This window comes from Ictidomys tridecemlineatus, unplaced genomic scaffold, assembly GCF_052094955.1.
Source record: "Ictidomys tridecemlineatus isolate mIctTri1 unplaced genomic scaffold, mIctTri1.hap1 Scaffold_85, whole genome shotgun sequence".
NCBI classification, from domain to species: Eukaryota; Metazoa; Chordata; class Mammalia; order Rodentia; family Sciuridae; genus Ictidomys; species Ictidomys tridecemlineatus.
In genome coordinates, this window is record NW_027526100.1 from 937704 (window position 1) to 1049774 (window position 112071).

General features: G+C 43.0%; 1 protein-coding gene and 2 pseudogenes across 14 annotated transcripts; 1 reads left to right on the plus strand and 2 right to left on the minus strand.

Annotated features, from left to right (window-relative positions):
- Nucleotides 1-2922: 2922 nt before the first annotated feature.
- On the minus strand, nt 2923-20877 carry LOC144374744 (isocitrate dehydrogenase [NADP] cytoplasmic-like; annotated as a pseudogene).
- Nucleotides 20878-28658: 7781 nt separating this feature from the next.
- On the plus strand, nt 28659-62958 carry LOC144374746 (1-phosphatidylinositol 3-phosphate 5-kinase-like; annotated as a pseudogene).
- LOC144374745 (uncharacterized) lies at nt 58677-68806 on the minus strand. Of its 14 annotated transcripts, none has more exons than XM_078037492.1 (6): nt 68733-68806; nt 64678-65004; nt 64123-64252; nt 63501-63932; nt 62221-62367; nt 58677-60917 (listed from the first exon to the last, which is right to left on the minus strand). In XM_078037492.1, exons 2-6 carry the CDS (start codon nt 64688-64690, stop codon nt 60701-60703), a joined length of 939 nt encoding a protein of 312 aa, XP_077893618.1. In that variant the 5' UTR covers nt 64691-65004; nt 68733-68806; the 3' UTR covers nt 58677-60700. The 14 variants fall into 14 exon arrangements, 13 of the variants coding, with proteins under 13 accessions (XP_077893618.1, XP_077893619.1, XP_077893614.1 ...); XM_078037493.1 differs by lacking the exon at nt 68733-68806 and adding an exon at nt 68334-68391; XM_078037488.1 differs by lacking the exon at nt 68733-68806 and adding an exon at nt 68014-68231 and having other exon boundaries at nt 63537-63932; nt 64678-64832.
- Nucleotides 68807-112071: the final 43265 nt, after the last annotated feature.

The following is a 112071-nucleotide window of genomic DNA, read 5'->3' on the forward strand; positions in this document are numbered from 1 at the left end:
ATATCAAATGGTGGAATAGTAAAAATGTCCTCACACTATTCTTGGAATTTTTCTGTAAATTTGGAACAGCATCAAAAGTAAAAGTTATAAACAATGCTACAATGCCTGCAAATTTCTACTCCTGCAGAGCCTGAGATATCATGGAAATTCAAAGTTGTTTCTTTTTCCAGAGCAGTCAGCAATTCAGAAGTTATTTTCCTTAACATTAAAAAATAGGGACTGTGGAATAAAACCTCCAATATGAGAGAAGTGATAGGACTACAGCAATTTTACTGAGTGTTGACATAATATCAAGATTTCATTATTATTTTTAGATTAGCTTCTAATCCTCTCTCTTTAACCAAACTCTTAATTTCAGGGAAATTTTTATTATATAAAAATGTTGATGGGGCTGGGGATGTGGCTCAAGCGGTAGCAGACTTGCCTGGCACGTGTGCGGCCCGGGTTCAATCCTCAGCACCACATACCAACAAAGATGTTGTGTCCGCCGAGAACTAAAAAAAATAAATATTAAAAAAAATTCTCTCTCTCTCCTCTCTCTCTCTCTCTTTAAAAAAAAGATGTTGAAGTGGGAGATAGGAAGTCATGAGTTGGTGTCTTAGAAAAATTTCATGTAGAACACAGGGGATAGCTGTGATTCTAATTGTTAAGATTAACACTTAAATATTTTCAGTAAAAAAATTCTTCCTAAGGAACAGTATCTGCAACATTTAGAGAATTTCAAAGCCTGGAACTCTCTTCATTTCTGTCCCTGGATCTTCCTACCATCAATGTTTTCCATGTCAACTATTTGGACTCTCTAGTTGTTTCAGAATAAACCATTACCCTGTGGAGGTATTGGTCAGCATCTGCTCATCTGATTATTTTAGAACATTAAGTATTTTTGGAAGATGCTGATCCTGGTGGCCAGTGGAGCAGCACTCATGAACTCCCAGGATCTGTGAGTGATAGAGGGACTTAAAGATCATCCAATCCCATGCTATCATTTGTTGGCAAAAGAAAACATTCGATATTTTCTTCTTTTACCCAAACCTGAAACAGGCAGATGGTGGAAAGAGCCCGATCTGTTATAGATTCCTGAGCACTAGTGGCTATCAATGTATTTTGCAATCTTGATCAAAGGCCCCATTTACCTTCCCCATGAAACGCTGAACAAACATGGGCTGCTATGTAGAGCAAAGGGATAATAGAGGATCAAACCCAAGCCTCATGCAAGCTAGGCAACCTCTGTACCATTAAGTTGCATCCCCAGTCCTGCTTTTTAAATTAATTCAAATCATATCAGTGGAAGGGGAACTGGGTCCTCTAATAGTTATGATGGCTTAGATGAGGAGAGTGAAAATATATTTTATTTGACAATTTTTTAGATGTGAACTTTAAATGTTGAAGTAATTTGAAAGGCCAAAGGTTCAATAATATGAAGGAACTTAAGTTTCACCAGTTTGTTGGACATCAAGGGGCTTTAAGGTAATATCAGCTCCAACTCTAAGTTAATCAGTCTAATTTTATGGTTTCTAATTAAAAACAGTTGTACAATCTCTTAAGACTTCAGTGAGAATTAAATGCAAGTAGAGAATTATGTAAAATAACTGATGTTCCTTGTCCTTCTAATCCAAATTTATACTATTAAACAAAAAAGATTTAGAAGCGTTAATGTTAAAATTGATTCGTTGTTATATCTTTATATTGGAACAAATACTAGCCAAAAAATAACTTACCAGTTTACAATGCTCTCAAAGCCAAACAAAATATAATGGCATGTTAATTCTAAATTTTGTAAAATCTTATTCATAACTATAGTTATATAAACTTTAAAAAAAATCTGTATGGGAGAGAAAAACATTTATTGCCTATTTTTTGAATAGTTTTATCTGGATGCAATGCTTTTTTTCCTATTGCCTGAGTGACATAGTTGATTGTATGAGAAGAATGGATATCCCATTCCCTCATCCCTCAAGAGAGCTCACGTGCCTTGCCTTCTAACTTCAGTTTGACTGGAGATAAATTGCCCAAGACATAGGGCCTTGCCTGCTTAATGATATTCTTCTGTGTGGGGCTGTTCAAGGCTCTAGAGCTTAGACTGGGGTGTACCTCAAGGGTAGCACTGAGGAAACGGTCAAATGTACATCTTGAGTTAGCTCTACCCCACAGGAGTCTGAAAAACTCCATGTGTTATTGGGCCTACGGTATGCTAAGGAAGTGTCTGTGGCCTGACTCTAAGCTTGTCAGGAAATAGCCAAGAGATATCCACCCCAGCTTACTGAATTCTGAGGCATGAGAGTGCAAAACCTCACAGGGCCTCCCTCTCAAAGATGCTAGGATATGGACAGCCTTTCTCTAAGTATGGTAAGCTAGGGAAGCCTCCTCGACTTGTTTTTCTCCCTCAGCCCCCATGTGCCCTGCCAGTACTCATTCATTAACTTATCTCAGGGATTCATCCAGTTCTCAGTGCCACTGCTCCAGCTGGGTCTTAACTGTTTCCTGCCTGCAGTAATCCAACAGCCTCCTAGAAGGTTTTCCTCTCTCTATGTGCCCACCATTCTACCCCTCATCACCTATTTTTTTTAAAAGAGCTGCCCTAAGTGCTACTTTTAAAAATGAAAATATAATCATGTCTCTTCCTTCTTAAAAGGCTTCATTGGCCCCCTACTAACCTTTAAGATAATGCCTGAACTCCTCAGCGGTGCATGGACAGAATCTATTGTCTAATTACTCCTTTAGTAATGACCTTTGGCCATTCTCATTCCTCTCGATGTAGTGGGATCCACCTCTCACTGTTTACTTATCCATCCCCCCTCCCTCCCCCCCCAGTTAATTCTTGAGAGCAGAGATTTTCCCCGCCCCCCACCCCAGATCAAATCCCTATGGCAAGGAGCCAGAATAAGGCATAAGGCATAAGCATAAATAAAAACCCAGAAAAGAGTCATTAGCACTTGATTTTAATTAAAATTAACAGTTCAGATGAAGACTGGACTAGAATAGTGTTTAATATCAACCTCTGAGAAATCATATTTATATAAAACAAATGAAACAGGCCAGGAGAAGTCCAAAAAAGGTACAGTTTACATTATTGCACGTGGATAAAATGCTATTTAGGGTAGCAAAATCCTCAGGCCAGAGGAGGAGGAAGAAAAGACAAATACAGAAGATAAACCTCTAGGAAGTATTTATTTTGCATTCTGAACTCCCCAGTGTCCTCAAAAGTATTTAGCACTTTGGACACATTCACTATGCTCTTGAAAAAAATGACTGCAATGACTTCAACATGTTTTAGTTACACTTGCATTCTTTGTTCTAGTCATGTGCAAGATCAATGTGTAGCTACCTCACATACTGGGACATCTGTAACACCAAAATTCCCAGTGCCCACAGTCATGGACAACAGGGAAAGGGAGTAAAGTACTATATTATACAGATTTTAGGGAACAAATACTGTGGCTATTGTTAACCCTTTTGAGCACTCTTGATTTTGGTCATTTATATTGGAACATGTGAAGGAATAACATTGAATATGAAAGTAACTCCTAGGCTGCTTCTAGAAAATAAAACACAATTTAAAAAGAGTTCTCTTCCATGTTCAGGAAGGTGGCAATTACTGTATATATAAGAAAAGGGGTGTAAACTTATAGAAAAGATCAACGCCAGCTTACAAACAAATTATAAAATTGATTTTGTTTTAACCTGTGAGTGTAATACAAAAAAATGTAAACTTGTGGACCTAGTTACCAAGACCACTTATCCTCCTAAGCCCAGACATGAAATTAAAGTTTGGCTTGAGCTAGTTTTATCTTCAAGTTTTCTCCAAGTTTGTCCATGAACTCAAAGGTATTCAAGTAGTCAGAACGCTGTACGCTAAAAGAAGAGAAAAAAGGAAAGATGGAAATTTAGTTTGTTTCTAATATTGTAGGAGGTAGAGAAAAAAATCCTAAAAACACTACTTAACAGTATTCTATCTATTTCTAGAAGTCAACTGATTAATGTTACCAAGCTACAAGAATACAGACAATGACTATGTTTCCAGTTCATAGGGCTGACCCAGTCTTGGGCATCCTGCAGTGGAGGCTGAAGCACAAACATTCACAGTAGGTTCCATGCCATGTAGCTTTGAGGTTGAAACTATCAAAAGTTTCAGTTTAGACTAATCCAATGAGAGCAGACTCATCCTACTCCTTAATTCTTAGAAATAACAAAACCTGTTGAGAGTATAGCCATGCTTTACCTACATTCTCATTCACCGTTACATGTTCTTAAAAAAGCTTAAATGCTCTTGTTTTCATCAGTGTTTTATTTAAGAAAAACAAAAAAGAATGGACTAACTGACATAATCATGCTGGTACATGCCCATCAAATAGGCTGCAAAGATCCTATAGATATTACATATACTATACAGATTGGAACATTTCAAACATTGTATTCTTGATGGAAATTCAAGTTAAGAAATTTGCAGTGATTGAGTATATGCACTTTATTGGGGTGTACTGAAATCTCTGAGGATATACCAGTTGGGACTTGGTATTAGTGTTAATATTTTCTAAAATTTCTTAAGATGAGTCCTGGGAACTAACTCTGACTTTGAGAGAGTTATCTGATTAGCAGCTAATGCAATGGAATACTGGTTACCATGTCCTCAGAAAAGCCCAAGGCAATCAATGCACAGTAAGTTCCACTGTACCGAAGGTTAGTGGAACTTAAGGAAGTGATAGTAATCAATGAACATCTTATACTTGCGCTACTTATTTGTCTCATTTGTAAATTAAAGAAAATAATGGGATGGAATTAGCTAGACTCTGAGTTCCCTTTTTTCCTAATTGACTATCATTTTCTTAAAATTAAATAAGTTGTTCATTCAATTATTGTTAACTAGATCAGCAAATTATAGCCCAGCCATAGAATAAATTTAGCCTGTAGTCTGGTTTTGTACACAAAAGTATAATTGGCAAGTTGCTGTATCTATGCATCTTTGTATTATCTATGACCACCTTCCTGCCACAACAGTAGATGCCAAGTTTAGTATTTGCATAGTTTTCAAAAGACTGTATGTCCCACAAACTAAAATGTAGCTGGGCTTGGTGGCATATGCTTGTAAGCCCAGCTACCAGAAGATTGAGGCAGGACCAGAGGTTAGTCCCACAGAGCAAAGCTGGATAAACAATAATGAACTTGGCATCTTTGCAAAGGCTTTGGAAGAAGTCTCATTGAGACCATTGAGACTGGCCTCTTATTACCAAAACTTGCTGCTTGCATTAAAGTCTACTGCCTAAAAAGTGAAGGGATATTAAATTGCCCTGAACTCTGTGGTCAGATTTGCCAGTTACCTCACTTTACATAATTACAAAAAACACTGGTGTTTTGAGGCTGGTGAGGGTAAATGGCAATCTGACCACAGAGTTCAGGGCATCTTATACTTACTTGGGTAGACCTTTAATGCAAGCAGCCAAGTTTTTGGTCATAAAGCCAGTCTCAATGGTCTCAATGCAGACTTCTTCCAAAGCCTTTGCAAAGATGCCAAGTTCATTATTGTTATCCAGCTTTGCTCTGTGGGCTAACCCTCTGGTCCAGGCAAAAATGGAAGCTAAAAAAGAGAAACAGTCATCCCAGGTCTAAGAATTCCCAAATCTTTCACAATTCTCCCAAACAAAACATTTTAAAAAATTTAGGTTGTGGGCTTTATTAGATGATATCCATATAGGACAGAAGTTTTAGGAAAGCTGGAAATACTTTCCCAAATAGAAACTACCCCCCAATACCCCAAAACCCCAGAGGAAAGGGACCAGGGGGTGGTGGAAGGAGGGAGGGGGAATGTGCTATGAAGTGATATTGGCCAAGTTTTGTTGTTATATTTTGCGCACGGACAATATGTAACAACAAACCCCACCGTTATGAAACTATAATGCACTAAGAAAAAGTGTGGGAAAAAAACCTACATTTTAATGGTATGGTACTAGAGCTTGATGTTTAAGGTATTTCTGTCTTAGAAAAGGTCTCTATATCTTTTGTCTACATGTCTACATTGGTCTCCTCTTTTTAGGCTGCTATCTCTTTTTAAAGTGCTGTCCTTGACACCTTGTTGAAGGCATCTATCCATGTGACTTTAGATGTGTAGCCTCCAGTGACATTTCACTGCTCTAGGGACAGTTGATACAGTTGTTGATAATATTCTTTTCTGTAATGTATACTATTCTACAAAATAGAAAAGCACATTTTGAGAACATTATTAAGCATGTTAAAATAGCTCCTATTAGTAGAATTCATTAGCTACTTGCTGATGACTTTTCACACAAAACACTGAGTAGCCTAAGGAATGTGCCTGAGTTCCTCTGGAGATCGCCTTTGGAGAACACTCTCTTGTCAGAAATCGATGTAGGAGTAGACACCATCTTACCAATAGGATTGGTGGACGTCTCCTGTCCTTTCTGGTACAAGCGGTAGTGGCGTGTTACTGTCCCATGGGCAGCCTCTGCTTCTACTGTCTTGCCATCTGGACAAATCAGCACACTAGTCATCATGCCAAGGGAGCCATAACCTGTAGGTGGCAGAGCATTAAGTACTGGTCCATCTGCGAGAAGACTGGTCTCTCAGCATTGAGAGCAAAAGACTCAGTCTTGTCAGGTCTTGGTAAGCAAAGTAAGCATGAGCACATGGAGTCATTGGTAGCTCCTCTGCCTTTCAGAAAATGAAGTATCCAGATCTCAGAGTCAAAGGATCTGGAGAAGCTGAGCTGTTTCTCATTTATCTCTGGTACCTGCACCATGATGGAGGGTTTGGGGTCTGACTGCCTGTTTTTCACCCTATTCTGTGACTTCATATCTGCTGTGACTCAGTTTTCCTACCTGTAAAATGAGAATAATAAAAGGACCTACTTTACTGTGTTGTTGTGGGATTAGATGAATATACATATAATTTGTGAATATATATTCATATTTCTTAGAAAAATATCTGCACAGTAAGAGCTCAATATCTTGTTGTTATTATATGCAGATACTCTGCTATTCTGAGGAAATAAGGATTAAAGAGTTGTCTCCTGCCTTCAATTTACTATAAACTCATGGGGATGGGAAAAAGGCTCATAAATACAGGATGGGTTAGATTCAAGAACATTCTAATTGCTCTTCCTTGTTCTCTGTAATACCCTCAACAAAACAATTCTCTTCCATGGTTTCCTATTCAAATAACCATATTCTAAGTTAAGTTAATTCACTTATTTTTTTATGTACACTTTTTCACTTGAATTCAAGGGACCCTTTCTCCATTTGTGCCACCACCTATGAGTTCTCATTAAGTTAATAATGTAAACTTCCAATAAATAAACAAATGGCTACTTTTGTGTGGGCAGAGATCAAGTGGATCTACTCTAATTTCATTTTAGTTTTTGGTCATCTTTAAGCCCAGTTAAGAAATTTCTGTGTGGAATTAATAGTTCCTTCCATATCACTGTATTTCTTTGAGGCTTCATAGATACTCAAATTAAGTTGATTAGAGAATTCAGGACCCTACCATGGTGAATTTGTCTATTTATTAATATTAGGATATAAGCTTATGTCATTATCAAAACTGAGGACATAAATGAAATGGCCTGAGTCTGAAGTAGTTTGTGTCTCTAGAGTTGAATGAACAAAAAGATAGCTGGGCTGGTTTTCATCTATTTAGCTGAGATCACCTGATCTACCAGACTCTGGTCTTGAGTAGGTCTCTTATCAGGGCCCATGGTACTTAGATCTCTTGCTTCATAGTCCTTTAAACTTTTATAACTGGACATTTACATCTGAAATATTTCTTTTGATACTCTCTTCTTATTGCCATGAGAACCTTTAAACATGGAATAACTTTGGGTCCCTCTCCCAGAACTCCAATGACAAGGAATAGCTCTCCTCATCTTCTGTGGAGTCACCACTAAGCAGTGCACCTTTCTGTATGTATTTAGTACCAACCACCAAGGATCTGGAGACAGAGGAGGTGGGAGTGGTGTTGGTAAAAAGTTGTGTAATTCAGTTATCTGATATAAAAGTAATCTTGGGGCTGGTCTACTGATTTTCAAACTGATTAGAGATGTTTAACTTTCAAAGAGAAAAAGTAGTACTTCCTGGGAGAAAATAAACATAATTAAAGCCTATGCAAACATTCATCTGGGGAGAGTCAAGTTCCTACAGCTACCAAGAGTAACTGAAACTGAGCAGCAACTTGGTGCTGAGGAAAACAGGAAAAGGAGAATTTCTGTTGATTTGGCCAATTCCCCTGGCATGAAGTACCTGGTTCCTGGAATTTCTGTGAATGGCCCTGGACTTCTTTTCTCAATATTTCTTTGTACAATCCCCTTTGTTAAAAGCTAAGCAGTAAGCTTAAATTAATATATATATATATATATATATATATATATATATATATATATATATATATACACACACACACACACACACACACACACACACAGACATAAACACATACAAATATATATTTATACACACACACACACACACACACACACAGTAACAAAGCAGCCTGATTCAAGGCTGGCAGTAGGGGCATGATCAGGACCTGTTGCCAGGTGAATGAGCTCCTGGAGATACTGCTCACAGTTGCCCGACAACCCAGGCCACTCACTTTATTGCTCCTCCTTGCCTGAGTACACTTGGTTTTCATAATATCACCAGAGGGAAAATGAATGCAGGAAAAGGGGGTGACTTCTGGACCAGGTAGTTGGCTACCTGTTGGACATTTTAAAACTTCAAGGAAAAAAAGGATGAGGTGAGTTTAACATAAGACTGGAGCCAGCAGTGTTAAACCCCTGCTTATTTCCTCTGTGACCTTGAATAATTCACTTCCCCATCTAAACTTAATTTCTTTATGTGTCAGAAAATGAATGATGGATCTGGGTGCTTTGTAGCACTAGCATTTCATAGTTTTACAACTAAGGACTATGAAATCCCTCTTCCCAAACTATAGATCTACCATGGAATGACCTCAGGGCTAGCAGGCTCCATCTACCTCCACCTGCTGCTCTGGCTCCTTACCTTGGGCCATGGAGTCTGACTGCACATCACCATCATAGTTTTTACAGGCCCAGATGAAGCCTCCCTCTGATTTCATAGCTTGAGGCACCATGTCATCGATGAGCCTATGCTCATACCAGATCTTTTGGGCTTCAAATTGGGATTTGTACTGCCTAAGAAACAAGAGAAAAATTAGAACAATTAAAAAAGAAGTTGGCTTTTCAGGGCTGTCATCTGCTTCTCCCAAAGGCTTGGAAGAGGACAGCGAGCAGCCTTTTTCAGTAGACGGAGCACAAATGTGGGACTCTAACACAGGCTAAATCTCTGCTCAAGCATTCTCTGGCTATGAAACCCCAATTTGGCCACCTGTCACACCTTGCAGGAAAGGTGTGATACAGTAGGCTGACCCAACTATTGCTTTAATTTCTAATTTTCAATATAGTACTGATCATATTCTTGAGACTCAGAGTCTTTTAAGAATGTAGCAAAGGAAGCTGAGTATAGTGGTCTATTCCTATAATTCTAGCAACCCAGGAGGCTTAGGCAGGAGGATTGCAATTTCTCAGCAATTTAGCAAGACCCTCAGCAACTTAGCAAGACCTTGTCTCAAAATAAAAAATAAAAAGGGCTGGGGTATAGGTTATTAGTAAAGCACCCTTGGGTTCAATCTTGGTGTTGAAAAGAAAAAATAATATAAAAAAGGGAATAAAAGATATTCCAATGACATGATATCATTCAGGAAACTAGATATACTATGGGACAGTTTCTAGGCTTAGTACAGATGGATGGTTGGAAGAGGGAATCAAAATGCCTTTGAAAAGATTTTTTTTATCCAGAAAAACTGCATCTGAACTGAAGAGTTAACACAGGCTCACCTCACAGGTTGTTGGGCCCGAGGTTGTTATAAATTTATACTTAAGTTCAAAAGACCATGTAAGGTAGAGTTTCAATCATTACAATGATTTTTAGAAAGAAGAAAATGGGCCTGACTCATAAACTGACATATTTGACAAATCAGAACTTTCTATCACTAACAGGGTACTTTAGTCAAATACTAAACAATCCTGGCTCTGTGAAAAATTAAGGATGGGCCCTTTTTTAGAACATGTTTATTTTCCAAAAGCAATTCAGAGTGGTTTTATTTCACTCCTGCTAAATCTTAGTTTTGCTCTTATGTAATTTAAGGATTATTGAAGATTTTCACTTGATTTGTCACAGAATCAAAGGGATAAGAAAATGCAAATTCTATACCATAAATGCCAGCTTACTTGGAAACAAAAGAAAGAAAAAGGAATAAAGAATGGCAGTTACTTGTCATATATCTCCTGAAAGATGTCTTTAAAGCGCCCATCATATTTCTTCAGAATAGTGTTTTTGGTGCTCAGATACAAAGGCCAACCCTTAGACAGAGCCATTTGGAAGGAACTGTGTGCAAAATCTTCAATTGACTTGTCTTCATTGTACATTTCCATGGCAACTCCACCACCCACTGCAGGGAGCAATGAGAGAAAAAAAGAAAGTAAACGTGGGATAGCTGGAACGAGGTTAAAGGAATCTCCACAACCAAAATACCAATTCTTGGCTCCCCTGGCTGAGCCTAGACTTCAATTCCCTGGCAGTCTTCCAAAATGAACAGTTCAAAAGTTTTCAAGGGACAGGATAGGATGAAAATAAGTTCTAGATAAGAATAGTCTAACTTGTTTTGGAAGGGCCACGGAAATAAGAAAAGCATATGGTCTTCAGGATCCCAAAGATACTGAAATACCAAAAACTACTAATATGGGGGCTGTGGCTGTGGCTCAGCGGTAGCACACTTGCCTGGCATGTGTGAGGCACTGGGTTCGATTCTCAACACTGCATATAAAAATAAATAAAATAAAAGTCTAACAACAATTAAAAAATATTTTTAAAAACCTGCTAATGTGACAGAAATATACTCACAAATGGGCAAATAATTTTGAATTTGTTTTTTATGTACTTTAACAATTTCCAACATGTATTTTGAACTTAAGGGTGTACTCAGCCCATAATTATTGAGAGAGATTTGCATTTTAAATACTAAATGAAAATTCTTGTAATTTCCAGAAGGATACTGAGCATGCCTACTGCAATTGGTGGAAATAATTATGCTACATGTAATCATTCATGTGTCACAACTTTTATTAGTTGAACTCTGAAACTTGAACCCATACCAACTCCCAGGGTGCTGAAACTCACAGAAGTAGATTCTATTAAGATGACATTATTTAAAGGAAGTAAGGAAAAAAAAGATATATAGGTGTTATCTTTTTTTAAAATTTGTTTGTTTAAATTTTTTAAATTTGTTTGTTTAAATGAGTACTATCAACAACTTTTGGGTGGGATTGCCCTAATGAAACTTTGAAGCTGCCAGGGAAGAAAAATCAAAAAAACAAATGTTTCACTTTCACAGGATAAATTCCCAAAAGGGTAAGGAGAAAATCTTAGCAAATAATGCAACCATTTCTAAATACAAACCCCACCAGAGCAAAGGGTAGGATTGCATGACAGATGATTTAGGGCTATTAATGTTTAATTTATACCATTTGTGCATAAGATATTCCTGCAAATCTTCCCTCCATATTTTAAGACAAATGCATAAATGTCTCCTTGTCATTGCCTATATGCATTTCCAGTTAAGTGACTAACCCCTTCATGCTTTATTCATGCCATGGGAGGGTATGGAACCAACTACTTTTTAAGTTAGATTTTAGGTCCTGTAGAAGTGTAGAATTGGGTTATATTTTTAGGCAGTCACATACTAATTTTGAAAAAAAAACAGTAATAATGTTTCTAAATCATTTGTTTTAAAAAAAAAGAAGATGTAGCTTATGATGGACTCATACATACCTTCAAAGTTATGTACCAGGTATGTCACCTTCTGGGTTCCATCACTTGGTGTGTAGGTTATCTCTACTTTTCCAGGCCCAGGAACGACAAAATCAGTTGCTCTGTACTATATAAGTAGGAAAAAGGTATTAAGAAAAGAAAAATATCCCAATAGGAATTATAAGGAAATATATATATATATCTGAGAGAGAGAGAGAGAGACAGAGAAACACACATGAGCACAAGAAGACACCAAGATAAACAAGAGAATATAGCTTGTCCTTTTTTTGTTATTAGGGATTGAATTCAGGGGTGCATAACCACTGAACTACATTCCAAGTCTTTTTTATTTAATTAATCTGAGACAGGGTCTCCCCAGTTGCTGAGGCTGGCCTTGAAGTTGGGATCCTCCTGCCTTAGCCTCCTGAGTTGCTGGGATTACAGGCTACCACATCTGGCAGATCTTTAAAGAGATAGAAACCAAGATAGTCCAGAGTTCCTCTAGTTAGTGGTAATGCACATTAAAAAGTCAGTCAGTATTTATTAGAAGGCTACCATGTATGTGACAGTTTTATGGGCACTGATACAGAGAATACAGAGAATAACACAAGATACTTTCTTTAGGAAGCTTACCAACCTAATAAAGACAATACTAAGTGAGAAGTGACAGAGAGTTTTCAAATGTCAGAAAGAGTCATAAGCCAATAAATCAATAAAAATGCTGCAAGGTGATGAAGAGATACAACCTGGCCCATGGGCTGAGAAAGCTGTCCTGCAGGGAGGATTATAATACTACTTGTGCTGAAAATTATGATAGAGCTGATGCTTTGTCCTTACTATGTATCAAATGCTTTAAGATGATCTCATTTGATTCTCACATCAATCTTACAAAGATATCAGTGTGATATAATGAAAATAATGCATCCTGAGTCCAGAGACTTGGGATCATTACTTAGACTTTCAGGGGTCAGTCGTTCCAGTTATCACTTGTCCACATGAAAAAAATCATCTGGAAGCTGCTGTGACAGTTGATGAACCCCCCCCCCCCAAATCCTGCTCACCTCCCTCATGAGCATAAGCCATTCCAGTGGAGAAATGTGCCTGGTACACATGAGGTATTCACAAGTCATTCGTGCACTGAAACTTACTCAAAGACTTGGGTTAATTGGGAGACTTGGAGTTAGGAATTAACAAGCACCAGCCACACCTATTGGTTGATAGTAATACTAACAGTAGGTAAAAGAGTATTCAGATAACAAAAAAGATTAAATATCTACTCTACAAAGAACACTTATGACATATAAAGTCATTAACTATGGGTTGCTGATTTGTTTCCATTTCTCAAAAGGAAGAACTGAGACATCAAGGCACTGTAAATGCTTTGCATAGGGTTTATGCACATTTACACAGCAAATCAACCTGGCATTTGAAAATTTTAATCTTGACTTTAAACAACAGAATGTCCATTATTACAAATGACTGATGCTACAATTAAAAAAAAAAAGACAGACTGAATTGGTAAGAACTGCCACCTATGCATCCTTGCCTGGGACTCTGGTACCTGTGAGGGTTCTGGCCAGGATGAAGGGACAGTATGAACCACAGGGTGGAACAAAGTTAACCAACTTCTTGGGGACTGAGCTGGCAACCCTGTCCCCAGAAACATCTTCCCTGGCCACACCATTTAAAGGGATGACTACATAGAAGTGCAGATTTTGGATTTTAGCATTAGGGAATTCCTGTTTTTAAGGTTCTTGTAAGACATAAGCTTCTTTCTATGAAAATCTGAAACCTGCCTCAACACAATTTGGAATTTGTTTAATTGGCAGCTTTTCTGCTTAACTTGGCAATGAGTCTATTTGTATAGAAATACAGAATCCATTTTTGGTTTTCAAGTAGGAAAAAATGTTCTAACTAGATTGCTTTTAAATACTAAGCCAGTTATCATGTTTAATATCATATTTTGTGGTTTTCAACCCTATCTGTACATTAGAATCACTTGTGGAACTGATTCAAAAGCCTGAATTCAGATTTCAGCTGGTGGAGATGGGACTCAGATATTAGACAAAAACCAAAAAGGTAAAGCTAAACCTAACCAAACCAATGAATCATTCATAAGTGGATCTTATTATGCAGCCAGCATTGAAAACCACTGACCTGGTTGGATCATATGATACTACTAAAAAATAAAAAAAAATAAAAAATAATTGGGCATTTGTGTGATATAACTAACAAAAGGATAAAGAAAGAAAAAAACATGTTTGGCAAAAATCATGTGTTGAGATGGGTATCTACAGTAAGTTTATCTGTATTTACCTCTACCTAAATGTGGGTAAATATACAGCTATACATACTAGAATTTCTAAATTTTGCAACTTTGCTTAATAGGTGTAGAAACCAAAAGATAAGGATAAAAACCCATATAAATCAGAATTGCTGGGTCATGTAAAAATATATGGAAAGTTATGCCCAAATGACTTACTTGGTCCCCATAAGCATGATGGCCTATGATGATGGGTTTTATCCATCCATTCACAAGTCGTGGGATATTTTTGCAGATAATTGCTTCTCTGAAGACAGTGCCACCCAGAATATTTCGGATAGTGCCATTTGGTGATTTCTACATTTGCTTCAACTTGAACTCCTCAACCCTCTTCTCGTCAGGGGTGATAGTATCACATTTGATGCCAACATTATACTTCTTTATAGCTTCTGCAGCATCCTTGGTGACCTGGTCATTGGTGGCAACACTATTCTCTATGCCTAAGTCATAGCTAGAAAGGGAAAAAAGTATCAATACTTCAGGAAAATAAATAAGTTCTAATCCATGACCCCACTGTTGACACGCAGAGGTTGCTATGCAGAAGATAAAGGCCTCAAAGACACCTAAATCTGTCAAGTTTTAGCACTGATGTATTCTAAACATAGAAGATGACTGACAATTCAAGAAGGAAGTAAAGAGTCAAGAGAACTAGGCTAGTGGGCAGTTGTCTATCTGGAAATTGAATGGAAAACAATGAACTCTGCCAAATTGCCCCCTATTTTTTACCATCTTGAGGCAATAACAACACATGAACAACCCTTTGGCATGGCTTCCCTCTATATAATTAGCATACAAGTTAAACCTAAGCACTACCTAATTTTCCCTTAGTAAATATTGTGCTTGAAAAATAAAGGTGTGGAAGGCTTAAAGGATGTTTTGTATTCTGACATTAAAGTGGTGAAGGGTATAGAGATTACTGTTGTGCAAAAAATACTAATGACTGCTTCATTTATGCCAGTTAGTCATAAGGTGAACCTTCCCCTAATTCTTGGGCAAGTCTCTATGTTCTGGAAACAAGCCTGCAGTTTATTGGATAAGTAGTAGAACCCATCATCAGTTTCATATGCACCAGAAAGTTTTAGCTCAACGTACACCAACACCCATACTGCAGGTCATTCAGAGCTGAATGAATGTTGGCTGTTCATGGAACACAAAAACATGATTTTATGGAAAGTAGTAAAAATAAAATAATAGAATAACTTATTTTGTTCTCTAAGAATTTAAAGTTTTTCAGCTCTCAAAAAAATTGCTAAACCAAATAGGCTCTAGATTTCTGTTCTTAGTTTTCACATCTTCTTTCCTTAGATATCCCAACTGCTGATGCAAACACAGAAATAGCAATCTTGATTGATTCACAAATAAAAAAAATGTCTAATGCTTCAACTTTAGATAATTCACATAAATCTAACAAAGCCATATACTTTCTTATCTTCCTGCATAGAAAATGCTGAATATAGACAACGTCTAATCCCAACTCCACAAGAAGGATGGCCACAGTTTTCATGTTCCTAGGTATGATTCTCATCAGAAGAATCTACCAGAAAATTAGTGGATTTTCTGCTTCCCTTAACATTTCTAAATGAAAATAAGAAATAAATAGCCAGGACCACTACTGAGTCTTCATAAAAACAACAACAACAAAAACAAAATAAAAAATCAAAAAACAAAATCAAAAACAATCAATCACTACACTTCTTTCAAAAAGAAGCAGAAATAACAGCAATTTTGGAACAACTTAAAACTTATTTGAACTTGCAAGAATTCTTTAGTTTGTAGCCACTGACTTTTTTTTTCTGCCTAGGCATAAAGACACCCCTTTAAAAGGCCTTATGAGTCTATACTAAAGAGGCTAGCATTATTATTCTGGACCCTGTAACCCCTGCAAGTTCACATAATGTCATGAAAAGTTCTGAAAAAGGAGAGAGTTTGTGAAATGCTTCTTCAACCCACTTGGAAACTGTTTTTATGCTCTGTTTCCTGTATGTTTGGTGGACTCCTACAAGCACAGTCTTTACACCACATGGTGGCTGCAATACAGACATTATCAGCAGCTTAATTTTAGAACAATTAAAAAGGGCATCTAATGACAGCATGAGAACTGAATGTCTAAACCAAAGCAAGTTAACAGGTCCTCAGGACACATTCTGAATACTTCTGGATGGAGACAGACACTTAATAGTTGCCAACAATTTGACTGAAACGTGTTGTACTATACCAGGCTTTAGCCACTTCACCTTTTTAAACATTCTTCCTCTACTTAGTTTGAATGTTCAAAAACAAGAGCTGCTTATAAAAGACACAAGGAAAAAATGAGAGAATTACGAACATACTTTCACATCTGCCCCCAAACACTGTAAAGATGGGGCAAAGAGACAAAGATGACCTAAGGGAACTGGGGCTTGAGGTGGGTGTCTCAGAGAACCATGAGGGTTCTTTCAGTGCAGCAGCTGTATGAAAGGGTGAAAGGTCAAGAATGAAAAGGAAACATCCACTGACTGATTAAGAGAATGATAGAAAATTGAGATTGAAAGGATAAAATTTACTTTACTATTTTTTACACCCTCTCGTTTTTTTCTCTTCCACAAGTAATACATTGTGCTACTCGTGGGCACTGATTTATTACAAATAAAACCATCACTGGAATCAAGGTAAGAAAGCCCTCAAAATTTGTTCCCCTTATGATTCTTGAGTTCTAGATAATGATAAATCCAGTTTTTCTACTAGAATGTTAAATTAGAAGGTTCATTAGGTATATTTAAGCCTGTTCACAAAACATGGCTACATCTATTTTTTAAAAGCCAATTGCACCCTGAAATAACTTAGATTAAACTTTCTGAATCTGCTAGCTTCATGGACGAATAATTCATTTACCTATGCAGATCCAATTCCACATAAGGAAAAATGAGTTTTTCTTTAATCAGTTCCCAAATGATTCGTGTCATTTCATCTCCTTGCATTTCTACCACAGAACCGCCATGGATTTTTTGGGACATTTTTACTTCAATAAATCTAAAAAGAAGAACAGATTGGATATATGCCTTGTCATTATTTCATTATAAAGTGGAAATGAAATATAAACAATCTCGTGACTACTAAAAGAACAGTTCATAATAGTTCTTACATGCAAAGCAAATAACAATTATATTTACCATCAGAATCGAGAATTTTCTCTGTATAAAGCATTGTGTTGTGTTCTTTATATGTGGTTTGTGTCAGCCCTATTAGCCCTATAAGATGGAAATTGTTTAACCATTTTACCTTTAGAGAAAACTAGCTTTGCCCAAGGCCACCTTGCTAAAGGGTAGGGGTGTCTGACCTTGTACATGTCCTTAATAATGCAATCACTATTCTCAACTATTGGTTTGTCTTATGAAATGAGATTATTTTCACAATATCATCCTATTTGAACATATTTATCCAATTCAATTCCTCATTTTATTGGGCCCATAAGATGAGCAGAACGGCAAGTGCTAGTATTTGTCCTAAAAAGCTGTTTTGGTGAAAATAACTACCATTGAGGAGATTCAACTGGTTCTTATGACCCATATTCCAGATAACTTCAGAAGTGCAAGACAAAGAATTCCTGGTGGAACTGTGCAAAATAAAGAATTCCTGGTAGAACTCTGCTTTCCCAGAGACAACACAGGCTTCAGAGATGTGAAGCTAAATACAAAAGTGACTTCTCAATTAGAGAAATCTGAATAGGAAAGGTCCACTTCCCAGGACCCAAGCATGTACCTGTCTTGTTCTTTAGTATCCTAACTCCTCCATGGTTCCTCTGGCCCTTCACAGGCGAGGATAAGCTACCAGTGGGTGGGATGGGGGAAACAGCATTGTTTTAGGGAGGCATGGCCCTTTAAAAAATGGCATGTGGGGGTACAAAATACCAATTAATCTAATCCCATAAAGAACAAAGCTGGATCCTTTGGAAGAAATGAAACTGTGAGCCTTCAAAGAAGACCATGGTTTATGCTTATTCTCGAAGAGACACAGGCCTTGAGCCTGCTAAAAGAATCTGTTCCTTCTCATGACACTTTAATAGAAACTTTGCCCAGCAACACAACTGCAAACTACTTTTAACCCCTTAAGTTAGAGTGAGGACTGAAAAGTCAGGAGAAATCAATTGAAAAAAATAAATACAAAAATAAATAAGAAGATTAGATGAGAAGCTGAAAAACAGTCTCTCTTGAACAGTTGAGCTAAAGCATTCTGGCCTTTAAATAAAAAATTATAAGTAAGCTGTAAACCTTAGTTTCTTGTGATAAATGAGGATATAATCCCAACCCCAGGCGCACTTTCACTTCTCAAATTTGTAGTTCTAGATTCCTGCTTATTAGTATTCAGGAGGCTCCCTATATCTTACCAGGGAACTTAGAACTCAACTAGAATAAAAGAAATGAGCAAACTTGTGGATGAGTTAATTACTTCTATCAGTAATTTCAAGAACATTTTATAGTATAGCTTTAAGTGTATGAATCTGTCATGCTTAATCCTACTTTCATACCTGTCTTTGCTTTAAAACATAACAAATAAAAGCAGCGGCAAGCTTATCTTGGTTTTGATAGTACATTTTCATGGCCATGTTCTTACACAGTATTATGCAATAGTTATGACTGGGCTATTTTTCCTTGATGGCAAATACAGTTAATAGATCAGACTCTGTATTTAAAATGGCAAAACTAAGGAACAGTTTTTTTTTTAGTTTCCTTCTCAGTGAATGCAAACATACTCTCTGCAATAATTTTTCTATGTGTTATAATGCATTACTGAACATTTTAAGTTTTCCCTGCATTAATTATGTATTAAATTTTCTTCTTTCAACAACAACAACAAAGAATTATTGTTACTACAATGTAAGGCATTAGTGTGTTTCTTCTGGATTTGATTTTAATGCCCTGGGCTTTAGATCTCACTGGATTCATTGAATTCTTATACCTCTCTGATTTTCTGTCTCCATCCAACCCCAACTTCTGAAAGAAGGGCTGTTTCAAGCCCAATAAATGAACAGCCACCAGTTCATTTATTGAATCTGAAGGTAGTTAAATTCCAATCTCCTGACATACTAGTGTAATTCCAGAAAACAAACTTGGAATAATAATACAGGGTAGTTCAAGTAAAAAGAGCCACTTGCTCTATTTTATTTTTGTTAACCTCAAATTTTTAGCCAATTTTTAAAGGCTATGTTTAAGAACTACAATAATTGCTGGCCAAATATAGTCTCTTGCAGATCAGAGAAGACGCTAGGCTAAAAGAAATAAAGCGGTTTTAATTTATCATTGGAAATATTCTTGACTCATTCCATTGCAGTATCTTAGCTTGCCCTCAAAACTAATTAAAGGCAGGATGGCCACATCAAAGAAAGTACAGAAGAAGAGAAATTATGAATTCTCACCTTTACAGTGAACGGACTTCTAGTCACACCAACTCCTCTCAATCTTGTGGACTCAACTGCAGTTTATCTCCTAAAACACAACAAAACCGGGAATAGAAAGTCTTAAAACAAACACACACACACACACACAAACAACACAAACACACATACACACACACACACACACACACACACACACACACACACACACACACGTCAGGAGGATTTAGCTGTTTTTAATACCAGTCAGGCTGCCTGATTTATCTGGTTTAAAGTACAGTGCTGAATATCCAGAGGAGCAAAGGGCAGCTTTGTGTCCACGTCCACCTTCCAAATAAAGGTCGAGGGAGTACAAATCTTTCTACCTGCACACATCTGAGGGTGTGTCCCTGGTCCGTAGTCTGTTAGCTGGCCTAGGGGTTTGTATGTCCTCGGGTGACGCTGTGAGCTTGCAGATGTCCCTGTGGACGTTGTGCAAGAGGGCTCCAACGGAATCTGGACGGGTTCCTCTTTCCAGATTTCCACTCTTGATGTTCCCTATTGGGTGCCGGGACCTTTAACACCCAGACACTTGGAGCTGGCAGAGTAACGCCCTCCTAGAACTTGAAATCCCATCTCAAGGGAGGAATGCTTTCCCGACCCCCACCGCGCCCAGGGTGACCTAGGGAACAGTCTTCAGATCCAAACCAGAGCTCCGCCCCCTCGCGCCCCCAGGCGGACGCAGCCTATGTGCCACTGCCAGTCCCTCGCAGCCTGAGTTCGCTGTCCACGCCCAAGTCCTCAGCTTACACCCTTCTTTGCACCCAGTTCCCCACTGTCACATGTTTTCTTCCTATTATATCCAAGACGGTCTTCTAAGCATCTTTGAAACCTCCTACAGAAAGATTTTCCTTTCCGTATGCAGATCTGGTCTTCCACTTGTCACTGCATCCAACTTCCTCAGCGCCCAATTTCTTCCTCCCATGCCCAAGAGCAGGTTTCCCTACCTCCAGCACCCTCTTCTTCCTTTTTTTCCCTTTCCCATGCTGAATACCTGGATTTGTCCCTGCTTGAACTTAGGCCTTGCCGCTAAGTTCCTGCCTCCATAGCCAAGACCCGAGCTTTCTTTCTTTTCCACATTCCAGCCTTTTATGAATTAAAGCCTCCCACAACAGCCAGGGACCTGGGCCGCCCCTCAAAGCCTGAGGTTACCTGCAGGGGAAGGTACGTTGGCGAGCAGCCCGAGGCGCCACAGTTATTCACACGCTCAAACTCACACTCACACACAGGCAATCCTCACTGGGCCCAGCTGTTTCAGCCTGTGACACCAACTCTACAGATCCAGGGACCAGTGGGCGGGTCAGGGCTTTTCCTCTTCCCGGCTTTTGTCACCTCCCAAGCCCCACCTCCTCAGCCCACCTCCCGGCCCCTCCCCTGTCTTCAATCGCTGCCTGCCGACTCCTCGGGTTGGGCGGGGCCAGGGCCTAGGGGCGGGCCCAGAGAAGCTGGGGCTCAGTACTTGGGGCGACCTCCGTGTCCTCCGGGTGGGGGAAGGGGCTTCCTTGCAGCTGGGATTCCTCTCCAAGCCCAGCTGCCTAGGAACGTGAATGCCACCTGCAGGCCGGGGAGCTGGCCGCGCTGAGGCTGCGGCAGCCCGGCCATGTACCAATCTAGAGCACTGTGAAGCGTGTTTTCAGGTCCGCAGTAAAGGCACCCAGACCAGCACCTCGGCGGGTTCCCTACCCGCTGCTGCCGGTTGGTCTGTAGATTGTAATGTGCCTTTGGAAGGAGAGTGTTCCAGCCAACATGGGGTTGCTTTGGGGCTGCCAGAATGCAAAGTATGCAACAGATATAAAAGCAACCCTGCCTGCCTCAGTAAATAATTTCCATCACAACCAATAACAAGATCTTTAGGGTTTTATGCACCTATAATTCCAGTTATTACCATAAACTATAATAAGCCCCATTTACAATTTGCATTAAAACATAATGAAAAAGATGATTATCCGGGTTCCAAGGTAGCTGCACTAAAGATGTGAAGCCTTAGAAAACAGTGGATTTTTTAAAAATTCCATTTCCTCCAGAGATTCATTTTTGTATGTGTATTTCTTAGTCTAGAAAACATGGGAAAACAGTATTTTATATTGCTATTTGTAGGATAATAGCATGATCAAGAGTCAATGTTCGAAATTTTATTTTTTAAAATAATCTTTCATTGGATTATAATTGACAAGCAGGGCAAAATGCTCAAGGTGCATTTTGGACGCTAGAGGGCACTAGCGGAGAAGAAAGCAAAAACCCAGCCAATTTATTAGTTTTTAATATGGATTAACGGATATTAGCATCCACGTCTACTTATTCCTGAAAAAATGGTTATAGAAGAGTGTAAGGGTGTATCTGCATCTCAAATCTCAGGTCTTTGGTCACCTGAGATTGTAAATTTTACTCCATATCACATCTGGTTCACGTGGTTTATTATCCCTTGCTGATTATTAAAAGTAAGCAATCATACCCATTCTTATTCAGGGCATCCTTCAAGTTACCTAAAATATAGTTTCATAAAAAATGTTGGTAACGGGCTGGGGTTGTGGCTTAGTGGTAGAGTGCTTGCCTCTCGCACATGAAGCCCTGGGTTCCATCCTCAGCACCACATAAAAAAAAATTAAATGTGTCCACGGAAAACTGAAAAATAAATATTAAAAAATCCTCTTTCTCTCTCTTTAAAATAAATAATACAAATAAAGGTATCTAAAAAAATGTTGGTAATATATGAGAAAAATGAGGTAAAAATAAAATAAATATAGGATATTATTCAAAACCACGGTGAGTTTAATCATAAAAATATTCCATCAAATCATAAACATTTGCTAGAGAAGGGCTGCAAATTTGTCTCAAAGTCAATGTGATAGGAAAGATGACATAGGAATCTCATAAAACAGTGTTTCTTAGGCCACTAATATAGGAATGAGTAGATTTCAGGTTGACTTTAAATATTATTTTCTTGTAGATTTCACATTGACTTACATTAAAATATTATTAAATATATATTGAAAAAATTAAATGTAATGCACCATATGCTGATAATTCTTACACAACTTTAAAATAATAAATCTATAGACAAAATGGTTAGAAATAAAACTATGAAACAATAAATTACCATTAATAAAATCAATTAAATTTAACAATTGATGTTTGACTGAAATTAGATTGCTGATAGAAATGTGAATATGAAGCTCCCTGCTTACATGCAGGCTCTTTTGAATTGAACTGGCCTATTCTATTGGATGCCACATTATGATTAATTTAACCCACCACTTTCCCCAATTTGGTTAATATTGCATACTTTGTCATTATTCGCCTTTCATTTGATCAATAAAAGAATCTAAATATTTTAATAATATCTAACGCCAAATACTGTCATAAATACAAACTGAAATCTGGGTCATGAAATCTCTGTTAGGATTTGGTTATGAGACTATCATTAAGATAATGAGATTCTCCTAAGTATTCAAAAGCTGTTATATTTTCATTTTGCTGATCTTAGAGAATCTGCATATGAGTAGGGCTTGATCACTGCTTATTCATGAAGATTAAGGGAGAGACAACAGTGAAGGTGACTTCTTGATTTAGAGTTTGGGTGACAGGATACCCTTCAACAAGGAAGAAATAAAGATAGAGTTACAGATTTGATGACCAATATAATGAGTTAAGTTTAAAGTTTGTTGAATTTGAAATGCCTGTGGGACAGCATGTTGATGTCTAGGAGGCAGTCATCTGTATCTGGAGTTCAGGAGGGATGTCTGAGTTGAAGAGGGAAGGAAATCTGGTAATCTTTAGCATATACTGATAATAGCTGAAAACAGCATATGAGATCATTCAGGAGTACAGAATCAGAAGAAATCCTATCTCAGTGAGAACTGTGAGTAATACTCACATTTTTAAGGGCCATATAGAAGAAAAGGAGTTCCCAAAGTAAATGGGAAGAAAAATCTGGGGGGCAGTAAGAGAATCAGCAGAGTTTTCATGTCATGCAATGTTTTCAAAAAGCAGGAAATACCACAAAGAGATAAGAAAGACAGTCTGAGAATAATTCTGGCAAGCAGAAGGACCTCATGAATGCACATTTAGTAGAATGATTCTAAGAGTAATTTTGAAAGAAATAATAATAAAAGAGTTTAAAGTATGAATGGGAGGTATAAAAAAGGAGACACAAAAAACTTTTCAAAAAAGTTGATTGTGCCACTTCTATTCAAAATGCTTTATAAAGTTTTAGTAAACATAATTTTCTGTTATCTATATTACTTACCTATCATTTGTCTTGGTTAGAACAGATTAGATCATCTTAATTTCTTGTCATTTATGTTAGTTGTGTTGTTTCCTTTTATTTCTTCATTTTATTGTTTAAATAACTATGACAGATATCTTTAACTTACCTTTTTAAAAACAGTTGAATCATTTCTTTAGGCTACATTGCTAGAATTGGAATGAATGAATAAAGGAATTTTTAAGGCTTGTTAGATCTACCAAATCATTCTATAGCAGGGATATAACAATTTATATAGTTATATAAAGGGTAAAGGGGAGCTAATTTTATTATATCCTAGCCAGAACTGAATTTCATAATTTTAAAAAACATCTTTGCAGCTAGGTGCCATGGTGCATGCCTGTAATCCCAGTGACTTGGGAGGCTGAGGAAGGAGGATCCCAAGTTTGAGATCAGTCTGTGCAATTTATGGAGACCCTATCTCAAAATTTAAAAAAAATAAAAAGAGACAGGGTCCCATTGAATTGCTTAGTGCCTTGCTTTTTGCTGAGGCTGGGTTTGAACTTGCAATTCTTCTTTCTCAACCATCCCCAAAACAAACAAACAAACAAACAAATAAATATTATAAATAGAGCTGGGGATGTAGCCCAATGATTGCACTTCCCTGGCATGCACAAGGCTCCAGGTTCAACCCCTAGTACTGCAAAAAACCAACAAAAACATCTTTGCATTACCTATTGAAGTGAGTTAGAGCTCTTTGTACAGAACTGACCGACTCCAGGCCACTGAACAGGGAAGTTCAAGATAAGCCTACTGGTCAAAAATTAGGAAGTGCTTTCAATGACAAACAACAGCTGACATCATACTCAATGGTGGAAAGTTCAAAGCTTTTCTTCTAAGATCAGGCAAGAATGCCTACTCTTGCCACTTCTATTCAACATAATATGATACAGCAATTAGGCATGAAAAAGGAATAAAAGGCACCCAAATTGGAAATGAAGACTTAAATTGTCCTTCTTTGCGGAAGACTTGATTTTACATGTAGAAAACCCTAAAGATGACACAAAAAAACTGTTAGGAATTATGAACAAATTTGACAATATTGTAGGATACATCAACATACAATGATCATTAGCATTTCTATTTACTAACAACAAACCCTCCTGAAAAGAAAATTTAAATAGTCTCATTTATGACAGCTACAAAAAATTAAATACTTAGGAATGAATTTACTTAAGAAGATGAAGGGCCTGCACACTGAAAACTACAAAACATTGATGAAATAAATTAAAGAAGACACAAATAAATGAAAAGACATTCCATGTTCATGGATTGAAAGATTTTAATATTGTTAAAATGTGCATATTACTTAAAGTGATCTATAGAGTCAATCTATATCAGTCAAAATTTTGATGACTTTTTTTAAAAAACAAAAATAGAAAAACAAAGCAATGCTAAAATTTGTATAGAACATGGAACAATAAAGGCTCTGAATAGCCAGTCATCTTGAGCAAAAAGAACAAAACTGGAAGCTTCACACTACCTGACTTCAAAATACACTACAGAGTTGCAGTAACAAAACAGCATAATACTGGCAAAGGAGCAGACACAAGACCAATGGAACAGAATAGGTACCAGAAATATATGACTTTGGATGTTTAGTATTATTTATGGTAAATGGGTTATTCAGAAAGTTGCCAAGAACACACTATGGGAAAAGGGCAGTGTCTTCAATAAATGGTATTGGGAAAACTGGAGGTCCATATGCATAAGAATGAATTAGGCCAAGTGGATTAAATATCCAAATATAAGATCTGAAAATGTAAAACTACTAGCAGTAAATGTATGGGAAAAGGTCCATGTCATTGGCCTGGGCAATAATTTTTTTGGTTATGACCCCAAAGTTTAGGCAACAAAAGCAACATAGACAAATGAGCAACACATGAAACCAAAATGCTTCTGCAAAGCTAGGCAAACAGTCAACAGAACAAAAAGACAAGCTACGGAATGAGAGGATATTTGCAACCTTGCATCAGATAAGGTGCTATTATCCAAAATATACAAGGAACTTAAACAACTTAATAATAAAAAAATGAAAAACACAACTATAAAATGGGAAATGTATGTGAATAGAATTTTCCTAAGATAGCATACAAATGGCCCATAGATATGAAAAATGCTCAATATTGGGGCTGGGGATGTGGCTCAGTGGTAGAGCACTTGCCTATCATGTGTGAGGCACTAGGTTTGATTCTCAGCACCACATAAAAATAAATAAAGGGCCATCAACAACTAATAAAATATCTTTTAAAAAATGCTCAATATAACTAGCTATCAGAAAAAATACAAATTATAACCACAGTGAAAGATACCACCTCACACCTGTTAGAATGACTATTATCAAAAGATAAGAAGCATTGCAGAGTATGAGTAAAAAAGGGAAGCTTGCATATTACTAATGTGAATGTAAATTAGTACACTCATTATGGAAAACAGTATGGAAGTACTTCAAAAAATTTAACATAGAACTACCATATGATTCAGCAACCCCACTTTTGGGTATATGAAATCAGTGTATCAAAGATATATCTGCATTCCTATGTTAACTGTAGCATGATTTACAATGACCCAAATTGAAATCAATCCAAGTGTTCATCAGGCAGGGATGGATAAAGAAAAAATGTGGTATATATGGATAATGGAATATCAGTGAGTCTTAAAAAATCTTTGTGATAATAAAGATGAACCTGGAGGACATTAAGTGGAATGAGTCAGGCACAGAAAAGTGATTAGCATCCATATTGATAGTAATCAATATAAAGAAAAAGCTATTTTCAGCAAAATGCAACTAATATATGGGGAGAAATATAAATATAGTACTATAACAATAGTCAATTTAGCAAGAATTATAAATGGAGGCTAAGATGAGTTTTCTGGGAGGATATTTACACAAATCATCTCTCTACAGATAAAATTCATCTGGAATGACTTTGGATGTTTAGTATGAGGTCAGAATCTAAACTGATTTCTCTCCCCACCACCAAATGGTAACCAGTTTTTCATCTTTTTTTCCCCACAGATTATACTGTAAGTGAATACAGATATTGGACTGAAAAACTTATTGAGGACATGGACTATAATCATGTTCATAGTTTGATCCCTAGAGTAGTGCCTACTTAACACACATTGTTGGTGACTCAAAAATGTTTGTTACAGGGTCTGGAGGCACATGCCTAGAATTCTAGGTATTTGGGAGGCTGAGGTGGAAGGATGGAAAATGAGTCCAGCCTGGGCAACTTAGTGAGCTATCTCAGAATTAAAAAAAAAAAACATTAAAAGACTGGGGATGTAGCTCAGCGGTAAAGCACCCCTATGCTGGGGAAAAATAGTTTGTTGAATAGATGTTTTATTATTATTTTTTTAATCATACATGGAGTTTCTATATACATTAAGGTGTTCTTGTCTAGTATGACTACTTTATTCATATGCTCTCTGGGTCTATTTTGTACTTTATTTTAGGTTTATGAAATATTAATATATGGTGGACTGATTTAAGAAAGGTTTTTTTTTGGTTTTTCTTCCTAGAAGGCAGAGACTTGAGCATGTTCATAGGCTGAGAACAAAGAGTCACTGGGAAAAGATTGGTTGAAGATACAGTGCAAGATACCAGGAACAGGAGAGTAGATTGGGTGCCAGGAGGATTGAACTGGGAAAGAGCAGACCTCTCTCTACCAGAGAGGAGGGATCCAGGTAGGCCAGGGTAGAAGTGGATATGTGGATGCAGGAAAAAGCTGTGGCAGGGGAGGTTAGGTTGTTAAGGATTGCACCCAAAGTAACCTTGGCTTTTTCACTTGGTTAGATAAGATTCTCTAGAGAATGCTAGTCAAGGTAATATGTGTGTGTGTGTGTGTGTGTGTGTGTGTGTGTGTGTTGGCACCGCAGTAATGAAGAATGACAAGGGGAAGCTGAATACACTCTCTAGAATGATTGCTGAAGGGCCCAGTTGAGGGTAGTGACCAGGTTTTGTACTAGGACAGATTTCTGTGGTACTCTCTAGCAGATGAAAAGATCATCTCAAAGAAAGCTTGAATGAGGATTTGCCAAAACTCTCTGAGGAAAAGAATCCCCAGAATTGAATTAAAATAGAACCTCCCTTTATATTTCTTTCCTTTCTGTGCTCCTCTGCCAAGCCCCACAATTTCAGTCAGCAGGTTTTGGTATGTTTTCTACCGAATCAAAGTGACAATCCAGCTAGCCTTAGCATCTGCAACTCAAAACCTGAATGAAAAGCCTAGAGCCAACCTCACTAACTCTGGGTCAGGCACTCTGCCAACAGCTTTTCATGAACTGTTTTACATAATCTTAAAAAAAAAGTATGTGAAGTGGGTACTGCTATTATTAACTCCATTTTACACACCAGAGGTCTGACGCCTGAAGAAGTTAGCAATTTATCTAGGGGAATATGCCTAGCTATGGTCGGAGTCCTGCAAGTCTGACGCCAGCGTCTTCGCTCTCACCCACTGATCAGCGCTACATAAGTCAGAGTCCGGGTCAGGAGAACGCCGAGCACTGTCACCCATTAAGAGTGCTCACGGTGTCGAACACATACGGTAACCGCGGCCCAGCCAGCACCCGTCTGGTGCCCAGGACACCAAGCACGCATCCGGTGACCCACACTCGTGACGCTCACACCCGCTGTGATCCTGGCTTCCTCAAAAAAGGCGGAGGAGGCCTAGCTTTGGCCAAGTGGTCCAAGACGACACTCTCTGGGCTGGACTCTTTCTGCCTGAGCATCTGATCCGAACGTCGTGCGGGCGGGGAGGAGGGGGCGGAGTCGGCCCCCAGGAAAGATTGCGGATTGGTGGGGAGGAGGAAGGGGGGCGGAGCCTTGGGGGGAAGGGAGACGCCGCATCTACCACGTAAGCATCTTTGCTTCCTGCCACAACAGCCAGCGACTGGAGTAACCCTTCGCTGCGCTCCGGGGCGGGCTCCCTGCACCTGAGCCGGTGAAGCTGGGGTTGGGGTGGAGGGAGGCCAGCGGGGCCGGGGCGGGAGGCCCAGATAAAGGAGAGGCCTGGGGTGTGGCCAGCTGGGGCTGATAGTGGGAAGAAGGCCGGCTTGGGTGCTGTGCGGGCCAGAGCGGTGGGGGAAAGCTGAGGTGAGGGCGAGAGATGGGGCTCCTTCGCTGGGTTGCGGCTGGGCCAGGAAAGGCCAAGAACCTGTCCCAAGCATTAGCTGGTCTTCCTAATTCCAGGCTGCCCTGAGTCTGGCGAGTGAAACGGGAGCCGCGTAGGGCCCTTCTTGAAGAGGGTTCCTTGAAACATTTGAAGTTCCCTTGCACCTCTTTTAACCCTCATGCCCGAACTTATTTAGGAGGAGGAATGCCCACTCCTCTTCCCTTTGAGTGGACGAGCTCTGGTCCATGTGTCAGAGGTACATCATTAGGCTGGAAAAGAAAGCTCATAAGCTACAGAACTGGTAACAACATTGGGCTTTCAAATATGCGTATATCTCCTTAAAAGCTTGTTTCTGCTATTAAAGGCGATTTTATTTCAACTCAAAGTGTTTTGGGGAGACTTGGTTTCCAAATTAGTACTTCCCTTTCTTAAAGAATGTTCTCAGCAAGAGGATGAGAATGAAGTGGGTGGATACTTTTAGGAATATGGGGTCTTCTGCCTAGTTTAGAGTTTGTTGTTATTAAGACATTCAAGAAATATGAAAAATGCTAGAATTCTGTATCAAGCAGAATCGGTTATTTCTGTGTATCTGTGTATAATACGTTAAATTATTAAGATGTTAATTCCGTGCATTCATTTAGTAAAAATTAGTACAATGACAATACAGATAGTATTTTGGCATATTTGCAGTATTTTATTTCGAATTTATTTGAATCTCGTTTTCTGCCTCTCCAAAAGGTCATACTCTGTCATTCTTACAAAAAAATATTCTTAGTTTTCTTTTTCTTGAGTTTGGGCAGGTTGACTCCTTTGAGAGGCAAGACTAATTTCCTGGGAACTGCCTCTTTCTTTCTGGAAAGAGTAATATGGATCAGTTTTGGTATTCCTTTAGTATTTTTGTTGGCAAAAATTGAACAACAACAACAACAACAAAACTCTTTGTTGGTGGAAGCCAACACTACTAGTATTAAACTGTCCTGCATTATTAGATACAATTTGAGTATTTTTTATAAAAAACTACTTAGAGATAACTAGGCTGATACTTGGATATTCTAACTAAAATTTTGATATTGGCTGATAGAGCCACTTATTTCCTACGTTTAATACCCCATAGCCTACTGATTAGCTTTACTAACAAGGTAATATGCATATACTACACTAACCTTGAAATGGAAAGAGGTGGAGTGCTGGTGATACATCAGAGGTCTTTGAGTAAGTAGATAAATACTTCTAATTACCTGTCAGGAAGGAGTCCTAGTTTTTATAATAAGCAGTTATTGAGTTGTCAAAAAATTAGAGTTGTAATGTAGTTTTTTCAGGATCCCAATATCATGTAATTATTATTGATAACTCCATGTGATTGTATTTATGTTGTAGAGACAATACTTGCTATATGTTAATATTGTAATTTTTTATCTTCATATCTCCAAAACCTAATAAAAGTTTCATGTTTAGTTGATCTTTAGAAGTAATTCAAGGTAATTCTAAGGCTCTTTATGCAGGTTTTTAACTCTGCTTCTGATATTACTTTTGTGAAAGTAGAATATAGGTTGTTTTCTTAGGTCTGAGGTTGCTATTGTCATCATGTCCTTCATCTCTAGTACTCTTTTAAAAAATACAGAACAAAAATTTGAGTTTGTACTTAATCAGTCACCATCTTATTTTCTAAGTCTTGAAGCTGGAATATGGAGTGTCATGATACTTTGGAAGGATTATTAACTACTTTCCCCAATAGAAGATGATATTAAAGACTTTTTCCCTTTTTCCTTCTTCCTCCTCTTCTCTCACTTTCCCCCCTTACTCTTTTTCTTTTTCTCCCTGCCCCAGCTTCTAATAAATATTTATTGCCAAAATTCTGTTTAAGTTAGTGGTTTCATTTGTGCTTGAATTAAAAGTCAATTAAATTATTAATAAAGCAAAGTCTTGAGTAGTCTTGAGTAGCTAGAAAATAGCTTATAGGCTAGACTTGGAGGTCTGTGAAAAGCTACAAAAATAATTTCAATCTAAAGAATTTTGTGGTGAGATTAGATGCAGGTTCCCAAACTATCTTTGTGACCTGCCCCCAGGAAAGTTATTTTAGATTCAGAGTACCTTGGTTGCCTTGAAGATAAAAATGTAATGAGGACTGCTTTATGTACCTTCCAGGATTGTAAAAATAAAATGAGATGGTGCATATGATTTTAGAGAAGCAAAGCATTTACAAGAGTGTAATGTCCTCTTTTTAAAAGTGTAAATTATATTAGAAACTAAAGCATTTTAATGACTAACTAGAGGTATGCATGGTTCTTCTGGTTGAACTATAACTCCGAATAGCAAAATATAAATCGGTGCTTTTTTGGTAAACTCTGATGTGGAGATTTACTGCTTTGGCTGAATTATGATTTTTGGTAATTTAGGGGAAAAAGTCCTTTAGGAAGAACTTTATCTTAATATTTATATAGGGTTAAAGGGGAAAATAGCAAGTTCATATTCCTGGGAGGAAACATGATGGAGCATAGCTTATTGATTTGAATAGTTGTCAATATTCAAATAAGGTGTAACTTGAGCTAATTGTTGAGTTTATATAGAAATGTCATTAAAGGATGACTATTTTATTTCCTTTCTTTAGGTAGATATTTTTTTTGTTATATTTTTAGAGGGAAAAGCTGAAATAAGTAAGATGGAGGAATTTATATGTTGGCATAAAACCAGTTTCCCCCTATAACTTTAAAAAACTATTAAGTACCTTTTTTCCCAAAAACTTTTACAGATACGAAAATATTTTTCTTCTTTGCCTGCTCACATTTATGCCTTACCTGCAAATTTTTTAATTTAAAAAATTTAAAATGATTTTAATAGTAATGTTTGAAATTAGGTTGACCATCAGTTTTAGGTGTTGAGATTTGATTTAGACAGCAGTGTTTTTAAACCTTCACTTGAGTATGCTAAGCTAAATTCACTGACTCTTTGGTTTTCATAGGTAAAAACTCTCACAGAATAGGACCTTCCAGATATATGCATATTGTTTGAAATTAACTTTTGGCTTCTGAAACAGTAACTTTTTTTTTTCTTTTGCAGACTCATGAAATGGCCACAGATGATAAGACTTCCCCAACATTGGACTCTGCTAATGATTTGCCTCGACCTCCTACCAGTCCTTCTCATCTTACACACTTTAAACCTTTGACTCTTGACCAGGATGAACCTTCTTTTAAGTCAGCATATAGTTCTTTTGTAAATCTTTTTCAATCTAACAAAGGTAAGACTTACTCTTAAGCATCAGAAACCTTACAGTTTTGATTCTTTATAGTTCCCTTATTCAACTTTCATGTTGTATCTTTGTGAGAAAGTGAAATATTAAGAAGGTGCTTTATTCATATATCACCAGATTTTTCTGCTTAAGAAGAAAAAGCTAGATTCCTTTTTTTTTGGGGGGGGGTACTGTTGAACCCAGGGGTGCTTAACCACTGAACACATGCCCAGCCCTGTTTTATATTTTATTTAAAGACAGGGCAAGAGCTTGTCTTGCTGAGTTGCTTACAGTGTCACTAATTTCCTGAGGCTGGCTTTGAACTTGTGATCTTCCTGTGTCAGCCTCCTGAGCTGCTGGGATTAAAAATGTGTGCCATTGAGCCAAGACTAGGTAGAATTTTTTTTAATATTGTTTTTAGTTGTAGGTGGATACAACACCTTTATTTTGTTTAACTTGTTTTTATGTAGTGCTGAGGATCGAACCCAGTGTCTCACACGTGCGAGGCAAACACTTTATCACTGAGCCACAACCCCAGCCCCTCAGTAGAAATTTTGATAGTTCTAATTAAGTTTATTAATGGTTAGGTTTAAAGTACTGTAAAAACTTGGTACATTTTTAAGATGATAATTTTTAAAAAATAAGCTTTAATTTTTAAAACAGTTTTATTAGATTTATAGAAAAATTGGAAAGATAATGCAGAGCACTTAGTTTACCCCTACATTCAGTTTCTGCTATTATTAACATCTTAGGTTAGTATTACTATACTATCAGTATTACTGGACTAATGTAAATATTTTACAATTTTCACTAACTACTGTATGTATTTTATTCAGTTTTAAAATTTTTACATAATGTCCTTTTATTGTTATAAGATTCCATCTAAGATATTATATTATGTAGACTCTTTATAAGATAATACTCTATTTAGTAAACGTTTATTGAGCAGCTACTATATTGGGTGCTATTTCAATAGTACAAGGAATCTCTTCCATAAACACAGCAAAAATTCTGGGCCTTTGTGTAAAAAGCTTGCATTCTGTTTCCTCAAATTTCAAATGAAAAGTAAAACAGAAAATCACATATACCAAGGGTGTGATTATTGGCTTATAATTTTGCTCTACTCTTTGGATTTCTTTCTTTTTAAAAAATCCAAAAGCCTAATTTTAAATTATGCATGTAATATATACATACATATATATAAGTATATATATATCTATGTGTGTGTGTATGTATGCATATATATAATATAGTTGTCTGGAAAATTTCATGTTTTCTCTTTGCTGTTTTCTCTTTGGTGAATTCTTGTGTCTCAATTTTTCAAATAATGTCAACCTTTCTTTTGCTCTACAGAGAGAGGAGAAGGGAGCCAAGGAGAGCACCCTTCTCCCAGTGGAAGTTGGTCCAGCCCTCAGCTCCCTTCAAGGACACAATCAGTTGAGGTCACCTGTTCCTTATAAAAAACAGCTTAATGAGGAACTTCAGCGACGCTCTTCAGTGTTAGGTAAAACAGTGTTCTTATTTCATTCTTCTAAGATTTTTCCACAGTCATTGTTTCCCAAGTTATTTATTGACTTAACTTTCTTGTTGTTTGGAATAGTCAGGTACTCTCCAGAATAAATAAAACTATTACTTAATTAGTGAAAGAATTTGTTGATATCTGAATAAAAGCTCTTAAACATATCACTAAACTTTGATTTAGGCAAACAACAGACCTCTTGGCTGCTTTTTGATTAATTACTTGCTTGAGTTTCAGCAGAGAACAATTTGCAGCATCCCCAGGAGAACACAGGTTAGTTTCAGTCTTGTGAATGAATTCTGTGTCTGTATTTGGGTGCTAGTGAAATGTGATGTGCATGCCTCTGGCTGCAGAATTCTTCAACTCCATTGCTGGGCTGCCACTTGCTCTTGGCCTGTGTCCTTTGTGGGGTGCAAACTTGTATTTCTAAGTAGCTAAATGCAAGGGGCTTCACAGTTTGTTATTGCCGGTATGCGGAGCATTGCCATTGTAATTCTCACAGCTTTGTCTCCTTTTTCAACTTATAATTCATGGATAGTTGCTTTATATTTTGAGACTCAAGAATAATTTGGTCGTTCTAATACTTACATTTTAGTACCACCTCTGAGGTATTACTAATGCTAAATTAAGTTTTCAAAGTGTTTAAAAGTGTTTAAAAAGTGTTTCAAAGTGTTTAAAAATAAGTGCAGTTTAGATACAGTGATTATTTCATTAAATTGTTTTAGATAATTCTTTGTAAATTTGGATTTAGATATCAACCTCTCATTTCTTTGTAATCTTTTATTTTCCACCCAACTAAAACAAAGCACACCTAATATAAATCTGGCAAATAGTGAGTTTGAGGCAGATTTTCCATTTTATTTTTTAAATTATTATTATTTTGTTGTTGTTGTTGTTGTTGTTGATGGACCTTTATTTTATTTATCTGTTTGTGGTGCTCAGAATCGAGCTCAGTGCCTGATGCATGCTAGGCAAGTGCTTTACCACTGAGCTACAACCCCAGCCCCAGATTTTCCATTTTATAGTAGTTCCCATTATCTGCAGGGATATACTCTAAACCTCCCTTCTTTTCTGTACCAGTAGAGGCTTGAAACCACAGATAGTACCAGACCCTATGTTTTTTATCCCCATATGTACACATCTGTGATAAAGTTTAACTTGTAAATTAGGCATAGAAAGAGAGTAACAAAAATAACTATGACAATAAATATATTAAAAATTATGTGATTGTTGTCTCTTTCTCTTGAAAGAATGAGACAAATGTTAAAATTTTTAGACTGCAGTTGCCTGTGGGTACTTGAAACCTTAGAAATAACTGCAGTCTGTTTAGGTTAGTGGGAGCTCCATGGGTTATTAGACTAGAGTGTTTAAGCTAATTGGATGTTCATCTTTTTTGTCAGATCACCTCCTATTCACCCTTAGATTTTGAAACAGCTGGAGTGTCTTAACTTTTTGTCACTATGACCAAAATACCTGATAGGAACAACTTTTAAGAAAAGTTTATTTTGGGTTCATGGTTTCAGAGGTTTCACTCCATAGTCAGCCAACTCCATTACACTGGGCCTGAGGCAAGGCAGAATGTTAGAATAGAAGGACATGGTAGAGGAAAGCTGCTCAGCTCTTGGCAGTTAGGAAGTAGAGAGAGTGAGTAGCTAGGAACAAAATATAAGGCCTAAGGATATACCCCTACTGGCCTCCTTCTTCCAGTCATGTCCCAGCTGCCTGTAATTACCACCCAGTAATCCATTCAGATTATTAACGCATTAAATGGATTGATTCACTGATAAGATTATAGTGTCCATAGCCTAAACATTTCATCTCTGAATATTCGTGCATTAACTAATTTGAGTTTTTCAGGAACACCTCATATCAAAACCATAACACTAATCCAGGAATAGAAACTGCAGTAGTTTTGGTCCACAAGAAAAGTACAGTTACCTACTAGTGGCACTTTTGGTGGGCATCTACCATTCTGGTTACAAAGCTAGAATCTGGGCTTGTTTTATTATAGATAGATTTATGTTTAGTATTGCCATTTCAGTGAAACAGCTGGAGTGTCTTAACTTTTTGTCACTATGACCAAAATACCTGACAGGAACAACTTGTAAGAAAAGTTTATTTTGGGTTCATGGTTACAGAGGTGTCAGTCCATAGTCAGATAACTCATCTTTTTTGTCAGATCACCTCCTGTTCACCCTTAGGTTTTGAAACAGCTGGCGTGTCTTAACTTTTTGTCACTATGACCAAAATACCTGACCCTTTCAGTTTGGAACTACAGGGTTGGGTTGGGTGCAATATAGAAGGATAGGACTAGAGTTTTAGCAATTCTCTGGCAGTTATAATATGCTTGGACATTTGTCAGATTTTATCATGGTCAAATATACCCTCTTGGATGTTTTGAATTCTATCAGAATATTTTTTTAAAAATATATTTATTTTTTAGTTGTAGCTAGACACAATACCTTTGTTTTATTTATTTTTATGTGGTGCTGAGGATCAAACATGCTAGGTGAGTGCTCTACCAATGAGCCACAATCCTGGCCCTCTATCAGAATCTTTAGGGGTGAGTTATTTCTTTTTGATGATTAGCCCCAGAAGTGAGCCATTTGATCCTATTGCTTACCTATTTGACTATAGAGACTAAGCTAAACTAACCACATTTTTTAACCTAAATTCTTAACTTTAATGTGGTTTATTTTATCAGTTTTTTTTTTTTGCTCCTTTTATGGCTAGTGTTTAATCCTCTGGAGTTGCTTTTTCTTCTGTTAAATGTCCAGCAGGTATTTATTATAGGTTGGGACCAAAGAGCAAAAGAAATCATTACTGAATTCTGACCATGTAGATGATGCTGCTGTTTTAGGCCTCCAAACCATCAGCTCAGATAGTTCTTGTCTTAGATAGCTCTTACTTGCTTGTGAAATAGTATTTTACATGGCAATAAGAAATACTTTCAACAGTCTGTTACCCTTATAAAGACCACCCTTAACTCTCAACCTATGTCACTGGTTGGGAGAATACAAGAAATAAAAGCACTTCACATCACATAGATGCAGTGTTTTATATAGACACAATGAACCGTTAACAAGATTGCCTTTGTTGCTCTCTCTCTCTTTTTTTAATATGACTCAGATACAAGAAGGAAAGCAGAACCTACCTTTGGAGGTCATGATCCTCGTACAGCTGTTCAGCTTCGAAGCCTCAGCACAGTATTAAAACGTCTCAAAGAAGTCATGGAGGGAAAAAGCCAGGTAATAATTAGTGCTTTGGAAGATTTCTTCTTACATACTTTTTGGGATCATACCATTCCCACTGAAAAATGACATAATATGACTTGAAAAAAATGTATTTGTTAAGCTGGGTGTGGTGGTGCAGACCTGTAATACCAGAGGCTTGGGAGGCTGAGGCAGGAGAATCTTGAGTTCAAAGCCAGCCTCAGCAACTTAGTGAGACTCTATTTCTAAATGAAATATAAGAATGGGCTGGGGATGTGGTTCAGAGGTTGAGTGCCCCTGGGGTTCAATCCCTGGTACCAAAAATAAAGAATAAAATGATAGTATATTTATTATTTATTTCAGTTGTGAAAATCACAATTTTTTAATCTAAGTTCTTAACTTTAATGTGGTTTATTGTATCAGTTTTTTTTCTCCTTTTAAGGCTAGTGTTTTTTTCTCCTTTTAAGGCTAGTTTCAGGCCAGGATCTATGATTCTTTTTAAGAAGCTTTATTATTTGTGTGAATAAATAGGGTCAAGTTTCCTTTTATTTTCATGTCTATTTGGATATAATGGACATGAGGATAGCACCATAGTTTTTGAAAGACCATCTGTCATTGATTGTGCTGTAAATCTTATCACAAAAATCATGTACACACTAGTGTATGCTAAGCTACTTTTTTCTGTTCCATATCTCCATTTTTTTTTGTCCTTGCACCAGTATTATTTAAAATTATATAGCTTTTGAATAAGTCCTGAAGGATGGTAATGTAAATCCTGTTTTATTCTTCAGGATTGTTCTTGGTCATTTTGGTCTTTTGAATTTCTTATGAATTTTAGAATTAACTTCTCATTTCTGTAAAAAAAAAATCTTCAAGGATTTTATTTGCCATTACAATATAAAAATCAGTATTTTCAAGAAGTCTTCACACATTTTTATTGTTATAGGATAGTGACCTGAAGCAATACTGGATGCCAGATAGCCAATGTAAAGAGTGCTATGACTGTAGTGAAAAATTCACAACCTTTAGGCGCAGACACCATTGCCAACTATGTGGGCAGATTTTCTGCAGTCATTGCTGTAATCAAGAAATCCCTGGAAAATTTATGGGCTATACAGGTAAATGCATTTTATTGACAGTATTACAATTTTTAAAGGTCATAAGTATAAAATAATTATAATACAGGACCAACAATAAGCCAATTTTTATTTTGGGCCTTGTGTGTAAGGCGTGGAGATGCAATAGTGAGGGCGACAGCGCTTCACAGTCAAGTGATAAAGTAGATGGAAAGTTAAAAAATAACTAGAATAAAAGACAGTGTATCATAGATACTAGCAGAAAGCTCTAGGGATGTTAAAAGTTATCAGACAAGATGGTTAGAGTAGATTTCTAATTTATATTATTATGAGAGTTCTTATTTTTAAAGTTTTTTATTGACACTATGTTTTGGCAAATTGTATCTTACTCTTATTCTTCCATAAGGAACATAGTCAAATTTTAGCAATACTGAAAATTCAAGTTATTTGTTGAAACAGAAGAAAGCTGACAATGGTGTGTGGATTTATGCAGTGATTTGGAGTGGAAGGTGGACCGAAATTACTCAAGAAAATGCTCTTGACTTCTCTCATGTTATTTTTGTTATTGTATAGATTTTCCTTTTGCTTTCATTCACTTGAAAAAAAAAGAAACTAAAATTGCTACAGAGTTCATTATCTTTCATCCAGATTGACTAGAGCTTTTAAGAGATTTTCTTACTCCTAGTTTTTCCCTATCTTGAATTCATTTTTCATATTCAAGTCAGTATTTGTAGAATGCCAATAGATCATGTCAGGTTATTTCCCTGCTTAGTACTCTTAGTATAAATACTTTTTCAGGGCTACCATTACCCTTAGGATAAAATCTATCTCATACGGTTAGGATTGATTTCTTTCCTTTTTATTGAGGCACTTAACCACTGAGCTAGATCCCTGGTCTTTTTTTTTTTTAATTTTGAAAGAGGGACTTGCTGAATTGCTGAGGCTGGCCTTGAACTTGTGATCATCCTACCTCAGCCTCCTGTGTCACTGGGATTTTAGGTGTGTGTTCCATGCCTGGCTGGCATTTTAGTCTCTTAGGACTACCATAACAAAGTACAGGCTGAGTGGCTTAGAACAATAGAAATTTATTGTCTTACAGTTCTGGAGGCCAGAAGCACCATAATAGAGGTTAAGGAATCAATGTATAGATTTTACCAGTTGCTGAATATGTCTATATCAATTATATATTCTAGAACTGATGAAATAACCACAGAATGGGCTTTGGGGACCCACTAAACTCACTGTCACATGTACCTGAGCTAAAACTCCCATCAGTTGCCATGCCTCCCTAAGCCTCTGCTGTGACTGGTGAACAAGAGTGATGTTTGAGTCCTTGGAATTAGTTTCAGTTTAGAGTTAGTGCTGGTAATCCCTGAAAAAGTTGACTGTTTCCTTGCTTTAATTGTATAGTCACAGTATTCAAAGGCCATAAATCTTTTTGGCCCCTGATACCTGAGGATCCAGTTATCCCAATTGCATTTGGTTTTCCTGGTTCAGTGGTAGCAGTAATTTCTTATCTAAAAAGAAAAGCAATAGCAGCCAGAGCCCTTCAGGGTTTCTGAGTCTCCCCTCACAAATTTATGTTTCATGGTTGTGCTGAAAGGTATATCTTTCAGGGATAAGGGAGTAGGTTTTATATGGCAAATCCACTCTATTTTATGTGTGTTACCAAGTATGATTTATTATGGGCAAATCATAGAAAAAGGTTACTAATATCCATAGATAAATTCCTTAAGTCATATGTAAAGAGAGACTATTATTAAAAGTTTACTTTAGTTTTCTGTCAAATCAAACACTACTATCACTTACAACTAGATTTTTTATGCTTTCCAAGTATTAGCACAATTAGCATTACTTTATAAATAATCAAATCATAACTAGGTCCCAGTGGTTTTGTCCACATCCAGATTATTCAAGTTATCAGGAAGAAAGTCTTTTGTTTACTTTAGCTTTTAGTTCCTGGTGATAGCTCCAAATACAACAGGTATGAGAAGCTTCTGCTTCCATATTACGAGTATCTTGACCAAATAAACCCAGTAGCTGTTGAACAATGAATTGAGCTGTACTGAGTTCCTCTGCAGGTTTGGCTACGTTAGCCAAACCAGTACATACCAATCCCTGTTTCATAATTGGCGTCAGGAAAAAAAAAAAACACAAATACCTGTTTTTGTTGATTGTAGAGGTACAAGGTCTAGGGTACTCCTCTGGTGATGTCTTTCTTGCTAGCAGAGCCCAAAGGTCATGCAGAGCATCACATAATAAGAGAGAGGGAGTGTGGTTATGTATGTGCAAAATTGACTCATTCCTGTTTCCTAAGCTCATGTATTCCTTGCTCTGTAGTATATTAGGGAAGTTCAGGCATTTTATCTTCATTTTTAATATAAGCCACCTTTTAAAGATTCATATTTTTTAGCCAGTCAACTAAATAGACTTAAGAGCTTTTTTTAACTTCTCAAGCTGCAAGATTAAATCTGGAATCTCTATTTAGTGGACCCATATCAGTAAATTCAACTTGAGCCAATTTTCTATCCACTCTTATCCTATACCCTCAATAGCCATCTCACACATTCCTTGGGTTTTTGTCTATATTAATTGGAATAGTCATGTGGTTCTTCGGGTATACCACATACATCCTCATTGGTCTTATTTTGTACCTTACCTTTAAGACCTGACAGGTCTTGACTATGGGATGGAGGTACTAGGAATAGATCTTGAGGGGAATTAGAAGTGTCTTGCAAGGCACCTAACTCGAGGGAGGGCATTACAAATTCCTGAAGCACAGCAGAGTTAATTTCGGATGACTTGGAAAGGCTACTTCTGACAGGAGGTTCAGATTTGCGGGTTTAATATCCTTAGCTTCTTTTGGCTTTTCTCATATATCTTCATTCTAATTTTCAGGATCCCATTTCTTTCTAATCAGTGTCCTCACTTTATTAGCAGACATACTGCAAGATTGGTAATTGAAGTTATGGGTTTGGTATTTTTTTTAAACAACTGAAATTTGTTCTCCCATTTCTGCATTTCTGGGGGCCAAAAGCTTGGAGTCAAAGTGTTGGCAGTCTTACTTCCTTCTGGAGGCTCCAAGGGAGAATTCATCCAGGCTTCTCTCCTATTTTCCGGTGGTTGCTGGTAGTTCTTCATGTTCTTTGGCTTGTGAACAGATCCATCACTCCTGTCTCTGCCTTTGTTGTTATGTGTATTAATTCAGCCACTTGTACTTTGAGAATTGGTTAGATATTCAGCAATCTTAGCACTGAGGCCATAGAAGATAAGGGATTCTTTCAGGGAAGACAGAAACTTTTAATTAGTTCAGTTCTTGAACTGGGAATTTGAATCCTGAGGTTATTATTTTATTTCTCTACTTTGTGTAGTGCAATTAGGAACAATAAGTTTATCTTAATATACTTATTAGTTTGACAAAAATGTTCAAAGATTAAATACATAGTAACTCATAATCTTGCTTCTTATAAGTATTTGATTAGGAGTATCCATACATAGGTGATATTTTGCATGTTTGTATTGCTAAGCACACCATAGATTATCAATATTCTCTTTGCTGTTAGAAATAAAATCATTAGTGCCTTTCAGTCCAATCAGAGAACCAGTTCTCGAAACATGAAAGCCCATTCAGGAACCTTATCCTTAAAATTCTTTTCCTTTGGAACCATTCTTTTTACCAGTTTTAGTTATGTTTGTGTGTCTGGTGCCAAAAAATACCTGACAAAAACAATATAGAGGAGGGAAAGTTTATTTTGGCTCCTGGTTCCAGAAGTTTAATCCATGGTCAATTGAGTCCACTGCTCTGGGCCTGAGATGAGATGGAGCTTCATGGCAGAAGGGAGTGGTGAAGGAAAGCTGCTTAGTTCATGGTGGGGTCAGGAAGCAGAGGAAAGACATGAACCTAATGACCCACCTCCTTCAGCCACATACAAGTTACCTACAGTTACCAGGAGGTCCATTTAAACTAGGCTAGACTGATCAGGTTACAGCTCTCACAATCCAGTCATTTCACCTTATTACTGCATTACTACAGGAGCTTTTGAGGGACATCTCATATTCAAACATAACAGTACCAAAATCTGCATTAGTGAGAATTCTTTAAAGAAACAGAATGAATGGAGTTATACACACACACTGAGCAAATGAGTGAGAGAAGTTTATCTGTATTTTAAGGAATTGGCTCGAGTGATTTAATGATTGTGAAGGGCTGGCAACTCTGAAATTCTCAAGGAGGCTAGCAGGCTGAAAACTTCTATAGGATTTCTGCCTTGCAGTATTTTCTTTTTATTCTGGAAATGTTAGTCTTACCTCCTCAGACCTTTAACTGATTGGATGAGACTCACTACCTTATGGAGAATAATTTGCTTTACTTCAGTATTTGTAAATATTAATCATACTCCCTGAACCCCTCAACCCAAGATAACTGTTTAGATTACTTGACCAAACCCCTTGTCTAGCCAAGTTGACCCGAGATTAACCATCACAAATGGGAATAATATATTTAGTGCATAATTGCACATTGAGACGCTGAATAAATGTAGAATACCTGGAACAATGTCTGGCACATATCAAAGGATCCATGAATATTAAGCAATTATTATGGTAATAGTAAAAGTAATATCTATGCATTCATCATGCAGCATTTTAAATTATATATGTCCATCATCTCCAGTACACTGTGAGTTCTCTGGTGGCAGGACTGTGTCTCATCAGCCTTTATTTTTCCATCATATAATACACTTATATGTGTAGTGGCCTTTGCTGATGAATGTTCTAATGAAATGAAACTTTCCTGGTCAGGCTTGACTGTCTTTATTGGTTTGATAACTTTAGTTTTGAGAGCTGACTGGTTCAGGTAGATTTCCTTTAATAGTGTAAGAAACAAACCCACTTTTGTAATGGTAAACTGTAGGTCTTTCAGGAAGGAAGTAATTTCACATCCTCACTGAAATTCTGCCTTGGTCAGTTGATGGTAATTATCCTAGTGCTTTGATTATCCTAGACTGGTGTTCACTTTGTTGTTACTGTTTTCTGGGGTCCTGATTGAAGTGGATGCAGATCTATTTTTCTTAATAGTTTTAATAGATTTTATCTTTTAAATTGTGGTGACAGAAATTAGTATATCAACAACTGACATTTTATTTTGATTAAGATACATGTATAGTTTAATAAGATTAAGTAGTATATAATAGTAGTTTTAAAATAAAACAGAGGTATTATTATAGTTGGTGAAATTATGGCAAAAGCAGTACAGTGAACTTTTGGAAATCTTCTGTCACTTCAGATTTTTAGTAGTAGTGGTAATAAATAAGGTAGAATTGTTAAATTACATGTAAAGTTAAATATAGTCTTGTGTTGCTTAATGATGGGTAAGTTCTGAGAAGTGCATCACTTAGGTGAGTTTATCTTTGTGTGAACATTATGGAATATACTTAAACCAACCTGGATGGTGCTGGTTAATAGATCCCTATGGCCATTTTTTTTGGTAGGGTGGATTGGGTTTTTGGGGTCTTGCAGTTGCCCAGGCTGGTTTTGAACTTCTGGCCTCAGGTGTACCTTCTATCTAGCCTTCTGAGTATCAACATAGCATTTTGAACAATTGAGAGACTGCTACTGATCCAACATGGCATACTGATTTTTTTTTTATTGTTTGTTTGTTTGTTTTTTTAAAGAGAGAGTGGGAGAGGAGAGAGAGAGAATTTTTAATATTTATTTATTTTTTTTTTAGTTCCCGGCGGACACAACATCTTTGTTGGTATGTGGTGCTGAGGATCGAACCCGGGCCGCACGCAAGCCAGGCGAGCACGCTACCGCTTGAGCCACATCCCCAGCCCCATGGTATACTGTTTTATGGTAAATTTTTTTATAAATAAAAGGTTGTTCATTCTAAAATAATGATAAAAAGTGTAGAATCATAACGACGTAAGTCAGTGACATAGTCATTTATCATCATTATCAACTTTTATGTAATATATGTAATTGTATGTGCTATGCTTTTATAAGATCTACACAGTAGTAGATTTATTTATAACAGCATCACAAACATTAGAAATGTGTTGCCCTACAACATTATGATGGCTACAACATCACCAGGTGATAAGAATTTTTCAAGGGCCAGAGCTACAGATAAGTGGTAGTATTCTTGCCTCAGAAGTGTGAGGCCCTGGGTTTGATCCACAGTACTGCAGGTGGGGGGAACAAAATGGAGTTTTTCGGCTCCATTATGTGACAATTATTGTATTATGTGATCTTGTTAACCAAAACATTATGTGGCATATGACTATTTCACCTACATTTTTAATACACCAAATTGTTATGGAATCACAAAACAATGTTTTAGAAAAACAAGGTAGAAATTAACACTTATTTTTGGGCAGGACTACATCCTAAAAAAAAAAATTAGAAGTATTAAGTAATCTTGTTTGTTCTCCCAAGAACATTTCATTTCTATTTTAACTTTTCATTATAAGAATTTCAGCAAAGTTTATCTCAATATATCATATTGTGGTTAGGCCATTTTATTAGTTTATTTCAAAATTGTGTACCCTTCTAGAGGCCACTCTTCAGGGCTTCATAATAGAAACTTTAATTTCCTCACTTGTTGCCTAGGGAAATTGTGTTGTTTACATTTACATTGGTTTATTTACTGTATTGAATTTTTTTCTTCTTGAAATTCCTACCTTTGATAGATCCCTTATTTCATTTTTACAATTTTGAAAAGATATCTTACAAACAGAGTTTTTCAGTATTATTGGGTCAAATTTTCTTACCTTGTTATAAATATTTGAAGTAATTTGGACACTTGGATAAATTTCTTTTTTTCTTTTTTTTATTTTTAAAGTACTTTTTGTTATAGATGGACATAATATCTTCATTTTGTTTATTTATTTATTTTTTTATGTGGTGCTGAGGATTGAACCCAGTGCCTCACATGTGCGAGGCAGGTTCTCTGCCACTGAGCCATAACCCCAACCCCTGGATAAATTTATTATAGTGATGATTCTTAAAATATTTAACAGAGCCAGCTGAAGTATTTTACTTCTTTAAAAAATTTGGGAGGTTGGGATTGTGGCTCAGTGGTAGAGGGCTCGGCTCACACGGGCAGGACCCAGGTTTGATCCCCAGCACCACATAAAAAAATAAAGGCATTGTGTTGTGTCCATCTACACCTAAAAAATATTTAAAAAAAATTTTGGGGGGGTAGTCTTTTAAGACTTGAAGACATTTCCCTGTTATTAGATTATCTGTTAACCCAAGGATTTAAAATATTTTAAATAATATAGTATTGCTATTTTTTACGCATTTTCCTTTTTTTTTTTTCTCTCTCTCTCTCTCTTTTTTTTTTTCCTCCCAGGAGTCCTCCGAGCTTGCACCTATTGTAGAAAAATAGCCTTAAGTTATGCTCATTCCACAGACAGTAATTCCATTGGGAAAGATTTGAATGCTCTTTCAGATTCTGCTTGCTCTGTGTCTGTACTTGATCCCAGTGAACCCCGAACACCTGTTGGGAGTAGAAAAGCCAGCCATAACATATTCTTAGAGGATGATTTCGCCTGGCAAAGGTCCTGGCACTTGAATATAATTTTATTTAAACTTGAGAAATACTAAGTTTCTTGACTTATAAGTGCTTTTGGTTGACTTTTATTTTTTGAATTGTTTCAAATTCACCATTTTCTCCTTTCTCTTTGGTTCACCTCCAGCAGGATCATAGATGTTTATGGGTAGTGAGGTTATTGACCAATTAGAGTATAATCTCAGTAAGATGAGAGACTATATCTTTATTGTTCACTCACTGTTTTACTGTTGGCACCAAGAATAGCACATGGCATGTATATAAACTTCATGATATTTGATGAATAGGCAATAGAAGTCACTGAGATTAATAATTCCTAATGAAGTCTTTTTAGGGATAATACTAATGAGATTTGTATTCATATTTCTAAATGAAATTAGATTTTTTTCCTTCCAAAGGTACATTTCCTGTCTTTCTGCAGGTCTAAATGGACTGGTAGTAGGGAAAGTTACTTGGAAGTTACTTAGAATTGTTTGAGTTAGTGTCCTAGGTTCATCAGTTTCTGATTGCTTTCTCTAGCAACATAATTTTCTTAAGCATAATAGCAAATCTAACCATATCAAAGAGCTTGGAGTTTTAACCAACATTTTTCTGATGAGATATTTTCTCAGTTACATCTTAAGGAAGTGAGGAATTTTACTGTACATTATATTTAAACAAAAAAAATGAACCAATTACCACTATAGTTGAACATGTATGAATCTTAGGGACATAATATAAAATGGAAAAGATGTTTTATATAATCATACATCCACAAACCTTTCATTTATGTAAACTTCAGAAGTATACAAAATAAATCATGGTGGGAGCATAGGTACTTTGGAATCAGTGATAGTGTTCTTTTTTTCCTTAAATTACTTGATGAATCTTTTGATGTTTGTAGTATCATGATTCTTTATATCTTACATACCTATTATAAATTTAAAAAATTGATTTTATATTTAATAATATAGTACAAAGTATAGAAAGTCTTCAATTCTTGCTTATTTTAATTAGTAATATCTTTTAATTGTGTATGATCTGGCTATATGAGCCCTTAATTGGCAGGTACAATTTAATAAAACAAATTTTATAAAACAAACCAGGTATGATAGCTTCCTGAGAGGTGTTTGATAGATGTCAAAGGTAGAATAATAGTTTTAGACTTTGTGCTAATTATTTAATATTCATTCTCTTTTATTCATTATACCTCTTTGGTAGGCACTGTTTTTTCCTTTTGACAGATGCAGATGCTGAAGTTCAGAAAGATTAAATAATGAATTTGGTCACACAGCTAGTAAGAGGTGGAACCTGCTCTTAGACCTAAGTTTGCTTCCTATTTTGCTATTCCAGTGGGTTGTGGGGACAGAGAGTAAAGTTTTAGAACTCATATTTCCCAAATCATTTTCATCTTGTATGTGATTTGGGAAGTTATCATGTAAGTCACTGATCCAACCAATTTCATTATTTTATTGTTATTTGGGGGGTGTACTTGGGATTGAACTCAGGGGCACATGGCCACTGAATCGCATCCCCAGCCCTATTTTTATATTTTATTTAGAGGCAGGGTTGTACTAAATTGCTTAGCTTCTCGCTATTGCTGAGGCTGGCTTTGAACTCACAGTCCTCCAGTCTCAGCCTCCTGAGTTGCTGGGATTACCGGCATGCACCACCGTGTTTGGCTATTGGTGTTCTTAATGTTTGGTATACTTAAAAAACTTTATCATTCTTTTGACATTTGATATGATAATCACACAGTTTTCACCTTAATCCAAGCAAGTGCAAAAGTGACCCATAATCCCCCAATTTCAGGGGAAAAGATTTAATTTGCTTTTAAATATTAAAGCATCTCATTGGAATTGGGTTTGTCTTTTACTGTTCCAAGCGATCTCAATATTTTCCTATTTTCTTTGTAGTTTGATTCATCCAGACTCCTCCAACACTGCTCTGACAACAAGACTTGTATCTGTTCAGGAGGATGCTGGGAAATCCCCCCGCTCGAAATAGGTAAATGCTAAATGGAAACATTGTATTCTGTGTCTGTTTTTTATTTCCTGTCATGGTAATAACACCAAGCATTAAAAAAGGTGATTGCTTGTTATAATCCCAGTTCTAAAAGCTGAATTAAACTATCATTTTCTTTTTGTTGGTCAGCTCTTGCTTTCATTCTTTGAGTAGCCCTTTCCAGTATTCATCAATGGCTTAAGATATTGGGACCTACACCATCCTCTGTCTTCTAGTTTAGTAAAAAGACCTGAAGGATGTGAGAGAATGATGTGAGAGAACGAAACCTTGTGGACCTTTTGTATAAGAGTGTACCAAGAAAACAGGAATGACAAGTTCCAAGCAACTAATAAGAAACAATCCTATGAGTCTGAAGTAGATCAGTTTTACAGTTAATTGTCAGGACTTTTACTCTGAATGAGATGGGGAGAGTGTTTTTTTTCTTGAATTTTTAATTGTTTTAAAAAACTTTCAAACTTGCAGAAGATTTGCAAGAATAAGAAAATAAGTATCCATATACTCATTAAGATTTACTTATTTATGTTTTTGCCTATTCTGTCATTTTACACATGCACATACATTTTTTCCTGAACCATTTGAGAGTATATTTCACGCATTATTATCTTTTATTTCTTTAGTTCATCAGATTTATTTTACATGGTAATTTTAGGCTGATAACAAAATTGAGGAGAAAGTACAGAGGCCCTTTTCCATTGTTCTCCATATGCTCAACCCTTCACTACTGTGAATATCTGGGACCATGGTGGTATATTTATTATAGTATATTTATTATAGAACCTACACTGACACATTATCATTCAAAGTTTGTAGTTTCCATTAGGGTCTACTGGTATTGTAGGTTGTATGGATTTGGACAAATGCAAAATGACATGTATCTACCATTGTAGTATACAGAGTAGTAGTTTCACTGCCTTAAAAATCTGCTGTTTTGTCTGTTCATCCCTCCCTCTAACCCATAATAATCATTGATTTTTTTAATTGTCTCCGTAGTTTTCCTTTTTACCAGAATTATATACACTGAATGTAGGTAGATTTTTAAGATTGGCTTCTTTCACTTGGTAATGAGCATTAAAGTTTTCACTATATCTTTTATGACTTGATATTTTTAGTGCAGAATAATGTTCCATTGTCCAGTTGTACAGTATCTGTTTACCTACTGAAAGGCATCTTGATTGCTTCCAAGTTTTAGCAATTTAAAGAGTAAGATTACTATAAATACCTGTGTACAAGTAATTTTCACTTTATTCAGATAAATACCAAGGAGCATGATTGCTTGATCATTTGGTAAGAACATGATTAATTTTTGTAAGATATTTTCAAACTGTTCTTCAAAGTGTCTATATCATTTTTCATTCCTACCAGCAAGAGTTTCTCTTGCTCCACATGATACCAGCATTGGTGTTTCCAGTGTTGTGGATTTGGGCCAATGTTATAGATGTATATTGGTATCTCATTATTGTTTTAATTTGCCATTTCTTAATGACATACGATGTTGAACATCTTTTTTATCTGCCTTGTGGTTTGTATATCTTCTTTGGTGAGATGTCAAAATCTTTTGCCCATCTGTAATCAGTTTGTTTATTTTCTCATCGTTGAGTTTTAAAAATTTTGTTTTATTTTTTTTTAAATACAGCAAAAAACTTTATTGTTTTTTAATTCTCATTGTTAATTAAAAAAAATTTTTTTGGCATTACTCACATTGAACATTGACTCCTGAGGTGCCTTCCTGCTGAGTTATATCATCAGCCCCCATGCCCACTGTTTTTCCATTCTTTATTTTGAGACAGTCTCACTAACATGTGATCCTCCTGTCTCAGCTTCCTGTGTTGGTGGAATTAGAGGCATGTACTACCACACCTAGCATATTGTTGTGTTTTATATAATAGTGCTTTATCAGATGTGTCTTTTGCAAATATTCTCTCCCAGTGTATGGCTTGTCTTTTCATTTTCTTGACATTGTCTTTTGCAGAGCAGAAGAATTTAATGAAGTCCAGATGATCAATTATTTCTTTCATGCACTGTGACTTGAGTGTCATATTTTTAAACTCATTACCATATCCAGGATCATCTAGATTTTCTGTTATGTTATTTTCTAAGAGTTTTGCCTTTTACAATTATGTCTATGATCCATTTTGAGTTAATTTGTGAAGGGTATCAGTTCTTTTCTAGATTTATTTTTTTTTTTAATATGTGGATGGACAGTTGAGTTTTTCAGATTGGAAACTTATTTGGAAAGATTAATTGCTCCTTTGTATTACTTTTATTCCTTTGTCAAAGGTCAGTTGACAATTTATGTGAGTCTATTCCTGGGCTCTTTTATGTTTTGTTGACGTATTTGGCTATTCTTTTACCAATACCATTGCCTTGATTATTGTGTCTTTATAGTAAATCTTAAAGTTAGGTTGTATCAGTTCCCCAACTTTTTCTCCTTTTATAGTGTGTTGACTATTTGGGATGTTTTGCTGCCTCTTATATTCTTTAGAGTTACTTTTTGATGTCTACAAAGTGACTTGCTGGTTTTTGATTGGTATTGCAATGAATCAGATCAAGTTTGGAGAAACTTGACATCTTGACAATATTGAGTTTTCCTATTCATGAAATATCTATTTATTCTTTATTTTATTCATGTGTTGTAGTTTTCCTCATTTAGATCTCATACAAGTTTTGTCAAACATTCTTGCACTGTTAATTCCAACATTTGTGCCGTACCCAATTTTTTCTTATATTTGTTCTATATCTCCAAACTGGTTTTTTTTTCCCTTTTAGTATGCCTTCTGGGTTGGTAACTAGACATAATATAGTAGGTGAAAGAAACTGCAGTAAATAGGCCTTTCTTTAGTCATGTAATGATAAGGCACGGATGAGGGGAAGTATCTTCAGACTCCTTTGGTTAAGTCTCAGTTTTTTGGTGAGCCTGTGCCATGGGACTATAAACTTTTTAAGTACTTCCCTCTCCCTCTGTCCTTGTCCCCACTCCTTTGCCCTCCTTAGATGGGACAGGATGGTTGGAAGAGGCTAGAGTTGTGTATTTCTCTTCCCCTACATGGTTGGTTTAGAGGGGGCTGGTATTGGGTATTTCTCTTCTCCTGGGGAGGGGGGAGTGTTTAGCTCTGCTATTTTACTAGGTTAGGCTCTAATAAAATAGTTTCTTCTCGGGGAAGGCCTTATTAAAAAGATCTGGCATATTCAAAATTGTATTTTTTTTCTCCCTGGGTAGGGAGCTGGAGGGCCTTTTTTTTTGACATTCACCATGAGGACCTGGTAGCACTCCTGAAAATGAAACTCACAAATACATGCCCCACTCCCCAATACTTGGCCCACCTAGAGTTTTCAGGCTTATTCACATTGAACTATCTGTAATTTTTCAATTATAGTTCAGGTTTTTCCACCTAAAATGAGTTGTTTTTCAGGGAGGTTTCTACTTGTGAGTTTCTGCTCCAGTAAATTATTATTCTTTGTACGCACCTGTCTCATTCTTATGATTGAAGTAGCAGTTTGTCCTGTGATCTCATTTGTCTGACAAATCTATGAAGAATTGCTGACTTTTCAGTTTTTTTAGCTTTTTGGTTGTTGGGACAGAGTAAAAATTTCTAAGATTCTTACATGTCAGGCCAGAAACAGGAAGTCTTATTTTTTACTTATTAATATTTAAGTGTGTTCCCTTAGAACAAAAAATTAAGGTCCCTTACATAATCATGTATAAATTCTGGAAATTATAATGGTAAGAAATTTCTGTCATCTGATGTGTTGTATGTATTCTGTTTTTTATCAATGTTCCTAATAATGATCTTTGTATACATTTTGAGTATAGACATAATGACATTTGCTAGTCAATTGAATGTAGGCCACAACAGGAAGAGAATTCAAAGATGACTCAGGTTTTTGACTTGAGCAATTGCAATCACCATTAATTGAGATGGAGGAAGACAGGGAGTAACAGTTTGATTTTATTTATTTATTTTGGTACTGGGGATTGAACCCAAGGGTGCTTTACCACTAAGCTACATTCCTAGCCCTTTTTATTTTGAGACATGGTCTCACTAAATTGCTGAGCCTGATCTTGGACTTGTGATTTTTCTGCCTTAGCCTCTGGAGTTGCTGGAATTATAGGCATGTGCAGTTCTGACTAACAGGTGTCAAGCTGAATTAGACACCTTCTAGAGATCCAAGGAAGATGTCAAATAGACAGTTGGATATATGAGTCCAGAATTTAGGGAAGAGGTACAGGCTGGAAATATAAACTTGGGTGTCATTATTATGTGAATGGTATTTAAGGTTATAAACCTGGATGGGGATCGTCAGCAGAGTGAGTGTGAAAAGAGGAGATAGGACCAAGGACTGAGATTGGGGAAGTGAAGAGGACCCAATAAAGAAGGAGATGGAGAGGCCAACCAGGCCAGGTGTGTTTGCCTTACTAGACAAGTGAAGAAAGGTTTTCATGGAATTAAAATGCTGAAATGTTAAGTAAGATGAGTTAAAGCATACTAGGTAATTTTTTATATTTCTCTATAAAACCCCCTAATTTTTAATATTTTTAACAAGAGTTTATATCTACTTCCTTTGAAATATTACTGATATATAACTATATAATTATTTTTCTGTAATATTTCCATAATTACTTTCTACTTTCTTTTAAACTTACTTCTAAATGATTTTAGACTCACATAGAAATTGCACAGATAGTACAATTTCTGAGTATCCTTCACCTAGTTTTTCCTAATAATGACATTGTACATAATCATCATAACTACTTTTAAAAGTGCCTTTGAGAGCTTGTTTGGAGGTTCTAGGAGGGCAATGCAGCTACTAAGATACCCTTGACTAAAGAACAGTCCTCCACTATTGGAGAAGGTCATCCTCTTCAATCAAGCACACAGTGGGGAGGACATACAAGAAGTGGTGAGCGAGTAAGGGGGCACCCACCTAGGCAGCCAAATCAGCTGAATTAGCTCTGGCAATCAATGGGTTAACAGATGTCACAGCTGGATTGTCCTCACACCCATAAATGAGATGGCATCAACCTAAAAAGCTTCTTCACAGCAAAGGAAACAATCAAGAGCATGAAGAGGGAGCGTATAGAATGGGAGAAAATCTTTGTCACCTGCATCTCAGGGTGTTAATTTCCAGGATATACAAAGAATTCAAAAAAACTTAATATCAAAAAATCAAATAACCCAATTAATAAATGGGCAAAAAACTGAATAGACATTTCACAGAAGAAGAAATATGAATGGTCAACAAATATAGCACATTAAAACTACACTGAGAATACAGTAAACTCCAGGAAGAATGGCAGTTATCAAGAATTCAAGTAACAATGAATGTTGACAAGGGTGTGGGAAAAGGATATACTCCCACATTGATGGTGGAACTGCAAATTGGTGCACACACTCTGGAAAGCAGTGTGAAAATTCCTCAGAAATGGAACCATCATTTGACCCAGTTATTTCACTCCTTGGTTTATACCCAAAGGACTTAAAATCAGCATACTATAGTGACGCAGCTACATTAATGTTTTTAGAAGCACAGTTCACAATAGCTAAGTTATGGAGCTGACCTATGTGCTCTTCAACAGATGAATGGATAAAGAAAATATGATACATGTACATAATGGAATATTACTTAGCCATAAAGAAGAATGACTTTATGACATTTGCCAGTAAATGGATTCATCTCCTCACTATCATGCTAATTGAAATAACCTATTCCCAAAACCAAAGTTCTTTGATATGTGGATGATAAGCCACAACAGGGAGAGAGTAGGGGAAGAATAGAATTTCATTGGATTAGACAAAGGGGAATGAAGGATAGGAAAAAGAAAGACAGTGGAATGAATCTGACATAACCACAGTGAATCTCACATCATGTACATCCATAAGAATGGGGTCCTAATTAGAACAAGATATATTCCATGCTTGTATAATTATATCAATATAAATTCTACTGTCTTGTATACATAACTAAAAAGAATCAATAAAAAAATGAAATTGCCCTTAACATTGGCAAGTAAGCATTTATTTAAATATGAATGTTTACTGTATTCTATTTATAGATGAATTTACAACTGCTATTTTACTTTTTGTTTGTTTGTTTGTTTCCAGATCAGCCAGCATTACTAACCTGTCATTGGATCGATTTGGTTCTCCTATGGTACCTTCATATGAGACATCTGTCAGTCCCCAGGCTAACCGAACATATGTTAGGACAGAGACCACTGAGGATGAACACAAAATTCTTCTGGTACTAGTACACTGTCTTGGACCCATTGTTAGTTTTGATCATAAGGATGTCTATTTCATTGATTTTTTTTAAAGAAACATAAATGAAATAGCATATCAGTTAAACAGAAATGATTAGCTTAACTTTTTACTCAGCTCACCTGAGAAACTGGTCAGTATTCTTTCTCTACTTATTGCATTAATATTTTTTTTACCCCTTTCTTCTGGCAAGATCAGAATTCAGTTTCCTACATAATATAAGAGAGCTTAACTCTTAGGTTAAGCTTGCTGTTTAAAATTTGAAGCATTATTTTTTTTAACTTTTTTTTTAGAGAGAGAAATTTTTTTTTAATATTTATTTTTCAGTTTTCGGTGGACACAACATCTTTTATTTTTATGTCGTGCTGAGGATTGAACCCAGCGCCCTGCACATGCCAGGTGAGCGCGTTACTGCTTGAGCCACATCCCTAGCCCCCTGAAACAAGTTTCTTATACACATGGAGAAGCCTTTGAGACAGTTTATTCAGTTTATGTGAGATAATATTTAGTTTCTTCCATTTGCTTATATATAAAATCATGTTTTCAATCCACAGAGTGATTCAAAGAAATGAAAGATATGGCTTCTATTCTCAACTTTTAATTCAGGAGGTAGAAATCAAATCAATAGAAAGGTTTTTAATGATAAAATAAATACATATATGTCTTAATACTAAAAAGAGCGTCACGAATGATATAAAATTTTAAAAAATTGATCATTAATTAGGGTGTCAGAAAAGGTATTGAGCTGTATGTTTTGAAGGACGAAATGGATTTGGATAAGTAGTAAAGAAAGTGAATCTTATATATAGATGTAAGGAAAGGTATAGAGATAAGAATAAGCATGGCATTTCCATGGAATAAAGTAGGATTTATTAATTGGGAGAAAATTTAATTTGGAGAGTGTGGGCATTGAGAGTGCAGTTATTTGGGACTACCCAGTGAAAGGCAATGAATTTGGTCATTCAAGTTTAGATTTGAACCTGTAGTTGCTGAGCAATGGATAAAGTTTTTTTTTGAAGATTTATCTAGCAGTTGAGTGGTGCTGAAAAGGGTGGAATGAATATGGTGGAATAAAGGCTACCAGGAACAGTTACCTTAGATTATTGTGATTTGCCTGTTGTCACATCTTCTACCGTTATCCAGTTTCCAAAAAAGAAGAATATATTTTGTACTTAACTAGGAGATGGATAATATGTGCCATTGATCCAAAAATATAGTACTTGGGATCATTGATTTTTAACAGAAAAGTCATTCTTGGAATTAGTTCAAGTTGTTCCTCATGTATGCATCATTTATATTAAATCATATAAATTAGTTGCTCTAAATTGGTGAGGCCAATTTGGAAAGCAGTATGGAGATTCCTGGGAAAGCTGGGAATGGATCCACCATTTGACCCAGCTATTGCACTTCTCGGACTATTCCCTGAGGATCTTAAAAGAGTGTACTATAGGGATACTGCCACATCAATGATCATAGCGGCACAATTCACAATAGCTATACTGTGGAACCAACCTAGATGCCCTTCAATAGATGAGTGGATAAAAAAAATGTGGCATCTATACACAATGGAGTATTACGCAGCACTAAAAATGACAAAATCATAGAATTTGCAGGGAAATGGATGGCATTAGAGCAGATTATGCTAAGTGAAGCTAGCCAATCCTTAAAAAACAAATGCCAAATGTCTTCTTTGATATAAAGAGAGCAACTAAGAACAGAACAGGGAGGAAGAGTATGAGGAAAAGATTAATATTAAACAAAGACGAGTGGGGGGAGAGAAAGGGGGAGAGAAGGGAAAGCATATAGAAATGGTAGGAGACCCTCAATGTTATACAGAATTACATATAAGAGGTTGTGAGGGGAAATGGGGAGGGAAACAAGGGAGAGAATTGAACAACAGCAGAGGAGGTAGAGAGGGAAGATGGGAGGGGAGGGGAGGGGGGATAGTAGGGGATAAGAAAGGTAGCAGAATACAACAGTCACTAATATGCCATTATGTAAAAGTGTGAGTGTGTAACCGATGAGATTCTGCAATTTGTATTTGGGGTAAAAATGGGAGTTCATAACCCAATTGAGTCAAATGTATGAAAGATGATATGTCATGAGATTTGTAATGTTTTGAACAACCAATAAAAAAAGAATCTTTAAAAAAATTAGTTGCTCTAAAGAAATGCAAATCAAAGTTCCTTTTATGAATGTGAAAATCACAGGAAAGCATCTGTACAGGTAAATAGCATTCTTATGAGTAACACTTGCTCTCAATGTATTGCAGGATAGTGTTCAGTTAAAGGACCTATGGAAATAAATCTGCCATCACAGTAGTGGAATGGAGTTTCAGGATCACCGGTACTGGCTGAGAACCCATCCCAGTTGCATTGTAGGAAAGGAATTGGTTAACTGGCTAATCCGAAATGGTCATATTGCTACCAGGTATTGTGATCTTAAGAAAGAGGTTTTGATATTATTTGTTAATTTATTTTAAATGAGGACATATATTTGAAGATATAGGGATAACATTTCTTTGTAGATTCCCTTTTTTAATGTATTTGATGGTTTGGGGGAACTAATTAGTCAACCTTCCTTCCATCTGGTTTTCACCAGTAGAGAATAGTTGGAAGGAGCCAAATATGGGGGGGTCAAAGTTTATCTTATTAAAAGTAGAAGCATGTGGTAATTCCTCAAACTTAGAACTCTTTAGTAAAGCAAGATTGGAGAACTTAGCTAGATTCTAAGGTTAAAAGATTCTTCTGTTACTGTTCTCCAATCTAGACATTATAACCTGTGTTGAGAATTGGATTTATAAGCCATGTCTGGAGGATCACAAATCAAAAGAATAACAGAAAGGGCCTAAAACCTTTCAAACTAACAAACATATTCCCGTAGGTTTTACAACTTGCTCAGATGAGCTGCTTCTCCTCTTATGAGAAGAAACAAATGTTTAAATAAGTAAAGAGAGAAATAACTTTAAACAGGGAAGAACTGGATTCCAATTTTTTGCTATATCTCTTTAGTTTTGTGCCTTTAGTAAAATTATTCAATCTTTTTATGACTTGAGCCCTTTATTTCCAACATGGGAGAAATATTTTGGTCCTGTGAATAAACTTTGGGAAAGAAATAAATGTTGATTAAGTGTTTTATAAACTGAAATGCCCCTAATAAAATGTTTCTTTCATACACAGATAAACACATACATACATTTTATATCTATATCTGTAATATTTACTGTTTTTTCATCAAGACTGTAAGTTCTTTGTAGGAGGCATGCTGTTTTTAGCATGTTTTTACTCTTCCATTAAGGAGAGAGGTGTGTGCATGCATTGAGTATTTCCTGTAATTAAAATAAGGTTTTTAGGACTGCCTTACCATAGGTTCTCATCCTTTACTATGGTATCTAGAGGAATTTTTTAATTTACATCCAGTCTCCCCAGTCTCTCTTTATCTGTCCAAGGATAATTTGAAATTCGAACTCTGAACTGGAAAAAAAAAAGATTATGTCTTATACTATAAAATTATTCTAGGCACCCAAGGAAACTCAAGAAAAATCCCATGTGTCCATCCAAATCTAAAAGAATGAAAAAGAATTATAATATTGGATGAAGTCTCTTGCCTTCCTCTGGTCAGGCTCCTGACTTCTATGAAGTAAGAACAGGGATCCTCTGGGTCAAATGAGTTGTTGCAAGCCCTCCAGGAACTAGCACACAGGTGTATGGCTTTTCTCATGAGTCCAGTACGCATAAAGAATCTACCCCTGGCAGGCAGGAGGCCTCTAATTTGAGAAGCAGAGCAGTATTAAGTAGAGGCCCATTTGATCTATCCTGTTTCTCAGGAAGGGTGTCCAGGCCACCATGACATTTGGCATATGATGGGCATGAGAGCTTACTTTGCACACCATCTTAGACTGCTCCCCCTATGAAAACCCCCAGCCAGAATGTTATAATGAGTGTCTGTATGGAAGAAGACAAGGGCCATGTGGGAGTGTTTCTGTTAGAATAGTGGTCTTTTGTGTGGTGGTTGGAAAAGATGACTGGGTCCACCTCAGCTTGAACTCTGGTGTGATGCCATTAGAGACTGAGTTCTGGAACTGATCTCAGAGAACTCTTGCCATGAATCGTGTTGGGATTTTCCAAGGCCAGGCATTAGAGGAGTCTTTGGAAACTGAGATCTAGGCTGAGGGTGGCTTTCTCCAGAGCGCTGGGAATCTCAGCCAGGATTTCACATGATTTTGCTGTTAAAGCCTTTTCAGCTCTAGTTGAATAACTTCTAAGAAGAACTGTACATAATCTAGACATGTTTTAGGAAACTAAGTAGCTGTCTGAGGTAATGTATGAATTATTCATATTAAGACTGCACTATATTTATGTATTCTTTATGAAGTGATTAGCTTTGATGAAGATATGTGCAATCAAATTATATAAGTATTATTTTCTCAATATGTGTAATATTTCTCAATGGTTTTTTTTGTTTTTGTTTTTGTTTGGAAGTAGTGAGGATTGAAGCCATATCCCCAGAACTTTTTATTTTTATTTTTTGTTTTTATTTGTTGAAGCTGGCCTCAAAGTTGTGATCTTCTATCCTCCCAAGTAGCTGGTATTACTAAAGGTGCAACCCACTGTACCAAGTAGAGAATTCTCGGGATAGGTAAGTATTCATTAGACATCACCTAATGAGCTATGCAGGGTGATATATCCTTTTAATTCCAGAGTGGCATAAGGATTGAAGGTTGGAAGCCAGGATGGGCAACTATCTCAATATTAAACAACAACAACAAAAAAAAAAAAACTGGGGATGCAGGTCAGAGGTAGAACACTCTTGGGTTGTTTTCAGTGCTGACAGCAAAATCAAAGTACTACACAAAAAAGAAAATCACCAAATAAATTTCTTGCCTATGTGCCTAAAATGTATATACAATAATTATTCTGACATATATTTAATATTTTTACTAAAACAATTAGGTGAAATAAGTGTAAACAAGTTGTCTGAAGCAACACAATCTAAAGAAGTAAATTAGGCCAGGTGTGCCTGTAATCCTAGCAGCTCAAAAGGCTAAGGCAGGATGATTACAAGTTCAAACCCAGCCTCCACAATGGTGAGGCACCAAGCAAATTAGTGAGACTATTTTTGTTAGTAAAAGTCAAAATAGGGCTGAAGATGTGGCTCATTAATTGATTGCTACTGAGTTTAATCCCCAGACCTCCCCCAAAAGAAAGCAAGTACAAAATAGTCAAGCAGAAAATTCATTTGCTTCTTAAAAATGTTTGAGAAGAAAATTTCAGTTAACAATATTTGTTGGAATCACACCTGAAAAATCAAAAGCAATCTGAAAGTAGATGAAAGTGCTCAGATGATAGCTGAAATCATTGGAAATTAGTAGCACTTGTGGAGGAGAATGAGATTGGATGGTTCCAGAAAATCTCCTTCTCCCACATGCCTCTTTGGTAGTCCCCCCTGCTTTTAAAAAATTAAAGGAAAGTGTGTGGGAACTTGAAGTGAGAAAAGAAACTCATTGATTAGTTTTGATTCTTATTTAAGGACAAAATAGTAAAGGTTGGAGAGTTGAATGACTTGTATCAGAGCACACCACGCAGCCGACAGGTCTGCAGTCAGATTCACACCCAGGACTGTGGGTCTCTGAAGGTGGCTCTGCCTTCAGGGAGGTGGGCACTGGCACTGGCTGAGTGCCCTCCCAGGACACGCTGCTTGTGGTAGGGCATGGGCTGGATTTGGCAGGCAGGCAGGTGGGATTGGTGAAGCAGGGGTGCCTTCAGGGTTGCAGCTTTGAGGTGGAGTCTGTCCCTACATGTGGGGTTTCAACGGGGGTGCCTCTGAAGTTGGCAACAGAACCGCCTCCGGCCTTTCCTCTAAGAAGAAAGGCTGTCCCTGTCTTTCTGGGCCTGTGCTCATCCTGCACAGCTCCCCATGGCCTCGGGCTGCTCCTTCACCGAATACCCTACCCTGGGCCGGGTGCACCAGGCAGGAGTGGGGGCTGACAGGAGCTGCACAGACCTGCCTCCTCCTCAAGGACAAAGAGCAGCTGCTCTCCCTCCTCTGCAAGCTCCTCCCTCTGCAGGATGAGTGCCTGAGAAGGAAATGCCAGCCCAGCGCCAGGCTCTGCACTCAGTACCTGCAATTTGCACAGGGGGAGTTCAGCTATTTCAGACAGCTGAGGTGCTCCTGATACCTGAGCAGAGGGAACATGCAGATGCCTCCTTTCCTCCTCCCATGCCACCCCCAGAATCCAGGGCACAGGGCAGGGTGAACTTCCGATGAAGGTGACATTGGTTTAAAATAGAAAAATGGTGCTAGTAATTTTAAAGGCTGGACAGATAATTGGAGAATCCAAAAGACAAATGCAATACGAACATCTCAGCAGTGCCCAGCAGAGGTCTTCCTGGCCAGGGCTGCCTGGCCTCGAGGGGCACAGAGGGCTCCCAAGACCCTGTTGGAATGTGGATTCTGATTAGGTGCAGGTCTGGGGTAAGGCTGGCATTTTGAAATGAAGATTCTATTTTTTGTCCCTGGAGTCATAGCGGGTCCTAAGGGGGCCTTCTTCTCTTGGGCAAGTCCACTCTGCACAGCTGAGGGCAGCAGTCATTCAGGGTCCAGCTGTGGTCAGGGCCTGAGTCCCTGTGCCTGCCCCACCCACCTCTAAGAGACAAGCTCCACAGACCCCGGCAGCAGGCCGGTCCTGCACATTGAGCACTGCAGGGCTTCGGGGGAGCTCATTCTGGAAACACCCCGACGTCTCCTGGGCAAACTGTCTAGAATCAGTGCTCAGTGTCCCCAGAACCAATGGTGCCTTTGGTGGAGACCTGGACTGGGACCTGGAAAATTGACCCATAGCCTGCCCAGCCCCAGGGCCCTGGGGCCTGTGGCCTTGCAAGATTAGGACACTGATGACCCTGTAGCTCCAGCCCCAGATGCAAGATTTCTAATTATTTTTCCAATAATTTGTGGTTGATGCCCTGTTAGCCAGCACCATGACAGCCACGTTGTGGGTGACTGAGCTCCCCAGAAAATCCCACAGGCACTGAATTTCATCACTAGAGGAAATGTTCTGCTGCATTTTATTTCCTCTCTGTAATATTTCTGTTCCGGGACCCTGAAAGGGAAGATATTGAAAATATTAGTTCTCAGCAAGATGCCGCATCGTGAGAAACACAGAATGGGCCAGTCCAGTGTCTGCTGATCTTTCAGCCCTGTCCCTCCTCTAGGTCCCTGGGCAGGGACTGCACTCAGTTTGACACACAGAGGGACAGACTTGGGGCCGGTGTCTGCAGGCTGGCTCACCACACGGCCACCCACAGCTCTGATGCTTGTGGAGGCTGCTGCCCGCAGCAGCACCTTAGAACCTTCCAGCAGCCTTGGTGGTAGGCGTGGCTACTACAGCTTTCCACTTGAACTTGATGAACTGGAGCTGGCCTTGGCCACCCTGGGAACAGGCCTCCCTGTCTTATTCACACCCCCTGGCCAGGATGGGGCACAAGCAGTCCATCTGGTTCCCATGGGGACTCTCTCCCATGCTGGCTGCACCAGCTCCCCTGGGCGGTGACAGCCCAGGCACTTCCACACCCTCCAGTGGAGAAGAAAACCCGCCTGAGCCAGGAGCAAGGAGAGGCTTTTGGTTTTAGTCTCAGACTTGCTTTGAAGGAATCTCTGGTAAGGACAGACCTGTAGTGGCACCTGACTGTCCTCATGGTGGGTGTTTTTTTGTTTTTTTTGTTTTTTTTTTTTTACTGTTTAAGTGTCCCCTGGCCTATGATCACCAGGAATGTGGGCAGCCACTCATACTTCATGGCTGGAAGGATGGGGACATGGGCAAGGGTGGGAGCAAAGCAGAGCTCTGAGTGGGGGAGCAACTGCCCAGGGCTGTGCTGCACACAGAGGTGAAACAGACTGCAGTCAGTGTGGCATCAGGAAATCAGAGCCCACCGGGGGCTGTGAGCCCACTACAGAGGCTGCCCATCACGTGAAGGTCTCTGGGAGCTGTGAAAATGTTCAAGGCAGAAGTGATGGCACTATTGTCCTTGTAGGCATGAACTTCAACTGCCAGGGGTACATACACCCCAGAGCGGACAATGTCTCTGCACAAGAGGTACAAGAGCCTCTCACCCAATGTCCAGCTCCCACCTCCTATCTGCAGAGCCCTCCGCTATGGAGGGTACCTGGATACCAATTTCTCAGCCTCTTTCCTAGGAGACATTGTCAATCAAACAGGAGAGCCACCTGGAGCCCCAGGACCATCTCGGCACCCCAAGAGAAAGAACCTGGGACTCCTCTCAGAGACGTCAACCTGACTTCCTGGAACATCTGACCAAGCTTCACAATTGTGCGCTTTGTCAGCAGGGTGAATACACCACACCAATCCAGAGACACACCTGTGGTGGCCCAGGTAGCGAGCTCACCTCCACAGCCGCCGTGGCTCCAGAGGTGGGCATGGCAGGGTGGGCATGGCAGGGTGGGCATGGCAGCAACTGAAGTCTGAGAAGCTCGGGGCTGAGCTACTCTGGTAGCAAAGTCGCCCTGGTCCCTGGTGCGTCCAGGAGCAGCAGCTGCCACAAGAAGGGAAGCCCACTGGGTGACAAGCCCTTCTTTATATGGCCAACGTGGCTCTGGAGCGATGGGGCAGGCAACAGGCTGGCAAGGTGGCTGTCGCTCCAGAGGGCTCCTGAGCCACGGCCAAGGTGGAATGAATAGCTTTAACTAAAGTCTCAGAATAATCAGGACAATCAGTGACACTCCCCAGGGAGCACTGGCAGTGACCAGCAGGGGAGGAGCTGGCCCTGCAAGGGAGGCCAGGCAGGTGAGCAGGGAGAGCAAAGGCCCAGCCCACAGGATAGGTAGCATGGCCCTCCCTGTGGGCACTGACGTCCAGCCTGGGTCTGCTGACCCTCTCCAAGGTAAGGGAAAGGGTGGGCATGTGCTCTTTGAAAGATGGATTGCAGGGTGACCTGCTCCAGTCTGAATTTCAGTTTTATTTTTGCAGAAACCTTGGAAAAAGCAGTCGTGTCTCTGTCTTGGTTTCCTGAACCACAGCATGGGGTGAGAGCTTTTCCTGATGCCTGTTAGGGTTAGGATTGGATGAGAGAGTGGACTGTGGGTCAGCATAAACTTCTGTGGACAGGTGAGATGCCATTCCCAAACCAATGTGTGCTTTCTTGGGTTGGCACTTCTTGTACAGCAGGGGTGTCACATCTAAGGCTGAAGATGGCACTGCCTGGGTATCTTCAGGGGCTATTGGCACCCACCTGGTCTCGGAGACTTCAGGGTCACTGGACATAACTCAGGGCAGCTGCTTCTTTTTACAGATCGGGAAATGGGGCCAGGACAGTGAAGGAGACCACAGCCCGGTGGCTCACAGGTGGGGGCTCTCCCTCCATGACACACCTGTGTCCCCCTGAAGGCTCCTTTCCCTGCTGTGCCAGGACGACCCAACAGCTAGACACACGCCCTCGTGGCAATCCCTGTCCTCCTGTGGCCCTCCTGGGCTGACCGTCTCCCTACAGAACAAGGTCGTGTTGTGAGTAGCAAAAACCACTCCACACAAATGCTACAGGCACTTGCTGGGGCGAGAGTCCAGGGAAGTGAGAGACCCAGGGCTAGAGGGGAATTATGGTGGAGAGCACACTGCTCTCAGATAGATGCAAACCACTGGCCTGAACCCAGTGCAACTGCACCTCCTCACCTCCCTCTGTCTGCAGGAGGCGACCTGTGGTGATACCTGCTGCCCGTAGCTCTTCTTCTGCCCACCTCTAGGGACCACCGAAGTGCGATGGGTCCATGTGTCCAGATCATGCTGACTTTTAAGGACCAGGGCCTGATGGGCAGACGCAGAGCAGAGAGGTCTCCGAGGAGAGAGAAGCAGGAACCAACAGAAAGCATGACCCATTTAGATTGTGGGAAGGAAGATGCTGTGTAGGAGGGACCTTGAGGGTGCTCTGAGCTGAGTAAATCAGGCCAGCAGGGCAGAGGCTGGTTCTTAGGCAGAAGTCCGCCGGGCTGAGGAGGGGCTGGTGGCAGTGCACCAGGAGGGTCTTCACAGCTGCCACACAGCAGGAGCCGCGCAGGGTCCATGGGACAGGGTGCCTCTTCGATGGTCGCAGCAACAAAGCTGAAACTGCAGAGCAGCGTCCACACTGGGAACAGAGGATCATGGGGATGGGCCAGGCCCCCCTACGCGCTCAGCAGCCTTGCAGGTGTCGAGGGAGTGGAGGGACAGACCTCTACCGTTCTTGAGGTCAGTGTGACCCACGTCTTGGTCCCCAGGAAAGATGGTGAGCTGCATGGTGTCCACGCTGAGGTCCTACCTCTCACGACAACCTGTCCTTGTGTGTCCCACCGCCATTTGTGTGGCTCTTGGATCCTCCCAGTCATCTGCGGCTAAGTCCTGTAGTGCCCAATTCTTGTCCTCTCCAGTTTCCTCCTCAATTCGACATGCTGCGGAGGGAAGTGTCCTCCCTTCTTCTGCCCTCGCTCCTGGCCATCTGTCTGGCCATCCCACTGGCCTGCACCCAAGTCTACCCTTGTCCCTCAGCCCCACTTGGGATAATGGGAAAGACCAATGCCTCTGTCCTTGGTCCACTTGTGCCTTCAGCCTTGAGACCCATAGGTCTCCTGAGGTGTCCACCTAAAGCCCTGCTGTCCCTCTACTCAAGAACTCCCTCAGGGATGCCAGTGCCCACCCTCCACACTCTGCAGTCTGGCTTCGGGTTCTCGCCTTTCCACCTGATTGCCAGGACACCCCATCCTCAAGTCTGGTTAGTCGGCCCCGTGCACACCCCTCCTCTGAGCAGCAGCTCAAGCCACACTGGAAGGGCCTGGCCTCTGGGGTGGGCTCTGCCTATCCCTGAAGTTTCACTCACTGGCCACCTTCATAAGGATGTCCTCCGGCCATTCCACCCACGGGCAGCTATTCCTTACAGCTCTGAGGTCAGCACAGACCCAGGAGAGGCAAGGTGAGAACAGAGGCCCTGTGGGGCCCTCCTCCTCACTTCCACCTTCAGTGTTCTGTGAGGGCCTAGGAGAGAGATCCCAGCCTCAGCTGTGCAGGCCACCTCCATGCTGCTCCAAGCCAGAGCTCTGAGGGTGTCAGGGTGGCTGCGGAGTGCAGCATGGGCCTCTCCCCGCTCTGGGTGCAACAGCAGGTGGGACTTAACCTCCCAAAGAGACTCACAAGTTCCCACCTGCTCCTGAAAATGAAGAGAGACAGGGTCCTGCCACATGCAGTCAGCCCCCACCTCCACCCATAGTTCCCTGCTGTCCCTCAGTGCTCAGCCCCCACCTCCACCCATAGTTCCCTGCTGTCCCTCAGTGCTCAGCCCCCACCTCCTCCCAGAGTTCCCCGGTGTCCCTCAGTGATCAGCCCCCACCTCCTCTAATAGTTCCCTGCTGTCCCTAAGTGCTCAGCCCCCACCTCCTCCCAGAGTTCCCCGCTGTCCCTCAGTGGTCAGCCCCCACCTCCTCTAATAGTTCCCTGCTGTCCCTAAGTGCTCAGCCCCCACCTCCTCACATAGTTCCCCGCTGTCCCTCAGTGATCAGCCCCACCTCCACCCATAGTTCCCCGCTGTTCCTCAGCGGTCAGCCCCACTTCCACACATAGTTCCCCACAGTCCCTCAGCGGCCAGCCCCCACCTCAACCATAGTCCCCGACTGTCCATCAGTGGCCAGCACCCACGTCCACCCATAGTTCCCTGCTGTCCCTCAGCGGGGAGCCCACACCTCCACCCATAGTTCCTAGCTGTCTCTCGGCGGTCAGCCCTCACCTCCACCCATAGTTACCTGCTGTCCCTCAGCGGCCAGCTCCCACCTCCACCCAGATTTCCCTGCTGTCCCTTGGTGCTCACCCCCACCTCCACCCATAGTTCCCTGCTGTCCCTGAGCGGCCAGCCCCAACCTCCACCCATAGTTCCCTGCTGTCCCTCAGCGGCCTGGCCACACCTCCAACCATAGTTCCCTGCTGTCCCCAGCGGTCAACCCCCATCTCCATCCATAGTTCCCTACTGTCCCTCAGCAGCCAGCCCCCATCTCCACCCATAGTTCCCTGCTGTCCCTGAGCGGCCAGCCCCAACCTCCACCCATATTACCCTGCTATCCCTCGGAGCTCAGCCCCCACCTCCACCCATAGTTGCCCCCTGTGCCTCAGCGGCCATCCGCCACCTCCACCCATAGTTCCCTGCTTTCCCTCAGCAACCAGCCCCCACCTCCTCCCATATTACCCTGCTGACCCTCGGCGCTCAGCCCCCACCTCCGCACATAGTTGCCCTCTGTGCCTCAGCGGCCATCCTACACCTCCACCCATACTTGCCCGCTGTCCTTCAGCTCTCAGCCCCTGCCTCCTCCCATAGTTCCCCGCTGTCCCTCAATGGTCAGCCCCCACCTGCACCCATAGTTCACAGCTATCCCTCAGCTCTCAGACCCCCACCTCCACCCACAGTTGCCTGCTGTCCCTCTGTGCTCAGCCCCACCTCCACCCACAGTTGCCTGCTGTCCCTCAGCTCTCAGCCCCCACCTCCACCCATAGTTCCCTGCTGTCCTTCTGTGCTCAGCCCCAACCTCCACCCATAGTTCCGTGCTTTCCCTCAGCAGCAAGCCCGCACCTCCACCCATAGTTCCCTGCTGTCCCTCAGCAGCCAGCTCCCACCTCCACCCAGAGTTCCCTGCTGTCCCTCAGCGGTTAGCCCCCACCTCCACCGACAATTCCCTGCTGCCCCTCAGTGGTCTACCCCACCTCCACCCATAGTTCCCCGCTGCCCCTCAGAGGTCTACCCCCACCTCCACCCATAGTTCCCTGATGTCCCTCAGTGGCCAGCCCCCACCTCCACCCTTACTTGCCCGCTCCACCCAGAGTTCCCTGCTGTCCCTCGGTGCTCAGCCTCACTTCCACCCAGAGTTCCCTGCTGTCCCTCGGTGCTCAGCCTCACTTCCACCCAGAGTTCCCTGCTGTCCCTCAGTGTTCAGCCCCAACTCCACCCATAGTTTCCTGCTGTCCCTCAGCGGCCAGGCCAGACCTCCACCCATCGTTCCATACTGTACCTCAGGGGTCAGCCCCACCTCCACCCAGAGTTCCCTGCTGTCCCTCAGCGGTCAACCCCACCTCCACCCATAGTTCTATGCTGTCCCTCGATGCTCAGCCCACAACTCCACCAATAGTTGCCTGCTGTCCCTCCTTGCTCAGCCCCAACCTCCACCCATATTTCCCTGCTGTCCCTCTGTGCTCAGCCCCCACCTCCACCCCATAGTTCCCCGCTGTCCTCAGGGGTCAGCCCCCAACTCCACCCATAGTTCCCCTCTCTCCCTCAGCGGTTCGCCCGCACATCCTCCCATAGTTCCCAGCTGTCCCTCAGCGCTCAGCCCCCACCTCCTCCCATAGTTCCCTGCTCTCCCTCAAAGGTCTGCCCCACCCCCACCCATAGTTCCTTGCTGTCCCTCAGCAGCCAGCCCCCACCTCCACCCATAGTTGCCCGCTGTCCCTCAGCGGCCAGCCCCACCTCCACCCATAGATTCCTACTGTCCATAAGCGGCCAGCCCCCACCTCCACCCATAGTTCCCCACTGCCCCTCAGAGGTCTACCCCCACCTCCACCCATAGTTCCCTGATGTCCCCCAGCAGCCAGCCCCCACCTCCAACCATACTTCCCTGCTGTCCCTCAGCGCTCAGGCCCCACGTCCACCCATAGTTTCCTGCTGTCCCTGAGTGCTCAACCCCCACCTCCACGCATAGTTCCCTGCTGTCCCTCAGTATTCAGCCCCACCTCCACCTACAGTTCCCTGCTATCCCTCAGCGGTCAGCCCCTACCTCAACCTACAGTTCCCTACTGTCCCTCAGCGGTCAGCCCCCACCTCCACACATACTTCCCTACTGTCCCTCATAGGTCAGCCTCCACCTTCACACATAGTTCCCTGCTGTCCCTAGGTGCTCACCCCTCACCTCCACCCATAGTTCCCTTCTGTCCCTAAGCGGCCAGCTCCCACCTCCACCCATAGTTCCCTGCTGTCCCTAAGCGGAGAGCTCCCACCTCCACCCATAGTTCCCTGCTGTCCCTCGGTGCTCAGCCCCCACCTCCACCCATAGTTGTCTGCTGTCCCTAGGTGCTCAGCCCCCACCTCCACCCATAGTTCCCCCCTGTTGCTCAGGGGTCAGCCCACAACTCCACCCAGAGTTCCCCGCTGTCCCTCAGCAGTCCGCCACCACATCCTTACATAGTTCTCCGCTGTCCCTCAGCGCTCAGTCCCCACCTCCTACCACAGTTGCCTGCTGTCCCACAGCGGTAAGCCAACAACTCCTTGCATAGTTCCCGGCTGTCCCTCAGCGGTCAGCTCCACCTCCACTCATAGTTCCACACTGTCCCTCAGGGGTCATCCCCACTTCCACACAGTTTCCTGCTGTCCCTCAGCTGTCAGCCCCACCTCCACCCATAGTTCCCTGCTGTCCCTCAGCAGCCAGCCCCCACCTCCACCTATAGTTCCCTTCCGTCCCTCAGCGGTCAGCCCCCACCTTCTCCCATAGTTTCCTACTGTACCTCAGAGGCCAGCCCCCAATTCCACCCATAGTTCCCTGCTGTCTCTCTGTGCTCAGCCCCCACCTCTACCCATAGTACCCTGCTGTCCCTCAGTGGCCAGCCTCCCTTCTGTCCCTCAGTGGACAGTCCTCACCTCCACCCATATTTCCCTGCTGTCCCTCAGCGCCCAGCCCCCACCTCCACAAAGAGTTCCCCGCTATCACTCAGCGGTAAGCCCCCAACTCCACCCAGAGTTCCCTGCTGTCCCTCAGCGGCCAGCACCCATAGTTTCTCCCATAGTTCCCTGCTCTCCCTCAGCCGTCTACCACCACCTCCACCTGTCATTCCCTGCTGTCCCACAGCGGTCAGCCCCCACCTCCACCCAGAGTTCCTTGCTGTCCCTCGATGCTCAGCCCCTACCTCTACCGAGTTCCCTGCTGTCCCTCAGTGGCCAGCCCCCACCTCCACCCATAGTTCCCTGCTGTCCCTCAGCGACTAGCCCCCACCTCCACCCAGAGTTCCCTGCTGTCTCTGGGTGCTCAGCCCCCACCGCCACCCATAGTTCCCTGCTGTCCCTCAGTAGCCAGCCCCCACCTCCGCCTATATTTCCCTGCTGTCCCTCAGTGCTAAGCCCGCACCTCCACCCATAGTTCCCTGCTGTCTCTCAGCGGTCTACCCCCACCTCCACCCATAATTCCCTGCTGCCCCTGAGTGGTCTACCCCCACCTCCACCCATAGTTCCCTGCTGTCCCACAGCGGCCAGCCCCCACCTCCACCCATAGTTCCCTGCTGTCCCTCAGCGACCTGCCCCACCTCCACCCATTGTTCCCTGCTGTCCCTCAGTGGCCAGCCCCCACCTCCACCCATAGGTCCCTGCTGTCCCTCAGAGTTCAGCCCCCACCTTCACCCATAGTTTTTTGCTGCACCTCAGTGATCTACCCCCACCTCCATGCATAGTTCCCTGTTGTCTCTCAGCAACCAGCCCCCACCTCCACCCATAGTTTCCTGGTGTGGTGTCCCTCAGTGCTCAGACCCCACCTCCACCCAGAGTTCCCTGCTGTTCCTTGGTGCTCAGCCCCACCTCCACCCATAGTTGCCTGCTGTCCCTCAGTGGCCAGCCCCCACCTCCACCCATCGTTCCCTGCTGTCCCTCAGTGGCCAGCCCCCACCTCCACCCAGAGTTTCCTGCTGTCCCTCAGTGTTCAGCCCCCACCTTCTCCCAGAGTTCCCCGCTCTACCTCAGTGGTCATCCCCCACCTCCTCCCAGAGTTCCCTGCTGTCCATCAGTGGTCAGCCTCCATCTCTACCCTGGCTCCATGCAGTGGCCGAGGGGCATCCTGTATTCACACTGACTTCATTAGAACCCTGTACATCGGAACTCTATCTACAGGGATTTTGCCCCAACTTTTCTGACTTTAGAATCTACCCAGGTACTTGTCAGGGTGTTCAGTGGTGACATTCAGGTGAGAGGTGGCATTTTCTTGGGGGGTGGAGTGCCAACATTCACTAGTCTCTGCCTGGCACTTGGCTTATTTCCTGCTCATGACCTTCGTGAATGTCTGCATCCAGATCTTGGTGGGGATATGTCTCCTTGCTAGTGGATAAGGCCCAGGAGCGAGGTCTGGGGCCCCGTGGCACGTGTATTCCAAGCCTAGAAGACATAGCTGAGCTGTCCCTCCCACCCCCACCCGCCCACCTGCCCATACACCTGCTCCCATTTGGGCCCGTGTTCCTCTATGGCCTCCAACATGTGCCTCAGAGGCCAAGGTGCAGAGGACCACCCCCACCTTCTTTCTGACACAGTGCTCCACCCCGTCCCTCCTGCAGTTGCTCTCTGCCTCTTGACAGAGGGGTCATTTGTGTCCAGAGTCCGAGACACTTCCCTCACCTGTGGCTAGCGCTTTTGTTTCTTAATGGCGTCCTTTGAAGAAAGGCCAACTCAGCCCCCTTCTCTCCTCTATGACTCGTATTTTTCATGACTTATTTAAGAAACTTTGCCTAATCCAAGACCACAAAGGTTGGTTTTCTCCTATTTTCCCCCTAATATTCGTAGTTATAAAGTTTTGACCTCTGACTCGTTTGAATGATACCTGTGTGTAGTGTGAGGAAAGGGTCAAAGTTCTTTTTTATCCACACAGATACCCAGATATTTTAGCACCATTTATTTAAAAAGCAATTCTTTTCTCTAAAAATAACCAAGGCACATTTTTCAAAATTCAGCTGAGCTCATAAGCTGATTCGTTTCTGGACTCTTAATTCTGTTCTGCTGACCTGTGTGTCCGTCCTTCTGTAATACTTGCTGTCTCGAACATGCAGTATTTAGAGAAGACTTAAATCAGATAAACTTCTCAGGCTTTGGTCATTTAAAAAACTGAGTATCCTTGGTGTCTTGAATTTCCATATACATTTTAGGATGAGCTCATGAATTTCCACAAAATTCTACATGTATTTTCAAGGATATTGATTAAGTTTATAGGTCAGCCTGGAGAAGAGTTCCATCTTCATGATAATGAGTCTTCCAGTTGGTGGATTCAGGATCTTTCTCCACATATTTTGACACTGTGAAATTTCTTTGTTTATTAGCATCCAGGGCACATGTGATTTACATAGTTTGTTAAATTTATTTCTTAGTACCTTATTTTTATATCATTGTAAATGGGTGTTTTGAATGGTTTTAAGATTAGCATTAAAAAGTAAAATGGATTTTGTGTGTTTCCATAATGTCCTGAAACCTTGTAAAATGCACGTAGTAATTATAGCTTATTTTGTAATTTCCTCAGGATTTCTGTGTAAACATTCATATCACCTATGAAAAAAAAATAAAATATTTCATTTTCAGGCCCAAATTACTTTAGATTTTTCTTGTCATATTTGTACGATGACTTCCAGTGAAACTTTAGATAAAACAGTGAAAGGAGACATTTTGCCTTGCTCCTGACTATAAGCAGAAACCTGCAGGTGTTTTTTCCACTAAATACAGACTTAGCTGTGTTCACAGACTCCTTGCATCAAGGTGAAGGGTCTCTTACTCCTGTGCATGAAGAGCGCCACCTCGAATCTGGGCTTCCTGTGGTCGGGTGTTTCTCTGCATCTCTTGAGAGGATCTGAATCTGATTACAGTAGTGAAGCTTCCCATCAGTCTACCCTCGGGTGGTCACTGAACCTTGCCTTCCTGGATGCGCCCACCTCCTGTGTGTCTGGCACCCTTTTTATATGCGGTCTCCTTGGTTTGCACATACTTTGATAAGAATTTTCACAGCCGTGTTTTTTGAGAATACCAGTATTTACATTTCTTGGGAGTTTTTCCCCTTTGGGGGGACTGAGAGAAAATTGAAGTCCTAGATGTGGGAGTGCTTTCCTTCTCTCGCTTCTTAGAGAGCCTTCACTAGTGGAAGCGTCTGGGCCTGGAGGTGCTTACACGGGCACGCGTGGGTCTAGTTTTAATTCTTATTTAAATGTCCATAGTAGACATAGGTGGCTGGGATTTCTCTGCCTCCTCCAGTCCATCTTATAATTCCTAGTTTTTGAAGAATTTGTCGACTTCATCTAAATTATCAAAGTTGCAAACATGAATTTTTTCATATAATTTCTTTATTACCATTTAAAAAATGTCCACCAGGTCCGTATTGATGTCGAGCAAAGTCTAATGTGATTTCCTCTTTTAACCAGTCTGAAAATGGCTGATCTTTGCCAGTCCAAGTGACAGCAGTCCAAGTGTCACAGGGGGCTGGTAGTCCCATTGCGGCCATAGGGTGGTTGACATCAGGAGCACTTCTACTCGTCCCCTGCCCTCCCTCTTCATGGTCACCAGCGTCTTCATCTTCCTCTTCCTCACCCAACAGAGCAATGCTGAACTCACAGAGCAATGACAGCAAACTTCAGGCCACATTTAACCGTGAGGCCACAGTCCCAACCGCTGACCTGGAGTGGTCATCGGAACTGTCTGGTTCTACTGTAAGTCTAGACTGTGGCTCTGTGATTTAAATGGGTCTCGTCCCTTTCGTGTCTCCTATTCAGTTGCTGTTTCTTTCGTGTCGAATGTCTCACTGTGTCTTTCTAATTTCTCTGTTGACTATTTAGCTGATTTTCTTTGATGCTGTAAGTGATGTTTCACCTCCAGTTAATACTGACATTCACCCACAACCAAGTGAGAACTTCATGTCAGAGCGTCCTCATTTGTCCACTCCTTAGTGACTTATTGCCATATATATCATATCAATATACATCATAAACCTTAAATGTACTTTATAAACTTTGTTTTAAGTGGTCATGTGTGTTTAATAAATTCAAGAGAATCAAAGAAATACACAACATGTATTAAGCCACTACTGTGTTTCAAAATAAGGTCAAATCAATAAAGTCTGATTTCTACTGCGTATTTACCAGTCCCTGTGTTGGTCACTTCTTTTGTGGATCTGAGGGTTCATCTTGAAGCCTTCACTCTGAAGACCTCTCTGGATGTTTTTATACCGCAGGTCTGCTGCAAGAATTCCATCAGCATTTGTTTATCCAAGATCCTTTTCTGTCTTTGTGTGTAAGAGATTTGTGGGCTATATGATTTTTCTTTAAGTACTTTGAATATTTTATCCCACCCTCCATGCTTCCCACTCTTCTGGAAGAAAACACCCATAAGTCACATTGTTCCTTTCAGAGCATGAATTGTCCTGACGGCTTTCAAGGTGTGCTCTCTGAGGTTTGTGTGGCAGGAGCGTAAGGCGTCCAGACGCATTTCTTCTTCTAGGGCACTTACTTAGAGTGTTATAGATTTGCAAATCGATGGAGAATTCCAGGCACTAGTGCTCTGATTGTTCTATGATTCCCCACTTGTAGGTGTGTTGGAAAGCCTCATCCTGTTCCCAAGACCTGAGAGTCTCTTCAGCTTTACTCCGTCTTTTCCTTGCTCCTAACATTGGATTTTTATGGATCTGTCCTTTTTAAGTGGACTCCTTCGTCCATGTCCATGTGCTGACAGACCTATTCAGCTGATTTTTATTCCACGATGTGCTTTTCAGCTCTGGAATTTGTGGCTTTTTAATATAGTTATGTAGTTTTATACAGTTTTCATGTCTTCATTGGTTTATTATATCACTCACTAATCATGTATTTTTATTGAGTTATGGATCATCTTTGATTATTTGAATGTATGTGTGAGAGCTAATCTTCAGTTACTGACCACTAGCTCCAAGTCAAGGACCACAGGAAGGACCTGGTTTGGGGTGGCCTGTCCTCTCTGTGCCCAGGGTTGATCATTCTTGATTGCAATGGGACACTGTAGATGACACATATGGCAACTTTGGATTTCGTGTTCTTCTGAGGCTGTCTGCCCTGTCTTGCTAGAGCACTAATGTGCCTGCACCAGGGTGGAATATGGTCATCCATGGCCTGCTGGGTTCCTGAGTACTCAGGTTGTCAGCCAGGGGTTTAGCCAGAGGCCATGCTGTGGCTTCTGAACCCGCTCGCCCTCTGCCCTCGGGCCAGCTGTCTCCAGTCCAAGGAGCCTGCAGGGCGCCCAGGCTCTCCAGGGTCTTGCACACCAACGCGTGCCGCCTTCAGCAGAGGAGGTGTGGAGAGCTCTCACTTAGTCCCTCTCCAGCGGCCAGTCCTGCCCACTTTCTCTCCCCATGTCCTTCTGTCTTGCCACCCTAAGCAAATGCACTACCCCTACTATTTAAATTTTCAAGATTTTTTAAAAGAATAACAACTATTTTCTTCCAGGTGCCTTCAGATTATTCTTTCACAAACATCTTATATATAAATTGACTAATACTATGCAGTGAAAATGGGTTCCACAGGGCATCTAAGTACATTTAAGAATACTAATGACATTTTTCTCCATGGGGCACTAGTATGAGTTTCTGAAAGTGTTAGAAGAGCTTTAGACACACTGTGAGGGATGAGCAGCCAGCTTTTGGGATGGCCTTTTTATTCCTTTGTTTCCACCTTTTCTGACTTTCTCTCTGATAATGTGAAGAGATGGTCCACTCACCTCATGGGATGGTTAGTGCAGACTCCTCGGCCTGGTCACACTGACCTCTATCCTCACATCTTCAGGTAAACTCAACAGGTTCCCGGGGATTTTCATCTGTGTTTGAATCTGCCAACGGGGGCCCCGAGTTCAAGGGATCATTAGGAACTGTGTTCCTAGGCATCTGCTTTTCTTATTCCTCAACACATTTTATTTAAGGAAATGAAGAACTGTAGCTCCTAGGGCGTGCGTTGCACCCTTACCTAGGAAGCAGGCCCGGAGAAGCAGGCCCCATGGAGGACAGAGCTGGGAGGCCGGTGAGGGAGCCAGGGTGCAGCCGAGAGGGCCGTCACGCAGGAGAGGGACGTGGCTTCGCAAAGTGGCAGACCGCGGAGCCGGGGTGAGCACCCTTGTCCCACCTACGTGGACAGTGGGGCCGCAGGCCAGGAGGAGCGGCTCAGGGCTCCAGGCCAAGGCAGTGTGGACCGTGAGCAGCTCTCCTTCACCTTCAGCAGCTTGATTCGTGTTTCAGAGAGAAGCTCAGGAAAACTTGTGAGTAGCAGTTGAACTAGGAAACACTGAACCTCTGGCTCAAATCTTCTCTCTGCAGAGCTTCCTGGGAGCACGCCTTCTCTCAGCTCCGTGGACTGACTACATGTGACATTCACCCAGATCTCCTGGTACGGAAGTCCAGGATTGCCCCCCAGGGAGAGAGGGTGCTGGAGGGTGCTAGAGGCTCCCAGAGGACGGAAGGGCCCATGCCTGGGTGGGGCCCGGGAGCCAGGTGGGAAAGCAGGCAGGGCCTCAGGGCCACCAGGTGAGTGTGTCTTCTCCAATGGGTGGATATTTGCACTGGTTGGAGGCAGAGGCACCTGGGAGGCAAAGGCTGCGGGAGGTTAAGAGGAGGCAGTGGGTATCCCTGGGCTCTGCCTGACCGTGAGGCCATCCCTTCCTACCAGCAGTGTTTCCCACAGGACGGCTGCTGGAGGGTTAGAGTGCTGCTTCCTAAATATCACTTGTGCCAAGAAGGTTGCTGCGTCTGTGCTAATTTGGACTTCCTTTCAGATTGGAAATTTCTTGGAAGAAATCACATTTGGGAAGTGACTTGGTTATAAATGGAGTAAGAAACCAAACATCAGCTGTGGGTCATGAAATGGTACTCCTTTATTACTGCACGGAAAGAATCTAGCATTTCTAGAATTTCCAGAATTAGACCTGGCAAGTGTCCTGAATTCATGGCTATAATTTTGAAATGTATGCCTGGATCAAACCCTTTCCAGGTTTAGCTCAGTTGTCCTGACACAGTACCTGGTTATCTGTAGAATTAAGCCCTGAAGGTCTTGACCACACATTCCTAAAACCAAACACCCCAAACCTCAGAACTTGAAATATATCTTTATTCCCTTTTGTGCTCAAAAGGGGAGAAAGCTGAATTCTGTGCTCAGGCCTTCTGTAAATATTTACTGAGCACTTATTCTATTTGTAAATACTTACCAAGCACTTACGACATCTACAAAGACTCACTGAGTACTTACTACATCTATAAGTACTTACTGAGCACTTACTACATTCAAGTCCTGGCTAAACCACTGTGAGAAACAAAGGTGGCCCTGTGGTTCTACAACTGAGGAGGACCTGAATTCAGTCAGCTACCTGGAAATCTGATTGCTTCTTAGACATTCAGTGTCCTATAAATCACTGCTAGGAAGGACAGCACCAATCCTACCCAGGTAGCATCCACACAGATGATGTAGTTTTTAAAAATCTACCCGTGGTCTGCACAGGATTTGCCAGGACTGAGCCAGACTTGGCACAAGTGGGAGTGACAGCATATGGTGCGGGTCCCTCCTTCACCTCTAGATCTCCTTCCTTTTGGCCCTTCCCTTTCCTCTCTAAAGCCCAGGTCCGCTTCCCTCTGCAGGCCCCACCCCAGGGCTCCTGCTACTTGGCCGATTTGGAAGGCAAAGCTCTTGCCAACCCCTTCACTGTGCTTCTGTGCCCTACACTCTTGCTAAGCACGGCCTGAGCTGGGTCACTTAAGCATCTAAAATTTAAGCCCCCTCCTGGGGCCAGAAAGGTGTCCTTTGTTCAGCAGGATTTTGTCTTTGTCCTGCACAGTGCACATTCACTGAGCAAGTAGAACACAAGTGATCACAGCCCATGCCCTCAAGGCAACGCACAGGCCAGTGGCCTGCTCCCAGGTGCCCGCCACCAGCAGGAGCTTTGACAATGGCTTGTCACCTCCACAAGGAGGGTAGCATTTAAACCCACCTATTTTTTCCATTATGTGAAGTCATTTAAGGAGGCTTATTTCTTTTTAATAGCAAAAAGAGACAAATGAATATTTATCCTTTTAAGCATCTTTTGAAAATCAAAATTACTCTTTAATCCCAATTGTGGTTATTAACCAATTATTTCTTTCACATCTCACTTAAATAATTTATTGCAGAACAAACTCAAGGACAATTCTCAGACCCAAGCACTGCTTCAAGTTCACATAATCACAGCAGCCTTGGAACAGCATGCATTCCCAGCCCGAGGGCTCCCGCAAGGCTGCATGGCTTTGCAGGGGCAGCTGCCTACCTGCCCATGGAGGGGACAAGAACCCAGCAGCAAGCCAGGCTGCACCGTGCCAAGTGTAAGTGCCACGTGGTAGGAGCACTCGCAAAACCACCCGTGGGCCTGAGCCGGAGTGTTTGCTCCTGCGCAGGTCTGTGGGCTGGGCTGGTAGCGCTGTGCAGAGGGCGCAGGTCGCAGGGTAAAGAGGCGGACAAGCAGAAGCCGAAGGCTCTGAAGGACAGTTTGGTACTGGCTCCCGACCAGGTTCTGTGGTGGGCAGGCAGCAGAGACCACTTCTGTGGTTGCCCTCCTTTTCTTGACACATGATCAGAGTAAGATATCCATAGATACTATGGCCACTGTGAACCAAGACCATGGATCTCTTGGTATGTCGGAGAGAGGAATTTGCATATTCCTGAAACCCTTAGAATCACTATTTTGTTTGTTGTTGTTGTTGTTGTTGTTTTTAAGGGAGAGAGAGATTGAGGAGGAAAGGTTTTGGAGGAAGCTGATAAGACCCAGCCTGCCCTAACTGGCCTGTGGACCTGTGGCCTGGAAGCAGGGCGCCCACCCCTGGCAGGCTCCAAAGACAGAGGACAGCCTGGGCCACCCATCCACCTCCTGCAGGCCGTTCCCCTTCCCTGGATGGGGCCCTCTAGGGGCCGGCAGCAGGCGCAGGGAAAGGAAGCCTGCTCTTGTGCCAGGCAACCCAGCGGGCTCACAGCTCCTGGGGAAGTGGGAGGAGGCGCATGGGATCTAGAGTGCAGGATTGCCTGGCCCCACAGGGTCCTCTTTTCCAAAGTGTGTTGCTGCCCTTCCTCTGCAGTGGACCTGCACCATGGGCCTGAGAGGACCCAGGAGAAGTCCACAGTGGGCATTTCATGCTGAAAGACACTGTTGATAGATGACTTCACATGAAAACACTTCTCAACACAAAAATGCCAAAATTTATTGAGACCTTGAAGGTAGAGTGTAAAAAAAAAGTTTTATGAATGTGTAAATTTTATATTGAAGACACTCTGGGAGTCAGAATTAATACGGCAGAGCTGACTGACAAATGTGAGCAAGATTATCAAGCAGGTCAAGAATTCTGAACTCCAGTAAGGCATAAAAATCACATTTACAAAATAAAGGTTTGGAAGAATCATTACGTGATCAAGGTGTGTGGTTTTATATGAAGAGACATAGTTTGGAAGACTTCTTTTTGAAGAAGGGCATCCTTGAGCTATAGAATGAAGTCACAGGTGTCCAGCACACATACAGTGGACTTTCATGAGCAGAACACGCCTGCCTTTCCCGGAATTCTCTTCTAGCCCCTTGGGCCCACCGCTGCTGCCTGCTCCAGCGGCAGCCACTGCTCTGACCATGATGCTACCTTGGTTTTTCCTCTTGGAATTCTCACAGTAGAGTCTTGTAGGAGGCAGTTGCTGGGCCTGGCTCTTCATCCTAAGATCTGTCACATTGCTGCTAGAAGTCACAGCTCAGTGGTCCTTGCTGCCTTAGAGCTTCACGTGTAACACTGGCTCAACCACGAGTCCCTGCATGGTCTGCAGCTCCCAGCTGCTGAGACGTTGCTGTTCAATATTCAGTCCACCAATTCCCTGTTTTCCAGAGTGTTACCATTTACAAGATGATGGGCGTCACCATTCCACAACCCCCGGAGCTGACAGTGAATCTCTGTTGCATGTTATCTTTTCAGATGGGGAATTCAGTTTTCCTCTGAAATCTGATGTGCATGTTCCTGATGGTAAAGTCTGGTGCCTTTCACTGTGATCATTGGCCATCTTGGCCTGTGTTTTTTCCCAATGATGTTGTTTTTTTTTTTTTTTAATTTGGTCAGATGTGTTACATTTTCGGGTGTGAATCTTTTGTTGGATGGGCATGTGGCAAGTATTTTTTCCCTTTCTCTGGGGCTTATCCTTTGGCTCTTTCAATAGTGTTTTTTTTTTTTTTTTTTTTTTTTTTTTTTTTTTTTTTTTAAAGAGAGAGTGAGAGAGGGGAGAGAGAGAGAGAGAGAGAGAGAGGGAGAATTTTTAATATTTATTTTTTAGTTCTCGGCAGACACAACATCTTTGTTGGTATGTGGTGCTGAGGATCGAACCCGGGCCGCACGCATGCCAGGCATGGCGCGCTACCGCTTGAGCCACATCCCCAGCCCTTCAATAGTGTTTTTTGATAATCACAAGTACTTAACCTTATTGTGTCCAAATTCTTCAATTTTTTCTCCTTTTTAAGAAATCTCTGCTTACTCCAATCATAAAGATGGTCTATTGTTTCTTCTAAAAACTTTGGCTTTATTTTTCACATTGAGATCTGCAGTGCACCTGCACTTACCTGTGAATTGATAGGGATAATCGGCTTTCCCTGTGGACGGCACATGGCCCCAGACCCTCGCCCTGTGCTGTGCATATGGGGAACAGACTGGCCCCACACAGATCCCACCTGGGGACACACTGGTGCTGGTTGCCTTCAGGGATGTGGCTGTTTTCAGTGTCAGGTCTTGCACACTTGCGTTTGATTTATTTTTGTATGTTTTATACGTGTAGTTATAAATTTTTCCCACTATGCATTTTTTATTTTATGGGAATTTGATTGATTTGTGCAGAGAGTAACCTTGCTAACTTGACTTTTAATTCTAGTAGCTTGCAGAAACTTCTGAACTTTCTAAACTCATAATCATGTCATCTGCAGAGTAATTTAGTTTTAAGACAATAAATACATCAGCCGGATTCTAGGCAAAGAGTGCTGAAAAGTGTGAGATGGAAAGAGTTCACTCTTATCCCTCTACCTGTGTTTCTTTTATAAACTCTTCTTCATTCGGGAAATACAGAGAGCACACAGACACACATGCGCTAAAATCTGCAGGTGTGCCTGGAGTGGAAGAGGACACAGAGTAAAGCTGAAGAGGGGACTTGGGCATTTCCGTTGGCAACTTCTGTGAGCTGTTTGATTGGCAATGCAGTGAGATGCCGCAGGGGAGATGAAGGGGCTCCTGTGCCTGAGATGGCATGTGGTCCACTTTGCATCTGAATTCCTTCCCATCGTCATGAAAAATGTGTATTCAAGAGATTGATCTGCATGAGAATATTATGGCTCTCCTTTCTCAAAGAGGAAATAAAATCATAAACTTTATAGCCATTCTTTTTTTCTGATTATCGTTACTTTTAATTAAAACATCTTTGAGTTTTTTTCCTGATAAGGCGATATGAAGAAAACCTAGGACTAAGGCCCGGGGCAGGTAGCACTTTTCTCAGATATTGACCTTAGGCTCTTGCATCTGGAGCCTGGAATTGCTTGGGGCCAGAGGCACAGTGAGCTAAAGATGCAAGTGGACCAGGGACCACCATGTCCAAGTGCACGTGGACTCGGCTTCTCTCGGGAGATGGAGTGTGCCGCTTGGCCCAGCACTTCAACACAGAGTGCTCGGTGCTGAGACTCCGAGCAGTGGATCAGGGCCCAATCCTGGGCTGGCAGCTCGGCAGACAACTTGGAGGGCCGCTTGCCCCACACTGTTCTCCTGGAGCCTGGTGGCTTTCTCCATAAAAAGTTGATAGAAAAGGAAAGGAGAGGAGGGTAAGGGATGCTGGAGGCACTACAGGAGGACGGCGAGGAAAGGGCAGACATTAAATTTTTTGTTAAGTAAGAAATAGGACCGGAGCAGCTCAATGAAGAGCACTTTCCTGGCACATGCAGCCCGGGCCAACCGCAGCCCTGCAGGTGCACACATGCACACATGTGCACACAGAGAGATGGGCACACATGCACACATACACATGCTCAGGTGCACAGAGACATGCACACACATGCACACGCACAGGTGTACACAGACACACACATGCACACACGCATTCACAGGTGCACACAGAAAGATGCGTACACATGTGTATGTGCACACATGCATGTACATGTACACGAACACACACATGCACACAGAGACACATTCACACACACATGCACTTACACATGCACAGGTGCACATAGAAATGCACACACATGCACATGCATACACGTACACGCACATGTACACAGAGAGACATGCACACATGCACACACATGCATGCACACATGTACATGCATGTGCACACAGAGACATTTACACACATATGCACATATACATGCACAGGTGCACATAGAGGTGCACACACATGCACATGCACACACATACACGCACATGCACACAGAGAGACGTGCACACAGGCATGTGTGTACATACATACAGGCATGCATACTCATGAACACATGTGCTTACACAAGCACACATATGTACACACCTGCACAAGGAGGCAAAAAGAGCCATAATTCCTTCAAAAGACTAAAGAGCATTCATCTCTCTCCTGATTTGCCGAAGGGAACCATAATTTGGACAAACATGAACAGAAATCCTAGAAAGAAGTTGACTCTGCCCAGCACATAAGGCCCCCCAGGCTACCCCACCTACCTGGTGAGTTCCTGTTATTGTTTTCTTCTGTTTCATCTTATTGGTTGTTTGTTTGTTTATTTGTTTTTTGGCATTTTCCAGAAGATGCCTCTGTAGGACTGTCAAACAATTAATTATAGTGTAGAAAAATGTAAAATGTCATTTCTATGTCCTTAAAAATAACTGGACATATAAGAAATAGGAGAAAAGTCTCGACTTCAAAATAGAAGTTGGAAAAAGACCCTTTATTGGATGAGAGCAGTGAGTGATGGCCATTCTCTCTGCAGCAGGCTTGTGGGGCTGCTCTCTGGGATTCATCTCATCTGGTTAGACATCAAGAGGGACCAACAAGCGTGGCCTTTGAGGGTTGCAAGAAAAAGCTTAGGGCAGATCCTGGAGGGCAGTCTCAGAGTGGGGGTTCACTCAGGACAGGGAGCATGGTTAGTAGTCCTGGAGGGACGGCCAGGGTGCATAGCACAGCCTGGTGACTGGCACCTTGGGGAGGGACATGTGACACTGAGTCCTCACAGAGCTGCGGTGGGCAGTCTTAGAGGGAAGAGCGTGGAGGTGCAGGGAGCAGAAATGTCAACCCAGAAATCCTATGGGCAGGGACAGCATCAGGGTCCTCCACGCCAGGACACCTGTCCTCGGTGAGTCAGGGAGTGGGGAGGACGTCCCTCTCCACCCCAGAAGTGCCCCAGCCACTGGGGCCACTTTCCTGCTTCTCCAGGGTTTGTTCTGGCCTGATTCATAGTCAGCTGGTTTGTCCAAGCCATCCCTGAGAAAATCGCACGCATTTCCCCATCAGAGACCAAATCGCCCTGAAGGCCTCCATGATTAGAGCTTCTGTCACTTTGGGTACATTGTCTTAAAATTTGGTGAATCCTGTCTATTTTTACTCCCCAAATTGTGAACACACACCCAGGTACCCACTCATGCCCACCCCACCCCCCGTGCGCTGTGCTAGGTCCAGAGACCCTGGAAGACCTGTGGGGTTGAGGGTCTCGGTCACAGCCGAGTGTTTTATATGTTGTTTGTAATTCAGGGCACGGCGACTGTGGGCCCAAGCACTGCCCACTCTACTGGTGGCTAGTGCCCAAGTGAAGGACCCACAACACACTCCACCAGGTGTGACCACACATGACTTCTGGGTTGACATTCAAATTTGTTTTTCCCTGGTGTGGTCAAAATGCTTGTTTTTACTTCATAAATAAGTAAAAAAACAACGACGACAAAAACATTGCATTTCAAAAGCCTTTGCATTTTGCCCTGTGACATCACACCCTCACCCACTGTTGACTTCTCCATGCTAGGCTTTGGATCCTGTCCCTACAGCATGCCATTGGGAGGTGCCAGCCTTTGGTCCTGGGGCCTGCCTCTAAAGGGACACAGACCCCAGACCCTTCTCACTCTCTCGCTTCCTCACCAGGAGGGTGTGGCTCTCTGCCACCTGCTGCAGCCTTGGTGTGTCATGCCGCCCGGGCCTCAAGGCCAGTGGCCACCTGATAACAGACTGGACCCACCACAGTTTTCCTCATAGGCCGATGTGGCGGGTGCTTATTGTGGTTCCAGCACAGTGAAAGTGACCATGGGGCAGTGAAGAGTGCTAGACAGCCTGACCCATGCATCTGCTGAGCGGGGGCAGGTCCCCTCCCTGTGCAGAGATGCTCCTGGAGAAAGTGGCCTATGACACCCCTTGGACACGGGGTCCAGTCTTCCACAGGAGCTCAAACTGAGAAGGTGGTACAGAGAGTCGATCACAGGGTTCAGTACATGCCAAGTCTGAGCAGGTGCAGATCAAGACTGGAGATCTTTCTTAAGAGAAGGGAGTTCAGAAAGAAAAGGCTGACCAGGAACAGCCTTCCCTGAGCATAGCAGAGCCCTGTCTGTGCTCAGGTGGTGAGGTTTCTTCGTATGCACCCAATTCCTGTCCAACAATGCAGTGCTGTGGCTCAGAACGATTGACCCTGCATGTGCAGAGCCATCGCATCACCACCTAGTGCACATCTTGTCTTCCTGTTGGGTGCAATCCTGCAGGATGTACATGCCCTACAACTTGGTGATCCAGATATGTGACTGGGAATTAGGCTCATTAGGGGCTACAACGTTGACTTTGACACTGGACCTTCCTACCATAACACTGATGAGTCACTGTTAAGTGGTTAATGTCAACAAATGTTCCCATCACTTCTGAATTCTTGCCAAGCCTAGAAGTTTCCTGGGGACTAATATTCAACAACACCAATTTCCAAGAATTTATTCAAGTTTTAGAAGGACTCCTGGTACTTACTGAATCTGTGAAACCAAATGACTTCATTTGTGTACTTTTTCTTTGGGTTTCAGATGTGAGGAAATAACACAAAAGCAACAATTGTGACTGAGGTGGGTGTGACGGTCCTGTACAGGAGACAGGCACAGACAGGAGCCCAGAGGGACTGCATTTACTGATATTTCATCACTCAGCAAATGCCCTGAGCCAGCTCCACCATAAGGCACCAGAGAATAGAAATTCTGGGAACTGCAGGACCCACCTAGTGTCCTTCCCTCCCCAAACCATTTCAACAAAGAGCTGGCTCTGGGGGAGGAGTCTCTGGCTTTGTCACTAAGTGAATTTGGGCAGGGACATCCTCTGTACCTTTGCAACCCCTAGAGAGGCATTCAGACCACAATTGACATGTCACCTCCCTGAGGGACAGCCCATGTGGCCTGGGGATGTTGCTCTGGGTGGCTGACTTTGAAGGACACACAGGGACATTGTTTCAGGAGGTGGATGGGTTCTGCACACTGTCAGGAGGTGACATGAGGTGGCTGCATGTACACACAGGAAAATCCACCACCTAGATTCGCAGGTTCATTTTCCACCACAGGTCAATGGTGTCTCAGGGAAGTGGTCGAATGGCTGCAGATAGATGTCGCAGGTTTCCTGTGGTGTGTGCAGCCAGAGACTGTCTGTGCCCCAGTCTGGGAGACTGGTCCCATAGTCACGCTTAGCAGTGACCTCTTGGGGTTAATTACATTCATACACACGAGTTAATGGTTTACAGCAATGTTCATCTTCCCATGAATTATTTATATAGGAATTTTATTAACTTCATTTGTCCATTATTTTATCCATTATATAAAAGTTTACTGTGGCCCAGATAATGCAACAATCGCTGTGGAAGCAAAAGTGGCTCAGACCTGGGCCCTGTCCTTGAAGCACTTTGCAGTCAGTAGGCAGATAAGGACAGGCATTGTGCAGTTGCCCACTCTGTGGTCCAGCAGGCACCAGAGGAGGGGTCAGAGAGGGTCATTCTAAGGCACCTGCAGAGGAGATGATACTTATGTGAGGTGTGGAGTAACAGAATTTTAATGACAGATGCAGAGGTCAGGCAAGTGGGTGAATAATGCGAGATGATAATGAGACAAGGTTATGTGTGTGCATGTCTCTGTGCGTGAACACAGAAGCACACACACGTGAATGTGCACATGAACACACATCCACGTCCTCAAGAGTGTGGCACGTTTGCAAGCACCAGTGAGTACACTGGCAGAGATGTCCCCACTAGGTCCTGAGGTCAGGTTCCTGGCTGGCCTGGTCAGCAGCAGGGCCTGGCTGTGCTGGGGTGGAGAGGAGAATGGGGCTGTGGGCTGAGTGGTGGGAATATTCTGAGTGGCAGGAGCTGGGGCATGGTACATGACCGCCCTGAGCCCTGGCCTTTGGGGCCAGGAGGGGTAATGGGGCCCAGGACCCTTGGTGCTGCACTCTGACCTGAGCCTCTCATCATTTCCCCAGAAGGCAGAGAGGAGAGGTCTACTTTTCCCCTAGGGTGTGTGGGGCTGCATCTGGCTCCCAGGATGCTATTCTAGGGGGCAGGTCTTCAGGCTGGATCAGAGATGTGGGTTTTCAGGTTTTGATGATAAAAGGTATTCCTTAGTAATCCAGTGCTTCTCGGCGTCAAGCTCCTGCACAGGTATTGTCTCTAGTTTTCAAAAACGGCTTGTGAGATTGACTTAAAATTTTAATAATACAGTGGAAGAAATGTAGGCACAGAGATCTTTCTTTGCCCAGAGTGACCAAGTGACAAGGGCTTGCCTTGGAACACAGCCCTTGTCACACTGCTACGTTTCCAAACTCAAATCCCAGGCTTCTCAAGACCCTGTTGCGTGAGTTGGCCTGTTCCACTCCTGGTCCTTGCCGCGCACAGCACAGAAGGCCCAGTGACACAGGAGGTCAGTGACACAGGAGGCCAGTGAGGTGCACCCTGCCTGGTGGCCCTGGCCCTGTTGCTCTCCAGCCCTCTTGAGGCTCAGCCAGGAGGCAGGTTGTGCAGTCTCTATGACAAGATTTCACACTCTGTCCAGCGGCTCTCAGAGCGGCCCCTTGGACGGGAAGCTGCCCTGCCTTGCTAGGGGAAAGGGGCCGTTCACTCCCTTCCACTCCATGTTGTGGCACACTCTGGACTGTGGCCATCGTCCCTGGTCACACTCTGGACTGTGGCCCTCACCTCCCACTCACTGAGAACCGCTGAGAGCCTTCTCCTGAGTCTGCCGCTGGGGGTCATGTCCACAGCCCTTCCCTGGCCTGGAGGCTGAACCCAAACCCCCACTCAGAGGGTCAGGGTTTTCTCCCCACCCTGCACATGAGGCCTCAGGGCACGCACATAGTGGCTTTGACACAACCAAGGGAGAAGGAAGCATTGCCCACTTCACAGGTGCCCAGCGGTGGCGGGGGGCACGTCTCACCTTCCTGGAGGAGCTGGAGGCAGGCCTCAGACTTGGCAGGTGCAGACCATCACTCTAGGTGGGTTTCTCTCAGAAAGAAAACAGTTTATTCCAGGTCAGCTTCAGCTTTAATCTGTGTCCATTGATTAACTTTAATGTGTGTATCCACTGTGGGAAAATGATCAGATCTCTCAAAAGATTGAAAATCCAATCAGAGACTAGACTACGGGTCTTGAATTGGGACCAAGGAACCTCATCTGCAGTGGACTAAATCCTGGAAAGACTAATGAGGTCTCCCTGGAATCTGATGCCATCTCAGCCTCTGGTCTGGAAAGCCACCGGCCCACTCTGCCCCTTTAGCAGCACACAGCTGGGAGCTCAGGGTGGGGCACGCAGACCTCCTCGGTCCTCAGCATCTCGGTTTCAGCAGAAAGGTCAGGCAGCACACTGACCTCAGGGTGAAGGGCAGGGATCCCAGGGCAGGGCTCCCAGGGCAGGGCTGGGGCAGACTTCGGAGACCAGAGGGGACTCTGGCCTTGCAGGGCCCACCAGCCCCTTACCAGGCCTGGGGTCCCCTCTTGGCCTGCACCTGCGAGTTCAGCACCCTCCTCCTCCAGTTCTGGTGCACAGTCAGTGTGGACCAAGAAAGGACTAAAACTGAAGGGACCTGAAGAGACCCCCTGGGCCCAGTATCTCCCCATACTGCCGCCAGAGAGAGCACGGCCTGAGGGTCCCAGAGGAGAGCCCTGGGGTTCTTCAACCAAACCTGGCCAGACCTGAACTACCTGGCATTGGTGAGGTCAGGTTGAAAGGCAAATGCACTAACCTAAACCAAAGAGTGTCCACCTTGAGAGGGCCCCACACCTGGTGACCAGACACTTGCTGCCAGAACGAGGTCTTTTTATTCTTCTTTCCTCTCTTTCTTACTTTCTGCATTCTTTGGGAAACCATATCTGGTTTTAATTCAAATTTCAAGGAAAATACCAAAATTTTGCTTTAATTGTCTTTGTCCAACTTCCTGGGAGTCTGCGAGTGTGTGCTACCCTACTTTCATATCCCCTGCATCGCCTGTGTGGAGTCCTTCCGTGGGGACTTCCCAATTGTCAGAGCTGAGCAGCTACAGGCCCACTGCTCAGATGACCAGCAACTTACCAAAGTGTCTGCATGTAGCTGTGGGGACAAGAGCCCCCAACCCTGTCAGGGCCACCCTCCTCTCAGCCCAACACTCTTAACTCAACAAACAGCCATGTTCCATGAAAAAATGTGAAGCTCTTATGTGACTTAAAGTGCTCATAGGGAGTTGAGTTTGCACTGGAAGCACTGGACCACGGCCACCTGGGGGGAGGGGGGGCAAGGCCTCCTTCCTCTTCTCCTCTGAGCCCTGCTGAGACCCCTGGGCTCACCTGGTAGCCCAACCAGCAAGCAAGGGTCTCGGGGAGGAGCCTGCCTCTCGGGATCAGGGCCTGAGCTCACCCTTGCCCTCCTCCTGGCCACACTTGGCTTGTTTGGATGCTGTCCCCCACTGTCTGACCAGCCACCACCCAGGGCTGTAGCTGGAGAGATGCTGGTGTTGGTGCCCTGGGAAGCAGCCCACAAGTGACTAGGTGTTCAGGCAGCCCTGGTGCTGCCCACATCCAGGGCTCCTGCAGAGAAAAGTGGTAGGGCCATGAGAGAGGCCATGGCTTTGCCAGGCCCAGTGGAATCAAGGGCCGAGGCTGAGACAGGGCAGAGACCTGACCTAATAACCTGGCAATGCCCCGAGGGCCTCACATCCCAAATACAGGGAATTCGAAGAAATCCCACTTCCTAGGGCCCGCACAGGCCAGGGGTGAGGTGGGACCCTGTACTTCTAATGAGGGAGACTCTTGGTAAATCGGCTGAGAGGCAGCGCTGTGTGCTCCAGGTCCTAACTGGCCTCCAGCTCAGTCTCTGCAGTACCCCTGAGAGGAGCCCTGCTCATTGTGTTGTGCTCCGCTGAGAAGGGCCCCGCAGAGCCTCTGAGTTGTCCAGAAAGGAGGTTCTCAGTGCTGCATCACCGGGGCCTGTGCCCCAGAGCCACAGATTTCTATGCCAGCTCCATCGCCTGAGGCTGGGCTACATCTTCCAGAAGAGCAAGGCATCCAGAGATCCTCAGAGATCCACTGCTGGGTGGGCACGTGCTCGGGAAGCAGAAGGAGCGCTGAGCACTCGGAGGACCTCCAGAGAGGCCACCCCATGCTGCTGAGTGTGGGGGACATGAAAGGAGAAAGGGTTGGAGAGACACAGGAAGCAGGTGCAGATCTCCCCGGTTCCCCTCAACCTGCCTCTGTGAAGGGACTCTGCAGCATCCCTGGACCCCTCCCTGTGGCTCAGAGGTCAGACGTCACTCTGTGTCCCAGTGGGCAGCATGAGAAGCTCACTCCATCTCCTCGTGCCACGTCCAGAGGATGAGATCCCTGGGTCCCTGGGGTCTGATCTCCTGCCGGAGACCTACAGGTGCTGGCTCCCCACCTGCCCCGGCCCTGTTGGAGGAAGGTCTCCTTCATCGTCATCTGCTCTGACCTTACACAGAGGAAAAGGAGAGGGTCTCCCCAGGCCAGAGGCCAGCTGTGCATCTGCTGCAGGGTGTATCAGGCCCGGGAAGGCCTGGTGCTCTCCTGGAAGAGGCGGGAGGCCTCTGCTTTGCTGTTCCAGGAATCCACTGCAGGAAAGAGCCATCCTCTGCCAGCACGAGCTCATTAAATGGCTTCTGCCGTATTAATCTTTTGTTTCTGCTTAATGGAGGTTACGGTGCATGGGAGAAGGTAAGTGTGGAGGGCAAGGGCTCAGTGCAGAATCTCCATGGGAATGGCAGCTGGGTCTCCAATTGGTGGCTAGCTCCCTGGCACCCACCCCTGCACCCTCTTTATGAGACTCGGGTGGGCAGCACCCCACTCAGCAGCCCGCAGGTCGCAGCCCGGGAGGTCGCCAGCTGCAGAGCCCGGCCCACCAGCCTGCCCAGGGCCTGCCCTCCACATCTCCAGGGGTTTCACCAAGTCAGCAGGAAAGCACTGAGTTGAGAGATTTCCTGTGAGCAGAGAGCATGTCTGCTCAGCGACGTTTTCAAAGAGGGGAAAGAGGACTTCTGCCGGGTAGCAGCAGGCTCTGCAGGGCCCGCCAGGCCAGGGCAGGACTCCTTGAGGAGCAGGAGCATCCCTGGGAGCTCCCGGGAGGCTGACCACGGCCTGGGAATCAGGACTTCCCGCGGTGCTGCTGGGGTCCAACAACCCCCGATGAAGGGGCTCCAGGCCACCGGGTCCTGAGTGGCCTTCCCAGAGGAAGCCAGCGAGCAGGACCCAGAGCAGACTGGGAGGCCAGGGAAGGCCAGAGGCTGAGAGGAAAATCTGGAGGTTCTGGCCAGGGGGACACATCTTCCCCCCAGAATATTTCAGCTTCATAGTCTCTATAAATGTTCTCTTTTCACATTCTGGGGTGCTGGGGCTGCTGCTTAAACATATGCTCTGGGGGAGACACAACTCAGCCCAGCACTGTCAGGCTCCTTTGTGAGACCTGCTTCCCTGCCTGGTGGCACTCTGGGTCCCATCCCGGCTCTCCTCTCTGCCCACTCGTGCCCTCTCCAGACCTCTCGGCCACCTACTCAAGCATGTGGTCAGGGTTGTCGGGAGACTTCTCAAGCTCCACGCCTTCAACACCAAAGTGAACCCTGGTCCTGAAAGCTGTGCGTTGGCTCCTGAGTCTGTGTTCTGCCTCTCCGTGGATTTAGTTAAGAGTTCACCCACCCTCCATCTACCCACCCCAGCAGTATTTACCAAGCTCTGGGTCTGGACTGCCTTTACACACAGAGCTCCCAGCAGAAGGGGAATGTCAGGTTTGAATTAAATAATCTCATGGACCAAGGGGAAATGTCACCAGCAGCACCACCAAGAGACAGAGAACAGACCCACAGGGCACAAGTCTGGGGAGCCTGGCCAGGACACTTTCCAAGGGACCGGGGATAGTGTGGGAAGGACTGGGGAGCCACAGGAGCACGAGGGAGGGTGTCTGCTGAGGACATGGCTGGCTTTGTCTGCTGAGGACTAGGGTTCTCCACTGTGGTGAGTACCCAAGAGCCGTCCTTCAGCTTGGAAGAGTGGTGACTGGGTCAGGGGGACAGAGACCAGCCTGGAAAAAACCCAGGGGAGTGGGAAGAGCTCTCCCAGAAGGCACACCTTCGTGGGGCGGGGCGGAGGGGCAGCCAGGTGGAGCTGAGGTCAGGATGCTCCTGAACTGCACTCACCTGTTCTTAACAGGTGAAGAGAGGCCGTGTCTGGGAGCCACCCACCCCTCCACCCAGCCACCTGTTGCTGCAGCCTGAGTCCCTCCTGGGCAGTGCCCTGGTTGCAGAGAGCTCTTTCCCACCTCACTGCCCTTCATGGGACATCCTCAGCAACGGCTGGCCACTGCAGGGCTATCAGGGCTCAGCTCCCTTGCCTCCAGAGCAACCCAGGACATCTGCTGTCCGGTCTGGAGCTTTGTTGGCCACTGACTGCACTCCTCACAGTGCTGACCCTGATACCACTGCTCCCAGGCCACCCTCTCCATGGCACTAGGCCAGGGGCTCCTCTGCAAGGGACACTCTGGTCCTCTGTTCTCTTTGGTACACAGGGCCTTCCTTGCCTTGAGGAACAACAGGAAGGCTGGACTCAGTGCTCCCTGGACTCCCTTCCCCCTCCTCATAGCGACTCCCTGTGCAGCTCATGGGCAGCTTGCCGAGGGACCACAGCCCTGCAGATCTCTGAACCTGCACACGGTGGCTAGAGGTGCCAACAGCGCTCGGCCTGCCTTCTGACCCTTGGGCCTGCTGTAGTCGAGTGCATCCTGCAGCCACAGCCCTCCTCCACTTCTGCCACTCCCTCTGCCTATGACAGGCAGTTTTGATGCATGAGGGCTGAAAAAAATGATTCTCTTGAATGTGCCAAAATGAAATGAAAAAAGATTATTAACCTGCATGAGAAAATTCAAGCTTCACAACTTGAGGTGGCTTCAAGGAAACAACCTAAGAGTGAAGGATAGGGCAATCAGTCAGCAATTAGGATTTGGAGCAAGCCTTCAATAATGAGAATATCATCCACACCTCTCATCGTGGGAGAACTGAACAGCCATCACATGCCCCAGACCACCTAGGTAAGAACGTGGCTCAGAAACGTTGGTTTTATTGGGAATTCAAAACTTATTGCTGCTGGGCATGGTGGCACACGCCTGTAATCCCAGCAACTCAGGAGGCTGAGGCAGGAGGATCACAAGTTCAAAGCAGCCTCAGCAACTTAATGAGATCCTGTCTAAAATAAAAAAAAAATTAAAAAGGGGTTGGGGATGTGACTCAGCGGTTAAACACTCCTGGTTTCAATCCTTGGTACACACACAAAATAGTTATTGTTATCCTGAGGGTAGATTGTCAGACCCACTCTTTGTAGGTACTTATTTCCTTGTTGACAGATTCTATGTGTGCTTGATTATTGTAATTGTTTTTTGACATCTGCCTATTTGATTACAAGGGGGATTGTACAGGGTCAGGACTGTTCATGCCTAATATCTGCCTTGGCATAGGTAGGTGCTTAATAAACATTGGGCTGGGTGAATTGGTTGGATGAGTGTATGCATGGATAGAAGGGTACATGAATGAGAGGGTATACTGATGGATTAGTGGATGAATGTAAGATGGATGGAATGATGGAAAAAAATGGTTGGTGGGATAGATGGATGGATGGATAGATGGATGGATGGATGGATGATATGTAGATAGGTAAATGAAAACATAGCTGGGTTGATGGATAGAAGAATACATGTATGTAGATGCCCTCTTAACTTTTGAAAAGTGACTAGTGAGACAAACTGTCAGCATGCGCACACACGAATTATCCACACTCTGGGGATTAGGGGCACTAAGCTTCTATATAGCGGATATGATCACTGCTATAATCTAACACCTAACTAAAGACAGTCTTACTTTTGGATGGTCTCCTATCCAAAATCAACCCATTTGCCATAACTATTGATTATTTCTTTCTCATTCCTTCAGGGGACCAACATGATATATATTTGATGAGTTTGACAACCTGGGCTTTGCTCTGGTGACTTCGGCGATGGTTGGAAGATGGTCTTACATATCAGTCCCCCCATCACTGGATTCCTTTTCTGTTTAGACATGGTTACTCTCCTTCAGGTGCCAAGTGTGAGCTCTGCCAAGCTGACCTCCTGCACACTCAGGCTGGGAAGCACTTACTTTATACTAGTATTTTGTCTGTCCTTACCAAGAACTGACCTTGCCAGACACCTTATTAGATGTTTCATCCAGAAGGAGTCCTTGTCTCCATGTCACAATGGCCTGTGCATGTCAGTTGTGAAAACTGTGGCCTGCATAGATCAAACCTTCTTGAATAGATGTAGACAGATAAATGGAGAGTTGGAATCCTCATCAGTCTGATGCCAAGCCAGTTCACTAGGCTTAATTAATCTACCACCAGCCAAGGGAAATGGATGCTAATTCACTGGGCAGTTGCTTTGTTAAGTCTAAGCACTAGACTTTGTGAAACTAGTTTTGGGACACAGTGGTGTACGTGACCTGTGCAAGCTACACAAGACACAGCTAGTGATTCTGCTTCAACACACAGAGGAGAGGTCACACTCCTATCCAACAGGGTGTGGGTCTACTGCAGGGTCTGACCAAGGGCTTGCTCCTGCCCCACTTCACGTTGCTCTTGGAACACACTTAGCTCTGCTGACAATGCCAGGTGCTAGCTCCCCAGGTCCATCTCCAGTCAGACAGCCTCAGGGACAGGAGAGTGGCATGTCCACTTCATTTCTACCACCTGTGGACTCCCCAAGGGCACACCCTGGCTCCTGGGGAGACCAAGGTGAGAGAATACCCAGAACCTGTCATTTCAGTTCATCCAACACCAGCAGTTTGGGGAGACTGAGTCATCTCCTATTACGTCAGTTCCACTTGAAAGAAGACGGAATACCAACCTGGAGAGGTCACTGCCACCGTGACATGAAATACCATATTAGAAATCACAGTATAAGTCAGATGTGAGGGTGCCCCCTGTAAGCCCAGCAACTCAGGATGCTGAGGCCCAGGGCTGCAAGTTGAAGGCCAGCCTCAGCAACTTAGCAAGACCCTGCTTCAAAATAAAAAATTAAAAGGGTGGTGATGTGGCTCAGTGGTCCAGCACTCCTGGATTCAATTCTCAGTACCAAAAAACATACTGCATTATGAGTTCTGGAGTAAAAAATGGTGCATTATTGTGAACTTGGCTTAGCGGTGTGTCACATCACAACTTCTACTCTCCCTCACCAGGAGCACAACCTGTTAACTCCAGGGGTTACAGAGAGAAGAAGCAGAGACGTGCTGTCTGTCCAGAGCTCCACAGATTTGCAGGCCCAGTGTCTACGTACACTCCCTTTAAACCAGGTGGTCCTGGCACCGGAGAGCAGCCTGCTGCCCAGCGTCAGGTTCAGTCCCTGCTCCATGGGCCTCCTCCTTTGAAACTGGTGCTGGGGGCTCTGCTGAGGTCCACAACCCAGATCCCACAGTCAGCATATAGATAAGGACTCTGGACGTTGTTACTCACAAGTCAGGTTCAAGCACAGCACAGTGAGCAGCACTTCCACCCAGCAGGATGGCTAGACCTGAAGGGCTGGATGAACTGTCAGTTCCTGGAAGGTCAGGAACCTCATGTGCGGGAGGGAGTGCACAGGGTACAGCTGCTTTGGAACACACCTGTGCATTTCCTCACTTATGAACACGAAGTTAGCTACTGTGTGACCCAGAAGTTCTCCCAGACACGTTCCATGAGGAGTGAAAACACATGCACACACACTGCCACACGGATGTTTATAGCACCATTATTCCAAAAGGTGGAAACGACCAAAAGTTTGTTATTTGACAGGTGAATAAAGAATGTATCATACCAGGCAGTGGGATCTCATTTGGCTACAAAATGAAATGAAGAACTGACATCTGCCTCGATGTGGATGAGCTCTGAGAACACGTTAAGCAGGAGAAGCCAGTTATAAGAGCCTGTAGCACAGTACGCTGTGGTTCAGAGAAACCCCTGGAGCAGGTGTTATAGAGACATGAAGCACTGTGGTGGCTGCCAGAGTGGGGTGTGGGCACTCTGCCCCACTGGAAGTGATGACAAAGTGGATGGGATTTCTTCCTGAGGAAATTAGATTCTAAAACTGGCAGTGCTGTGGGTTGTGCATCACCATGGAATGCCAAAGCCCACTGAACTGCACTCTACATGGGTCAACGACATGTTGTTTTGGGACTTGAATCTCGACTACGCTGCTTTTGCAAAACCCCACTCGCCCAAAGCCGCACACACCAGAGTTCTTGTCTCAAGCCTCATGAGGGTTTTCAACCCGCCCCCCAGCTTGTCAGAAGTAATGGTTGAGAGGAGAGCCATTAAGATGATGATAATTAAGTTAAGCTGTCTATAATTGCTGTGACTGGATGATGCTAGATTGAATCAGGCTGTGTATTCAATTGTATATAGACCCCTGCTGTCTGCCTGGGCGCCATACGGGTCTGGGTCTTCTGTGAGCCTGATAAAGGTCTGTAGGACAGACATGTCCTGGCCAGGTCAGTCACTGTGTGACCCTCCCCAAACTCAGGCTCTGGATTAGAGGGGAGCTGAGCCTTTAGAGTGCACTTACTGTAGAACCCTCACCCCCAAGCCAGGGTGGGCGTGTGGGCCACCAACAGCCACCAGGACCCTCTGTCCCACATGCTGTTATCAAGAGCAGCAGCATCCAAGGGAGGCTTAAGCTAGGTCCAAAGTCCTGGGAAAACCAGTCAGCACACTCCAGGCTGACCGCTTCCCTTCTGTGTGATGGATTGTGTTCACTGACGCAGGGAGCCCCCAAGGAGGGAGCAGATAAATGGAGTCCTAAGGAGCCCTGGAAAACACCACAGTACTGAAGACACACGGCACGACCACAGGCCACCGATTCCTTTGAGGACAGGAATGGAGTCAAAGCTGAAGTCTCTGGGAACTCCTGGCTGAGCAGGGCTGGCCTTTGCTGGACAACAAAGCCAGCATCTGCTGAAGGGTGCTCAGGACCACCCTCAGATGCCACCCCACGCTCCTGTAAAAGGGTGCTCTGGGTGGTCCTGCACTCCTGTGGAAGGGTGCTCAGGACCACCCTCGGGCACCGCCCCACACTCCTGTGGAAGGGTGCTCTGGATGGTCCTGCACTCCTGTAAAAGGGTGCTTAGTACCAACCTAGGACGCCACTCCACGCTCCTGTGGAAGGGTGCTCCGGGACCTCCCTTGAATGCCGCCCCACACGTGCCTTTTGCAGGAGGGCAAGGAGAAAGACTGGGAGTTGAGGACAGGGTTAGCGCTGTCAGCAGCTCGACTGCACTGGGGAGGGCGCAGGTGGCATCGGAGGCAGACGGGCATCCTGGGTGTCGCTGGAGCACCCTTTCCTTAAGGAGGAGCACACTTTCTGATAATTATTTCCTTTCTATCCATGATGCAGTGATGGCCTGTGGTGAGCTAGGGTCTGTACACCGTGAAGCTCTGGGTTCTACTCTCCTGGGAGGAGCTGGCTCCACGCAGGAGTCTCCCTGTCTGATGTGCTTCGCCCTTGCCTACCTGGGTGGGGGCTGCGGTCTTTTTGGAGGGACTCGGGACTTGTATTTCTGAACCTTCACTAGTTTCTTTCTCTTTTCCAACTCATCTTTCCTTAAATTAGCATTTCTTTGTTGGTTTGAACAATCACAGCAGATGTTCATTGAACGCTGATAAACGCTCAGGTCTGGTGCCGTCTTTCAGGGTTCTTGGTCAGGTTCCTCCTGAAGCCCGTCCTGTTCTCGCCCCCTCCGGCTCATGTGCTAATCACTTTTCTGTCTCCTCTGTGCCTCTTCGAAGGTAGGTAGGTTGGGAGCCTGGGAATCCTGCTGCACAGGACAGCTGCTGACCTCAGGTTTCCATCCTGTTCTGCAGGGATTACAAGCTAAGGCACCAGAGTATCTGACGGATTTAATTCTGGCACGAAAACAGTTCATGGTAGAAAACTGACATTTCAGATCTGCAAGTGATCTTGAGACTCATTTAAGACAGGTGTGTCATTTTTAAAGGGAAAGCGTGACTTTGGACAGTTAGGAACAGGATGTAGCCCAGTTCCTGCTCTTGGACTAAAGGCCAGGGAGTGGGCGGGGGCTTGAAAGGCCCCTCCCACCCCAGCCCCTCTTCCTCAGGATGTGACCCTGTTGGGAAAAGAGGCAGTGCAGCTGGAGTCATTTTGAACCGAGGCCATCCTGGAATAGGGGCCTCTGGTGCACACTCCTGAGGGCCAGTCCTGGGGAACAGTGAGGACCGTGCCCTCCCCCTGAATACTGAGCCCAGTCTGTCTCCCTCCTCCTGCCCTCCAGAGCTACTAGGAAGAGCTTTCTCCCTTCCCTCACTAGGACGAGACCTTTGGCCTCTATTTTTCCGCAGAAGAACTACTTTCTCTCTGCAGTCCTCCAACACTGAATCTCCCCCTCCCCCTCCCACCACACTGCAGCTCAGGGTGTCTGTCTGACCTAAATCGCCCTCTTCCCATGTCTCCGCGGTGACAGTTGCTACAGCCTTGACACGGGATAGGTTAAGATGACTCACACAGTTTTTCATTTAACCAGAAAATATCGACGAAATAAATCACATAAAATGGGTCCAGAGTGGCTGTCCCAGGCTGCTCCCACTCTGGACTGGCTGCGGCCACAGTGGAATGCCAGCGACTGTGAACCTTTTATGATTAACACTTAATATTTGTATTTTTCTTTCTATTTTATTTCTCTTTTTATTAGTGTCTCTATTTTCCAGCTGACTCAGTTATTAGTCTTAATTACTTAGCATATAGCATATTTTGGAATGATAAACATGAGTCCTTAAAGTTTGTTTTTATTTGTTTATTCATTTTTTTTTTTTACAGAGGATTGAACCAGGGGTGCTTAACCACTGAACCACATTCCCAACCATTTTTACTTTTTGAGACAGAGTCTCACTATGTTTCTTAAGGTCTTCCTGGCCTCAAAGTAGCAATCCTCCTGCCTCAGGATTATAGGCATGTGCCAATGCATCTGGCTTGTTTTGTTTTTCTTTAAAGGCTGCTTTAAATATTTTGTATTCCTTGAATTTTCATGCAAATTTTAGAATCATTTTGGCAATTTCTGCAAAAAATGGGATCTGGGATATTAATAGGTATTGTGTTGACTATGCGGGTCCATTTTGGACATATTGTCATCTTAACGATGCTGGGTCTTCTGATCTATGATCAAATGACATTTTCATTCATAAAGGCTTCCTCAAATTAATTCAACAGTTATAATCTTCAGAGTATAAGTTTTATAATTATTTTGTTAAGTTTATTTTTAATGATTTTGTTCTTTTCAATAGTAGTGTGAATAGAATTGTTTTCTTAATTTCTTGATTTTTGTTGATGTGTGTAGAAATATAATTGATTTTGTATGTTGATTTCATCAAACATCTTTATTCTGATGAATTTTTAGCTGTTTTCTTGGGATTACATACATATAATTAAGCAAGGTAAAAATAGATAGACTGCTACTGTACCCCCTTCTCGTCCAGATTTTCCTGTACTGTCAGGTGACCTTGGCCAGACCTCCAGTACAAGGTGATAGGAGCTGGGAAGCCCAGATGCACTGAAGTCATTCCTGATGTAGGTAGAAAGCACACACGATTTTATATTTAAGCATGACGCTAATTGTCTACCTTTACAGATGCCCATTACAAAGTTGACCTGCACATGAGGTACATAATGAAGTACAATGCTAGTTGTGAGCTCTTACCCAGGACAGTTAACAAATGGCTTTGTTCCTGGCGTAGGTAGCAAGTACTCAGTATATCATAATTATGTGTGATGCTAGTCGTGAGCTGTTACAGATGCCCTTTACCCAGTTGAGTTGCTCCTGATTTCCGCAGAACCTACTCAGCTTTTCATAATTAAGTATTATGTTAGTTGTGAGTTTGGACAGATACCCTTTACCAAGTTGAGTGATTCCTGATGTTAGTAGGAAGGACTCGATCCTTCATACTTAAGAAGGTGCTAGTGATAAGCTTCACAGATGTTCTTCACCAAGTCAGCTGCTCCTGAGGTTTCAAGAAAATACTCAGTCTCACGATTATGCCAGGTTCCTGAGAACCTTTACAGATGCCCTTTACCACCATGAGTTGTATCTGATGTTAGCAGAAAGTACTGTTCCGTAATTAGCTAAGATGGGTGTTGTCACCTTTTAGAAATGCCCATGACCAGGCTAAGCTGTTCCTGAAGTTACCAGACAGTGCTCAGTCTCTCTGACCTGTGTACAGTGCTAGTCTGAGATATCGCAGGGTTGCTTCTCCAAGGTGTGTGGCTGCTGGTGTGAGAAGGAGCACTTGTCCTGCATCATTAGGAGTGAGGCTGCCAGGGGGCTCTTGGTATTCCCTATTTCACTGGCTCCTGGTATCCGTGGAAGGAACTCAGGCTTTCATAATGACGTGGGAGGCTAGTCGTGAGTCAGCAGAGGCTCAGTCTTCATAACTAAGGATCTGGCCCTTGGCGCCCTCAGAAACTCTTTCCCCTTGCCCCCTTGAGACCCTCCTGATGTTGGAAGAAAGCAGTCTGCCTTACATCACGCCGTCCCTGTGACCTTGACAGCTGCCATGTAGGAACTCGAGTGACTCCTGATTTACTAAAAAGCAGTTGTTTGTTACCACGAATGATGCTAGTTGAGCGCTTTCACACATGCCTTCACCAAGTTTGAGCAAGTCCCTGCCAAGCCCCTGGGTAAGTCCTCTGTCACGGAGGGGGAGCATTTTGTTATACTTCCCATCTGTTTTGTAAGCACGTCTCACGTGTCCTTTGCTCTATTGATAGGATGCATTAGAGCGTTATGTGTACGCGTGTTGAGACTGTCTTGTGTCCCAGGATCCCACATGGTGGTTGGGCACGAGCCTTTAGCGTGTTCTGCCTTGGTTGGCTGTGAAGGATTTTCACTCCATAGTGCAGACAGCGTTTGTTTTCACCTTACAAATCGGCACAAGTGGGACGAGAGGAGGTCATCCCAGCCCGGTGTGTCACAGGTGGGAACGGCGGCCTGACTGGAGCCCATGTTCCACATGACCACTCTCTGGAACATGCCAAGTTCAGGGGACACATTTGCTTGATGCCACTGCAGATTCTAAATCAGGATCAGCATGTTGTGTATCCCATGGTCTCCCAAGGGTTCTGTTTTCTCCTATGGCAGATCATTTTCTCAACTGATGTCTTTGGGAAAAAAAATGTAAAATTGTTTACTAAAAATCTAATATGCTAGTCTAATGGAGTTTCTGCCCAGCTGCCACAGGTGATCATTTCACACAGTACGCATGTGGGAAAATTCCACGTGAACATCCTAAATGTGTCTAATTTTTGCTTGACAGTGACACCTCAGGCAAGTGGGAGACTGGGAATCATGCTGCGAAGCTACACATAAAACCAGGCGCCCCTGGCCCCCGTGCGCCAGCCAGGGCGCCTGTGGAGAGAGGCTGGAGTAGGCCCTGACACTGCCGGTGCTTGACTCTGAGTAAAACTTTTCAATAAAACTCGTGTTTGGCTTTATTTCAAATAGGCCAATTTCGTATTTTTCTTAAATTCCCTTAGCATCTGGCACAGTGCTGTGTATAAATTAATCTGATTAAAATTTTCAAATTGATATGAAATTAATCTATAATTTCTAAAACAGCGTACAAATGTGAGCCACAAGTGATGAAGATGCTATTAACACCTAGTACACGTGTGTCAAGTTTCAGGACTGACCATTTGTTTTTCCAGCTCTTCCCATCTAAGGGTCACATTGATGAGGATGTTGGAACGCACGTTGGGTTGGGTGTGATCCTTGATGGAGGATTGTGATGAAGTGTGACAGGGACGGCTTGTCACTCATTGACCCAAAAGGCCAGGCTGCGGGTAAAGCTCCGTGCAGGACGAGTACTGAATCCCAGCTCACAGCAGTGCAAGCCTGTTCTCAGATGAGCTCCCCACACTAGGGTGAACACTTGGCTTGGGGCCCCAGTGCTTCCAGTTCAGGGAGGCCCTCCCCCACTGCTGTGTGTCCACTCACTGGCCACATCATGGCTCATGATGACAGTCACTCCAGACACTGCATCTGGGCAGGAAGGAGGGCCCAGGCGTGCTGACCCCTAAGCCAGAAGGAGGCCAGAGCCTGTGCAACCACATCCATCGGCCTCCTCTTGGATCTGCTTGCCCAGGACCGCCCAGATGCCCAGCCTGGGCCCTTCAGTAGAGGGGACTGAGAAGACCAGGGATGGCTTAAATCAGGGTGGACAGACACAGCTAGCAAAACCAGGAAGACGAGGGCAGGACGCTGGGTAGATAGCCCAGAGTGACACCTCAGAAACAAGGATGAGCCCAGCCTTGGGGGACAACCTGTGAGTGGCATGGAGCTGGCCTTGACTGAGTCCTGTGTCCAGGGGCCAAGCCAGTTACCAGTGTGGCTGCCACCTAGACTCCTCCCTTCGCCTGTTCCTGCCCTGACCTTTCTGACTGCTGGAGTTGTTCAGAAGCTGCCAGAGTTGAGCCTGCCTTCTTCTGACAAGAGTGCAATAGCTCAGCTTCAGCCATCAGGAACAGCATCCACACTACCATGGAACAGAAACAGCTAGACCTGTGAGTGGGCACCGCTGTCCTGCCCTCTCTCCCTGGCTGCCACCCAGTGACTCTCTCCTGGTGGGAAATGAAACCCTGAGGCTGCCCAGGAGCAGGCTCTTCCTGAAAGCTGGCTGCTGCCACGTCTCACCCTTGGTGCACTCTCCAGCTGGGAGCTCTCTGCCTTGGGCTGCAGGCTTTTGTCCCCGAATCCTCGGGCCATTCTGAGTACCTGCTCTGCAGAGGTCCCTGATGGCCATGTGGCACTCGATGCCTCTTCTGATGCTCCCAGAAACCCCATGACGTGGTGCCCCCACCCCAGGTGGATGAGGAAACTGAGGCCATGAACCTCGTGCAGGAGGCGATGTGGGGTGAGGACTCAGTCCCGCCTCTGCCTCCATCTTCAACCGCAACGGCCATCTCCAGGGCCTTCTCCCAGCGCCTGTTTCTGCCCTGCGCGAGCTCTCCTCTGGGTGCCTGGGAAGGTAGTGCTCGCCGTCCATTCTCAAGCTGCAGCTTAGTGTACATGTATAAACCCCAAGAGTCTTTGCACAAAGTTCAAGGAATAATGCTCGATTATTCCACCCAGGAAGCCGGCAGCACCAGGGTCAAGAAAGAGAATCCAAGCAGCCCCCAGCCACCCACTCGCCCTGCACATTTCCTGTGGCTTCTTTTGGTTTGAAGGCAGCCGCCAGGCCCATTTCTGAAAGAACAGAGCCCTTAATACACATCTGTGAACAGGAAGTCCTGGGTCGGCGCCGCTGCCCCTCTCGCTGCTTCACTGTGAACATCTCATTGTGACATTCCTCCTAGTCCCTGTGTGTCCCCCTCCGCGGCAGTTAGCTGTAGAGTGACCCCAGCCAGGTCTACCTCTTCTACTTTGGAAGGAGGGTGGTGGAGTGCAATTTTGTTCTAATAAGTTCAGTTCTCTTATGACTACTCTCCTCCTTCCTGTGGGAGCCGGTGCCTGGTTCTGAGAATTTGCTGAGTTCGTAGGTGCATAGTTCCCTGTGCATACTGCAGGCTTTCCAACGTGTGTTCTGATTGTCCCAGCAGGGTTGTAGCACTTACTCCATCTGCTGTGTAGTGTGGCATGTTATGAAGGCCCCTGCTTATCTGTCCACTGTGCTTTCTGAGTCTGGTGCCCCTGCGTGCCCACTTCTCGTGCACACATGAAAGTAATCGGCAATGCCCGTGGTTTCCTGCAGCAGCCACACAACCTTCGACTCGTGAGAGCCTCCACCGACCCAGAGCCATACCACCTGCTTTGAAGGAGATGTACGTCCCATTTGTTGCACACGCTCACCAAGGACCCGGGAGGCAAGCTGCTGTGGGGTCACCAGCAGGGACACTGGCCCCGAGTGTGCAAGCTGTCACTTAGTTTTTAACACTTCTTAGTTTCTTAACATGAAGAATGCTTCATAAGTTACTAAATCAATGCATGAGTTAGCATGTCTCCACATAAATATGGTACATATACTTTGTGGATGCTCCATAAGGGCTCTTTAATATGATTAGACTGCTAATTCTTAGTTTATTAAATTTGGTCATTGCAAATTTATGTTGTTCTTGATAAACAAGTAGAGGTTTTATATTGCTGTCCCCGGTCTCCCTACTAACCCAGCTACAACAATGATTCTTTAAATTAATAAATAGTGACTACATTATGTGTTGGTGTCCCAGGGCTGTTGTGACAAAGTGCCGCAGACTACGTGGCATCTGTTAACTCAGTCTGCATGCCGGAGGCCCAAAGTTGGGGTCTGCAGGGCCGTGCTCCCTCCAAGTGCACAGGATTTTAAGATCTTTGCCTCTCACAAGGTTCTGGTGGTCTGGTGTTTCACAACACTGGTCCCTATGTGTGTCATTACAGGTTGTTTTCTTTCTGTGTCTTTGTTTTCTCTGATTTTGTAAAGACACCACTCATACTGGATCAGGTTTTTTTTTGAACTTTTTCATCTGTCTCTTAGGAAGTCTTTAGTAAGTCCTTAGTAGACACAGATAGGGAATATATTTTTAATTTTCATTTTTATTTTCCTAGTTTTAGTGGCATTTTACGGTCATATGAATGGTCCTGTGCAGAGCATCCTGCTCTTATTTTATAGGTATGATATAAGTTTTAGAATTCTGATTTTCTTTCCCTTTTTGCAGTATCTCCCTTTCCTCCATACTCAATTCTTTTATTTGTCTCAATTACATTTTTCCTTTCCGATGTTAAGTGACCCCTATTTATATGTGTGAACGATGTGGGAGCACACAGACTGGGAGCTCACAGTGTGTGGGTGAGCTGGGTAGATGGCTGGACGTTATTACAGATTGGTCAGGCTGAGCAGCCATTTCATCTCAGGACCTTGAATGCCCAAGGGTGAAATTGGGATGATGTAGTTTCACAGAGATTAACACTCCAGCTTCTGCTCGGTACAGGGATCCTAGGAACTGAATAGTTAATCGTCTTATGAGCTGTCATAATATCATATTCAAAGACAACCTTGTTCTCAGCCTCTCATCTCGCCTCCTTGTAATATCATGACATAAACCCATGTCTATGCTCTAGATTGTGGACAGGCCTCTGGGAATGTGATTATGGCAGTTATGCGCCTTCTGCATGAGGCAATGCACCTGTTTTTCTCATTACCCAGCATTATTAATGATTCCAATGATTTCTTCAAGCTTCACCGGAGCTGTTTGGCAGACTCTCTTTCATATCACCCTATGCAGATATTTTCCTTATATTGCCTTCTCTGTTAATAAATCATGACTTCTTCATACACAGGTCCCATTTATCATTCGTTGTTATGGATTTATAGACTTTTAAATCTCCCACTATTTTAGGAAGCATAAAGTGCAAAGGTATGTTGTCAGTCCCCAGCGTCAACCAGAAGACAATCGCATTATTATTCTGTTTCATTTTTCAATGTGAAGTATCTGTTTCCTTTCTATTGGTTCACTGTGATAATATGTGTTGGAGGGGTTCCTTGTTATAGATTCGTACATGCCCACAACATGACTCAGTTCATTTTATTCCCCATCACTTCCATTCATTCCCCTCCTCCTGCTCTGCATTTGGCCTTTTCCACTTAACATAAAAAGTTCCATCTGTTTTCCTGCCTGCGACATACTTTGTTTTTCTTTAAGGCTGAATAAAACTCCATTGTGTATACAAATACCACATTCTCTTTAGCTGTTTATAGGTGCCAGGCCTGGCTTCATACTGTGACCCTTGTGCACTGTGCTGCTATAGCCAGGGGTGGACATTCGTGGCTGCAGTTTGGCAACTTTAAGTCTCTCGGGGAAATCCTGAGGAATGGTAGAGCTGGGTCATGTGGTGGCTGCATTCCTGGATGTGCGAGGAACCCCCACCGTCTTTTCCACTGTGATCATATAAATGACAGCCCCACCAATCGTGTATCAGTGTAACTTTCCCCCACGTCCTCATCAGCAATTACTGTTATTTGTATTTTTGATGATTTCCATTCTCAATGCAGGGAGATGACATCAAAATGTAGTTTTGATTTGCATTTTTCTGACAACTAACGATGTTGGATGTTTTAAAATTTATTGGTTGGCCGTTTTTAATTCTCCTTTTCAGAAATGTCTGTTAGTTCACTTGCTCACTTGTTTTTTTTTTTCTTTAGTGTTGTTGTGGACTTCTTTATATATACTGGATGTTAATCCTCAGTTGGAAGAGAAGCTAGCAAAGCTTTCTTCCATTCTGATCTTAAATTTTTTATCTTTTGTATAAAAATTAAACTTTTTCATCTGTCTCTAAGGAAGTCTTTAGTAAGTCCTTTGAAGACACAGATAGGGAATAGATTGTACTTTTCTTGGCTGGGCTGAAGTTTTTAAATTTGATGATATCTCTTTTATTAGTTCATAATAAATTAACCCCAACAATTCATTAATCCCAATAATTTATTGATTATTTCCTGAGTTCTAGGAGTGTTATCCAGGAGGTCATTGCCCACCCCTACGTGTTGGAGGGTCGACCTCTGGTTTCGTGCAAAGCTTCTGTTGTGGTTCTGAGATCATTGACCCACTTGAGTTGATCTGTGTGGAGGCTGAGAGAGAGTGTTCTAGTTATTCTTCAGTGTGGATATACAGTTTTCTGGTGTGGGCATTTGAGCTCAGGCTTTATCACTGAGCTATGCCCTCAGTCAGGGATTTTAAACTGTTTTTCTTTAGGTGTTTTGTTTGTTTGTTTGTTTTGTGGCCTCAACATGTGGTGTGAGGGAGGAGCTGCATCTTATTCATTTGTTTTATTTCAAATAATTCCAATTTCAACAGGAGAAATTATTGAACAATGAATTTTTACCCAATTATACGTGAAACGATTTTTTAAAAAAATATATGTTGCATTCTGTTTCAGATTTCTGTCTCTTAAAAATGTCATTGTTATCATTTTTGATATTAAACTTACACATATTTTCACAAATTTGCAAAATATAACAAAGTACCTAAGAAAACCAGAAACTGGCATCTGTTCATGATGCCTGGTGTCTGTAATGCGTGTGTGCTCCACTTCAGCTGGACACTGGCATTGCTGTGAGTGCTGAAGAGCCCCACTTAGCCACTTCAGGTCACATGGTGAACCTTGCTCTTGGGCTAGATTTTCTTTTACAGTGTGCCTGGTCACTGCTTATGAGGATTTGATCTTACAAATATGCCAGAATTCATTTCTGCAAGTGGTTTCCAACACTGGGCATCACGTCAATTTTAAGTTGTCTCTTTCCAGTTTCTGACCTGCTCCTGCGTTCACTCTGGGATCCTCGGTGTCTGTGGATTAGCCCTTCTCTTCTGTCACTGAGCATGCTCTGTCATCGCTGCTTCCTTCCACGCTCTGGAATCTGGCCAGTTCCTGGCCAGTGGGCTCCGTGTTCCACCCATCTCATGGCAGCTCTGGACGATGCCCCACAGCCCCAGGCTGGCCCTGCACTCTTCAGGCCCCTGACCAGGGTCTCCGCCCTCAGCCTTTGGAGTGGACATGGCCTCCTCCAGGCATCTCTGCCAGGTAGCTCCTCCTCCTGTACCACATCGTCACTTGGGCTCCCAGATCCTCAGATGTCACCTTCTAGACGAGGGTTGCCCTGACCACTCAGACGCTCGAATCCTTTCTCAATGTTCCTAATCCACTTTTGCCCAACTTTTTTTTTCCGGTAGCAGTTTCAGCGTCAAACAGACCATGTAACTCATTTCTGTCTCCACCTGCCTTTTCCCTGTCCTCTATCCCCTCAGAACGGGACCTCCAGGAGGACAGAGTCACCCTGTGCCTGGGCCTACTTTCACAGCGTGTGACACACAACAGGCCTCAACACCGTTGTGAATGAGTGAGGCCCATTCGTTCTTTTTCTAAAACGCCCTGTTTTATCCTTGTGTTCCTTTGTCCCTTGCTGATGACCTTCCATGGGTCCTTGGCAGGGGATGAGTGCAGGCTCCTGGACCCTGCAGGGGGCAGGGAAGGATCTGGCTCAGGGAGCCCAGGTGGCAGGAGGGGCTGGTCACTGAGACAGCGGCAGGAGCAGGGCAGGGGTCATGCCGGGGACTGTCCTGGAGCCTCCATGCGCAGTCCTCGCGTTCTCCTGGAAGGTGTAGAGGAAGGTGCAGGATGGAGCTCTGTAGTCAGGTGGGAGCGTCCTGAGTTTCCTTCGCTGCTCTGTGGAGGGCCACTGGGGGGGAGAGGGAGCAGGGGTGGGGACCCCTCTAAGGAGCCCCTGTGCAGGGGGGTGCTCAGGTCCAGGAAGGGGCCTCAGCAGCAAGACCCCAAGGCAAAGAAGTGTGCCCCTTGGCAGCGTGGCCCCCAGGACTGAAGGATCAAGGCTCTGTGCATCATTGCACAGGAGGAAGGCAGAGGCTGAGGCCTGGCTCCTGGTCTCTGATCTGAGGGTGCGTTCAGCAGCGTGTTCCTGTGTGCATGCAGGAGGTCAGAGTCAGGAGTGCAGTGACTTCCAACCCACGTGTCTGAAGGCTTGGGCTGCTCAGGTGGAGCTCCTTGAGGATGCTCAGAGGGTCTGGAACTGTGACAGCCTCTGGAACAGAGATGGACGCTGAGGTGTGCAGCCTGTGAGTGGGGCTTGAAGTGCTGGGCAAACCTGAGAACCTAGGGAAGGGAGAGGGGATGGGGAGAAGACCCCCCAGAGGAGAGTCTGGAATGGAATGGAGACAGCCAGCAAAGAGGGAGCCAGCAGAGGCAGCCCTGGGAGCAGGGGCAGCCCACCGGCTCCTCCCAGGATGTGAGGCCCGTGGCCTGGAGGGTAGCTCTGGAAGTGATGGCCAGGAGCCATGACTTGACATTCCTTAAGGACAAGGTCGGCAAGCGGGATGGAGAGTTAGAAGGGGTCTGCGGTCCTGCTCTGGGCTCTGAAGAGGAGCGTGCATCCCAGAAGTGGAGCTCCATGAGGGCCCGGCAGCTCCTCTGGACAGCACCTGGAGAGATGCCCAGGAAGCCACAGGGGGCTGTCCCTGCTCTCTGAAGCTCCTTCCACACTCATGCCCTTAGACTGTGGCCCTTCACAGACCTCATCAAGGTGGACGAGTCACCTGTCACGTGAGAGGTTCTTTTGGTACAGATGCCCTCCAGAGGGTCAGCCTAGGCCGTGGTGCCTCAGCTTGCTGCAGGTGGCACTGGTACAGGGACACTCTCTGTGCAGTCTTGGTCTGGAGGGGCTGTTGAAGACAGCACATGGGGGCCATGGGAGTGCAGCTGTTTTGCCATGGGGACAAGAGTCCAAGGAGCTGCTCTCTGACGTTCTTGATAAGCTCGAGGAGCACGGAGCACTCTCTCCTGGCAGGTCAGCCAGGGTGGTGTGGCTTGGAGGTGGTGGCGGCTGCCCTGTCACCCCCTGCTGCCTGAATCCCATCATGGCCAGGGGGTGACGAGGAGGTGCTGCGCTCCCTGTTCTGCTGTTCCCCGTGCTGCTGTCACTGCACTCAGTGCTGGCTCCCTACTCTATCACTGCACTCAATGCTGGCTCCCTACTCTGCCACTGCACTCAGTGCTGGCTCCCTACACTGCCACTGCACTCAGTGCTGGCTCTCTACTCTGTCACTGCGCTCTGTGCTGGCTCCCTCCACTGCCACTGTACTTGGTGCTGGCTCCCTCCACTGCCACTGTGCTTGGTGCTGGCTCCCTACTCTGCCACTGCACTTGGTGCTGGCTCCCTATCTGTCACTGCACTCAGTGCTGGCTCTGTGCGCTGTCACTGTGCTTGGTGCTGGCTCTCTTCTCTGTGGACCTGGAATGCAATGGTGTCACCCATGTCAGAGTTGGGCCGACAGAGCCCTGAAGGGAGAGCCTGGGCCTCCTGAGCTGGGAGAGTGCAGCTGGACAAGGGACTAATGGGCACTGAACACACCCAGGAACCCTTTGCGCTACCTGGAGAGAGCCCAGCTGACCTCACACACAAGTGGATGACCCTGTGCGAGAGGACAGCACTGTAGGGAGAGGTGGCCGAGTCCCCAGATTCCTGCTGGTGGTGGGACGGGCACTCAAGTGGGGCAGTCTGGCCAGGTCTACCCGGTTTGCCCCTTTGTGTTGAAGAGCGTGCCAGTGTGCACACTGTAACCCACTTTGCCTGCACACCTGTCACAGCCACCTGCCTCTAGCAGACCCGCACTCCTACTCATTCTGGAAACTGTCGCTCTTTGCAACATGACTGGTCAGCTCCCGTCCAGACTCCCCAGCTGATTTTAGCAAGACGGTCTCCCCTCAGCATGTCCGCCTGATGAGTGGCGCTCATGGCCGCCTGTCATTAGCAGGAGCTTCCTGACTCTGGTGTCCCTGGCATGATGCAGAGGGAGTGGGCACTTCAGATCCACATGACAGACGACCTGCTCGCTCAGGTGCGCCTGTGTTTCCTCCGCTGACAGCAATGTCACAATTCCTGCTTCTTGTCTGAATATTAATTAGTATTTAAGACTCATTAAGCTGGTTTTAGTGATTTATTTCATCCTGTAATTAGATATTATAATTAGATTATATCTATCATATTTTCAACTTTCCTTTAATAAGAAATTGTTCAATATGTAAAGATAAAAATTTATCAAATTATAACACATCATTTGAGCTAGATAAAAATCCAGTTTTGCAATAGTTGAATAATAGCATAATGACAGTTTGGAGTTTTGTTTTTATGGGAATGTGTATTTTCTAGGTGGTGAGTTGTCCCAGGCATTGTGGAACCTTTCCAAGTGACAACTGTCCCTGGAACTAAGCCTGACCTTCAGAAGTGGGAGGACTCTGGTGCCATACCCAGCAGCACCTCTTAACTCTCCCGTCCTGAGACTCCCCGTGGGAACTGGCCTAAAGGGTATGTGTGGCAAGTGGGAATGAGGACCAACGGCAGTCCCAGGTCCTGTGTTGCAGTGCAGTGGCATCCACACCCGGGTGAACCAGTTCCAAAGGCAGATGCAAAGAGCAGTTACTCTCTCTTACTAGGTACTTTAAAGTTTTAAATAATTTTTACAAGGAAACCACCCATGTGTAATCAACAAAACTGTAATCCTTGGCATAAATATGGAATATCATTAGTTTTAATTCAAGCATGGCAGATTTGAAAAACAAATAGAAGTGTAAAATGGAAGGATAAGCCAAGAGAAAATACTTAAAACGGGAAAAATTTTAATAACTCCACAAAAGATTATCCAAATGGCCAGTGAACATATATTCAAGCTCATTATTACTACTCAAGGAAATACAAATTAAAACCACAAGATACCATTACATACACACATATGACAGAACTTAATAATTGAAAATATGTATAAAGAGCAACATGATCTTTTATGTATTCTAGTAGCAGTGAAATCTGTACTAGTTTGGAAAACTGCTTAGTATTATTTCTTAAACTTGAAGATATACATACTTGATGACAAAACATTTTTATCCCTGAATATGTACTACAGAGTAATTAACTGCATAAGTGTACCAAGAGACATGCACAAGAATAAAATTATGTCATTTGCAAGTGTAATGTTGGAACTAGAAAATATCATGCTAAATGATATAAACCAATTCCAAGAAACCAAAGGCTGAATGTATTCTCTGATAAATGGATGCTGATCCACAGTGGGAGTGGGGGTAGGGAAGAATGAAGGGCCTTTGGATAGTGCAAAGGAGAGTGAGGGGAGGGTGAGGCATTGAGGATGGGAAGGACATTACAATTAAACAGATACTATTAGCTTATATACATGTATAATTACAGTACTGGTGTGACTCAGCACCATGTACAACCAGAGGAATGAGAATGTATGCTCCATTTGTGTACATTGTGTCAAAATGAATTCTGCTTTACTGTCATGTAAAACCAGTTAGGACAAAAAAAAAACCCACAGTACCTGGCACATAGTAGGTGTTCAATAAATATTGTTAAAATAATTTACACAAAAGAATGTTCATAATAGCAAGTTTTATCAGTAATAGAAAAACATTGTTGGGCTGGGGTTGTGGCTCACTTGTAGAGTTCTCACCTAGCAAGTGTGAGGCTCTGGGTTTGATCCTCAGCACCACATAAAAATAAAATATAATAAAAGCAAAAAAAAAATTCAACCATAAAAAAATAAATTACGTCTTATGCAGAAAACTGGAAGAAAATTTAGTACAACAAACACCATTATCAGTGATGCTTACATACATAACTTTGAGAGATGACAATATTCTTTTTTATATATGTACCACATTTTGTTTATCTGCTCATCTATTGACGAATTCTTGGGATTCCTTCCACCTTTTGGCTACCTTGCACATCTCATTCCCTAAGGATTAGTGGTGTTAAGTACCTTTTTGGCCCTTTTTTTGAAAAAATATCTATGTAAGTCCTGTGCCCATTCTCTAACCAGAATTTTTAAATAATTTATAAATAGAAATTCTTTATACATTCAGGACATGTATTGGAGACATGATTTCCATGATACTATTTAGTATTTTAATACTAATTAGTACTCATTCAAAATAAGTTCAGTTTCCTGATACTTTGGAATGAGAATCATAAGAAATAAGGCTGGACTAGTGTGACTTAAGGTTATCACTTTCTTTAGGAATATAAAACACAATATCAGAGTAGATTTAAGCCGCTGTTTTAATTTAAAGTGGCTATCTACTTCAGTGACAAGAAAAATCTATTTGTGAACTTAGTATTTAAATAGTTTTTGAATTTTGTTTCCCCAAAGCACATACATTATATGGTCAGATGGAAAAACATTTATATAATGAGAAATTGTTAGATATCATACATACACAGTTGCCTAAAATTTATTTTCAAATATATTGCTGAATTGCTGTTAGTGATAGCAGTATTTTAAAGTTCTTTTTGTAGAAAACATTTTTCTTTTTTGCACTTTACAAATCGGTCCCCTCACATGGTTGATTATAAATCTTGTTTTTCATTTTTTCCTCATATTAATTCATATGAACTACTCTTTATAAAGATGAATTTTAGTTTTTAAAACATTCTTCAATCATTAATAGGAAGAAGAAAATAATCTCATTTCCCAATTCACAAATTCTTTATGATATAATTTTACATTCACATGAAAATATCATTCTGTCCTTCATTGCTAAAGACATATGTACTCTCTGACTTCAGCAAATTTAGAGAAAGTATTGTTTCCTTTTTTTAGGAGGTCTCTAGTTTAAAGCTTCAGGGGAAGGTGTATTGTTACACCTCCTAAACCTTTTAGGCACATTCTTCACTTCTCTGTGCTTTACTTCCTTTATTTGTGCCATGTTTATGATAAAAAGGCTTATCTTACAGGGATGTAATAAAGATTAATAAGATAATACATGAGAGAACATGGACAGAGAAATACAAAATAGTAATCTTTCTTTGGTTTAATATCTAATTTTTAAGTGTTTATAAAATATGTCATTTATTTTAGTAAATTCTGCCAGGTTTTTTTTGGGGGGGGTACTTCCCATGTGTAGGAACTCTAGTAAAAATCAATAGAAAAACTATATTTTAAGGTGTTTACATTTTAATGAAGAACACTGAATTACAATATAAGTGGTTAATACAAGTAATATTATGAGACCACCATGGTAGATCTCACTAAATCTGCATAGAGCAATCAGATAAAAATTCATGTGAATTTGTTGGATGAATAATGATTTACCTAGTTAAGTGTGTTTGACCTTAGTTATTTGAATAAGTCATGAAAGATAAATACTGAAGAACTATTTATATTGCAAATTGAAATGGGAGAATGTAGTAAAATTCTGACTAGATCTTATAATGGGGAAAAATATCCTAAAAATGTTACTGGGAATACTGACAGAACTGGAATATGAAATGTAGATTAGGTAATAGATTTTATCAATATCTAATTTCCTGAAATGTATCACTGTACTGAGCTTCTGCAAAAAAAAAGATAAAAGAAAGTAAGGAAGGAAGAAAAGAAAGAAAGAAAATACTTATTCTAAAATATACCACTGAAATATTAAAGGAGTCAATATCAAATATCAAATATTTGAA

What these genes read in the sequence shown, in the direction of transcription:
- LOC144374745 (XM_078037487.1), bottom strand. An exon ending in AGGACAGGTTGTCGTGAGAG is followed by an intron (nt 63,933 to 64,122) that starts GTAGGACCTCAG and finishes GCTGCTCTGCAG; the next exon opens with TTTCAGCTTTGTTGCTGCGA. An exon ending in CCTCCTGCAGACAGAGGGAG is followed by an intron (nt 62,368 to 63,500) that starts GTGAGGAGGTGC and finishes TTCTTGTGGCAG; the next exon opens with CTGCTGCTCCTGGACGCACC.